A 144,179-nucleotide genomic window follows, 5' to 3' on the forward strand; every position below is an offset into this window, starting at 1 on the left:
CTTTGGCTGTCTGGGAGAGGTCAGCCAAATCGTTGATAATAAACTTTGGCTACCTAAACCATAAGGAGTTTATTTGCAAAGCAGTGTGTAAATTCTGCAACGCAACGCTGACTTAGACAGCTGAAACCACCTCAAATTTGTATCGGCACTTAGAAAGGAAGCATAAAGAAAGGTAAGTTAAGTGTATGTGACGCTAGCGAAGCTAGCTAGCTAACGTTATCAATCTGCCTCTGTACCAAAACTCTTCAGAAATCTCTTCACCCCTCACTCAAAGTGATTTAGCGAATGTTAGCTATACATATTAGCTAGTTGTGTATATACTGTATGTTTCAGGGATCTAGTTGGGGTTAGGGTTAGTGTGGGACTCGCACTGGTCTGGTCTTGGTCTTGACTTGGTCTCAACCCCTCAAAGTCTTGGTCTTTTCTCGGTCTCGATGCACTCTGGTCTTGGTGATGACTTGGTCTCGGTTTTGGTGGTCTTGACTACAACACTGCCATCCAGAAATGTCAGGAAAAGAAACAACCACTAAATCCGTTCGCATCTTGTTGTTCTGTATGTCGGCACATTGTGTAATGCTTTCTTCTCTGCAGGCTCCGAGGCTCCCCTCTCACGGACAATCACTGTAGTGGATTCTCCTCGGGTCTTTGGAGAGCTGCGGGGTAGCGAGTGTCAATAGAAGTGGAGTGTGTGAGAGTGAGAGATGATAGACTGAGGTTAAGAGGTGTCAACACACAAAGAGAGAGGGCTCGAGGACTCTTCACCGGAGCCAGCCTGACACTCTGACACTCTCCTCAACCTCTCCTCTGATTAACCTCTCTAAAGACGCCATTGAGACACGGGCGCTTCACATGTGAGCAGACACACACACACACACACACACACACACACACACACACACACACACACACACACACACACACACACACACCACTGATTTGTCTACACAGTCTTTTACGAATCCTATTCTCTTCCCTCAAAGTCACACACTTCTGTGTGAGGCTACATTTCATCTGTGTGTGTCTGTGTGTCAGACACACATCAGTTCTGAGGTGTGGAAACCTGAAGATGTGTTGTTCACAGGCACAGAAACTCTCTGAAAGGTTCTGGCAGTCAGGAATGGATTTGTTACACCTCTGATGTGCTGTATATGTTCAGCCAAGTGTAAGATACAACAGTGCCATCCCACAGGGCTTTGCACCTGTCAGGTGGTGTAGTGCAACATACAAACGGCAGAACACACACCGGCATACATTGTCACTCTCACGCACACACTTAAACAAAACTGCTTCTTACTGTGTTACCATCAAATGGACACAATGCAAATGTATATATTGTGTAGAATTGCTAGTTGTCTCCTTCTTTAGAGCTGCACAAGTCTCTCTGATTGACTCTGGGTTTGAGGAGACAGTGAACATGCAACATAATGTCATCGTCATTTTGTCACATGCATGCTTTTCAGTCGGCCTTTGTCTTGCAGTTAATACATTTTAAAACAACATTAAGATTGAAACATGGAATCCACTGGTTCTAAAAAGTAATTTTCTTATTGGTTTCAGGTCACAGATAGTAATTTTGGTTTACTTTGCTCCACAGGGAATTAGTTTAAATTGTAGTTCAGTCAGATATAACTATTATTGAGTTTTGTTGGCTTTGAATTGACGTGGTTTGGTTCTGTCGGGTGTGTTTTGTTGGTTTAGGGGAGCTTTAAAGACTCTTACTTAGCACTGCTGGTTATCTAACCATATGAGATGGCTTTGGCTTTATTTGTTAATGTTTTTTTTTTTACATATCCGCCTCTGAGATTTCTGCTGTCACCCCAATACAATGCAGGTGAATGGAATTTAGCTTTTGGTGTTCACAGCACCGGAAAATTGCAATTTAGAAAAATCAAGAGCAATGTGTCTTTTGGCAGAGTCTTTTATCCAAAGTGACTTACTTTTGCAGGTGAAGCAACACTTTAATGCCCTGTAAAGCAATATACTATCAACAGACTTTATATATGGGGATAATATAGCCCTAGTCCTGCTCTTACCGGCCTTGTCATGTACTATAGTGGATGTGCTTCAAACTGATTGATTGAGTTCTGTTGGTTGTGTCTTGACTTGGTTTGGTTTTGGAAGGTGAGTTTGGTTATGTTTAGGGTTAGGGTTAACACTTGCAGTGTGTCCTCAATCCATACTACATACATACAGTAATTCTATACATTTTGTACTACATACTTATTGTTATAGTATGCTGTTTTAGCATTTAGTATACATCAAGCTGCAACTTTGGAATGTCACTGCCAGTCAAACTTCATAAAGAGAGAGGAAATTATCTATTTTTCTGTTTTTATAAGAATTATCTGGAGCCAAAGGACTTATCACACACAATTCATCTTAATATTTTGCAGCTGTAAGCAGCATTTCTTTTGTGCATTGCATTATTGGAGAATATTATCCATTGACAGCATACTAAAAAAACAAAAATAAATCAACCCTGTTTAGTATGCATACCGTCTAGATGGAGTTTACAGTACTTCCTTTAGTCACTATTCCAGTATGAACATACTTCAAACTCAAAACCTGTGCAGAATTTGTGTGCTGTATGGATTTGGTTTTTAAAAACTCATCTTTTTGGCATTTAATTTCCTTGCGTCACTCCTGTGGTTCTACATACTCTTTATGTGTATGTTACAAAGACTAAGGTCATTGTATTTGATGCAGCTGGGCTCTTCTTAGTGTTTAACATTAAGCCAAGCTGCTGAAGAGATCCTTGTGACATGGCCTCCCTCTCTATCATGCTTTAGCATAAAGCAAATGGCAGTTCTCAAGTGACCAGACAAAACTGTACAGAAATGGAGATGTAATACACACACTGTGTGGGCTATAGATTGCAGAATGTGAGAACAGTGCATGAGTCAATACCTAAATGAAGAAAGATGCTGATGTGAACATAGATATATGACTCATATCTGTAAGAGTTGACATGCAGGCAGGCGAGTTCATGAATCTTAATAATCAGAGATGAGAAGTGAGTAAGTTGAATGGTGTTACCAAGATATGTAAGCGTAATGACATGTGAGTATTTTAAACAAATAGTCATGTTGACAGCGATGGATGTAAGACCCTGACCAACTGGTGCCACACGAGCGCTTCTCTCTCCCATCCCCTCCCTTTCCTCCTCAAAACCTGTCAGGTAGAAAATAGGGAGATATGAAGAGGTGGGGATGGAGGGAGATAAGCTGAGGTGGAGATAGAGACAGGTGAAAGAGGTTAGGGTCATAGCACATCCTCCTCTTGGCCTTCTCTCGCCAATGTTGTTTTATTAGCCCTGTCAGATTGTAATTTGCCCAACGGTAAACACACAGAATGGGCTTAATTAAGAATTTTTGAACGGGGTTACGGTCAAGTCCGGAAACATTAGAGACATGCAACCGGGTGTCGTAAAGATTGATTGAGACGGAGGATGGAAGGACGTGGTTAGAAACAGAGGGTGGAGGGAGGGGGGCGGGAGTGGTGTGTATGTTACAACGGAGGGGTATTCTTGTGTTGCTCAGGGCAGTAGGGTGAGATAAGTTTGGAACGATAGGGATAAACGATTTCTAATGCATTAACAACCTGGCTGTGCGAGGCAATAACAAGGACAAGATCAGCGTTAAAATGTTTGACATCCTGTTTCGAGATCAATGCATCCCGGACAGGGCACACAAGACGTAGGCCGCACAATCACCTCAACTACCGGCAGAGATAAAAAACACACACACACACACACACACACACACACACACACACCATAACCTCAACAGGGCACAGAGCATGTGGGTGGGTGCATGAGTTAACAGCCTTCAAACCTCAGGGCGATGTGTAGAGAATAAAAAACAATACCTATATCCATAACAATATCCGCAGGTAAAAGCATCTTTAAATCAAAACAGAGAGGGAGCATCTGGAGTAGATTGTTGAGAGCTGTGCGGACTACGTAAAAGCCCAGCAAACTAAGAGTAATGAGCCTATCCATATCTCCCTGTGGACCTGAAGTTTGTATTCAATACATTATTTACCACTGAATTTTTTTTACTGAGGTATAGGTTCCTCTCAGGGGTGTTTACAGACTAGTGCTCTAACTGCTTTCCATTGCCTGCATTTGAGTTTAGCAGCCTTCAGAGATACTGCTTCCAGCTTGTTTCCCCACGTTTACAAGCCTGTATATGTATGTTTAACATGAAGCTCTGAGTTATTTGAATAGTGCTGTTGGGACATTATCGTGAGTAAAAAATGCATTTAGAAAATAGGAATATAACTGCACTTTTTGTTTGCCAGATACCCATAAAATGCCTAAAATAACTTCAGCTTCATATTACAGTAGGTTTCTGGTCTCTTATGAAAGGTAACTTTGGAAAAAAGTTTCTTTCTTGTACTTTTTCTTTTACTGTTCTTTGTTGTTTGCACTGCTGTTCCTACAAATTAAGCAACTGTTCTCACAGTGTGATTGAGATATTAAAAAAACAGAACAGAACAAAAAGAGTATGTATCAATGTATCACTTCTAAAAATCTAAAATGATTCAGATACCCATTGCAACAACTGTACTTTTTAGGGTTTCTCAACTTACAGAATCAGAATCAGAAATACTTTAATAATCTCAGGGGGAAATTATTATTGTTACAAACTCCAGATATACAAACAACATATATTATACAGACAACATACTGTAGATTGCATTCTCTTTTTATCCTCTTTAGTGTCTAAAAAGAGGGAAAATTGCTGGTAGTGCCCCGTTGTGGGGTTCAGGGCCCCGTCACTGCCCAGCTTACCCCCCACCTTTAGGGTTTATTCATGTTTTAGCTATATTATGTCTCATTTGTGCCCAAAGCAGATGGAGATTTGGTTGTGCTTGCAGGTTAGGTTTACATCCAAGGTTTATGTGGGTGACTCAGTGTAAACTCAGGCTTTGGATATGGCTCGCTTTTTAAAATTGGTGTAAAGACATTGAAAAAGAAATCAGATATTGGTAATAATTCAGAATTGAAGACCTGCACTGTAAAATTCAGAATATATGATCTGCATGAATGTAGCCTGAGCGTAGATGTGAGGAGGATAAATGTAATGACAGTTGCAGGATTCTGGTGTAAATCATTTGTCTGTGTGCTGCTTTTAAAGCAAGGTCTTCTAGATCTGAAGGATTTTTTTTATAATAAGCCCCCCTCCCCCCCTTTTCTTCCTCTCCCAGCCAGAATACACACTAGCTACTGTAGCCTGAGAAGTCCCTGCTCCCTTTGTCTTTGTAGTTCAGCAGCTCTCGTCCAAAATACTGTAACTTCTGGGAAACAGGGAGGACTCAGCGCTCTGCTCAGAGAGCACAACAAGCAGAGACTCTTTCTCCATCTCTTTATGACGCTCTCCCTCTGTCTTTGTCTCTCCCTTTTCAAATAGACTATTTGTCATCTCTGAAATAGAGCATTTTAAAAATTCAACCTGGAGCCAACCCCCACCCTAACTCCGCTCTATTCTCACTCTCAATTCCCCAGACTCTGGCCAGCTACGATCAATAGCCTATTGATCAACTCTCTCCATTCCCATTACACACCAGTGCCAAAAGAGCCAACCATTTTCCCTGAAAAGCTGATCTGGAGCATGCTTGTAATGGTAAGGTTTCTCTAATTTCAGCGAGTTATTATTAAAAGCGTACAGTGCGAGTGTGTTGGTGCTCTGTGAGGTTGAGTGGTGAAAGGACCTCAGTAAATGCAGATACCTTTCAATTGAAAGGTATCACACTGAAATAAAGCACAGTATGGTTCTCCACTTAAGTAAAATAGGAAAGGTCAGGGCATTACCATATACGTAGAAAGTAATTCTTTTCCCAGTTGTTTTTACTTCATTTCTCTCCCCCGCTCTCTGTCTTTCTCCTCTCTCTCTTTCTCCCTCTTACTCTCTCTCTCCCTCGCTCTTTCTCTCTCTCTCTCTCCATAGACAATGCTACGGGCAAAATCAATACTGGAAAGAAAAAAAGAAGGCATATTTTTAGTCCGTTATTATATGAGCTGTATGAGGAAAACAGTGTTTGTGGGAAAGACAGAAATGCCAAGGTGCTGATAAGAGAGAAAGATTGGGTGGGTGAGATACAAAAGAAGTGAAAGAGTGAGAATGATGGTGGTGGGCTGTATAAGGTAGAGTCTAATGGAGATGGATCAAACGAAGGTGGAGATAAGATGGGGTAACTGTGAGAAAATGGCTGATGTCTTGACCAAGGCATGTAGCTCTGTGTAGCCGGTAGGAGGAGGATGTGTTGATGAGGTTTTTGAGGGTGTTTAATGTGTCAAATCAAGAACAGATTTGTGTTATCTAAACTCTCATTTCATTTACACTTCATTTTATTGGTCTATCTGCTTTTTACATCTGAGACCTATCCTCTTTCAGTCCTTGCATGTGCCTAAAGCTCACGTATTGCACAACACAGCGGTGCTTTTAATTAATACCTTTTTTTGCACCTCTGTGCGTGTTTGTGCTCTCTGTGGATTGCTGTATACTCCGACCACACCCTCACTTTCACTGCTGCTGCCAATGGCTTTCTGATGGACTCCCTCTCCCTAACCTCTTTTGGGGCTCACCTCTGTGCCGCTGTCAGTCAACCTGCAATCCCTCCTCCTATTGGCTAGAGATGCTCTGTTGATCAAATGGCGGGGCCTTCCAATTGGCCAGAGAGCTCAGGGGGGAAGGAATGAATTGATTTATCTGTGGTATTAGGGGATCAATTAATCCCCATTGTGTGTGCCAGCACAGATAGTCTGATGTGTCTGATTTGGTATGGCTTGTTTCTGCTCGGCCAAGATAAGAGTCTCTCCCATCACCTCCCTCTATGAGCAACAAATCAAATCAAATCGAAAGGGATGACGGCACGCAGAGGGTTCCTCCCCAGGCTGTGGCTGGCTGATCACAATAAGGAAAGGCCATCAATATGAAAAGTAGTCTGTGCAGAATAAATGCTGCTCATTTGAGGGCTGAGATGTCTGCCCTGTTGCCATGACAATCCAGCATGAGGATATAAACATCTTAAACAACTGGAATTGTCTCGTGACCCTGTTTACAATTGATCAATGATATGACATATTAAAATGACTCAGAAAGACAGTGTGCATACAGCTAGAGCCGCAACCATTAAAGGATATGTTTATAATTTTTATAGGCTCTTAAAACAATACTCACATGCACATATGATTGATTGATTGATTGAAATATATTTTTCTTTGTACTAAAAACAGCTGACAAGCTAAAGAATCGTAATAGCTTTGGCTAAACTTGTGAGGACTGTGGATTTTGTCCCTCATCACTTACAATCAAATATCAGGAAGGAGTTTGCTTACATCCAGTTTGGACTTTAGAAATGATTGCAGCAACCACTCTTTCAACATACAGTTGGGATTATTGTTTTGAGATAGCCTTAAAAAAGGTGAACCTATCCTTCAATCCAATCAAATAATAGGCAGACAAAACTCTTAATCGATGAATGGACAAAGTATTCGAAAGGATTAATCAATAATAGAAATCATTGTTAGATGCGGACTAACATGCAGCATCTTAATCGTACATAATGCACACAAAGAAATAGCACCAAACACTTGAAATCTAGGAGGAATTCAAGCAGCATACTGTACTGCACATTTCTGAGCGGGAATGCAACCATAGCCAGGGGAGGAACGGAGAAGGGTCAATGGACCGATAGTTGCCGATACTCGCTCCGAGATGATGGTGAAAAGAAAATGTAAGAGAGACTAGGATAGGAGTAGGTGCTAATTCCTACTTTTCAGTTTAAATAAAGATTGGAGCTGGATAAAAGCCATTAAGGGAGAAATCAGACAGGGCATGCTATGTAGGACAAGAGCTGACTGCAGGGAGGTGAGTGGTGGGATCGATACTCAGTCGATGCGCTCAACACCCAGCTCTGCGCACACACACACACACACACACACACACACATGTGGTATTGCTGGGCATCTGCATGTGTGTGTGTGTGTGTGTGTGTGTGTGTGTGTGTGTGACTAATGGAGAAAGAGAGGGAGCCCGGAGAGAAAGAATGCATGCAATATACAATTAACTCTCTTTTGAGTGAGGGAATATTAAACACAGGCTGCTTGTGCAGACTGTAATTTGTAGTGATAAAAGTATTAAAGTAAAGCACTTGGACAAAGATGGAAGGGTGGACAGCTGCAGAGATGGATTTATTTTCGGCGGCACGATACAGTTAACAAAGATAGATGTTTCAAAAGAGCGTCTTCAGCCCGAACTGGAGCCTCAGTACGACTGCAATCACTCTGCATTCTGTCCTCCCCTCCTCTCCTCTCTCTTCCTCTCTCCCTTTCTTTTACCTTCTCCCTCCCTCTCTCCCTCCCTCCCTCCTCTCTCCCCCATGCCTCACTTCCTCTCTCTCCCTCTCTCTCTGTAGAATTGATCGACTATGTCTCCTCAATCCATCTCTCCCTCTGTCGCTTAGCAACGTGTGCTCTATCGGGTGTGGAGGGTGGGAGTTTCGATAGGGGAGGGGTTGGGAGGAAGAGGGTCGGAGAGAGGGGGGCATGTATGGGTGGATGGGTGATGTTGGTGGTGGTGGTGGGGTGTGGGTTAAGCCAAAGCCAATTGTACTTGATTCCACATTTATTCTGACTGATACATGTTTCCCTTTCATACTCCGACGGTGAGGTTTTACTACACGGCTGATGAAATGAAAAAATGTACAAGATAACAAAACGATACTGGCAGAGAGATTTTTCACTATTTATTCCATCTCAAAAGAAACATGTGCTGCAGTTGTAGCACACCGAAAAATGTTTGATATCGGCGCCAGGATGACTAGTAGTAGGTCACTGGCTCTGTTTTGTGTATGTGAATCTTACAAATCAAACTGAGCGGTCCATCACTTTCCCTGAAGCTGTGTCACTGTTTTATACAGTGAGCCTCTGTGAAAATACAAAAGCACACTGGTGAGAGTCTGCACTTTAACTACGCCTCCTGTTTTTTTGTCTCCACAACACTGAGGAAAAATAAGAAGAAAGAAAAAAACTTCCAGCGTGTTTTGGCTCATAAACATTCAGTACTCCACATCTGCTGATTATAACACTGTCACTTTGAAAAAAATGCAGAATTATAATAAACACTTTTTTGTGTTATACCAAATTAAAACAAGTATGTTATTTTAGTGTAAAATGAATACAATAAAATCTGGGGGAATATAATAAACCCCTGTGGCCATGAGAATCATTGTTGAATGCATGAATATAATTTGAAACAAAAAGCTGTTTTAAGTGGTCTACGTACAATCCCTGAATTAACATTCATATGGGAATAAGAATAAGCATTGAGCAAGAAGCATTGTTCTGGTTTTAAGACCTTATCCTTTTGATCTACATTTAATGTCTGATCCCCTTTGAGGAAGATGTGTCGGCTATTCTTTAAGCCTAATAAATCCAGCGTTAGCAGTACTTAAGAGGGGAAAAAGCTGTGTGGTTTAAAACCAGGAGGGCAGGGGGAGAAGAACAATGAATAATGCTCTTAACTAGCTTGTGAGATAATACATACACATTACAATCTATAATCATTCTAAGCTATGATCTATGAAGCAGAATAGCCGTATAGATATTAGGGCCTCGGCTCAAAGCTATCATATACATTCACATTACAATCTATAATCGCTTTGGTCCAGAATCAAAAAGCAAAGTACAAACGTGTGTGTGTGTGTGTGTGTGTGTGTGTGTGTGTGTGTGTGTGTGTGTGTGTGTGTGTGTGTGTGTGTGTGTAAGCCAAAAATCTACAATATATAACTAGACATTTGGACATCATTTCCTGCAAGTTATTTTTTTTTTTAGCATGCCTGTAGCTCACTACAGTTGCACTTATAAGATCAGTCCAACACGAGGCAGCTGTTGAGTCCAAAGCAATTTCAGTTTATTTGGTTTATCTGTTCAGCTCGATGACTTTTCCTATCAATTTAAAAAGAGAAGTTTTATCAAATATGTACATTATCTATCTATCTATCTATCTATCTATCTATCTATCTATCTATCTATCTAGTAAATTACCCTAACCATTCCCACACACACACACACACACACACACACACACACACACACACACACACACACACACTAAAGTCATCTAAAACTTTTATTCTGTTGGCAGATTGATAGAAATGTGGATAAGGCACAGATACATTTTAAATATATTTTTTTAATATTTATATAAAATAGCATCCTCTTAGCATTCTAATATATTTAGGCTATTTAAGAGCTCCATAATAACAAATAAATACATATGAAATAAAATAACTAGTGATTATCTTATGTTAACTTAAGTATTTATTTTTACTCTGAAAAGACTAAAATAAAACAAAATAAAGCTCTGATTCTCTAGTTTTATCACGTTGATATTTTTTGCTGTAACAATAAATATCCAACAGTCTCATTAACTCTTTGAGGCCTTTCCTGCTGAAGTTCGAGGTGTCCAAAAGAAACTGAAAAAGCGAGTAAATCCGTGTAACATTTAGTAATCCAGCCCAATCGGATCGATATTTTATTGAATGTGTTTGTGATTAGTAGCTCTATTGATTGCAGTGACATCATGTGAACACACCGGAGTGATGGTTATTTCGCTAACAGCGTGTCAGAATCAAAATATATCTGTTGGGTTTCAATGACCTTTATGACAAATATAGGCCTATATATTTTCAAATTGTTATTGTCTCAAATTGCGTTTCATCTCGATAAATTACACGACACATACAGACGGTAACCTTTATTTGAGCACATTTGTCCGTTGACAAATTGGCCAAATCTCAGAATAGTGAAGCAAAATAGCTTCAGACTACAAAATAAGTGTATACAATAAATAATTAAATAAAAGCGGATAACCTCCATTTTTCCTTTTTCAGTCCTATATATTTTTCTTTTAAACACGTGTTTTTTTATGCTTTTCCACCTAGTCTATCCTGTATCCAAATGTATTATATAAAAATTGTTTTATGATAAAATATATATATATATATATATATATATATATATATATATATATATATATATATATATATATATATATATATATGTTAAAGAAAACATCTTACCGTGTCGATTATTGATTACAGTCTTCTGGAGGGCATGCCAGGCTCATTTGGCACCTGTTATCCGAAATATTTTTTAGAGCCGTTACGCACACAGACAGGCCTGCTGCATTGAAGCGTCTGTATAACTTTCATTTTGAGTAAAACCAAGAGCAGAGAAGAGATGTGCGCCCAATTCTTTCTGCTAATCGATCAGACTGCGAATAGATCGATGTGGCACCAGGACTATTGATCACCACAGTCCTCTATTGCCGGCCGCTTTCAAATGCAAATCTAGCTGAATAATAATCTGTGGCAACACACTAATTCCTTAACAAACTGCAGGAAAACGCTTTACAAATACAGCGATTCAATGTGCAAGTGATTCTTTTTTTTTTTCTTGCGACATTTAGGCCTTTTCAATATCAGCTCTGACTGTGAAACAAGCAGCTTTAACAGTAGGCTGCCGTTTAAAGATTTAACAGGACAAACAGGTAACATTCAAAATGGAGGGTGACATTGATTTGGCCTGTAGCCTATTGAAAGTTTGTAGAAAATGTTTGAAGGCAAAGCCATAAGTTTAAGGACTAGTGAAAAAAAGAATTAACTAAAAAACTGTTTAATAGCACAACAAATAGCCTGCACCCTGCTGAGCAAAATAACTGAAGGGTCAGGGTTAGTGTGGTCAACTTTGCAATTTATATGAGAATTATGGGTATATTTCCACACTTTATTGGGCATAAAATGTTAAGGATATTCATGTTATTCACTCTCAACCTAACACACACACACACGCACACACACACACACACACACACACACACACACACACACACACACACACACACACACACACACACACACACACACACACAGTTACTTAAAGTAGAGCCATAGGCAAACAAGACAGTGTGTTTTTCCCCCCAACAAGGCCACATCAGAATGTGTGTGTGTGTGTGTGTGTGTGTGTGTGTGTGTGTGTGTGTGTGTGTGTGTGTATTGGGATGAGAGCAGAGCAGAGCGCCCTGTCCCACTGACTTGCTCAGAGGCCTGATCAATGCGACATTACTAAACACTGCTGCTTAACTTTTGCCAATAGCCAGATTCAAGTAAATATACTTTAGAATACATTAAGTGTGATGTATCAGCCACGGAGTCATTCAAGAAGTCATGAAAAGATTAGTCTGCCTCTATCGAGTGATTCCTGGGAAAATACACAAGCTTCCTGCAGAAGTTGACCCACTAGACATACCTCTCATTAACACCGTGTTTAATATAAATACAATTCAATTAATATGGTTTTGAGGTGGGTAAAATATATAGGCTACTGTGGGCGGCTTCTGCATAAAAATATGCTCCTGTGTAAAATCCTGAAGGATCTGAATTGCTTTTAAATGTACTTTTTAGAATCTACACATTACTTTCAATAACAACGATCCTACTAATAATACTAATTTATAGTTATAGTTAGGCTATATAGTATTCACAATAGGGAAATATAGACTGAATGTAAAGTGTTTTTTACACTGCAGAGTCTGCAGCACTCAGCCAAATGAAAAGCTCAGCTTAAACTTTTCAGCTAAGTGCTATGTGGTCATTTCCTGTAATGAAACTGCGTGTTGAGACAGGTCAAACCCATAACAGGATACACCTAACTTAAACCATTTTAGCAGAATGCATTTTGGGTACTATCGATCCTTCAGAAATGCATTGAGCGAAGCTCCGGGTTCAGCATTGATTAGTTGATCAGCAAACGACAGCAGTGCTTAAAGATAAAAACAAAATGCTTTGGGCCTCATTAAAGACTAATGCTGAGCCTCAGTTACTTTAACATATATTGCACTGAATTACCAAAGTCTTATATTAAACTTTTTTGAAAAAGGATATGATATTATTAACAAATAAATTAAAACAAAAGCCCTGATGCACGATCACTGCAGTGTGTGTGTGTGTGTGTGTGTGTGTGTGTGTGTGTGTGTGTGTGTGTGTGTGTGTGTGTGTGTGTGTGTGTAAAGTCGATGCCAACGTGGTGCTGAAGCCACCGCCTCGGCCGCTGTTATTAATATGAAATAAATCACCGGGTCTCTGCGGCATCGCCCCAGTCACACCGCAGATATCGACACAGTTAATATTTCATATTGTATTCGCCATAGGATATGCTTATTTAAGTATTCGAAAACACTACATTAAAATACAAATTAAAACGGAGCTCTAGGCGGACACATGGATTTTTGTGTAGGGGAAAATAGCTGGGTTTACTTTGCTATCAAATTTTTATTTTGGCTGGTTGAATGAACGATTTGACCAAGCTGCATAAAATAGAAGAAAACAAGATTGACTGAAAATGGGAAAAGTACACTAATCAGTTCCCCACGCCCTGTTGACCCTGTTGTTGTAGCTGTTTTTATCTGCGTGGCGGTAACGTGACCTCGTGGTGCAGTGGAGAGAATAGAGAATATAGAAAGAAATTAGAGAGAAGGGGACTGATATGAAGTTTACAAGTTCTCGGTGAAAGTATTAAACTTTTCAGCGCGTTGTTTTGGGTTGTAAACCCTGGTGAATTAGGAGCAAAGGAGCCAGCAATGAAAGTTAACATCCATCACCACCGCGACCAATAAGCTGCTCTGGCCGGCTGGCTGAGCACAGATGACGGATTCGCTGCTATGCGGGCTTCGGTAATTCATTTTCGATAGCAGTGGTTGCTGGGATCAATACAGGGACATTAACCCAAGCGGACACTGCTGTTCTCCTGATGGCACAAGCCAAAAGCCACCATCCCCCGTTGGCAATCAGCAAAGACACAGTTTTTAGGGTTATTATTTGGGGGGGGGGCAGGGGCTGTGTGCCAAGGCCGCTGATATCACAATTCATCAGTGAAGTTATGGATGGCCTTGACCTAACTGTTGGTAAACACTGGTCATGGAAATTATTTTATACAATTTCCAAATGATTAGTGATGCCACTTCCTGGATTCTTAGACTATTTTTTCCCAGCTCCGGGTCGAAATCCTAATGGCCTCATTTTACATAACATCAGTGTAAATGCCAGGGCTCCTCACTTGGTAACACTGTTCACATGTAGTTTACAGAGCAACTACAGGCCCTCTGAGGGCTGCTGTAGCTCACACTTGCAGAGACACACCACAATGTGTTTACATGTCTAAAGCATGTCACAGCGGTGCGAAGGTTTTTTTTTTTTTTTCTTCCCAGCACTCTTATGTGTTTCTTGTCTCACTAGGCCTACATCTCACCCTATAGACGGCTGCACGAGCTGGACAATTACATAAAAATACAATACAGCTACCCTGCAATAAATAGCCTACTACAGTATATCTGTTTGTGAAGTTTATAACGATGAGATTTTGTAATTTAAATACAATATCACTAGTCCACTGAATTATAGGCTCTATATATTGCAACCTTAATACTTCTAACTAATTATTAATAATGGTATTTTGGCAATATTGCGCTGGACTGTGCAGGTGCTCATGACATTGTATCCACCCTATAACAAAGAGCAATACCTGAACCTTGATTTACTCAGTTTCCACCCAAAACGCGTTACTTACTTCGTTAGCCCTTTACAGAGTCCAATCCCTCGATCTCAACCTGCTATAGCTATATCGCATCCATATTGCGGGCTCCTGCAATAGGCACCAACCTATCGATACATCTCCTGATCTATACATACTTTGACATTGATGGATTGCTGACTCGGATTGACGTCAGCGAGCAGCAAGTTTCATGTAGAAGTTTTGAGAAACATTATGTGAGAGTTGATGTGAGGGATTTTGATTTGCGTGGAGCAAAGATGCGAAAGGGGTCAAAGCCTGAGGCGACGATGGAATAAAACTCGACAGAAATATTCAGTAACATTGGCTGAAGGAAAAAAAAGTTATTGAGTGAAAGTTAACGTCGAGACATCTGACAGCAACATTTGACCATTTACTTTTTGGATTGTAGCCTGCAAAGAGAGACACAAACGTAATTTGATTAAGAAGTTGGTTATAATTTAAACGTGTCAAAGGACATCCAGTTTACAGCTGTGAATCTCATGTTTTAAACTCTAAAATTATTTGTTTTTACATCATTACAAATACCTACTACAGCAATTCTTTCAGTAGGCATCAAGAAAGGATATGCGTCTTCAATTGAATAAATGCAATTCTAAAGGCAGAGGCTGTGAGCTGTGACCTCTTAAAGATAACTTGTGGTTTTCTCATTACACTCATGGCCCGATGTGACACATGTCAATTAATATTTAACCTTTAAGAGAGGCATCACGCGTGTTGCTGGCGCCGTGTCAAAGGGTTTTATCAGAGAAAACAAGGCGCGAGTCCTTCTTATCCATCTGAGTGTAAATGTTGCACACACTGCAGAGGGTTGCACTTCTGTGTTTTATCTTCACAAGTTTCTAATGCAATCTTTTTCAGGAATTTGAGGTTCAGTGTGCAACATGACAACAACCCATGACATAGGGGCCAGTGACGTCAGGTTGGCCCCAGACAGAGTGCGCGAGTGCGAGAATACACCACGGGGGCGCGCACATGCGCACAGGCTCGGTCTCATCTCTTAACATGAGCACGGGCGCGTCAATATACACACAGAAAGCAGAGCGCTTTGGGTATAGTTGAAGGTGCTCTAGAGCGAAAGAAATCCAGGCAGGCGCAGACACCTTCACGCACTGAGCAGAGGTTTGCGGCGCAGTTTGTGTGGCGGCCGGGACCCGATCTTTTAAAACCATGCTGGATTGACTGCAGAGAGGCAACTACAATCAATGGCTTGGCTTTGAAATCGTTCAAAATTTATTGGAAAGGAGTGTGAGATAGAGCGACAGCGAGAGAGGGAGAGAAGCGAGGGGAGAGAGCGAGAGAGCGGCGAGAGGGGTGGAAATAAAGATCCTTTCAACGATGGAGCTTACAATGGAAAACATTGGAAATCTGCACGGTGTATCTCACTCCCATCAAACGAGCGACTTAATGAACTCCCCCCACGCGCGCCAGTCGTCGGCGTCGCATCGGAACTTGGTGTCGCACGGACGGTCAGCCATGGTGTCCAGCATGGCCTCGATACTGGAGGGAGCAGGGGACTACCGCACAGACCACGCTTTGTCTGGCCCCCTGCATCCGGCGATGACCATGTCGTGCGACTCCGGGATGAGCCTGAGCAGCACCTACACCACGCTGACGCCGCTGCAGCACCTGCCCCCCATATCCACCGTCTCGGAGAAATTTCACCATCCACACCCACATGCTCACCATCATCCGGCGCACCAGCGACTCGCAGCCGGGAATGTCAGCGGCAGCTTCACCCTGATGAGGGACGACCGAAGCCTCGCTTCCATGAGCAACCTCTATGGCCACTACCCCAAAGACATGTCCGGTATGGGGCAGTCTCTTTCCCCCCTGTCCAACGGTCTCGGGTCTTTGCACAGCTCCCAGCAGACTCTCAGCGCCTATGGTCACGGACCTCACATCTCCAACGACAAGATGATCTCCTCGGGGGGCTTCGAGTCCCACATGCTGTCCCGGGGCGAGGAGCACCTGGCCCGGGGTCTCGGGGGCCATGGGGCCGGGCTCATGACATCCTTGAACGGCATACACCATCACAGCCATCCGCACTCTCAGGCAAACGGGTCCATGCTGTCAGACCGAGACAGGCAGACGGTGGTGGGAGGCGGGCAGGGAGGTGGGTCAGGGCAGGTGGAGGAGATAAACACCAAGGAGGTGGCACAACGAATAACAGCAGAGCTCAAACGCTACAGCATTCCCCAGGCCATCTTTGCTCAGAGGATCTTGTGCCGGTCCCAGGGAACTCTGTCTGACCTGCTGCGGAACCCTAAACCGTGGAGTAAACTCAAGTCTGGCCGGGAGACGTTCAGGAGGATGTGGAAGTGGCTCCAGGAGCCCGAGTTCCAGCGGATGTCGGCGCTCAGGCTTGCAGGTGAGTGAGGAGACAGCTCCCAACCTGAGTGATGTGGAGGGATCAATTAGAAGTCAATGTGGCGAGACTGTCAATGGATGCTCAAACAGACATTACTAGAAGTTATTAGTCGATTGTATCGAGTAAAACTTCATCATGACAGTTTGGGTGTTAAATGTTGGGGGAATCTATATTTTGATTGATGCTACAATCCATGATAGTATAAACAGACGCTATGCAACACTGGTGCTGTTATAAACAAAAGAGGACGCATCTCTCTAAAGCAGACGAGGTGCAAACCTAGTCTACACGGATGTGTTTGTTGATACGCACATACAGCGGTTTTACGCACAGATACAGCATGGATACACATATCCCCCCTTACGCTGTCTCACTCCATTTCTCTCTGTCATTCTCTCTCACACACAGCAAACAACACACAGAAAGAGAGACCAAACAAAGGAAACTAAAGCAGGATGTGACTGAAAATGTATTACATCTTGCAGCTATTACTTTAGGGTTTAAAGGTAAATCAAACATACACACAGATATCCCTGCAACTCAAATACTCAGTTTTACTTTGGACTCATTTGTATCTAACAAACTTGATGTAATAATCGGGCACTCCTCTGTCAAATAAACGCGTCGTCGCAAACAAGGATCGTCTGAGGCCTGGCCAAAGAGTCGGGGGGAGCATGACCTCCTGTGGATCAATATTTCAGGTCCAGGCGTCCCCTTTCAGAGTAGCACACTGATAAATGATCGATTTGGATCTGAAAAGACAGAGACACAAACAGACGAGTCTTTCTCTGGCCTGCTGTCTCCTCTATGGAAAGCTGGGATATCTCGTCTCCAAAGTTGGTTCAGTGCTTAGCCATTCTGGCAGTGACGATTTGTGATTATTGTGGGTTGTGAAATTATATGTATGGGCTCATTGAGATATGATAACAGAAAGAACTGGACATCCCTTCTGTTAAGAGACAAATTGTGACCAACTCTGACTGGTTCATCTCTTTCACCCAACGTTTTGATTTTTATTGCGCAAAGATTATACACTAAACGCTGTGATTTGAACCCACATTCCCGCCCCCATTAAACCATTTAACACCTGATTAACAGGACGTAAATGAAAACGAGAGTCGCAGTGGGGCTAAAACAGAGATGTGAGTGAGAGGTCCCCTCTCATTGATGTTTGTGTAAAGGCCCTGTTTAGACGTTCTGGTCTTCCAAACGTCAATCAGCTCTTCTGTGTCGTATTTCAGCGAACAGTTTAATTAAGCAGATATAGTGGCATATTTTAGTTCCAGTCAATGCGCTATTGAAAAGCACTTAATGGCATGTAAATTGTTCCTTTGCGCATTTAGTGGGGTTCTGGTAAATAAAGATTTAAACACTCCACAATTGTCTTTTTAAGTGCCACTGCTGTTAAAGCTAATTGGGCTGTAGGGTTTTATATCTTCCACACCCGGCATCAGGATACACACACACAATTCAATTGACATGTTGGAGTGGCACAGTCCTGCGAGAGTGCACACCTGCATATTTTACTGTGGTCGGGGCCAGAGCAGCCCATAGGTGTAAGGCGTGTGTGTACGTGCGTGCGTATTTTGTTGTAGAATGGAAATTAGGGCTACACTCTTAATTTGATCCGGTGGTGATAGATGGTACAATTCTTTTTCTAATATATTTTTTATACATATCCACAAAATATGTTTATTTTTCCGTCTTGAAAGAGCAGCTTTTTGTGCGCCTTTTGTCCATTGTATTAATCTGCACTCACAAAAGGTCTCAAAGAAATAGACAGTTGGGCAAAATGACAAATGACTTGTATGTAAATGCACGGAGCAACATTTTACTTATTGCATTTAAAATCACCATTATCCTCGGTGCGCATGTGGGCTGGGAGTGGGAGTTGGGGGGTTTTGTGATGCTGAAAGTGAGGCTGGGCCATACTCGCTCGGCCACATCAATCAATAATTTCAAATTACTATTCCAAATTCATCACAGTCACACAAATCAATGCAGCTGCCCTGCTTAGCTAATGTGAAAATTCCAGTGTCTGCACACACACATGACAATCCACCCCCTGAAACGAAAAGCAGATCAGAGATATAGGCCTGTTTGGGGGGAATGTGTGCCCTTCACGCTCAACATCTCCTAATGCAACGAGGGCAAAAAGCCACAGGCATCCCACCTATTGTGTTCTTCATATGCAGACCCATAACACCCATGGAGGCCCAGTAAAAAGCTTTAACCTTTGGATGTCTTTTATTTTTCGAGTAGCTCAAAGCACATGTATTCGTCGACTACACTGTATATATAAATATGAAGCTTCATTGTAAAGCTGCACACATGAGAAAGACGAGGGCAAAGTGGGGTATGGGAGGCATTTAGAGATCGCATTAACGATAAAAAACAATTCGTCTTTGCATCTGTGTTGAATTCCACACTCCATCTCAATGTATTTGGTCGGGTCAATACAGCCCTGATCGATAAGGATAGCCAGTGCATCTATCAATTATCCCGCCTCAGCACTCTCTCCCATTGGTCTCTCCCCCGGAGCAGAGGGGGGAGGCGGGAGCCGGAAAAGGGGGGAAAGAGGACAGCTGTTAAAAAAACGCTACTGCACACCTTTTTCTTTGCTGTTTGTAATCATGTTCTGTTTGTCGTGTGTAATGCACTCTCACTCATTTGTCCTGTGGGGTTTGGGTTATACGGTCATTCGGGTAGTATTCGCGCTTATAACACGTCTCTCCAGACAGAAATCCTAACAACCCAAAAAGTATTCAATTATATCACCAAACGTCCGGTATATCCCCACAAATGGCGCGTTCCTATTTCTAATTTTGGTACCAGATATGGTCTCCTCCGCCTTCGTTCTTTTCATGTGACAGTGATGAGGTGCATGCCAATGCCTCTCTCCCTCGATAAAAAAGCGCAGTTGCTTTATTAACATTTGAATGGCCGGAGCACGTGCCAGGGTGTGCAGGTCAAGGCCCACGGGCCACGGAGGAAAACCATTGTTGAGAATGAGGGTGGGAGGCCTCTATTCATGTTTCAATGAACTACACGCAGTTTACACGGGCCTAATCCTGGAGCAATCCCTATCCACCACCACCCCCCTGCCCCCCTGCTCGGTAAATATATTTTTATTGAGTTGACCAGTTGCCTTTCTTACAGGCTATGAGATACATTTTTGGCTTTTTCAGAAAGAAAGAATGAATTAATGCTTTTCTGCTAATGAAATTGATTTATCTGGGTATGTATGTTACCTAATAAAGGCTACAAACTTGCTTTTTATTTCCCTACAAATCATTTAGTAGCCTATGAGGAAGCACACAGTTTATTCCTGCAGGTCGGGTGGTTTCAAGGCGCTGTCCAGAGTGCTGAAATAAGCGTCCATCCACACTGAACTGCAGGATATCCTTTCTGTTTTGAGGACAGTTCAAGGTGGTGAAGTGGAGTTTTACCAATACATAGTTAATAGCATTCTTGTAGGCCCTAAACACCATTATTTCATCCAACAGCTTCCACCCATCGATCAATATTACCATCCACAATCGCGTCAATCACACCACCCTCACCCTATTCCCTATACTTTCCAGTCCAACACGAAGCCTACCGGGGTTTCCATTTAAATCACATAGCTTTTTTTTTTCCAGAATATAAACTGGAGGTCGTCTTTGTTTTTGGGATGCTCACCAAAATATCCAAAAGCAACACAAATAGTCCGGAGTGGCGCTTCTTTTGGGTCATTTAAACCGGGATAATGGGTTTAATTGGATAGGGCATTAAGATGTGATTGATGCGGGTTAATCTGAAACAGGATTTTTTTTCTTGAAGAGATGGCTTGATGTTAGCCTGCGAAATGATCGATTGGTACTTTAATAATTGATGTGTGAGGGGAAGATAGGGGGGATAAACAGTGCAGCTGCGGTTTCAGAGCCTCGTTGTTCGTTAAGCACATCAACGTGTGCTGTAAGTACTGAGACATGCATTTACAAGCATCGCCTTTGAAATCCTGTGGTGGGAGAGCAACAGTCATTTTCTTGAGGTTATACCTCGAGGCTATTTTGTTTAAATCCCGGGTTCAGTGTAGCTCATACCAGATGAAATGACATCTCACGCCTTGCATCATTATCTGCAGCCCGGCGATGAGGAGGCTGGCTGCATGCTGTGGAGGGGAAAGTCAATTCATCTAAGTTTACATTTGCATAAATCTTCATGTCGTAGGCTGATATGAATATTCATAATTGAATGCATCGTGGGAAGTACTATAGGAATAGGGGGGTTGAAGAAAATCACTTACCCTAAAATAGGATTGTGTGTGTTTATTTAGATGACTGCAACTAGGCTACGGCTTCCTGTAAGGTTTTTCACACAGAACAATATCATAGCACCAGCTACAGCATGCATATGTGTCGCCTCCCCGTTTCTTCTCTCCTCTGTGTATGTGATCGGGATGTAGAGTGCGTCTGCGCCACATTGTTAAGGCCGATCTGGCGAGCCCTGAATCTGTATCGATTTCCATCCCCCGGCCTCTGCTTTCCATCTCTGGAGCTGCGCCATGCAGCCATGCAACCTCCTCCATCTCAACCATGCAACACCATTTCTCCCATTAACAGCTCACCCTTCACAACATACAACAGAATGACTAATACACGCACGCTCTCACGCTGGCCTGCTGCACACCTCGCCTCATGCTCTGGTCAAAACAGTGAAATGCTGACTTTTAATTTTGAGAGGGTAAGTAGCCAAGCTCTATGTCTGTGATAGAGGCGGATTAGCAGCACCAGACGATTTAAAGTTCACAGTCGTGTAATCTCTTTTCGCTCATTACACATCCCGCACACACTGTTCTGACCAAGTCGACCTTATTATTCAAATAATCTAATTTTAATAGAAATCAGATTAACAGACGCAGGAGTATGTTAATCCCCCCCCCCCCCCCCCACACACACACACACACACACACACATACACACCTCTTTCCAATTCACACGGGAGGGGCGTGCATATAGCAATTATAAATGCAGCAGAGGTCTGGACTCTGTACAGTCTCGAAGATCGTCTCTTCTTTTTCAGATGATCAATTCCTACGCTACTCCGTCGCCCCCTCGCCAAACCGGATCGATAGGAGAGAATGACCTTTAAATCAAATTGCTGGCAGAGTCGACTGAATGCACGAGGCAAGCATCATAGGGTTAATGGCACCGCGTGCGCCCCTCCCCTTTTTTTCAGGCAAATATACAAAGGGCCCAAACCTAAGAAAATCATAATTAAATCTCAATATTTATGTCCTTGCCCTCTGGAGTCACATGTCGGGTAAACACGGTGTTGATCTGTGCGCGAAGATGAAGATACAAATCTGTGGCTTTTGACCAGCCACAATCTGCAGTGGTTTACATAAGAGCCAAAGCAAGTGGCGGTTCCAAAGAGCAGGCTGTTGTGCAATTAAAATCTTGACCAGAGCACATCAGCATTGTGTCGATGGAACTCAGCGCGTTGTTATGTAACGCCGGGATGCCCCAAAACTGAGTCTGCTCCGTGCGTGCGGCGCGCCTGCACTCAAGTAGTACTGTCTTTCATTTCACTCACAGTGTGCTTTGAATAATTTCCCAGTTACAAAAAGGTCAACAGAGTTAGTATAAAGGTAACATTTTCCACTTTATCTAACCTGTTTGTTTTATCTAAACACTAGCCTGATGATCCCACCTTCTTCCCCTCAGATTTGATTCTTACTGAGCAAATAACTGTGGTTGTATGATTTTTGCTGATGTAACGTGTCAGATTTCGCTGCTCCCACAGAGAGGAGGCTGGTACTTCATATCAAGAGCGTTGGGGAATAAGTAACGGATTACTCCGTGTTGGTCCAGCGCGCGCTGAAGTGAGGCAGTTGGGTGTCCGCACACTTTATCTGACGCCCTGACAGGCCATCGGTTATTAAAGGCCCCATAATGGCTTTTTTAATGCGCAGCTTAAGAACACAAGGCAAGGACATTGTCCATGCAATTAAAGACAAGTGAAGGCACACACTGTATCCGAATTGAACACTGTAAACATGTTTTAATTTGGAAAACGAAAGAAGTGGCAATGTTTTGGGGTGATAAAGAAGAATACATAGCTTATATTTTCCTTATATCTAATAAAATCGTCTCTTGAACTGGTTCATTCGTTGAAGGACAAATAAGATTTTAAGAGCCAGTGCATGATTAAATATGTTAAAACGGACATGTTTGTAGTCTGTAAAACAATCGTTTAGTCTCTTTATATATTGCATGATTCATCTCCGCCTGAGTGTAAAAATAAAACAGCAAAGACAGAAATGTTCAAATGTTCCTGCTGACGAGAGCCAGCAGATGGTTTGCACTGAACCTCTGTAAGTCTTTCTGCAGGGTCGATCTCAACAAAACCGCAAAAACACACGCGCGCGCGCGCGCGCACACGCGCGCACACAGCTTATCGTACCCACAGATGCAACCCGAAACTCCGGTTGGGCAACCCCATAAAGATCAACAAAGGAACAAAACGACTGTGAAATCAATTGATGAATGAATCGATGTCGGCGCATATAGCCTTTATTTTATTAAATATAACGAACAGGCTTCGGGTTATTCTGAAGTTAATAATTTGTTTAATTTGTTGCTTTACTGAGCCGATATGAAAACGCTGACTTTTGTTTCTTCAGTTAGTTTTTCAGGGTTTCTGAAAGGTGTATGCGTGTGTGCATGTGTGTGTGTGTGTGTGTGTGTGTGTGTGTGTGTGTGTGTGTTTGTGTGTGCGTGTGTGTGTTGATTGCAACATTTTTCTTTTGACAGACAAAAATGTATTACAGATGAACAGACTGCAGCCTTGATAATGTATAGACTAAATATAAACTCTAAAATTATTATTATTTAGTCTACATTGTAATGCTTGTTTTTCCTACTATTATTATTTTACCCCATCTGTTTTCATTAGTGGTTGGAATTGCTGTACACAGAATTAATTATTAAAATGATTTTGGACTGTGCTGAAATAAATAAATAGGCTAAATTCTCAGAGGAATTATACACTTTTTAAACAAATTTAATTATCAAAAGGCAACAAATTAAGCTTTGGGAAATTAAACATTATATAGCCAATAAACCCTAATAAAAATGAACCATATAAAGAGACTAAAGTGCTACACATTTTATTTATTTCAATCTAATATACTTTGTTTAGCGTTGTGGGAAAATACTGTATATAAATGCAATTAGGTCACCGTAATAAGGGTCGGTGTAGAAATATTTCTGTTGACTCTGTCTTCTCATGATTGAGTGAGAAGTGTATTGAATTGAATCTCGAAAATTCCTGCGTATTGAAAACCTGTCTGTCTCCCCGTGGAGAGTAAACAGTATCATCTGACTGCGGATCAGTTTGCTGATTCTCCTGCGACTAATAAGAAATTAACACAAGAGTGACAGCTGCCATTTGGAGAATAAAAACATATTTCGAGAAATCCTGGGCTGTAACTTTTCTAAATATGTACAACTCGACATTAGTGGTGTACATATAGAAGATGGCAGACTTTAACCTAATTCAACCGAGAGGCATCCTCACAAGAAAAAAAAAAAGTCCATTAGGCCTAGTTTAGGCTCATTTTCCTCCTCACATCTGTTTTCTTTGTGTTTCACTATAAATGAGCCTCTGACAGATTTACGCAGCTTTAAAAGGCGTGTAAACTCTCTATACAGCAAATAAAAAAGGAGCGTAAAGGGAGTTTAAGTCCTAGCACACGGTTTCCCATCCGCATGAAGACCCAGACGTGCGGGTCTATTGACCGGCCACAGAGCCTCTCCACCCCGGCCACAGAGCCTCTCCACCCCGGCCACAGAGCCTCTCTACCCCGGCCACAGAGCCTCTCTACCCCGGCCACAGAGCCTCTCCACCCCGGCCACAGAGCCTCTCTACCCCGGCCACAGAGCCTCTCTACCCCGGCCACAGAGCCGCCGCTCACCCACACCACATCCAAAAGAGACCCCTCACAGTTAATGCATTGTAATTAATTGTTTATGGGGTTAACTAAGTCTGAATTTTAAAGCAGTTAAATATGTATTAACTATTTTTTAAAGTAATATGTGAGTAAGAAAGCCCATTTTTATTTTTTAAACACTGGTCCCAAATTTCACAATCAGGATTCAATTCAAGCATAATTCGTCTAAATTCCTCAACGTAAAGAAGCTCCTAATGCATTCATAAATTACACACACACACACACACACACACACACACACACACACACACACACACACACACACACACACACACACACACACACACACACACACAGAGACACCTGTTTGTGGGAAATTAAACCGTAGTAGGTCTGCCTGTCTCTACAAAATAAAGCGTCATGATCATTACCACGCATAACTGGTCAAAGCAATTATGAATTAAATCAATGATAATCGCAGATACGAGTATCACTCTAACAATGGAGGCACTCATACAAATAAATGGCACATGCGGACCAAAGGCTGCTATTAAACTGGCAAAAAATAATAATAATGCAGGTGAAAATTCAGTCATACGGTTTCTCTCAATCATGCGCTTAAATGGCTGAGTGCATTTAATTATCTAAAACCTCATAAGGAGCGTGCTCATCGCAGGCAGCAGCCTGTACTGATTATTGAATTTTTTTCTTAGGTTTTACCACTGGGTTGCTAATAACACGTTGGTGTGAAAACAGAGCTGACTAAAATTATATTTCTCAGATGCATTTGTGCATCTCAAACTGACCATCAAATTTACCATACAGCCTATATTTTCAAATCAGCCCAGTGCATGCATGCTGGTTGTGATAGATGATAGAGCAAATCTAAGAGGTAAAAGTAAAATGTTGCAGGCATGCAGGCAGCTGGACGACTGAGGTGGGATGTGGGCGAAGGTGTAACTGAGTTCAAGTTGAGTGTTATTGAAATACTGGAGAAGGAATGCCTCGCAGCTGAGTCGCTAGAGAACACAAACAAACAAATTGTGCCGCTTTATCAGTATATTAACACCAATTCTCACTCATTACATTAAGGGGTATTGAGCTGGAAGTGTTTTGGCCTGGCGCGAGAGAGAGAGAGAGAGAGAGAGAGAGAGAGAGAGAGAGAGAGAGAGAGAGAGAGAGAGAGAGAGAGAGAGAGAGAGAGAGCTTGGCATTGCCCCTGCAGCACATGCAGAATGAAATAAATGCCATACAGAGAGGGCCGTGCGGGTATACATCAATCTTTAAGGCAACAGCCCATGCGAAACAGCAGAGACGTTACTTAATAAATAGACTAAAGCCTAAACATCAAATTGCCCAATCATGCTTCTTATATTCCGGAGTAGAGTGCAACTACAAGCAAACTGATCCTGCATAGGTTATTAGTGAGGACAGGATTGCCTTCCAACAATAAACGGGATGCAGAGTGTGTGTGTGTGTGTGTGTGTGTGTGTGTGTGTGTGTGTGCGCGCGTGTGCGTATACACGCGCCGAACCGTAACCGGTGAACATGCTTAATGGTAAATTAATTAAATCAGCAGATGTTGATCTCGTGTGGTTATACAGGGATCGCAGCAGGATTGGAGGCATGGTAACCAAAGAGAATCATTTTAGATGCAGATGTGTAATCATGGTTTCATAAAACACTATAGGCATAATATTAGGCCGTTTGACTTTCTCATTATAAGCAGGAAGGGCAGTGGTGATCAATAAATGATTAATGCTGAAGATGGACTCACATCTGCAGGAACAGAGGAGGCCTGAGACTGCTGTAAACATATGCAGGCAGAACAGGTGATGATCGTTTACTCATCTTCCGCTCCAGCCCATCTCTGATTTTAGTCCACAAAGAAAGCTGGACCATCACGCTTCCTTCCTTCCTTCTGTGTATTTTCGTGTCTCCACCCCTTCATGAATCTCCTCTCCGGGCCCGCTCCCCTCCTCCGAGGCATAATTAATTGGACGAACTGAATTTCACACACGAATTATTCACGAATCTATCGATCCATATTGAACACCCAGGGCCTTTCTCTTAACCTCGCTTGGTTTGTCGTGAAGCAAAGAATATTAATGTCATCAGTGGAAAAGAAATGGTCCTAAGTCATAGCCGTTTCCATCCGAGCAGAAAGGAATGAGTAGAAGAAAAAAAAATCACTCATTAAGGAATTTGAGAGTTTAAGAGAAAAGACTGCGTGGCCCTCGAGTCGATGTAAAAGGCCCTTGAATTCACATTCATGGGGATAAACGGAGCTTCTGCTTTGTATTCATGGCATATAATAGAACAATAATATTGTAGTAGGCCTAAATAAAATGTAAAACTAAACATGCACCTAAACATTGAAACCCAGGTCTTTGTGAATCAGACTTTGTATGTTTGTGAGGAGCCTGAGGGGATCCATTCAAAGTAGGTCAGCTCCTGTTCACAGCTCCATATAGCAGTAATAGAAATCACATTTCTCTGTGCCAGTGTAGCAGCAGGGTGTACAACTTAGAAAACACTCAACGCCAAACCAGGATTTCTGCTCTTGTCCGGCTGCTCTTTGTGCATGAGTTTATGTCCGTCTCTCTGCTCGGTGCCTACTGTAGCTCTAAAAGCTGCAATGATCGATTTTTTTTTCTTTTCTACGCCGAGCTTGGTTCAGTAATCAGGGCCCCCTTCCTCACCGATCGATCGGTATTGATTACTAAATCCAGCGCCTGTAGCAAAGGCAGCGCACTATGGCGCCCCGTGCAGCCTGGGCCACGGCGAGAGCGACACCTGCCGACCGGCGCGGCATAAAGCAAGCGGTCGATGAGGTGGACGTGACTCGGCGGTGGAAAGATGTGGAGAGAGAAGCTGGGACTGTCTGAGCTTGTTGTGGAGGCACATTAACAGAGAGACGCCCCTCCCATCGCTCACTTATTATGTGCTTCTTTCACACTAAAATATCAGATTTGTGTCTCTTTAATCTTAACCTCTGGGAATTTAAAGAGAATAAAGTCCTAAAAGATGTAAACAAAAATACTGACCAGTAGTACGTGTCCAAATTTACCCCCCAGATTTCATGACTTCTTAAAACTGTCCATTAATAGATTTTGAAAGAATTCCCTTTCTGTTATTAGATAGATCCATGTTGATTTTACTGCCCGAAAAGACAAAAGAAGTCAAATTTAGACTATTCATGACACGTAAATGTACAGTGGCAAGTATAGAATAAGTAAATTAAACTCCTTTGATTCATTGTCATTACAAGAAAAAAAAGTGTATTTACGATAAGAAAACATCCCAAATCAAACACATTTTCAGGTATATGGTGTAAGTGTATGTGTGTGTGTGTGTGTGTGTGTGTGTGTGTGTGTGTGTGTGTGTGTTTGTGTGTGTAATTACACGCATACCTGTGCAAGGTCACACGTCTGGACAAATCACAGAAGAAAAAAAGCCATGCACTGGAGGGAAGTTAAGGTATTCAGACCAACAGGAAGCTGCATAATATAAATGGACCATCAGTGTGGACTTAAATATTGGGATAGTAATAAATTTATTGTAATAAATCTACAGTTGATAATATTAACTGTATTGCTCCAGAGGAAGTTATTCTAAAAGCAAAGTCCCAATGTAAAAAAATGCTGTTACTATATACTAATACACAATTTGTAATCAAATTATATCTATTATGTATTATTTATACAATTATTCACAAAGATGTATCTGCAAAAACTAAAAAATTCTCAAAATATGTAAAATATTGTACCTTTTAGCTGGCATTGGTTCCAGCCCTCCCTGAATAGGATAAGCGGTTACATATAATTAATGGATAGATGGATTTTCACCTTTTATAATAATCACAGTTCACTCTCTGGTCAGTGATGTTGAAGTCTGGTGTCTGTGGAGGCAAAGCAGTGCACATCAGCACTTGCTGCTCCTCCCTGGTCTTCAAACAGATTTCACTGCATGTTTAGGCTCATTGTCCTGCTGGGAAACGAATCCTCTTCTACACAAGTTGTAGCCAGAGGGGATGGCACGTCTTTGCTGAGTAGCAGTGGTAGATCCACCTTGGCCTGTGGGGAGCTTATTGCAGTGCAAGTCCCTACATGTGGAACAAGCTGAGCATCCTCACATGTGGACATTTCTAAAATCCTGTTCGCAAACGTAAACAAGATTTTTCTACAGTTTAAAAATGAGGTAGACTGGCTTTGTTGTTGAAGAAATGGTAAAAAAATAAATAATAACTGGCTGCACATTCCAACCATTTTAGTTTTACTACCTAAAGCATGTGTTTGTTGCTCAGCTGGTTTTGGTTCATGGATGCAGATGTTCTGTTGTACGTCAGCTTAATATACTGCATTGGTTACCAGTTAAACTAGAGTGTGTATTAGTTTTGCTTTGGAATACCTCATTATAAACTTTCAATTAAACTGCAGTTAGGTGCTGGGATGGATTTCCACCACTGAGGAAAACTATGTGACCTCAGAGGCTTTAATTTCTGGTTCAATTTAATCTCTTCTGACACTGGCAAGGTTAACTGGAAAACATGATTGAACACATTATATTGGCTGCATTATATATATATATATATATATATATATATATATATATATATATATATATATATGTGTGTGTGTGTGTGTGTGTGTGTGTGTGTGTGTGTGTGTGTGTGTGACTATATTATAGTCAGTGTCTGGTTTATTAGTAGTTTGATGATCATAACAATTCACACTATATATTTTAGAAACATACATTTGATAAAACCTTACCTTACCTTTGAATGCTTAAAAAAAATATTACCAGAGTAAACTTTAAAAATAAAACTAATTACAAACATTTCTTTGTGGTGGACTCAGACCAGAATGTGTTTTCAAAGATGATGTTGTCATATTGGTGAATAACAAATACATATATTATCTAATAAATCCATCATATGAGTCGGCTTGCAAACGCTTCTCCCTGAAAATGTTGGATAATATCTTGCTTGGTAGGTTCGTGTCACTTGAAGACATGCATGTTCAGGGTTATAAAGTCCTTAACGTTATTATCGTTGTAGTGAAAGCAGGCATTATCAGTGTCCACGATTCCCTAACTAAATCTTTGTGACTCTTCGCAGCTTTAATGGCCTGTCCTGCTCGTCCTGTAGCATCTACTGAGACTTACTATAACTCACTGAGACAATGTGAATATTTCAGCTCAACTCCAAATGACAGAATTCATCCTTCTCCTCTTCATCATGAATACTCTTAACCCGATAATAAATCAAAAATATATGATGATATACATTCTGTACGTACAAGCATGCATTAAGAAAAATTTGTGTGTGGCACATTAGCATGTGTGTGATGTATATACTGTAGCTTCAGTGTTGATGTGAAATATGAATATGATGGATGGGCTCGTGTGCAGGTTAGACATCTGTAGTAAACAGATTGGACTGCAATGGCTGATCAATGGGCTCTGTTCCACTGTAATTAGACACACAGCGCCACTGCTTGGCTCCAGCCACTTCAGCATAATCACAGCCTCCCCTCCAAACACACACATACACACAGAGAGAAAAAATTCTGTCCTTAAATGCATCAAGACACACACACACACACACACACACACACACACACACACACACACACACACACACACACACACACACACACACACACACACACACACAGACACAGCATGAGAGTAAGACATTATTGAAGGCGAGTATGAAAGTATCAGACAATACCAATGGCAGCAGGTGGAGACCACACAGGGATGGCATCTTTCTCTCTCCAATTTGCTCGCATTTTATTGAGACAGTAGGGAAGCTGAGAGGGACACACAGTCCGTTCTGGCAGGATTCAATCCTCAATCCGCAGGGGAACATGTGGCTGCAGAGGTGGAGCCTTAACCACACACACACACACACACACACACACACACACACACACACACACACACACACACACACACACTCTGGGCGCTGTTTCTGCCTTTTTACCCTGCACCTGTCTGCTGCTTTCCACCCGTCTCCTACGAATTCTTTGAGTTACAACACACTTACCCACAATGCAACATTCTATTAACTATTACATTCTGTGTTCGCTGCCTACAACCCCACCACCCCCCTCCCAAATGTGAGAGAGTTTTCTTTTGAAAATTGCTCTGTGTATGGGAAGGGGGCTCATAGCAGCCGGTACATGCACCTCTCGAGTATTTGTGTTTGGGGAGGGGGGGTGGGTGGGTTATAAATACCCTCTCAGAGCTCAATAGAGTGGGCTCCAGTGGGCTCTGTTTGAAGTAGCAGACTGTAGACCTGCTGGGGGGATTCTGACCTCAGTCCCTACAGAGAACCCCCCAATTCCTACAGCAAAGTCGGTCAATATCTCTCTTTCTCCTTCACTCGTTGCCCCTCCCTCCTCTTCTCAGCTCCTCTCTTTAGCTCTTATACACACACACACACACACACACACACACACACACACACACACACACTTTGTCTTACTCCTCCACCTTTTCTGTTCTTTTCTCTCCAACCTTTTCTTTGCCTGCGTCTGCCCCTCCTCTATCGCTCATTTCCCCACACACACTTGCACACAAACTGCTTACTTTTGTGCAACAGTCACTCAGTCCCCCATTGCGACTCAAACTGCATTAATATTGAATCAAACAGCAGTGTCTCCAGCTAGCAGGCAACAGCCAGTACCAATCCCCCCACCCCCTCCTCACCCCATCTTTCTCTCACCGCAGGCTGGCTCCCTGTCTGCACTCTGCAGGATGGAAGGAATATTCCCACTGGGCAGGAGGCATGGATTAGCTTTAAATCAACTTTAATACGGCAATAGAGATGGAGCTGTAGAATCTCTACTGATGTATAAACTATTTTTTATGTGTTTAAGTATTGTCTTATGATACATTTAGTTACTTTACTTCCCTCCACCTTCTGTTTTTGCCATCTGATCATGAAAATAATCACTTTTGTATATTTACCTTGATTTGTGTTCTCTTTCCCCTCTTTGCCTCCCACTCTCATCCCCATCCCTCCCACCGCTGCCATCCACACCAAGCCTGCAAGCGCAAAGAACAGGAGCAACACAAGGACCGCAACACGACGCCCAAGAAACAGCGTTTGGTCTTCACTGACCTGCAGCGGCGCACACTCATCGCCATCTTCAAGGAGAACAAGCGTCCATCCAAGGAAATGCAGATCACCATCTCCCAGCAGCTCGGCCTGGAGCTCAGCACCGTCAGCAACTTTTTTATGAATGCGCGCCGCCGCTGCGTGGACCGCTGGCACGATGACCATGGTGCCAGCCCCGGGCAGCCAGGCACATCTGCCACCACCTTCTCCAAGGCCTGAGAGGAGGAGAGGACCTTCAGAGGGCCGGGGAACTGGTTGGAACAACAGGCAACATGGAAAATTGGCTGTGAAACCTGTCTATAACAACCCTACCTGGCCTGGGCCGTCTGAATGTGTCCTCTGCCCAAAAAATCCTTTGTGCCATGCAATCATCTTTTTTGTCAGTCAGGATTTCAAGCTCTCACCTGAAACAAGCATAATCTAAAAGGTGAATTGTGAAGTCAGGTCCACTCTGCATTACTCACATAAGGACAATCATTGATTCTGTCTTTTTTGAAAGAACATTTTTAAGACATCTGACAAAGTAAAGAGACACCAAAGAGTTGTTTTTTTTTTGGACGGTATCAGACATATTGCCAGCCTCCTTCCACCACCCAAGTAGCCACTGATTTTGATTTTCTTCCGACTTACCTCCTTTGTGTCTGCCTCTTTAGTCTCTCTTTCATCCCCTCTACGCCGGCACACGGAAGCAACAAGGGCGAAAGAACGGCAATAAATCTGACAACAGAACAGCACATAGCCTTATTATCCAAGCCCCATCCTGCTCACACAAGGCCGTCATAAAGAAAACAACGCAGCCTATGAAAAAAACAACAAGGCTTTCCAATTCTCCGCCTCTACCTCCCCCCTCCTCCTGTAGTCTCCTTCATTCCTCGACCAAAGGTATTCCCTGATGGCCAGCCATTTCAGAGAGCAGCTCAGCCTGATCATACAGCAAACTAATGAATTGAAAAATGAATCGATGCAGACAGAGAGAGCGGGGCCTTGACCCCTCCTGAAGGTGAAACTCAAGATGCTCGGCAGTAGATACTCAGGTCTTCCAGGCCCAGGTCTATATTTTTTGCACAGATGTTGGAGGCCTGTAGGGAGACGTGGCATTGTTACTCATGCCTGAGCCTAGAGTCTGTGTTTCTCTGACCAACAGGAGAGGCGGGTGAGATGTCTGGACATGCTCTTTGTTCTGCTGGGAGCTTTTCCTCTGATCAATAACTGAAAACCAAGCGACAACAACACGCTCGGGCATCCAGCCAACTACATTACAGCTGCATATGAAAAGCAGAATGTAAGAGGAGCACATGGAACCCACTGGAGATGGGGACACAACGGCCTCATAACAGCAGCAGAAGCAGCACACCTCTCCCTCCCAGGTCCCGCCTGTGCTGGCAGAACAACAGTGCCCCCTGCTGTCGATAGCAGAGACCTGTATCCAACAGAGCAATAGGGCTCAGAGTGGAGGAGAGGGAGGGAAGAGCCACTAGATGCTGAGGAGAAGTCATGGCACAACACATTCAGGCCCTCACAGCTCTTTGAAGGCAGATCAATAGCTAACCATTATCCTATTGTTGTTCCTCATCCAACCAGCACCGGTGAGGCCGAAAGAGGGGGATGGTTAAACTAAATGCTGAAAACGCAGGGATTTAGCAAAGGCAGGGATTTATTTAGCCAATCCAAATCTTCAAGAATCCACAAAATACAAGTGCAAAAATTACACAAAGACGGGATAGAAAAGTACAACAGAGTAAAAAGTAACAGAAAGGCTTACTGAGACAGACACATGTGAGGTGTAGTGGAGTTTTAATTTATATTATTTTGGGAGGCTTCATATTTTGTCAAATCATTCTTCCATCCCATCTGTTTGCAAAAATATGCTCTCAACAGATGTGATTCAAACCAAATCTCCTGGTTATTCCCACACAAGGGTTATCAGTAGCTAACCCAAAGCTAACCACCACACTCAGCTGTCAAAATGCTACAATAATTAGTGCCAATGCTTACTGCCTTAATGCGAATCAGAGAATATGGTACTAGGGTTCACACACAGCTACAGTGTGCCCCACTGATGACGGGCGGTGTGTGCCATAGTAGCCAACAATCAGCTTTTATCTGAATTAAAATATACTTTTTTAGTAAAAAAATGAAAAAAAAGAATCAGATTTTAAGGCATACAATAACCAAACCTCAAATGACAAAGATACCACACATACAGTATGTGTTTCAAATACAAAAGAAAATGTCTCCAACACATAACTGGACACATTTTTGAAGCAGAAGAAAAATCTCTCATTCTATCTTTGGTTCTCTACCTCCTCTGTCCCTCTAACCCCCCTCTCTTTCTCTCTTCCTCTCTATATTGATGCGGGTATTTAATTAGTACCATAGACACAAAGTTTCTATTTCTTGTTACTATTGTGCTCTGTTGTGCATAAGTAAGGCACCTTGTTGATAAATCAAAAACAAAAAAGGAAGGACTTTTTAAAAGGAAAAGAAGAGGGATGCAAGGATCGAGGCCAATAAAGGACTTTTTTTTTTTTTGCATTCTATGTGAATATAGACTCGGAAGAGACATTTACCGTGACAGAGAAGAAAAAGAAAAACAGGGAGCTGCTGAAGAGAAGAATAAATGATGGATGCTCTCTCTCTTTTGGCATTTTAATGTCAGAACTGTGGTACCCTCAGCCCTCTTTAAGCTGAGCCCAAAGACTGGGGTAAAATGGAGGGGGACAAAACAAGACCTCCAAATGTCCTGGCTGATTAATTGTGTTTTATTAGAGGGCGGGTGGGGGTAATGCTCGGGACTCAATTGTTATCTGTATGGTCTTAAGATGCAACTGTAGCATTTCTAACAATGTAGTCAGATTAGCGGTGCAGATTAGATAAGAGATGGTGATTGCAGAGGAGCTGATTGAGAGGTACTGACTAACTTCACGTTGCTGTAAGCAGTGAGTTTACGTCGCCAAAGGATGATGAGCTAAAATCGATTTGTGGTATACAGTTCAGTGAGCATAGGTGAATAGCTAGATTCAGCTCTAGATGTTAGGCTGACAAAATGACATTTGTTTGTAGTGAGAACCAATGTGGCTACCTCACTAAGCTGAGTGGTTTGTGAAACCGCCACTAATACCAAAGATACTGCAGCCTACCGGTCCCAAACTGCCTAGGGGGACACAAACCAAAAAAACAAACAACAAAAAAGCCCCCCCCTCTTTGCTCAAAACTGTCAGACACACTGATATCTCACACACACACACACACATACACACACACACACACAAACAGCGCAGTCAGACTGCATCGGGCCACATAGGAGGAGGTGGCTGCCTTGCAGATAGAGTTGAGTGCCTTTTCCCTTCAACCACGGGTGGGACTGCACTGGACACACACACACACACACACACACACACACACACACACACAGGTGCATATAGCTGCACACCCATTTACAAACATGCACTCACATTCAAGACAACACACCCATAATTGGATGGACAGAAGGGGGGGGCAGAAGAGAGGGACACAGAGTGGGGGCTGTGTCAGCATTTTCTCGCATATTGACTTTCCATCTTGATACACTAGAATACAAGCACTTTATCATGTAGAAAGTCTATAAAACATTTTCTATACACTATTTATTTGCAACAAAATTATATGTTACTCCTTAATCTGTCAGAGTCTTTCTTACTGTATCGTTGATCTTCTAGTAGCTCACAGCCTTTATGTTTTTATTTCTTTCTGTGCCCGGTGTGCTTAGACTCTCAGCCACTTTACCTCTCTCGCATCAGAGATATTTTTGTGTAACAGAGAAAGAGGGGGGTACAATGGCAGAGGTCTCTAAGCGCTCGCAGGGCTGTAGTTGTAAAATCTTGCCACTTGTTGTCTCTCTATCTCTCCACTGCGTGCAAGCACAGAGTCTGCACTAGAAAAGTGTGGAAAGCTCACTGACAGTTTATAGACAAATTCTCTCCTCCCTCCACCTTGTCTGTCCAGTCGACCTCTCCCCCTGGCTAGTGCTAAGACCCGGTAGGCGTGTGTTGACAATTAATTCTGAAATACCTCAAAAACCTTTCATGTAAACTTTATGTAATTTAGACTGAAAATAATACTGCTAATGATAACAATGATTATGAAACTATGATACTATGATAGTTAGTTTTGGAACTTGTGACTTGAAGCTTTATACTGTTAAATTCCTTTTATTTGTTTGCTCATTTTTCTCGTACGTTCTCTTGTTTGTTTTTGCTACGGCATGTACTTACTGTTTTCATAAAGGAAAAGACATTGTGAATGTTTCTGTGAAGGGTTACATGAGAAAAGAAGAGACAGAAGAGAAGGCTGGAATAGAGAGAGAGGGGCAAGAGCTACTCACTTCAGATGTTTAGTTCAAAGCTCTGTCCAAGGCGGGTACGTTTAAAGGAAAATAACAACAACAAAAAGAAAGGAATGACAAAAATATGATTTGGGCTGAATTCTTAACCAAAAATTTGATGTTAAACCAAAGGAGTTATAACCTTTTAACCATTGTGAGCTTTCGTCTGCCTTTAAGTTGTCTTTTCTCTGAAAAAAAAAAACAATTTCACAGTTACTTTTGAAGGTTCCTGGGTGTGTTCAAGTGCTCCTGATGTTCTTAGAATATTAAAAACCAGCACCTCCTATTGAAAAGAAGGTGCGCTTTTTTCTTTTGTGCATGGATATTGTATAACTGTATAGAAACCAACAGGAATGACCTGTGATTTTGTGGGGAGAGGAGGATGGAAAGACTTGGGATTGGGGGGAGAAGGGGTGGGGGTTATTTTGGTTATCAAAACAACAAAAAAGGGTGGGAGGATTTGGGTTTTAGGCGTTGGAGGGGTCCTTGTTTTTAGAATTTCCGTCACTGTTGGATTCACTGGTTGTGTGCATGTGTTGTTGCAACCCTTCCCTTTTCCCCATGTTTCTTTGATGTATATAAATCCAGACAGTAGGGGGCAGTGTGTGCTGGGGGAGGTCAAACTCCTCTCCTCCCAATCAATAGCATTCAATCTTCATTCCTCAGCTTGTGGTCCTCACTCGGGTCCTGAAATGTGTGTCTTGCTTTTCCAAAGACGGGCTGTTTACTTGGAGTTAATCAGAGGGACACACACAGGCCCGAGCGGCCTTGAATATACCTGTATGTCTGTCTACATGCTTTTCTTCAATATGTGAATGTGTGTTCATTTGTACCTATGTGGAAGACAAAGTGTTTCTTTTTTATGTTCCTTTACTATGGGTTGCAATATTTGTCATGCGAAAATTTGAAAACCATTTCTTATTGACTGACCGACCAACCAACCGCAGTACCATTTGGCAACTGATAATCCAACCCCGAAATGTCGTCAGCATTTACTGTCAAACAGCATGTGTGTGTGTCATTTCACTGTGGGATCGAATGTTGCCAATGGGACTGATGTAGACACCCCCAGTCACACTGTGCTCTCCCTCTTCTGTTACCTGTTAATCAATCAGAACCAAGTGTCTTTGTGATGGTAGAAGACAATCAGTTTCAAAACAAGAAAAAAAGGTAGAGAGAGGGCAGGCCAGTGGGGAGGCGGAAGGGGAGGACGGAAGAACAAAATCAAGGGAAAAGAGGCTCTCAGAATTGTGACGAGCTGTAGTGCCCGACTGCCAAACGACTACCCCATCACCCCACCACTCTCCAAAACATCCATCTTCCATCCCATCAGTGTTCAAGCTCGACATGACTCTCCAAAACACTCCGAACCAAATCTCATTTTAAATTCACTCCCTCCTCATCCCCTGTCACCTGTCACCCTCCTGCACCCCTACTGCCACAATGTAGTGCACTGCAGGAGTAGAGAACAAGAGCTTAGTGCAAAGACCATATTTCCCATCACCCACCACAATTTCTTGCTAATCTAATGATGATGTAACCAGCCGCGAGGAATAAAAATGGCTCCGGTTGGTGGCTTTTGCACAGAGAACTATGCAAACACCTGACCCCCCCAATCTTAATCGTTGCTGCTGGGTCAGAGTGTACAACCCCCCCCTCAACATTACAACACTCCCGCTCACACTTTGACCTCCACAACCTTTTCCCCATTTCCCCCCCTTCTCCCCTGAGCCCAGAGTGGCTGGAGAATCCCCAGTCACTCAGTATACAGTAGAGAGTGGCTGGGGAGAGGAGAGCACTACAGCGCCCCATGTTTCACCCGACTGATGTCATACAGCTTTACATGAATGCCCCAAACTGCCATTGACATCAAAATGGAGTCCATGTTGATGTTTGCAAGCTGACCCTCCCCGCTCATGGCTCCATTGCTCTACAATGTTCGACTGTCTTTGTCCCCCAGCGCCAAGGAAGGGCCACAATCAATGCAAAGACACTTACATTGTACTTACCTAAGTTTACAAAGTCGTCTGGAGACGGTGGCTTATATTGCACTCGGACAGACAGACACACAAACAGACACAGGCACATGCTGGAGAGGGTGAGTCTGCCTTTTGAGAGTGTTTGCGGAAACCAAAGATGAAATCAGAGGTATGACAATCTGGCTACCAAACCTAGAAGACAATGTTCAGCTCTCTGGGCTGCTCTACGCCATGTGGACATTCCTCCTATTGCACTTAAAACACACCTACATACATACTGTATATACATACATAAACATACCATGGTGTAAAATCCCACACACACTTCCACCCACACAGAAACAATGACGTCTGGTCAGAGAGCCTCTTTTCCCTCCTCCCACTGCAGAAGCCGGAGAGCCTGTGCAGGACTTTTAGTTTCACTCTTGTTGAGACTTTTGTGAAGGAAAAAAATCTGAGTAATAACTGTTACAGAAAAATAAAAACTTAAAAGGATAATATGGGTAAAATTGCGTGTTTTGAAATAAATTAACAAATAAAAACAATTGTAAAACAAAGCAGTGCTGTCGGTTTATTGTGTTTGGTTTGATCTTCAAAAGGAAATCCCCGGCGACCCCAGCAGATGGAAATTAGATTTTTACCACAACAGTCTCAAACAACAAATCAGTGATATTCATGTGGAGGTAAGTAGTCCATGTAAAGACAATAAACAAGATTTATAGTACATATTGTATTTTGTATATCATATGATGTACTTTATTGTGTGAAAATGGTAGCTATACAAAAGATGAGTGCAGACTCTACTAAGAACTGCCCGCAAAAACATGTTTTAGGTACAAACACGCAAATCTTTTCAATTCTATGTTGCAGTAGCAATCTATATAATCAAATATTTTCTCATATTAAAACCTTAAATTTATCATTATCATTATTCATGTGCCATTTGTTACATGGCTATTGTCCTTCATGTGAATTTGGACATGTGAGTCAGTGGCGTTTTTACTTTCAGTCACCTTCTCATCCACCGTCGGCACTGTGCTGCGGATGCAGGTCCCTGAAGTGATGAGGCGTCCAGGCCCGGCTCCCTGAGAGAGGGCGTAAGAGGAGCGGCGAAGTGACGTTCCCCTTCTCAACTTTGACCTCAGCTCCACTGGCTGAAGGGACGCACTATGGACCTAAATCACAGCCAGGTAAGCATCAGTGACCATTACAACTGTTTATGCTTTTATTTTTCTATAGGAATGAAACCTCCATAACTTGGTGAATGGGAAAAAAACTCACTCAGACAAGGTACAAAAGCTCAGCCTTCTTACAGCTCCAAAATAACATAAAATGGCAACCAAACTCAGTATCATATCAAGTTTTTCCTCAAGTCAATATTTTTTGAACATGCCAACAGCAGTGAGCACATGTTCCTGTCAGAACTCAGTAGGATGCACACGACTGGAGAATTATCACTGAGAAAAATACTAGAAAATATATTACGTAACTGAAAGGAACTGTCTTCAACAGTTTGGGGAAAAGGCTGAAATGGATGTACAGGGGCTAACCTGCTGTGTTGTCCCACCAATGAATGGATAATGTTTTTATTAACATCCAGGTGACCGCAAAATGTTTAGTGTTCCAGTTTTTTCCTTTTTCATACAGACGTCTCACCTTGTGTTTGTCATGCATGGTGAGGATGACATTGATAGCAAGGGCGGTCACTGAGGGCAGAATAGCCATCCAGGTGGTGAGCAGAGCTGTGAGCCACACAAGCGGATCGATAAAGGCCCTTTCAGACGCACCTGATGAAAAGCACACACAGAGCAATCAAACATGATGACCGATCATTAGATCAACATTAGATAATCATTAAAATGGACATTTCTTCTTGTTTTCGTGTTTGGCTGTATGTTTTTGTTGACAATTCATTTGAAATTATTTGTCTCCATGTGAATCAAGTCCAGCGGTTTCTGCAGTAATGGATGTTAAAATGACCACAGCCAGGAGCAGAAACACTCAAGTGACAGAAACGGATAGAGTAGGCGCCCTGCGCCGATATGAGCAGAAGTGTACCGATAAAGAAATAGTCGCTGGGTGATCTCTCAAATAGGCGGGTGCTTTGGGTGATCCTGCTACAGATGAAGAAAAACACCACAGAGACACACACAAATGCTACATTGAACTTCGTCCAGTATCTGGTCAGTAGCATGATCTGAAAGAAGAACACACACACACACACTGCAATCAGAGGAGAAGGGTACATATGGACATACAGCCTTCTGCCAACTGGCCTTCTGATTAATTCATTGGCTACCACAGCTGTATTTACTGTTCAGATTACCAAATCATGCTGGGATGTTGAATTACTTCACATGATTCATGATTTCTAAATTACAAAACACATTTTTGAATGTTACATGTGTTCATTGCATAAGATGCAATAACGTCACATTATGACTGTCGTTCAATAGTTATTTTTTTAATTTGGATTACAAGTTTCTTTGGTTCACTTGCATCTATGAAAAGTGCGATCCTGACCTCAACGGTGGCAGTGAACGTGGCTGCCATGGCTACAGTGACTGCCATGGTCTGGAGGTCGTAGTCTGTGTTGTAATAGACTCCAAACGGGATGAAGAAGAGAACAAGCGATGAGTAGACAGCGTACAGGAGTGATAAGAACAGCATGAGAGGGCTGGAGAGCTCATGTCTCGGTCCAGACTTGTACAGCTCTGGCCATTTCAGGCTGCTGTCTGCATTCACGTCCTACAACACAAACACACAGGATGAACTATTATAATTTAGAACTTAAATATGTCAAATAATATCAATAATATAATATCAAAATAGGATTTTTTTAATTCATAAAAACATCCATCTCTTCAACTGTGTCACCTGTTCAAAGAAGGCCACACACATAATCGGGGCCGCTGTGTAGAGGACAGTGTAGAGAGCGATGAACCATGTCTCATACAGAGACTGCAGGGGAGAAATAGATGGCAGAATAAATGCAGGATGTTTCCTCTCCATGAGTTCATTATGTGGTCTCATCTACTGTATGTACGGTATGTCTCACCTGAGCACTGAAGCCATTGAAGAATCCAAACCATATGTGAACAAGAGCAAAGCTACAGGTCTTAAACAGGAAGTAGCGCAAGAAGAGGGAAATGCGCCTGTAGGACCAGCGCCCATGGACCAGCAGCAGCCTCTGCAGGAATCTGAACTGGGACAATGCAAAGTCCGCCGTCTGCACTGCCTGACCACCCTCCACTCCTGCTAGTCCCACACCAACATGAGCCGCTGGTGTTGGTAGGGAACAGTAAGAAATGACACAGGGAGAGGAGGAACAAAATGGTACAACATGAAAGCAGAGAATTCTGATACAAACATACATTTTCTCTGTCAGCTTTTAATTTAATCTGACTTACTCTTGATCATGTTTACATCATTGGCACCGTCCCCGATGGACATGGTGACTGAGCTGGTGTGTTTCCTGACCAACGTGACAATGTCAGCCTTCTGTCCAGGCGTTACACGACAGCATAGCACAGACTGACACTGTTCTGCCAGGCTCATGAACGTGGCCCCCCATTCTGGTCTCTGGTCAAACTCTGCCTGGAGAACAACACCATCAAACAGCTCAGTTTAGGTTATATTTGTATAAAACATCCCTACCGTTGCTTTTGGGTTTCAGATAGTCTTGGTTTACAGCGTTGACATCTCATAGAATAAATCTAGTTTTAAGGCATTTTAGTTCTACCAGTATATATTTTTTAAAGCTGCAATAATCAATATTTTTATAGTAACAATGATTTGGATGACTCTGTGCAATATCCACAGACAATTAGCCACCCGACTCTGCAGTTCCCCTCTATGGAGTGTTTAAGCTTGTTGTTTTGGCAGACATTTTTCTCAGAAGTAGGTAGAGACAAAAAGCAGAGCTAAATCATCATCATCATCATCAGGTAGGCACAAACTTGACTCAAACTGAATGCTAATGTGGCTCCCTATCAACTAGATGTCTAAATATGCAACTGTTTACTAACCAGTTTGCCATATCAACTAATGTCAGTGTTGTGTTTACAGCTGGCTTCCCCAAATCAAGTCTTGCAGCTTTAAGGAAAAACTGATTCATGTCCTAAAAATGATACTTTATGACCAATGCACATGTACAATGTAAACAGTGGCAGAGCCTTGAGTATCCACTGTCCTGCCCCATTCTCTGACGTAAACACTGTGTTTGATGACACAGAGTCATGACGACAGCTATTTGTCCATTTAAAAACTATACGAGCATCCCATTTCGTGTGTGTCCAGTGTTTACCAGCTCAGGTCCAGTGAGGACCACAGCAGTCTTTGCTCCAGCCGCCTGCTTGTCTACAGCCCACAGCTCTGACTGTCTGGCCTTGAAGAAACTGACCGCTGGGTCTGGGGACTGGAGTATCTGTCTGCAGGGGCAAACATACAAAGATCAATGAGTGGTGTGAGTGTGTGTGTTTGTGTATTTTTATCATAACTTACCTTAGCTCCTGCCATTCCAGTAATCTGGTATCAGGATCCAGTAGCTTGCAAGAATATCCAATATTCACTGCAGTCTCTACAAGAATGAAGAAAGAGGGGAGAAGGAAAGACAGAGAGGAAAAGACAAACAACAGTGACATGTAGCTACAGCACAGCATTCAAAGTGGTGCTTCTGCTACAGTATGTCCAATACCTGTTTTGTCCCCAGTAAGGACCCATACTTTAACCCCAGCCTGTTGAAGCAGAGCAATGGTCTCAGGAACGCCCTCTTGAAGCCGGTCCTCTATCGCTGTCACCCCTAAAAACTACAAAACAAGAAAGTTAAAATTAGTTTTTAGCATTCCTGATGGATATTGGATTTTTAACATGAAAAAAGGATGTAGCAAAGTCAACAAGGATTCTGTTTTCTTAAAAAACAACTTTGTGCAACTTTGAGGACTGGCAATAAACATGTAAAAATGACATTGTGGAAGAGCCCACCTGCAGCTCTCTCTCCATCTGATCATATAGCTTTTCCAGCAGTGCGTCACGGTCACAGGTCGCCATGGCAGCAGACTGGGCCAATGTTTTACTCCACTGCTCCCATGATGCCTCAGGAACAGATCGAACCGCAACACACAACGTCCTCAGACAGGCCTGGGCAAATAACTGACAGAAGATAAGTTAACACATTATTATAGGCTGCACATTATTTAAGGAGTGATCATTCAGGCACAATTGAAGAATTGACAAAGGAAACATGACATTAACACTTCGGTCTTGGCAGATATGCCTCAACTATCTCAACAGGATAATTGCTGGACTGATTCTTTCCCTAAAAACTCTATTGATCATTGATCAAGAACTTTTAACTACTCTGAGATGCTCAATACAATGTGCACAAGCTTTGATAATCAGACAATTGATAACAATGATGGAAGATATTGTAAGTTGAGTACATACAAATAATCAAGACAAAGGCTATGACTGATTACTATTAATGGAGCAAAACCTTTGTGGCAGTAGGGATGGCAATGCTGGTCTGTCAGCTGGCCCATTAACAACTATTGGATGAATTGCCATGACGTTTTGTTCAGACGTTCATGCTCCCCAGAGGATTCATTCTATCGTCTTTGGTAATCCTCCCTCTAGCACCATGAGGATGACATGTTGGGCTTTAAGTGAACAATCTTGACAAATATTGGATGGTTTGCCATTGAATTTGTTAGAAATATTCACGGTGCACAGAGGATGAATACTGATGAGTTTGGTGACACCCTGACTTTCATCTAGCGTATTTAATTTGAGTTTGGAGTGAAATGTCTTGATGGATTTTCTTGAAATGTAGCACAGCATTGTCCCCCTGAGGATGAATTCTAATAACTTTGATTCATGTGGCGCCACCATCAGGAAAATGTGTCCAATTTGTCGGTTTCTAATGAAATACCTGCAAAACTAACGACAATCCCATCAATCTCAACTGTTTGCGTTATAAACAAACTATCAAAGGTTGGCATGCTAACACACTAAGCTAAGATGGTGAACTTTTTGAAATTGTCAACTACTGAATACTGAAATGGAACCTAAAAGATACCAAGTGTAATATAAAATAATAGGCTGAATAACAGCACACACTTATGGTTCAGTAGAAACTTTACTTCACCTCCAGGGCTCTTTCAGTCCTTTCCTGATATAGACAGTCCTTCTGCAGTCTGTCCAGGATCACTATGTCTGCCCCTTTACAGTACAGCTTTAAACCACCCTCCGGCTCCCGCACTGAGAGAGAGAAAAAAAAAACGTATGGATAATTTATTCAGAAAAGAAGTTGACATGGGATAACCTAGCATTTATGCAATTATAAACGATAACAAGAGATTGTAAGATGTGTTGATAGTTTCTATTTAGAGGGCTACTCTCACCCAGTACAGACATGCGTCTTCTCTTGCTGGTAAAGTCCAGCAGTGCAAGCAGCTGATATTGGCGAATGACACCCAGCTCGGAAACAATAATAAAGTCTCTTGTCCTAGAGAGAAAGACCCAGCCCAGCTCCCTAGCTGCACCAACAAGAGCTTCCTCATCTGGGGACGCAGCTTGGTACACTGGAGCCTCTGGAGGAATGAAGTCAACACACAAGAGGGATGTAAACATGCCGTCTTCCAGGAACTATTGTATCAGGTCACACCAGTGATATAGGGGTTGGAAAATATAATATAAATATAAAATATAAATAGCATCATCCTTTCAAGTTTTGTCAACATTAGACAAATAGTGTCTGAATGTACATATACGGGTTATTTGACTTTCTCCATTGTAGCACCCTCATCAGGTCAATCAGTGTAATACAAAACACAGTGGAAACATGAATCACACTGAGATTTCATGAAATAATAAACCAGTGTTGTCTAAGCTTCAAGACTTTTCTCAGATAGAGGGTGAGAACTGAACTACTTTGATCTGAATCCCCCAAAAAGTGGATACTCTCACACAAACACAACCTTCTTTCCACTCTGCCATGACGGTGTGACATAAAGACAGCGCTCGGAGGAACTGTCTGCTGAATGGACACTGCTGTCCTCTGAGCTTCTCTACCAGGCTCGGAGCCGACATGAACAGACCCCCGCGGGAGAACGGATTCCAGCTTAAGTCCATGGGCTGCACACGTACAGGGAAAAATGTTACTGTGCACTGACATTGTAGAGTGTTGCAACTGTGGCTTATGTGAATAAGAGTGTCATGCTGATAGCAGCAGAAACGACTTAAAAACAGGCACATCGACAAGAAAAGATTTACTATTAAGGAAGGATAAATAATAGCTTTGAATTAGGTTGGTAATATACAATGAAGAAAACAAACTACAGTTCAAAGATGCAGATTTGAGAATAGTTATATAATACCTCTGTCTCCTCTGCCCTGACTGACGGATCACCTATGAAAGTTGAGAAATTATTTAATTTAATGACTTGCAAAAAGCATTGGAACTGGAGATAAAGTACATGATTAGAATATTCACAAGAAAAAGAAAAAGAAAAAGAGAAAAAGAAAACAGACATGTGGTCTGAAGCAGGAAGTGGCTCAGACATATGACATATGGTTGATGTGATTCTGACAAGGTTTCAATGACATGTTTGTCTTCAGTGGGCAGAGCCGGTGTTAAATATTTAGTAGATGGCGCCGGGCCTTTTGGATATGAGCATGTTAAGTGGCTCCTGTTGTCCCTCTCTTGAGGAAGTCATTGCCCCAGAGGGATCTTTGCTCCACTGTGAGCCAGCGAGGAAACTTGGCACTATGATCAATATCAAACTCTGTTACCTAAATGTATATTTAAGGAAGTAAATCACTGTGTTAATTAGACGGATGCAATCTTGCAGCTGCACATATTTTTTAGACAGACTGGATTGTTGGACGGTCTTGACGAAACACAAATATGAAAGTGTCTCACTATTGTGTCATCCTGAAAAAGGGACATTAGTTAGTGCCGTCACATGTTTACTTTATAGTCACAATGAATCGACTCAATTTCATATACTGATGGAGTGGACAACCTCTGTCCTTTTTTTAACTCCTTCCCCCATTTTTCAGGATTTTTTGCAAGGTCACCTGATTAATAATGGCATATTAAAGGAGTTTTTAAATATGAAGATTTTTACAAAATAGGAAGAGAAAGAATTCCATTATTTGTCTTAACTTTATGATCAACATGACTACTTCCTGATGACAATTAAAGTTTCGTAAAGTCCTGTAAAGATGCATTTTGAGAACATGATGAATTCATAATATGATGTGCATCCTGTTCAAAGTGGATGCTGAGGTAAAATAAAAAAAACGGGGAAAAAAAACTGGGCAGAGGGTTAGGTTGTTCAAAAGCCTGTGAGGGGCTGGAATTTGAATTTTGTGCTGGTTGTGTAGCGTGAGGGCAGATAAAGATAGTTTGTTTTCTAATAAGTATAAGTGCTAGCATTGGGTTGTTGTTTTCTTCTAAGAAGGACAATTAAAATATCATTAGATGTATAGATATAGTAAAATATAGATATTTATTAGATGGTTTCAGTTTATTTTTTTTACCATAGATCTCCCCAGCTATGCAGCACTGTCTGAAGAGCAGACGGTTCTGGGTTAGTGTCCCAGTTTTGTCACTCAGCAGGTATCCCACTTGGCCCAGCTCCTCATTCAGTGAGGTATTTCTGGCCTGGGCCGGTCTGTCTGCCTGCTGCCAATACATCTCCATATCCCAGCCAATAAACAGGCTGTGGACCGTGTGGATCACCTCAAACCTGTGGACACACACACACACACACACACACACACACACACACACACACACACCAGTATAAAACAAGGTGTATTTCAACCATCCTGCCTACCATCAAATAAGTGCGGTATTGTAGATGAAACTTACGAGATGTAGAGAGCAATGGGCATGGCCGGGCTGAGCAGGATAATGTAGCTCCAGAAGACGAGAAACCCAGTGTAGACCGGATTGCTGTTAACCACCAGAGCATATGGAACCCCTGTACGGCTCATGACCCAACTCGAAAACAGGCCAGCGCCAATGGCAAGGAGCAGAGCTGCCAGCAACACGGACAGGACGATCTAAGAGATCCAAACACACACAGTTTGGAATAACACCACAAGTTGTCTCATGCTTGTCATCCACCTGCCCTTTACCCACTCACCCCGATCACCACTTTGTTGAAAACTTTTTCCGTTTGAGTCCTCTTCACTCTCAGTTTCCCGCAGTTCCTCAGGATCTTGGTGTCTGCGCCTGGTACAGAGCAGACAACTATTAGATGCTATCGCTCCGGCGGCCTGGCCAAAGTGAGTTGGGAGACCATCCTGCAGCCAGAGGGTGAAGTGAAAGTTCCTTGTGTCAGTAAGCATCTGCTGACGTGCCCTTGAGCAAGATGCTGAATCCCTACCAGTTCCGAGGGTGTTTGACCGTGCTGCCGAGAGGTCAGTGGGAAGAGAGAATTTCCCTTGCAGGGATCAATAAAGTATCACATTATTTTACATCACTGTTTTCCAGTGATGTTGTCTCAATCTCTCAGACTGCTGAAAGACGCGGAGCTGCATGTGTAAAATTGACACATACTGAGAAGGTTTGCCATATCTTCAAACTGATTCCAACTTAGTCTTACAACAACAATATGTCAACCTTGATCATAATTTAAAGTAGGCTGTGTCAAATGTGTGTGTGAAGGTTAAGAGTTATAATCAGGCTGAACTGGGGTCACACCAGTAGACAGTCTGATGAATGGTATAAAACTCATCTCTGGAAGAATTTGATCTATTGATCTGCTTTACCAGAACTGAAAGGGTCATAGCAGCAAGATCCATGACACCTCTGCCTGGTGCAGTAATATCCGATCAATGATCACTTAAAAGACAGGAGGAGCCTGTAATCTGCCAGACGTTAACAGACCCACATTTAAGACACAGCTGCAAGAGTTAAATACTGTCCATAATTAGCAGCATAATGTATTCCACATGATAAAATGTGTCATTGAAACAAGTGGAGGCCACAGTAGAAGGTGAAATGAGGATACGTGGCTTGGACACAAAAACATTTTAGAATAGTTTTATCTCTGTTATCATACACTTTTATGGGGCATTGTGTCATATATCAGGTCTTCTCTTCACTCTGCTTGCCATAGTGTAATTTTCAGACTTAATAAATCAGTTTGGCGGTGGCTAGTACTCATTTGCTGAACAAAAACGTCCCCCTCACTAACATCCCATTTTCTAAATTGAAAAAATTCTGCGACATGTACCAGTGTATATGGCCAAGCCGTAGGCAAACTCTGTGTTACGTAGGACTGTTCCCCTCAGGAGGATGTGCTCGTTGTCCAGCAGAAGACACTCTCCTCTCCAGTGCAGCTGGCCTCTGAAGGTGTAAAGGCGATTGTTGGGCTCCTCACAGAGCACAACACCTGTAAAATAAAAGGTTGCTCTTACTTAGAACAAGTATGTAATTCTGTAAAATGTTTACTTTTGCTCTACTTTAGAATGAGAACATCTGAATTTGCATTTTTAATTAAAAAAAAAAAAAAAAACATTTATTCACCATCAAAGGCAGCAAGCGTCTCCTCTGAGGGCTGACAGGTCAGCTCATTGTGTGCAGCACTGGGCGCCTGCCTGAACTTGAGGTTAGTCTCTCTGTATGAAGAAACCACCACACTTTCAAGTTATATTAACACTAAACAGTTGATCCATTCATCAGAAATAATGATGAGAAGACAAGGCAGTATGCAGTTGGTACACAGTAAAGAGAATTATGCAATATTATTTATTCAGTTGAGAATCAGAATGAGCATATTCATTTGATCATACAGACTCATTAAAAGGTCTTTACTCTGCAATAAACCACAAGGCACTTTCACCTCTCAAACTGGTTCTAACTGGTTTTAAACTGATACTATTCTTTCACTGATTTTACACTGTATCTGACCCAAATGTCTTACATATTTTACCCTTCTATGAGCCCCCACAAAGCCTCAGATGTGCAGGCAGGCCCCTCAGGTTGTCCCAGAGTGCAGAAATTATCTTAGACCTTTAAAAGGTGACCAAGTTTTTGTAGTCAAGACCCCATGGCAACAGGAGTGTGAAAATATTGGGCCTCTAAAATCAATATCACCTTTAAAATCGCATCTTAACACCTTTTAACTCTTTGTCCGTGCTATTATTTATACTATTCTTTACGTTTATTTTATGTTGTAGAACCCAATTGTTTTTACTTATTTTAATATACTACTGGTATAATTAACATAACGTTGATACATACAAACATGCATATGATGATTATTAATTGATGACATAAATGATTTTTTGAATTTTCAACAGAATGAGGCATCAGAATGGGATAACAGTTTCTTACCCGTCGATATCTGCTGTCTCCACATAACACAGACTGTGAGGTTCGGAGCTACACAGGAGGAGAAGGTCAGCCTGGGAGGAAAGAGAGAAAATAAAAGAGAGAGGGCTAAGTAAAAAGTTAGTTGGGAATACAAATAGAGAAATAAATACTATTATATAAATACTATATACTATAATTGAGATTAAACCTTTAGCAGCTGCTATGCTGGAATTTTCCACTTTAAGAAAATACTTAAATATGCTACCTATAGGGTAGCTTATAGCGCAGCAAGTAATTCATGCAATCTTATTCTACTTGCGAAACAGTGATTACTGAGACACTTTGTTTTCTATATTGCTGTTAATTGCAGTGTTTTATAAATTGAAAATCTCACAGGGATGACTTGGTCTTTGTGGATTCGCAGCACATCTCCCACACACAGATCCTTCCACTGTGCTCTGCTGAAACTGAGACCAATGAGGAGTGGGCAAATGAGGGAAAAAAAAATAATCAATGGCTTTCATATGCTGGAATTGTCTATGATTTGCTGGTCACAAATCTCCTAAATATGCAACACTACCATTTATACAAATACAACACTTTAGTTTTTCAAAAGTAATGTTTTAGTAGATTTCATATTAAAAGGCACAAATGTAAACAAAATCCACTATCAAATTTCAAAATACCCTTACCCAAAATGATTGCCTTTAAAGCTTTAGTGCGTAACTTTTTGATATTAATGAATGTCCGTTACATTCAAGCCATTGCTAAATGAGTTAATGAGCTAATTAAGACCATCAGCTCCACACAACTCTCTCTGTATTTGTCAGTATGGCTATATTCAGAAGATTGTGGCGTCCAGTGACTTTCTCACCTCTTCTGAAGAGTCCATCATGTTCTTTAAATCCTCTGTGTCCTCCTTGGCTACTAGCAACTGTGTGGAGGAGGGTGGGGGGCGCGTGGTCATGGAAGGCTTGTATCATGTGGACACGCCGACAGTTTTGTTGTCATTACTTAGAAAAACGCACTTTAGCTTTAAACACTACACAACAACTACATCTAAATTATTGTTTTCTAATGTTGTGAGAGGTGTTCTCATCAAAAAAACAAAAGCAGGCCTTCATTTTGAATTATGATTATGATATCATTATGATGACCTAAATCATGTTAATGTTAACTAAAATGATATCTGTTGAAAAAACAAACATTGCTCTTTATTGCAGTTCTTAAGCCGTTACCACACTTTCGAGGGAAGTGTACAAATTCTTTTTTTAAGTCGTCTCTTAGTCCACAAGGGAAAGCATATCATCTGGAGTGTAACGGCCATAGAAAACAGACTGAGGCCCAAGTATCTAGAAAAGATGTCATGAAGAGGCTGGTCATAGTTCATGTCTTCCAATAGGTGTGGCAAATGTTTTTGCCCTGCTCTAATGCACAAAGGGACCATCTAGAGATTCACTCATTCACACTTCATTAGAGCTTCATTAGAGGGCCGTTTGAAACTGGAAGTCCTGAGAGAATAATCCTTACCTCTGAGAGACGAGTACGTCACAGGGTTGGGAGTTAATCTTGGAGTCACTGTGTCTCCTGGCCTGGACCAGAGATAGAGAGGAGGAGAGAGAGAGACGGACGCAAAAAGAGAGTGAGAGAAGAGAAAGAGATAGACTGAGAAGCGTGACATGGATGGAGAAAAAGAGTGATGGACAGGGAGCGTGTGAGAGGGAGTGAGGGTGGCCATGAAAGGTTGAACAGGAGAAAGGAGAAAGGAGAAACGCCATTATGGGGCTCTACAGTGACACCAGCTGGGAGATTTACACCCACCACTAAATGATTAGTCAATAGAGAGGGGTCAAGCAAGCGTTTCACCCAGAGCTGTTAACGACCGTAACTCAGTGATGCACTTAACCAGAGAATTCTCCATGCAAAACATCACGCCTGCATTTAAAAGGAAAAGCTTTAATGATAGGAGAGAAAATTAATGCTACTGGGATGACTGGTTTTGTCAATGAGGAGAGGACAAGGAGTCAATGCGGACAATGAAGGAGAGAGACGAGTGCGTACATTCTTAAGTGCAAAGTGTATAAATGCATGCTTGAGGCCGGTCGTATATTTGTGTTTAAGATCATGCATTTGTGTGTGAGCGGGTGGATTCATCGCTGAGGGATATTCCCCCTCCCAGACTCCCCCAGGGTGAGAGAGAGAGGGGGAGTGTGTGTGTGTGTGTGTGGGGGGGGGAACTACGGAGTGAATGGCGGTCTCACCATGTCGTTGGCAAGGTCTTTTATCCCTCTCACAGAGAGTATGATGAGCAGCGGGATGAAGGAGATGTACCAAGGTATGGCTGAGATGACCGGGACACACTGGAAACCACACACAGGCAAGGATACACACAGAAGGAAATGGAAGTCACACATACTGTATAAATCATACGCACACACAAAGTGCTTCCATAAGTGATAATAACTATGCTAAAAAAAACTTGAGTAAACAGTAAAAAGCTTTGGAAAAAGCTAGTAAATTAACTGTTACTGAAGATGAGTTTTTGTTATTTAAAGATTATTTTTAGGCTTTTTTAAATACATTTTTATTACACAGTACATATAGACTGGAAAGGGGGGGGGGGAGGGGGGGCGACACGGAGCAAATGGTCACAGGTAGGATTCCACACCGATTTTTTATTTTATATTTTTTAGAGTCAAAGCATTAGAGACAGAACAGATCTTGCGTTCCAATATCCATACTAACATACTATATAGTATGCTAGAAAAATATTTAGTATGTCTCAAATGTATGTAAAATGCAGTATGCCCCAAATACCAGGATGTTCTACTCTATCCAGTCGCAATTTGCAGTATGCAAGCCAGCGTACTTTTCTGGCTATTCTGACTCACAATTCTTTGCACAGCATATATATAAGCAAAAGGGTCAAAGTTCAAAGCACAATGTTATGAAGAAGCAGTATGTCCCAATTGTATGCATATTGCATGCAACAGTACATACTTTGTAAGGGCAGCGGCAGTATGTACTAAAAGTAAAAATAAAAAGTATGAGATTTGGAACTCAGCCAGCGTTTTCATCTGACCTGCAACACCATAATAAGGAGAAAGTAGAGATTTGCCACTCGCTGGAACTGTTCAAACAGTGTCAGCGGCAGGAAAGTCAGGGGGGAGTACTTGTGGCTGTGGACCGCATTGTCCTGGCAACAGACAGAGAGCGAGAGACAAGCACAATGGAGACGTGTATTAGCACATTAACCTGTTCCTCAATGCATCAGCATGCCAACAGGTGTTAGGTTACCGTGTGGGGGAAAGAAGCACATGCATGACTGACTCACTGCGTATTGCCCCCAGCGGAAACACAGAAAGGATTTCTTCTGTTTTTGTTTGTGGTAGTGGCGGCTGTTTGCCCTCACCTCCCATGTGAGGCCTGTCAGAAACACGTTAGGTTGACTCTTAGTTCTCAGAGACCGTTTACACGATGATTTAATGCATCCTTTACATCAGCAGACAACAGATGGATGTGGGTTTGTTAAGGTGTATTAATATTCAAGCATATGTAGTGCACTGCTGTTAACCGTTAAGGATGGAGATCAAAAGAGACATACCAGATTCAACACTTTCCTTGGCCATAATGCAGAGGAGACTCAGACGTTTGTAGACCTGGGTTGTGCTATACGAAGGAGACGACAGAGTAAAATGGCTGCATGTGTCCCTCGCAGTTAATAGCCTTGTAACTCATTACACTGCGTTCCCATGGAACAACAAAAAGAAGGTTATAAATCACTGATGCTGATCTAAACCGACCCTCTTGCCAGTTGTAGCTCTACAAACCTTACCCATGCCTGACTAACTACTTGATTACATAAACAAAATGTTACTAAGGTGAATTAAAAGCCATTCCAGGCTTGTTTTCCATGTGATGAAATACTCAGAAATGTACCCACTCTTCTGGCTAAATCTCTGCTGGAATCTGGATGAGCAATCCTGCTGTAGAGAGAACCGAGGCTGCTCAGATCCAACCATCTGGATCAAACCTGCAAGGATTAACGTGGAGATAAATCAGCACAAGAACTGTAATTGATGACAGTCACGCTATATTTTACATGTTGCTAAGAAATTACAAATAAATAAAGTCTAAGAGGTGATTAAATGGCATATTACTATTAATGAATCCTGTTTGTCAAGCTGTTAATAGTTGTTGAAATGAATCATAAGCAGCAGAATATAAATAGCCCACACAACTCACCTGCATTGTTAGCCAGTACTTTCCATGGGCATTGTATAGCAACTGCAGCCATCAATCGCAAAACTACACTGACCATTTACATTCACGTGGTTGTTTTCATAACCATTCTGCAGCTGTTTTTCATAACACACACTTGTTTCACTCATCCCTCTCTTTCCTCTGTACTGTATGCTCCAGGCCGCGCCTTCCCCTTGCTCCCAGGTGAAGGCTCCGGTATCACTGACTGTCCTCCCTGTGCACCTTACTTGAGGAGAGGAAGAGAAATGGAGGAGGGGCATTAAGGCCAGTGGAGTATAAGCAAATAAAATCAAAAATTAAAAAAAAAAAATTAAAGAATACATTTTCTTTACGTCATTCTCTGCAGCTATTACACTATAAAAAAAATAGTTGTATTGTGTATTATCTACCACAAACTGAGATTTGTGACATACGTGAATCTTTTCAAACTTGTATTGTATAAAGACAAATTTCCGTGTACACGGACAATAAAGTGCTATCTATCTATCTATCTATCTATCTATCTAACCTGAATAACTTCAGTGTCACAGAAAGTCTTTGCAACAGTAAGGTAATGTTGCTTCAGTGGGAGTATTGGTTTACAGGAATGTAAAAGCAGTAAAACAACACCAGTTCTCATTCAATGTTTTTTGTTTGTCCTTTTCTCACAAAATCTCTCTCACCATCCAAAATCCAAAAGGTAAGATATGTCTGACAATATACTTAAACATGGGCCCAACATATTAATAGCAAAGAGAAATCAACCTATTTTTGATTTGATTTTATTTACACAACAGTGATTATACTGGTCTGTAGGTAAGGTAGCCACCCACAGTTAAACTTAAGGATTCACTGTGCTACATATATGTTTAACATTAACAGATGATGTATAAATATGAGTGTATATTGTATTGCATATATATTTTAATACGTTAGTATTGTATGCACCATAAAAAGGTATGTGTAAAGGCTTTAGGCCACCCACGTTATTGTAGGCACAGTCTAATTTGCAAATCAATTTTATACAATATTAGTAGGGGGTCCCAGCTCCATCTCTCTTTCAGCTAAAGGGTCCTCAGTCTAAAAAAGTTGAAGACCATTGGCATGACGATGTTTGCTAAACTGTGACAGTGGTTGAATGGTTGTCTTTGGAATAAGCAAATAACCTGACCTACAGTGTAATTAAAAGTGTGCTTCAAAAAACACTCACAAATGTTATTTTATACATAACTGGCCTAGGTCATATTTGCAATTTAATTTGCTCTGTATGTAAAAAAACAAACAAAAAAAACCACACTACTAAGAATAAAGTGTGGCTTGGCCTCTCGTGATAAATTATATAGTTATATACTTTCAGATTACAAAAAAGAACTGTTTTTAAGTACTTGTATTCAGTTCAAAAGGTACTTACAGAAGCAATCAGTTAAGTAAACACTAAAGAACATATACGTCATTTTCACATGGCTGATTTTATTCAAACTAATCTTCATCTTTAGATAAAAGTCAAGCCATGCATTATTTATGTAAGGACTGTAGTGAACCTTTCTGTCTTCTTTGTGAATCTAATGCCACCTGGTGGAGGTAAGCACCCACTGCAGTTTAACCATCAGATGAAGGTCAAAAAAGGGTGATTTTGACAACAATGGAACCTCTGAACAATATGGCAGATCAGTCAATGTATATGCTCAATGTCAGTTAAATGTACTATTTGTGGTTTCATATCTCTGTCTCATTTCTCTTCCCTATGTAAGTGAGGTTGTCCCCACAAATGCCACATTTCAACACCTGAAGGTGTGTGTATCTTACTTCTTATATGTGTGTGTATGTGACTGCTTGTGCATATCTAGGGCGATCTGTGCTATCTATTTTTACAGCTGGGCTGTAAAAATACTGTGCAGCAGAGTGGTTAAGGTGATGTGCCGATGATGTGACATGAGTGCTCATGGGCCTCCACAAACAATAACAGTCAATAGGCCAGGCTTTTCCACCACAGTTTAACCGTTGCCCATCACTGCTGCCAAACCTCACAACCATAAGCACACAGGAGAATAGTCTCTTAGGACCTGTGGGTTCTTGGCAAAGTTCTATTCTGCAATCTGAAGAGAGAGAGAGGTGCAAGCTATATCAAAGATTTATGTATTACTCTACAAATTATAGTCGACATTTGAAAAGATGGTTAAAAAAAATCTAATTCAAGTGATAATAAAAACAAGCCAAATATTACGTTAAGAATGAAATCTTAAAGCAAAAATCTGGAAGATCAATAAACCCCTTAACTAACAGGTTCACATTTGCAAGTCTGTTGTAGAACAATACTCACATTTGTACAGTCGTCGCTCTAATTGTTCATCCTGGCAGTAAAGAGATCCCTTCCGAACATGATTCAAATGTAAGACATCGGGGACCAAATCCACAATCCTCATTCTGTGCAAAAATACATTCTAAAGTTATATGAGGCTTCAGCAGTCCGAGTTAGCTAAATCAAGTGGGTATCTTCCAACACGGACTGTAGATTTTGTCCCCCTATCACGTCCTTTGGAATCAAATTAGGAAGGGATCGCTTCATAGCCAGTATGGACAGGGACAGGACTACAGAAATCAACACGCTATTATTAATGTACATATGGATATGTAAGTAATGTTTTGAGAAAGACTTGAAAAAATATGAACTTATCCTTCACATTAAATGTGTATGTTATATCTGAGACACGTATAGCTAAAAAGGAAATTAATATAAGCTATATGTTAGACGGCGCAGATTATGGTAGGACAATGCAAAGATACTCTTTGTTTAACCCTACTAGAGGTAGTAACATTACAAGTGATAATCGTACATTACTCATGCCCCTTTACGGGCCAGCTGTCAAGATTACTAACACTTCTTGTTTATTTCTACACGTTTTACATTCTAGGAACTGACCAATTGATGCAGCATCAGCAGCCAGTGAGAAAAACACAGGATGAGATAACAAGTTTAACTTCCTCATGTTGTGTTCATTACAAAATGGAAATATGATCAAACTGCTAAACCTGAAATGACTTAAAGACCGCAATGCCCTCTGCATTAACCAATAAGTAACTAAGCATTAACGAGCACAGCGAAATGTCTCTTCTAACTGCATCATAATTATCACTTTATACAAACTCGACAATGAAAACCACAGTTTGCAAGACCCACCCCATAACAGACACATCATTATCTCGCTGCAATTTATCACACAGTTAAAAATACAGACCAGGTTTCCACACAGTTTGTTCTCGACTTAGTCTGTATCTCGCAGGATCACAGCACTGCATGACCCTCAGACCACCCATGGCTTCACTACAGTGGGTGTGAGAAAGCCCTGGGCTGTGGGAAGCTTCTAAATGCTCCTATTTCTCAGGGGCCTTCTACTTTAGATGTTTAAGAGTGGCATTGTGCAAATGTCACACTGTAGCTGACTACGAGGAGGTGATACCCTCAACTCAACTTCCTGTAGAAAGTGGTTAACTGCTCAGCCTTGAGTTAAGGAGCAGGAATCAGGCCAGCAGACCCCGACAACTCGCACAAATAACTTTTAAAAGGGTTGTAAAATAAATATGGTTTGACATGACATACAAACAGATGTGAAATAGGTTAAGATAAAGCCAAAGCAAAGCAGTAGTATTTCCATTGAAGTGGAGTTTCAATTTACAGCTGCTTGAATGAAAGTAGAACACGGTAGGGTTTAGGTAGGAGTGTGTGTTTGTTTGTGAGGAGTGGGAGTGACATAACATCATCATAGTTTAAAAGGAACAAACTGATTAGACTAACCCCCAATGAGTCACCTCATCATTGGTGACTTTACACTTTGTTCAGTAAAGTGTGTGGGTGCACCGAGACACGTCAGTAATGATAAAACTGTGGTTTAAAGGGTATTGGTGAGACTGTGTGGTCCTGTGGAGGGCATATCTGAGAAATGCTCAAATAAAAAATAATGCTATAACTATTTCTAACTGTACTGTTGGTAGCAAAGCCTATCAAATCAACAACAGCAGTGTTCCCTTTTATCATTGCTTTGTCTACATAACAACTCAGATATGATCATTCATTGTTGATATTTTATCATTAAATGTAGGATGTCAACATGCCAAGATGCCTGAATTAAAGGATAAGTTTGGTGATATTATTTTTAGCAAGTCCCAAGAAAAGACCAAAACCAACAATGAACTGATCCTCGTAACTATTGCCTAAGTAACCAACACTTAAAATAGCTTATTTCTTTGTGCCATAGAACTCCATTGTTGTCCAAAAACATATTGATGAGTCACACCGCTGCACTGGCTGACATATTTCTTCATTCATTACAATAAAGATTCGCAGTGTAGTTTATTTTGAGTTGATCCCAAATACACCTATATCTTGGCTGAACTAACGTAACATCCTGTACACACAGTATATGTAGATATCCTTTCCTCTTACATAGGCCATTCAATCAACTTAAGAATCAGCTTAGGCAGACATATTTCTCTTGGGGGCATGCGTCTCAGTCTATCTCACCTAAAGCAGGTAAATGGCTATTGACTTTTATCAGTAAACAGGGTCAGTACAAATAACACTTAAAAAGGAAACTCTACAGCCATTACAAAAAAAACATTAATACTAATCAACATAAACTCAATATGATCACCTCATACTTGGTACAACACATGACATGATTAATGACATCAGCCCTGAGTGAAAAGCATATGCACGTTTGGTTGGCACTCCCTTTAACTCCTGGAAAGCATGTTGAGTACTGAAACTGAAGACTAAATCAACTACAAGGGTACTTGGAGAGCGCAGACCTCTGCCAATGCATGCCCTATCTCGCAATGTTAAAATTACTTCTTAGTGATGGCAAATGTAGCATAATGCTAAACACAAACAAACTTGGAATAGTAAGTGCTTGAAATCGTACAGATTAAGATCAACTATTGGCTAAACAAACAGCACCAAATGTGTATTAATCAACAGCGGAGATAAGTCCGAAACATATAAACTTTCTTCCTGTTTAACTAGTGTTTACTAAAACTACAGAGCACACCTGTATAAGGAAATTAAAAAAAAATTGAACAATAGTTTGTGATCTGTTTTAAAGATTGATGTCTTCCATATGAACAAATGGGCTGAGTGCCACAGGCAGGCTGGGGAAGTAAGTATTGAAACTAATGAGAAAGTATTAAACTAATGCATTGTTGGATTTGGGCTTTTCATGGGATTTGTTGACGATAAGAAAAATCTTTACATTCAGCCGTATCCTTTAACAAAGGCTCGCAAGAAAGACCCCTTACATCTATATTTTGGGTTACAAGCAAAAGTAAAAGCAGCAAGGTGTTAATCTCCCATACGAGAGAAATGTAAATGAGACGGGCTTTAATCAGCTGTGTGATTCCCTCTCAGACAGAAGTGTTGACTAAACCGGTCACTGCATCGTTATAAAACCTATAAGACATAAACTGCCCAAGATAAATCATCCAGAGAAATCATCTGCAACATGCAGTCAGGATGTGGGTGTTACCACACTATCAGAAAGTGGTAGTGGTAAACATTATGCAGGCATACCTTGATATACCACAATGCTTTCTGAACATGTTTTTTTGAACAATGACAATGAGTCATCCTCAAAAGGAACAGATTCAGTCAGTACTGTGTAGTACAGTCAATCAAAGCTGAATAACTTTAAATATCTTACATTAATGAATCAACCCCAAGCTGTATCATTTGACAGTTATACTGAATGGCATAACCGTCATAAATAAACCTTCTTGTTTCTGCTACAAGGTTAAAATGTGCCCTTTCTGTGTCCATGTTTATGTTTACTTCTCATCAAAGCCATCTTTCTAATCAGCAGGAATCAATAAAATCTGATATGTGACTACCTCTTTAAAAATCTGGAGACTAACTTTTACTGAAAGACTAAAAGACTGTTGGAACTTGGCTGACTGTGGCATGTGGTTACAGTGAGTCAGAAAGAAAAATCTGCTGTAGTTTTCTAAAAGTACAGAGCTGATAGCTCAGAGGACAGCTGGGCAGCCCCCACACTCAGCAAACCCCAGAAAAACCTTCTGCACAAACAGTAGAAGAACGATCTTGTACAGTGTACTGTAGTGTGGTTTTCCATTTTGGAGGCATTGTTCAGTGTGGTTGTGCTGTTCAGGTGTCTTCACCACTTGGGGGGGAGAAGCGTTTTTCTTGCCCGACTGTCTCTCTTTAAAATGACAGGAGCTTAAATGAAGAGATGGCCAGGATGGAAGAGGGGGATCTTTTTCTTGCATTGACCTGAATTTGCTTAAGTCTTGAAAGGTGGGCAAGTTTGCATCCGATATTTCAATCAGGAAATACTTCATTTAGAGTGAACAAATGATATTTATTTAGGTGCATGTTAAAAATGTATTTGAGAAGAGTCTTTGGCAATTAGACCCCATTGTGATGCAGTATATTTAGGGGGTAGTGATGCAGTAACTAGTTCAGGATATTTCCCCTTGGGGTCTAGACATTGGTAGTCTGGATCAACGGAAGTATATTTCCATGGTTGTTGCCTGACATCCGCCAGTGTTCTGTATTTGGAAGGGAGAACCAACTGATTCCGTTCATTCGTTCTTCGATAAGAGGTTATTTTCCTGATGTAGCCTGCTCTACTCATGAAGCAACTTTTGAGCAGCCCCGCTTACAGTTTTCCGTATTTCATCTGCAAATTGCTGTTTGATGCCTTTAACCCGATTATCCAGTTCATGGCTTGGTTCTCTCTTTGTGCTTTTACAAGATCATCATGGCTGATGGTTGGCAGGTCAGAATATGGCTGTTTGATGGTCTGGGGAGGAGGTGTTGAGTGCTGCCACCCAGGCTACATCTTTGCATTTAGCTGCCTGACTTCCATCCCATGTTGCCCGCACTGCCTCATCTGAGAACTCCTCTATGCAAGTCATCTGGTAGGTCTCCATATCCAAGGGAAGGCGAGACAGAGTGTTTGCGTCCACATTTGACTTTCCGAGGCTGTATTTGATGTCAAACCGGAAGTCTGAGAGTTCACCAACCCACCTATGACCAACTGCATTTCATTTTGCTGTACTCATTACATAGGTCAGCAGGTTAGTACAGCTAATCGCAGAATTCAAACTCCAGTTTTCCACTGTGCAGGTGGTAATTGCGTTCGGCTGGTGTGAGTGTCCTCAAACCATATCCAATAACTCTCAACTTTACATTTTGGCGCTGATAAAGGACAGCTTCTAGGCCCTTCTCTGATGCATCTGTATGCAATTTGAGGGGCAGGTTAAAGTCTGGATATGCCAAGACAGGTGGATTCGTTAGGAGAGAGACCAGTTGTTCAAGGGCTTCCTGATGTTCGGTTGTCCAGTTTACATACTCTCTGGAAGGCAACTGTGGACGTTTTACCTTTTTTCCTGGTGCTGGAATCTAGGCTTTCTCTGGTTTAGTTTGGAGTAGCTCATAGATCGGTTTTGCAATCCGGGAAAAATCCTGGATGTATGAACGATAATAGCCCAGGAACCCGGTCAGTTTCCTTACTTCCCCAACTGTCTGTGGTCTCTCGTTTGTCAAGCTTTGTACAGCTTACAGGTCACGTACCTGACTTGTGGTCTGAACAGCTCACATTTTTGAGGCCTCAGTTTCAGTCCATGGTGCAGGAGGGCCTGGAGAACTTTGCGAAGTGCCTCGACGTGTTCTTCAAATGTTTTTGCGCAGTCATCTCTAGCCCTAGCATTTCCTCCATGCTCCGCTGGAACACCGCAGGGGTGTTTGAGAGTCCAAATGGGATCCGGACACATTCATAGAGACCCCATGGGTAATGAAGGCGGTGAACTGGCGTGAACCCTCAGCGATGAAGCCCTGATGATAGGCTTTGCCTTGCTCAAGGATGCTAAACCAGGCATTGCAACCAAGAGTGTCTGTCAGATCCTGTATCGTGGGCAGCGGGTGTTGATCAGGGACAGTCTTTTTGTTCAGAAGGCGATAATCGATGCATAGCCACAGGCTGCCATCTTTCTTTCTGACACACACCACCGGGGCAGAATACGGGGACTTGGACTTGACTATCCAGAATTTAATCACCTTTCACCTCTTTAAACAATGGCTTTGGGACTGAGGAATATGTTCTTTGAACAGGTATTTCATCCCGCAGGGTGATCGACATTTGCAGGCTTGGCATGCATCCTATATCATTGCTGTCACATGCAAAAGCTCAAGCTTCTTCACAGAGCATATTGTTAACCACTGTTTTTCCTTATCAAGGTGACTGAGGTCAACACTAGGTTGCCATGGAGATAGACTGGAGCTGGCAGGGGTTGAGACAGCACTGTTAACTGTCACTGTTGGCTTGGGCAGGTCAGGTGAGTCAAGCGAGTCTGGTGAAATCACTTTTTCAACATTATGGATGCTGCCAATGGCTGTCTTTCTTGGGATGGTGATTGAGTGCTTTGTGTTGTTTCCAACGGGTACAGCTAAATATGGTTTTCTTGGATTTTGCACTTCCAGCAGACCTTCGCCAACATCCAGTTCAGATAGCTGTACATTGTTGTCATCAGGTTCAAACAGAAAAACTGAATCAGAGGAATCCATGTTGGGTGGAACTTGGCACTTGACCCAGGTCACCTGACCTGCTGGAATGACAGGATTCGTAAAAACCCACACTTCATAACAGGTTTGTTGGTCTGGATGAACTGTACAAGAAGCTCTGCCTTTTCTTGTGGTATCGACATGGCATTACAGAGCAGGCTGATGAGCTTTGGAATCAGCTTTTCAGGTTGCTCCTGTATGATCTCCTCTAGCACATTAAAGCCCAGCAGTGGTCTCTCAAGAGCAAGACTGCTAACAAGAAAAAGGCACAGTGATTGAATCAAATCAGGGTTTTCATTACCTTTCAGATTGATAGTAAGAGCAACCCAGCCATCAAATAGGATGAGTTCACCTATTTCAAATCTTCTTCATCATCAATACTTTCACTGTGTGGATTCACAGGGGTGTCTGGCAGGTATTTGCTTTTCCAGTTCCTGTCAATCATGCTCACCTGGGCTCCCGTACTTAGCAAAGCCGCAACAGCTAAACCATTTATGTTACAATGGGTGAGGCTTTCTTTTGCTGTTGGGTAAGATGTGAGAGGGTGCCTGGGATTTCTGATTTGGTTGTCTGTCTGTTGTCTTCTGTTACATTGTCTCGTGTTTGGGTGTTAACTCTCGCCACACATAGTTTGTCAGACTTAGCAGTATGGCATGTGTCAGGTTGGGACGGCTGGGTCACTGTCTGTCCCCTGGCAGAGACCGGCTCCAGTTTCCCTGCCGCTTTGGCTTCTTCAGGCAGCCCACTGCCCTGTGGCCATCTTCACCGCAGTAGAAACAATGTGCACAATCGGGACGGTTCAGTTCAACACACTTCTTACAGCCATGTGGTTTTCCTCTTCTATTGTATGTTTTGCCTTGTTGTGAATGGCTGACTTGTTCTGGCTTCTGCGTCTTTATTGAGTGTCGCATGAGTTCAACAAGATTGGTAAGTTTTTCAACTTTCTCTGTTAACTGTTGGATCATATCTGTCTTTGTTTTTTTTCCACATTTTCCTCCTTGACACGGAGACTGAGCAGCATTAGCCTGGTCCAGGTGGATGGCCCTGAACGCCTTTCTCTTTCACTTTCGTCAGTCATTACCCTCTTCATCTGTTTCAGAATTGCCTCATCAGTTACTCTAGGATCTGTAAGCAGTGGTTTGAGTTCTCTGCGAATGTTGGCGTGTTTGTGCCAGAGGCCTTGACACACGGTGTGGAGAAAAACATATTGTACCGTGTTTGCACTGTACTTAACATCTGTGTCAGCATGTTTTGAGGACAAGATCTTTTGCTTGAGTCCTATGGCTCTGTACAGGAATTGTCTTTTTGCTTGGTACACATGAGCTCCTGGAAAAGCTCCATGTTGCTTTGCTCACCCAAGTGGGAGTGTAGAAAGCCTTTAAGCTCTTCAATAGCAAGGTTGTCCTTATTCATTGACATGTCCTTGAAATTTCCAGGTTTGTTAGCTCTTAGGACAGCTCGCAGTTTCTGAATCACTGAACTGCTCCTTTAATCCTTCTTTAATCTGGCGGCAAACACTATTGTAACAGATGTCTGACCCCTGATCTCCAATCTGACCCCCCTGAATCTTGAACTTTCTACGATGAAGGTAAGAAAGCTCTCTAAAGGAGACCATTTTATCATGTGTGGTGGTTCTGGTTCGACGGTGGCTCTGCAAATAGTCTCGGGAAGGAACTTGTTTTGGTGAAACATTTGCACCGCGCGAAAGAAAATGCCACATTAAATATTAAATGAAGTTAACTGTTCACACAATACATTAACGTAGCTATATAAATTAGCTGGATACATGGTCAAACATAATTAGTTCTTACCTAAGTATCACTATGTGTACTTCATCAATAGCAATCCCACCAATCGGTTCCAAACCGTCCCAGTTAGATAGTAAATGCCGTAAACATATTTTGTGCAAATCTTTACAATCATTCACCAAAAGAACCAGGCCGACCTGCCTTCTTGCACAATCCAATCTTTCTTCAAAAATTGCCATTTTCAGCATGTAGTTTGCTAGCTCGAAGTTTGTTGTTGTTTCCTGAAGGGATTTTTAGAACAGAGTGGAAGCGCGCGCTGGATGTCAGGCAATTATCCTGGAAATGTACACTTTGATCCAGACTAAGGCAACATTAGCCTATATACACACACAACATTCCACTTCTGGGATTGCTCCGGTGCTCCCGGAAATTCCGCCAGATGTCCCACTTTTCGGCCGGATGTCCATTACCTTCCGCTTTCTTTGTGTTGGCATTTTAAACTATGGTGGATTTAGGAGGACTATGGTTAACTGCTCCTCAGATCTCTGCAGGGTAAATCCAGACAGCTAGCTAGACCAGGGGGCTGGTTCACAAAAGCAGAATTTATAAATCCATGATGAAAGCGAGGATTGACCTAGTCTAATCTGTGCAGCCTGGCTTGGGCAAGCCAGGCTGAGGAGGAGTGACTGGGTCGAGCCAGGCTGAAGTAATTTGGATAGATGCGCGTTCACAGCTTTCCTTAACAGACTGCAAAGTCGATAACGGATTTACTGATGCTAAAATGGAGAATACGCGTTGTTCATGCTTTATACAGAGTAAGCCGCAGCTTCTTGTGAAAGTATGATAACGTAAAAACACATTATTTGTAAAAAAAGAAACACTGCCGCTGTAATGAAACAGCAAGATAAAGCGTGGCAGACGATGACGGACCCACTGAATGCGTAAGTAGCCTAAAAATATACATTTACTGACCACTGCTCTGAATTGAAACCGTCATAATCATGCCATTCAAGGATTAGGCTACTAATCCTTAAAGATAACATTACGCTAGAAAATTATGCATAAATATCTCTTTCATTCTGTTTCTCATTCTTTTTTTTTTTAATAGAGGCCTTCTTTCCTTCTTTACATATATGCTTTGCTCCCTCGTATATATGGACATAGAAAAGAAAGACACTGAAGAAATTGGACTCTAAAATCTAGAAACTATAAAGAGAATGAAGTGACAAATTCCATGCACACTGTAAACATGAATGTAACAGAGTGATATTCATCAGTTATTTCCCCCCAGCAAAATATAAGGTCAAAAACCATTGAGGTGTCCTCTCCCTGTTGTTACATGAATGTACAGTAGAGCTGTCAGTCTTCCTCTATAATACCATTCGAATTTCATTTGTTATATTTTTTTTAATATTTGAATATTTAATGCTCATATGCAGCCTGTTATAAATATGTACTACATTACTCAGGCTTATGCATTGTCAATGCCACTATTATAAGCATGTGGTTGTTGTTACACGTTCTGTCCACTAGACTTGGGACTTCCAACATCAGCCTGGCCTTGTAGGGGATCTACGTCATGGCGCATTGCATTTCTGGCACGCTGCTCTCTGTTTACATTATTTTCCACCACGCACACAGCAACAAACACAAGTCAACAGAGAACTCTGTAATGAAACATTATCTAACAAGTGTATTGAAGCAGCTCTGTTGTAAAGGCTAACGTTGCTCAATTAGCACAATGACATCATGTTAGAAAGCACAGCCTAAGCGATTTGTCATTTCAACGAAGTAACAATAGTGTTAGCCACGATGCTAACTGCCAAACGGTACTGTCACTACTATTTTAGTGATTTAAAAGCAACCCGTTTCTTGCAGATTGTTGATTACTGAAAATACAGCTGTTAGAAGGTAATATATGAAGTCGGAGCTAACTCTGACAGCTGTATGGCAGCTAACATAATCTTTAGCTGTCTCCATGAAGCTCCCAGCTAAGCTCCTACAACTCGCGACGTAGTTAGGAAACCAGAAAGAGCTAACTATTGATAACATAAGCATTTTGGCTCATGGATGTCAATTTTAAAGTCATGTTAAAACTATTTCCCATCCTTCTTCCGATTTCCAGCCGCAGCCTGTCACTCCCCCTTGTACTAACATTACTTGTATGTAACGTTAGCTCACAATGCCTTGTGTTTCTCACTCCAATAACTTATTGTTCATCAGACGTGACATGAGAAGAGGGAGATTAGCTAATGTTAGTCTCTCTCTCTCTCTCTCTCTCTCTCTCTCTCAAAAATCACATTTCAATAATAATTTCAGGCAGCATTTGAATAGTATTGATTTTTTTACTATTCGAATTATATTCGACTTTCAGAATTCGTTCCAACAGCCCTAATGTATAGTAGTCTTCACTATATAGTTATTGGTTCAGTGAACTAAGACTATAATTTGGGAGGATTGTATAATTAAGATATGTTCTTAAAATTGTACAATCCTCCCAAATTATAGTCCCAGTTTACTGGACAACAAAAATTGTGTGCCAAGAATGCCAATTTATTGAATCCTTTATTGTTAAAGAATACAAAAAAAATGCAGGCTGATAACAATTAGGTAAAACCACTGCTGAGGGAACAGAAAAGGCAGCAGGATTAATAAATCCTGGCTGTTAGCCTGGTCGGGAGCAGGCTAGCTATATAGAATAAATCTCCATGGTAACTCAGGTGCCTCTGCTTTTGTGAAACCGAGTCAAGGCTAAAATGAGCCAGGATAACTGGGAAATCCCAGCTTAATCCCTTATCTTGGTTTTGTGATATAGCCTTCAGGGGTCTTCAACGTTTTGTTAAACCAAGGACCCCTTAACTGAAAAGAGACGGAGCACGAACCCCCATATTGTATAAAATGAAGTTGCATATAAAACTAGACCTACAATAATGTATAGGGTGGCCTAAATCCTTTATACATGCCTTTTAAAAGCTTTTAAAAAAATAACTTTTGGCATGATTTTATAAATCATCTTTTAAATGTTAAACATACACAGTGAATCCTTAGGATTAACTATCTGCAGATGGCTATTTTAGTGACTATCTTATAGGCCAGTAAGCCTATAATCAGTGGGGATTTATATTTGCTAATAATATGTTGGATTCATGTTAAGACATTTTAAGTTCTGAAAAAAACTTTAAAAAATAACAATAATTTGGAGCCCCCCCCCCCCTGCAGTGCTGAAAAGCGAGACTAAAGCAACATTGACATTGTGGTTAGACTGACCCATAATAATCCTTCCTTCAATTTCATTGTGGCCACATTTGCAGTAATATGTGCTATAAAGCTTCAGAGAGGAAATACAGATGCAAATTCCACCGTTGGTCATTCAGATTCAGCAAAAATTATGTTCCCATTGAAATTTTCCATCTGAAGAGAAGTAGGAGCCATGGGTTATGCTGAATACTGATACTTTGGAGGATATCCATAATGTTTTACTGTTTTTATTATTAAATAAACATATCTAAATTCAATAATTTATGTTTTAATTCAGTTTTAAAACGCATGATTTCTGATTTATCTAATTTTATTACAAGGAGTTTACTATTTTCATCGTCAGGCAATTCATTGTATCATTCACGATTTAATGCAAACCCCTGTGTAGCCTAATGTCTGCGTAGTAGATAGGCTGCATAAATGCACTGTTCTGCAGGCAATGTGCAGATCATCACGCGAATCAATGTGCACTAAGAAAAATAAGTAGGGCAGTTGATCCAAAGTGACTCATTTCAGTAGTCACCTGTTGGTTTGATCGAGACCACACTGTTGCCTTGGACTTCCGCTCTCCAAAGTTTAGTTGCCGATCAGTTTCCACAGTAGCTTATTAAACAGACAGCCCGAGGACACAACGCGATTGGCTGCATGCATTCAGTATAATGCGTGCGCCGCCCAACAGCTCCGCTCTCTTCAGCACCGCTGATGGTGATTGACAGGTAAGAGCAGCCTTCTCCGGACAAAAGCCTAACATCAACAAACTTGTTAATATAATCAAGTACGCTAAATTATCTGAGGGCTACGTCAAACTCTGTACCGTTTCTGTGTGTGTGTGTTGCAGATGATCCAGTCTTCCAAACCATTCCACAGGTGTCCTCTTTTCATTCAGGTAAGTGCGGCGAGTTTAACACTGTAACACTATCTAACCGTCAGCTTTGTCTTGGTTTGTGGGAGACAAACGTTAATGCTATTAATCAATCTACTCTTATTTGACTTTTTAACAACCACATTCTCGTCTTTCCTGTTACCGAAAAGTAGTAAAAGAGGTAGGCTACTAGCTAGACCTATGTTAAAATCCTGCGTAGTTTTACTCAAGTAAAATCTTTTGCAAATGCACTTTTGTGTTAATATAATTATGCATAATGGCTTCGTTCATATTTATATTACTTAAGTATTAGCATTAATGTATTAACATATAGCCTTTGCAACATTTAATGTTGTTGCTGCTCATTTTACCTACTTCATACTTTAATAATCTTTCAATGAATGATTCCATGAGCTGTTTTGTAGGCTATGTGGGCTAAAATCTGAATATATAATGGAGTAGCCTAAAAAGTAAAATACTTCTATCATGTAGCTCTATACTAGAAATTAAAACAGCATTACGTTAATTCTATAATTATTTTTTGCTAATACAATAACATGTATTAAGCATATTCTGTATATTGATAGTGTACAATTCATAAGGGGAGTAGGTTCATAGATAGATAGATAGATAGATAGATAGATAGACTTCCTCCTCCACTGTGAAAAATTCTCTTCACTAAAGATTTACACTTTGGAAAAATAGCCAAAAAAAATAGCAAATTTCCCAATGTTAACATCAGAAAAGAAGCTGGAAGTTGTCCTAGAAAAAGGGACAGCAGCTCCACTGGCAGCTAAATATGTATCCTATGTATAATGTATGTATAATATGTAGCCTGCCACAACCTGAGGGACTCACCACTATAAGATCCCAACATTACAGATTGGTTTAGGATTGTACAGTAATTGTAAGTAAGTATTATATGGTGTTATGTAATTGTTTTGTAATGTGTGCTGTATAACAATCAGTGCTGTATAGAATATATGTGACACCTACTGTATGTATTTAATATGTGATATGTACTATATATGCATTTTCTGTAAACTGCTTTGGCAACATGTTTTCTTTGTTCATTCCAATAAAGCAAATTTAATTCATAGTAATTTATTTTATAAAATAAAAAGCTGTTGGATTGAAACTTTTGATTGTCCCCAGTCTAGTACCATGTCCACCTCGAGGAGCCCTGAGGCTGGGGCAGCTGCTCCGTGCCAGCCCTCTTCCTCAGTCGAGAGCATCGGCGAGTCTGATCTAGACCCTGGACTCCTCTTCCCGGTGACACGGTCCTCCCTGCTGACTCAACGTCTCCTGCGTTTACGGGCCTACAGCAGCCATGTAAGCCCCGTTACACGACGCAAGAGGGAGATGATCCCCACCGACAAGAAAGATTCCACCTACTGGGATAAGCGAAACAAGAACAACGAGGCAGCCAAGCGGTCCAGGGAGAAAAGGAGGCTGAACGACCTGATGCTGGAGGGTCAGCTGCTGGCTCTAAGTGAGGAGAACGCACAGCTGCGGGCTCAGGTGCTCAGCCTGCAGTTTCACGGCAGCCTGAAAGCAGAAACGCGCAAAGCTGCCTCCGCTTGTGCAACATCCACTGCGTCGGCTTCGCCCTTATCACCGAGACCGGCTCACTGCCCTGACCTCTTCCAGCCAGGACTGTGGGGCAACAGCAAGAGCAACCCGGCTTCCGTCCTGGGTGCGAGACAAGGTGGGTTTAATCCACACCGTTCTCACAATAGTGGCACACAGCAAGGCATCTTCCACCTCTCCGGGCCCCGTGTTCTCTCTCCTCGAGCGGTTTTGGAGGGCGGGGGGTCAGCGGAGGCAGAGATGGATGCTCAGCGACAGGTCTCCTCCAGCGATGACATCCACAACTCCACCGATGCGTCTTCCATCAGAGCTTTTCTGCCCACACCCGAGACACTCCACCATGCCTCCATCCTGTCATACCAACCTAGAAATTGGCTGGTGCCCCACCTGAACCACTCGGCAGTGTGCAATAACAATTTTCTGCTGCCTTGGCGGTCTTCCTACCTGGCCCCGCCGACCGTCTACCCCGGCCTTCCTCTCTACATACAGGAGAGACAAGGCCAAGGTCTCGGTGTGGAGGCAGACATTCAGGAGGGATTCAAGAGTCGGTTCAGCAGTGCACCGACGGGGCTGTCTCAGCCCGGGGTGCACCTCCGTCCTGATGGACGCTAACAGGACAGTTTGACTGTCAAAGAACAAAGCTTAGCCTAGGCCTACTGTGTAATTTTATGCTTAATGTCTTGTAAAAATAAGAACAGCGGTGGGGTTGTTTTTTTTTTAAATTGCCGATAGGCTACACAGTATGCTTTACAATTTGATAACATAGCCTATCAAAAAGCTAAATGCAATAAGCTGTTCAATTTATTATTTGGTCATAATTAAAAAAAAAAAAAAAAATGCGAATGACAGTAGGCCTATTTTTCACCAAAATGCAGCCTGCACTGTGGGTTTACGGTCTGACTTATTGTGGTCTAAAATGTGTTCTTATTCTTTCCATCAGCGGTTACATTGCGCACACGGACCAGTGCTGTCAGATATGAAACCCTCTGACTTTTTATTTTATTTTAACAACATAGACATAAGCCTATTTTAAATATTTGATCAATACAGGCCTACTTTGATAGCCAAATACATGCAACAGCTGAACATACAGAAAGTCATTCCAGGTCTCATTTTGGTCATGGTTTGGTAGCCTATAGCCTATTTCAGACATCAATTGCATTAAATGGGTTGATTGTAGTGGGGTTAAGATTTTTTTTTTTTACCGTTTTTCTGCGGTGAAAAGAAATCGGCGACTGAACCTGCGAAACTGGGTGCTTGTTGACTTGGTATTTCCCTTTATCTGCACTGCGTGATTTCCCAGCAGCCTTGATTCAATGGAAAACCAAACGTTCAACCGTTTTCTGTAGACTGCTCTGGTATGAGACGTCATCCTCCATTGCATCTGGCTATGCCATTCTTTTGTGTTTAAGATTAGTTAAAGTCAGGATATTTACACAATTGGCCTACTAAAATGAATCCCGAATTTAAAATTTAAAAAATAATAAAGACGATGATCAAAAATAAAGTAATCTCCTAACTAGCCCTTTTCATTGTTCGTGCAGTTTATGTTAATTTAGGCCTATATTCATATTGAGGCTGCACACAGCAACATTGGTGCAAATGACGGCAACACTTTGTCGAACCATCTGCTTTTATTCCGCTGCAGGCGCTGCAGGGAGCACCCAAAGTCTCTTCACTGGCGCTGTCACTCAGTGGATCGCTACAAGCCAACCAGGTTTAGCCGCTCAGCAGGCCTTCGTAGAAAAGTTTCACTTTTAATGACATGGTGTCTTTGTAAAACTGTTTTGCTTCCTAGGTGCTTGGGTTGGGTTTAGTTTTGAAATGTAATGTTTATTGCTGTTGTAACAAAAGAGCTGTTTAAAACGTAGGTAGGCTATAATTCCACCTGGTTATCATGTCATCTCTGACCATATTCTGGAGTGGCCTCGCAACAGATGTTCCTCCCATGTTTTACCAGCAGAGGGCGCTACAACACAATAATGGTGGAGAGTGGGGAATGCACACAGTTGGCTATCGTTTCCTGGGAAAAAAAAGAAAAAAAAAAAAGAAAGAAATTCGAATAGTAAAAAAATCAATACTAATCAAATGCTGCCTGAAATTATTATTGAAATGTGATTTTTATATATATATATATATATATATATATATATATATATATATATATATGTATATATATATAAAAAAAACAAACACATTTCTGCCTCTCTAATATGTTTTCCTTATTGTGGGGTAAGATAAAAGTTACATTTACACTGATTTTATAGATAAGAAAACATGAAATGGAACATTTGTTTTTAATAGCATCTGGTGCATTAATAAGATGGGTCAGACGAGTTGAATATTTCTAGAAGGGAAGTCATCCTTTTTTCAGTCTTCTTAATAAAGTTTAACATTTTACAGGTTTTGTGCAAAATTATTTGTAAAAAAATAAAATAACATACCTTTGAAAACTAAATCATCTATTCAATATTTTTTGCTGATGTAGGAACTTTGCAACAGTACATAGGAAGTGTCAGGAAGACTAATTTGGAAACCAATATCAACACAAAATAATTAATTAAAATAGTAATTTTGTTGACTGCAAAATAGTCCACTAAAACATCAATTCTGGGTCATACATGTCTATATATATATATATATATATATATATATATATATATATATATATATATATATATATATATATATATATATAAATAAATCTACTTTGTTTCTTGTCAAATTATGATGAATTTAAACAATTATGTAATACACTTTCTGGTTTTGACAAGAGGACTTTGTCACAGTTTCATCCATATCCCCATCCCACAGACACAACTGATATTTAGATTAACAAGAAGTCTGAAGTCTACACAGATGTCTGGTTGAAATACTAGAGCTTGAAAGGTACTTTGTAGATGTTCAGGTTAGACTGCGACCTCTGTGCTGCATAACAATAAAGCATTTTCACATCCACATAGACCTGTGGTGCATCTTTTTAAACATTAAAAGGCTTAAGTACATCACAACAGGAAGCAAAAATCTTATTTTCCTCCATGTGATGGTGTCTATACATAGAATTGGGGGTTGTGGTAAAGTTTCCAGTCACGACAAAAGCATGTGTCATAATTCAAATTACAAAGTTTATTTTCCTTCCTATAATGTATTACAAGTGGTTCTAAATATGTATATATATATATATATATATATATATATATAGAGTGATAAAAATCAGTGAGGATATTAAATGTGCAGACAAGTAGTCGCAACTTTGACATCTACGCTGATAAGAGATGCACACTTCTCTTTTCTTTGTGTGAATCTGAGGTGCCAAAGATTTATTTAACACCCATACAGAAAAATGTCAGTCACTTCACTTTAACCATCTCCGTTATGCTTTACTGTAAAATATCCAAAAGACGCATAACTCTGGTGATATGTTTTTCCTAGGTGTTGAGGCGTAGTCTCCTGTACTACTAGTGTTTCTACTACTTGTACTAGTGCTAACGTTTACAGGTTTTTTTTCTGGAAAGAGGCATTAGGTAAGCACCTGACATGTCAATGTCAGTGTAAATGAAACATGCAATTGAATACTACACAACACATCATACTGTAATGTGGCTAGAGTACAGCAAACAACACAAAACACAAATTTACTCTGGGGTGCTAAATGCATAACCCTTTGACATTTTAGCATACAATGCACAAGATATGTCTGTCTGACAGCATTGTACAGGTAAGACCCATGTGGGCAAGCCACCAACACCACAAGATCAAGGGGCTCAGTCAGTCACTTTTCATGTGACAACAGAGGTGGACACAGTTAAAAGACAGGAAAACAACACAAAGAGTGAGAGAAAACAAAGAAGGAGAGAGGGTAGGACCGACAGCAACGAGACACTATGAGCCCCGCTCTGCTTATATGTGCATCAATCTCATGACGCAGTCTCAAAGGACAGTTCACCGCTCTAAGTTGTGTATTAGCACTGAGTAAGAGCGAGATAACTCTGAATTAGGTCGTTGACACCTCTGTGACAGTGGACTTTCTGCACACAGCAGTTGAAGGTAAGGCCTCACGCTCATTTTCACATCTAGTGGTTTAGACAATCTACCGGCCGATGGAGTCAGGGGAGGAAATGGTTTAGGTATAATTGACCAAAGAATAGATCGTTTTTCACGCATATACTACAATTCTAGTGCTGATCGCAGCACGACAACCCAATGTTGTATGCTGTGAAATTGGTGGTCAACCCGGTAAACTTTTGGAATCATTTAAACATGTTTTATGTTATCAAAATACAGGAATAATTGACTGAGCGTTTCAGTTATTCATATATATATATATATATATATATATATATATATATACACACACACACACATACACATACACACATACATACATACACACATTATCAAAACAAAATCAATTCAAAATAGTTTCCCAAAAAATGTCACTCACTCACTGTCAAGAATTGTTTGAGGAAGAGGAAGTATTACTACCTTGTTAATGTCAAGATAATTTAGGAGGACAGTTTTGTACATGGCGGGTTTCTATTTTAACAGTCCTTACAGTAAAACACTGATCTTGTTTTTAAGAAATTGGCCAACGCTGGGATTAGGTAACTAAACTTTTCAAATATAATCAAAATAATCCAATAGTTACAGAAGCTCGTAATGTTATTTTGTTATCTGGCAAGGAGGGAATGGACGTTTTACTAAGATTGTAACAATAGGTAAAATAATTAGAACAACAGTGTGATTCTAATGATCCTTAACTCATGATTGTTTTGAATACCACATGAAACATGATCTCAGATTATCTCAAGTCTATAGAGAACATTGTATAAGATAAGATTGTCACTGCACGTTAAACACAATGAAATTTGGCTTGGCAGCAATCCACTCAGCTTAGCAGCATATATAAAGAACTACAAATATTAATATAGATATAGATATGAGAGAGAGAGACATGCTCACAATCACACACACACACACACACACACACACACACACACACACACACGTTCTTGTTCTATACTCTATGAAAGCTATGAAAGTTATTTTACTATTTGAAGGTGTTCTGCCAACTTGAAATTCCACAACCCTTTACACACCCGTCTGACAGATATCTAAAGCTTTCAATACATCTCACGGATGGTTTTAAGTGCAATCCAGAGGTTTTCAAAAAAAGGACAAACCACCCTCCTACAGTATTTAACTATATAGATTATTGGGCATAAGGTGAAATCTTGTACATGACCTCAATATAAAGCACCATATATATTATTTAATGGTAAAATACGGAATTTTGAAGATTTAAATGAAAGACGGTGTCCAGCCATCCATTAAGTAATCACCTCAAGGCAGGGCAATAAACAGTTTGATATGCCCGGCTTGTGGACGGCTTACCTTCCACAAGCCGGGCATATCAAACTGTTTATTGCCCTGCCTTGAGGTGATTATCCCGTTTATTCTACTTCTTGCTTGCCAACATAATAAAACAATTCAAATACTTTAATAATTATGCATTTTCTTATTCGTATTGCATGCTTATTAAATGTATACTCTGTTTGAGTTCATCAGTGTCCCCCCCCGGGCACGCAAACCGAATCTATTAAAGGAGAACTCCGGGCAATTTTTACGTTAATCTTGATCGCTATACTTTTTTGAGTACTGTCTATAGCAAAAACCATGAGCCGAATTGGTGCTAGCAACATGGAGCTTCTGTAGCTAATACCCATAGCTCCCGTTAGCTAAAACGGCAGTTATGGGGGCATAAGCTAAAGAGTGCCTTCGTGCCTCTTAACAGACTCAAAATGCTATTAAAATGTCTGTGCAACATGAACAGGGCGCTTACATGACAACAAGATGCGTTTAGCAACTTAGCCATTGTTGAAATTCACATACCCTGTTAGCTGCTAGCTGCCGTCTGGGATGAGTGTGTTCAGCCAGGCTCCGGTAATAATCATCACGCTGCAGTCCCGTGTGTATTTGTAACATAAATATCCATTTAGTGTGCAATCCATCTGGCGTTGGTGAGTAGCAGTCTTGTCCATGTCGATCATTGTGGTTTCCTTAGCCGGGCTAGCATGCCCGGCCGGCGTCCCTGCCTCTGCTTCCTCCCCGCCCTCCTGGCTTCACGCGGCCGACAACAATCCAACGAGCGCCCGCTGGTCTGGTGGATGTCTTCCAGAAGACCTTTCAAGCCTTCACCGCGAAAAATTGTATTTTATTTCCCCCTCAAAAATAGATAATTGAGCACTGTTGTGGTTATGACCATATTAGTGACTATGCTACATGGAAACGGACCAAATTATGTTTGGGTCCTGTACAGTAAAATAGTGTTTTAGATGGCTAGCTGTAGTATCGCTAAGTCCCGTGGGAATTCAGTTGTAGCAGGAAAAAGGTAAATAGTAGTGTGCAGGTTGGAGGAGCGTAGTGTGTGAAGAGTGAAGATCGGAGTTGTTCACAAGGGAAGAAGTTTGGAGTAATGTAACTGGAGAATATAGAAGATACTGAACACATGGAAGAGGCGTTTGCGTTTGATGGTTGTCCTTATTTAGTCGAACCCGAGTATACAGACGAAGAACTAGCCTCACAAGAGTTGGAAAGAACAAGACAGACAAAGGGGCAAGCGGCAGATGAAGCATCTGCTTCAAGGACACGGATTTCGGGCAACTGGTGGTGTTTGTGTGGGTGTTGTGACCCAATGCCTACCGAGGAAGAAAGCCTGTGCTGTAAAGAGATCTCATCACACCTGTACAGAGGAATTTGCTATTTACCTTTTTCCTGCTACAACTGAATTCCCACGGGAATGCCCCCATAACTGCCGTTTTAGCTAACGGGAGCTCTGGGCATTAGCTACAGAAGCTCCATGTTGCTAGCACCAATTCGGCTCATGGTTTTTGCTATAGACAGTACTCAAAAAAGTATAGCGATCAAGATTAACGTAAAAATTGCCCGGAGTTCTCCTTTAACTCGGTAGGCCAACCTACGGCCGTCCGGTTGATTCAACTCGCGTAAAGAGTTGGTTGTCCCATCACTAGTCTAGGTGAATACTCGATTCTAATTGGGTGCAGCAAAAGTGTTATAGGACACTTACTAAAGGAGTTCCGGTGAAACTGACTGTTTACCGTTCTAAATTAATGCGCTACATTAAAAAGAAAAAAAGTTTGAATCCGTTATTTTCAACACTGTGTGGTGTTTCGGTGCCTCGTCCTCTTAAAACCACATGATGGCGCTAACACGCAAGCTGCAAGAAGTAAGTTACACTGGTCCTCTGAACTTACTGTGTTTCACAGCGAATAACGTCATCTCACATCCCACTACTAGTTCAGGCTGCGGCCGACAGTACACATCGCGGATAATTGTTCGTGAAAATCGTTATTGGCTGATAGCTAGCTTGTCTTGGTGTTAAACATTCTGTCAAATTATATTTACTGATTGCCAACTGTACACATTGTCATTGACTTTCAATCTTGCTAGCATAGCGTTAGCTTTCTGGCTCGCAGCTGTCTGAGCTGAAGGGTTCTATGAGCTGAGCGGACTATATAAATATCTCCTGTTGCCAAGGGTGGCAAGTGGTATCTAAGGTTCGTCCTATTTACTGGAGCAGTGAACAACGTTTGCATTGCATAAGAACCTTATGGGATGGGAATGATTGTTTCAGGTATTAGTTAAACCCTCAGGAGTAACCAGGGAAACAGAGTTAGATTTCCATTGTAAAATGAATTAAAATATAAATTAATGGTTTAAAAAAAATATATTTGGCAAGTGACCATGGTCTAAGCAGGTTAATGCCTGACGAGGTGTCCATTGTCAGGCAATAATGGACGACGGCGAGGCACGCATTGCATGGTTCACGCCTCACTGTCGTCCATTAATACCTGACAATGGCTATCTCACTGGGCATTAACCCTTAAGATAACATTGACGGCTTAGTACCATACTCTGTATAGACAGTGTGAATATTTTATATATTGGTTTCCTCTTTTCATGATGCCGGAAAGACTTTGATTAAAAGGTTTAATTTCCATGTATAGTCATCAGTTTAAAAAAAAGGGAAAGTTCTTTTTTTAATGGTGCTTTAGATTTACAATATATGAAGAGTACAAGAAAAAGACGGCCATGAGTTATTAGCTTTGGTCTTCAAGGAATTTATGCGTTAACTGACAATTCAAGCCAAGAACTGTGGCAAATTCTTTTATTCCCCCAAGAGAGCATTCATTCACTCTAATTTCCACAATGACAGTTTACCAGAGATATGAACATTGTACATTGAGGTGAAAACCCACAAAATACAGACTGACTACTTTCTCCTCCTATGGGTATAGTTATTTTAACAAATGCTGCCAGGGTGCACAGCAACATAACAGCAGATGGTAGAGTATGAGAAAACAGAGAGAACAGAAAAAGAAGAAGTTTGAGAGTTCCTTACTAAAAAGCAGGCTGGCTATTATTAGTCCATAAGAAACAGGTGCACATGTGCAGCAGGGTAGTAAGCAGGCTCGGCCTCAAGAGAGATTTCACTCAGGAACCCTCTCTCTTTTTTTATTTTCTCTCTCTATGTCTCCCTTATGATTATTGTTTCCTCTCTTCCTGCTGTTGCTTTTTTGGGTTTGCTAGCACAAAGTATACAACGCTTGGTCTATGTGTCACAAACAAGTATGCAGTTGTGCATGTTCCCACACAGACGGACACATAGGGGGCTCGGTATACGTTCTTGCTGGGCACAGGCATGAATATTTTTAACCTAATGCGCGTTCTCACCACCGCACAAAGGGTGCATGGCCCTTTTTGAAACTTTGATGCTTTCGGCTCAGCCTGACTGGTACAAAATATGATTATGTGGTCAGTGAATATGTGGAGAAGGTGTTCCACAGTAAGTGTGAATAACAAAAATAAAAATGAGAACTTAAAACTGTGCTTCGGTTCCTTGTGTGAAGTCCTGAGTGACAGTTAATTTCACAGCTCATTTATTAGGGGTCACATATAACTGCAAGCATCAAGAACTGTATGATGTCTCATTAGAAATGAACTTATCAGCTATAGGAAAATATTTAAAAAAAGACATGGTGGAAACATCAATGAGCTGAAAGGCATGTGTGCAAGCTCAATGTGTGTGAATCTGTGTGTGTTTTTGCGTATGACTGCACGCACAGAGGGGGCTGGCTGTGGTTTCAACACAATGTTCATCTTTCTTGCACAGCTTCCCATGAAACCACCCACAAACCAACGCGAATGAAAGAGACTATATTAAAAGCTGCCAGTATTCCTCTCGGACTGGTTATTCAAAATATCTTCCTGTTCGATTTCTACCTTCTGCCTTATGTAAAAAAATTGACTAACCCTTACTGACTGCATTTTCTTCCCCACAATGTAGAAGAGTGAAGTAAGGCAAGTAGATAAAAGAGAGGGAAAAAAGGGAAGTGGTGACTGGGTAGACAAGTCCATCAAAGAGGAAGATGGGGGAGATAAAGTGAGAACATGTTGTCAGACTCAAACGCAACTAAAGAATGGACTTGATGGTGAAAAACTGTATATACAGTATATCATTTCTATATGAAAAACTCAATTATTCACCTCTAAACTCAGCTGAATCGAATGCTGGGTACAACAGCAATCTTCTGGCCACAGAAAACCTCAAAATGCAATTCTGCATTTTAAAGTTACTTTGCAAAAACAGCAACAGAGTTTTCTGCATAACTAAAAGTTAAGTTTACGTTAAGGTTGACTTTTGGATTAGACTAATCTGTACAAAGTGAGCTCTCAACAACCTGTGGATCTGTACAGATCAGTACAGTACGGTAGCCGAGACGGTTCAACACAAATACAAACGCCACAACACGAATACAAAAGCTATAACACAAATACAAAAGCCACAACACAAATACAAAAGCTATAACACAAATACAAAAGTCACAACACAAATACAAAAGCCACAACACAAATACAAAAGCTATAACACAAATACAAAATCCACAACACAAAAGCACAACACGAATACAAAAGCTACGACACAAATACAAAAGCCACAACACGAATACAAACGCTATAACACAAATACAAAAGTTATAACACAAAAGCACAACACAAACACAAAAGCTACGACACAAACGCAAAAGCCACAACACAAATACATAAGTGACAATGGAAGTGAGTGTGTTGTTGACAAAGTATGTTTGAGAAGTAAGTGAAACATGGTTCCTTGCTAATTATGATTACTGTCGCTATATGATTGTCACAAATAAGCAATGTTCTTCAATATCTTTTTTATTTTCATATGTATGTACTCTGCCATTTAGGCTATGAAGCTACAGCTATAACGTTATCTAAATGGCCCAGCGTCTTTTAACGCATGAGTGCTACGTTTAAAGTCTATAGTTTGTCATGTTTAGTGAAGCGATTTAAAATCACAAATATTATATCCCACTGTTACGTGCTTGTAACTTGTTAACCGTATCTATCTGGTTATTGATCAGCTCCCAGCGGCAAATTCCCTCGGTACGGTTGGTTTGGAAAGTGTGTGTGTGCGTGTGTGTGGTTATGGTTACGGTAAACAGATGTTTAAAGTGAATACTCATTGTGTTACCTTCAATATGCTGCCTATTACAGTGTTAGGGGCGTAATATGTCATACATACACACTAGAGTGCGGATCAGGCCGCATTTTTCTGTCCGAGACCGGCCCGCGTCCGACAGAGCAGTAACCAAACCCGACCCAAGCCCGACAGGCATTAAGATATTTATGTCCAAGCCCGACACAGTTAAAATCTCATTTCTTTTCTCATACTAATGACACATGTACGTTAAGCTCGCTTTTATTAAGCAACTGTAGGAAGGCATTCGGAAATGTCAACAGATGAGCGCATCAGCGCACACGGGGCAACAAGTGCACATTAACACAGGTGCGCACAAGAGGCCCAATCATAAAGCCAATTGAAATTAACATAGGCCTACCAAAAATGGCCCAAGCTAACAGAACAAAATCCCAAAAATTCACGCAAGAGGTTCTGTGGACCTAGGTCTCTTAATGAAATTCAAATCAACACAAGTGTCCCCAGCGAAGTAACATTAACTTAACACAAATGTAGCTTATTGAAATGAAAATCACTCTTACCATTTTCCTCGAAAACTGTATAGGCTACTAAACTGCAACATGGGATCGATTTACATAATCCATCCATGAAAGTTTAGGCTAATCCTCTAATACACACATACACGGGTTGGTCTGAATGAAATAAACCCAGAATATTAACCATGACTGATTAACCATTCAGACTGTGGACTCTTGTGTTTACACTGTATTTAAAGCCATGTAAAAGGGTTTGTTCATAGACTGTATATTACCATTTGTACAGTCTATGGCTTTGTTGCATGTCCTCAGTGTACACACACACACACCCCCCTTCCTTCGTAGCCTACATACATATGAAAATACTGTACAAAGATATTGAACAACAATTGCTTATTTGTGACAATCATATAGTGACAGTAATCATAATTAGCAAGGAACCATGTTTCACTTACTTCTCAAACATACAAGAACCTTCCTCCTGCTCATCCGCCGGCTCAGTTTGTCAACAACACGCTCACTTCCGTTGTCGCTTATGTATTTGTGTTGTAGCTTTTGCGTTTGTGTTGGGGCTTTTGCGTTTGTGTTGTAGCTTTTGCGTTTGTGTTGTGGCTTTGTATTTGTGTTGAACTGTCTCGGCCACCGTAGTGCAGTAGCTATTGTTTGAAATAAGGAACTAGGTATGATTGTTGCTGCATGAACTCATCGTTGTAAACAACTGTGTACTATAACAGCATATTGATTATCAAACACATTGTTCTTTGTCTGCTTGTTTCCCGTCACATTCATGTGGTTTAAACAGGTGAGAGTGTATGTAGTTGTCATGTTTGAGTGCTGGAGGTGTTAGACAGAGTAAGGTGCAACTGAGTGTACTGTAGTAGCCTCTGTAGCAGAGAAAACCATATGCGCAGCCTTAAGGCCCGGACACACAGAGCCGATAATCGGCCGTTGGACAGCCTAGCGAGGTCAGTGACTCGAGTCTGTTCGGTGTGTTCCGTGCAGTCGTCCGTCCGAGGGGCCGTCGTCCTTCATTTTGGCCGATTTGACATGTATAATCGGCGGGGCGGGCACTTTGATGATCTGAAATGAAGACAGATTCAGCAACTACATGGCCTATTTCTCGCTTAAAATGTTTTCAGAAACACGTTTCGGTGAACTATTTTAGTACAATATGAGATTTCAATATGTATTCTGAACAAGCCGCCATGACAGTCTGTCTTTGAATTTCCGGAGAAACCAGACCCACGTGACGCGTTCGTCCAATCAGCTGCCGGTTTAAATTTTTGGGCGACAATACAGATTAGCGCCGCCTGCTGTTATGGAGACGTATTACGTCTCGTCTCTTCGGTGTGTTCTGAGGCATTGTTTTGACCAACTTGGGGAGACTGATCAGTCCAACTGCCTTCTCTGCCAACGGTTGGCTGTCTGGTTGGTGTGTAAGCAGCTTTACCCGTTACTAGTTGTGTGCTACAGTAGACTGCAAAAGAGTCCTTTGGATAATTAAGTCCCACTCTCATGGCTAACACAAACATGTAGATATAACTTCACAAATCAAGGTAAATATTAACATCAATCAATCATATATGGTATAATTCCAGTGGAATGTAATTTGCCAGTTCCTTCAATTTGTGCATTAAAAATAGTTTTAATTAGAATAGTAATAAATATATATGTATCAAAATCAGAATCAGCTATTTTGGCAAAGTAAGTGTGTATAGGAGGTGTGAGGAATTTGACTCGGTTTTAGTTAATCTCAATGTACTTGCACAGAAATAGGCATACCAGCTGAAAACAAGGACAAAAGATGTATGTATATAGAAATACATTTGTTGTAAATGTGTTATAATTTAAGACAAGACAGAGTGCAAAGGGTGCTGGGATAAATATGGAATTTGTAATGTAACAGGTCGCTGTATACATGAAGTAGTTGGATTTGGAAGTATATGTAGCGTGCTTATTTGTATTAAAAGTGATGCTATTTACATGTTAAAAAAACTGTATAAACTATAAAGATATATAATTTACAGGTACGGTGAAGTACAGTTGATGTTTGCTGTTACAGGGTTATTGACACTAAATAACTAGTCTATATCGACGACGTTTCATTTCCAGGATTGTTCAGCCGAACATTCCGCCAGACGCCCGTTTTTTTCCCCGGCCTGATGTCTATCTCCTTCCACTTTCTTTGTGTTGGCATTCTAAACTCCGGTCAATTTATTTCTTTGTGTTGGCATTCTAAACTCCGGTCGATTCATGAGGCTATGGTTAACTGCTCCCCAGACAGCTAGCTAGACTATCTGTCAAATCTGAATTTTCTGTTGCATGACTAAAACAACTTTTGAACGTACACGTTCCACCAAAACAAGTTCCTTCCCAAGTCTAGGTCTATATTGCAGAGGTACTGTCATTGAGTCTGGCACGTAGACGATTGTGATTGGTTTAAAGAAATGCCAATAAACCAGAGCACGTTTTTCTCCTATCCCAGAATGCTGTGTGGACTAGCCAGACCTTCCTCCGCAGCACTGTGGAGGAACAGTCTGGCAATGTTAGAACCGGTTACCTGGTACACTCAAGACAGTTAGAAGCATAGGCAGTTTTAAACAGAGGTTGAAAGTATGGCTTAGGTTCCAATTGTAGTCGTTATCATATCATAGTCTATTTTTATTGTTAATTTTTCTGTATAATACGGATGAATTTGTTTAATGTATGATGAATGACTGATGTGTGATTTGCTGCCACTTGTCCCCTCCCACTTCCCTTATAGGGACCACAATGGAAATAAGTCTTTGGGCTTTATTGTGTCATCCCTGACTAGTTATGTATTTTTAATGTATGACACATGTACTGTTTCATATTTTTATAGTTAAGTGGTCAAATAAAATCAATCAATCAATCAATCAATCAATGTGAGACTACTAAATAACTGACTTAAATGTTAATCAGAGTGATGGCCTGTGGGAAGAAACTGTTCTTGTGTCTGGTTGTTTGGGCGGTAGCGCCTACCAGAGGGAAGAAGTTATAACAGGTTCTGTCCAGGGTGTAAAGGGTCTGCAGTGTTCAGAGTACTGCTTGTTTCCTGCCAGTTTCCTGACTCTGGAGGAGTAAAAGTCCTGAATGGAAATTGATTGATGATTTTTTTCTGCAGTCCTGACTGTCTGTTGTAGTCTGTGCCTGTCCTACTTGGTAGCTGATCCAAACTAAACAGTGGTCAGGTTTCCATCCAAATGTATCACAAATTTGTACTGAATTTTAAGAAAAATCGACAAAAGAAAATACAAAGAATGGTTATGTTCAGAATGGTAACGGTGGGCAGTGTTGGGCGGCTTCTCCTGAAGGTTGTTCTGACTGCACCAGAGGGCCAGCTGTTTAACCTCCCATCTGTGCTGTCTGCGTCTCCTGAGTGGTGTATAATAATAATAATAATAATAATAATAATAATAATAATAATCTAAGATTCTCTACAATATTTATCATCTCAGCACACTCCAATTACATGTTTACAATGACATTCAACACTAACTCAGTTTCAGTAGTTGTGTTGTTGCTTTTAAAAGGAATATTCTTAACATGACCCATTGTTGACTTTTCATTATTCTTCCCCAGAGCTGACAGCTGTGGATATCACATGTAAAAAGATTGTCAGCAGTCTCACAGACTCCAGTCATCACCGCATTCAGAAATACTACGGTGCTTTTATCGAAGACAAACCAAGATAAGAAGAGGTACAACGCAAATCAGATAAGGTTATCATTATGCAAGAAGAAAGTACCTGTATTACTCAACTTCCCACACAAGACAAAAAAAAAAAAACTCTCCTCTATTCTTCTTGATTTCAGGTCTGGGTACGTTGCTTCTCATTTATTCATCTACCATGGAGTCCCAGTCGTCACCTTTTTATAGAGGCGAAGAAGGCCATATTTTACAAGTGGACGAGGAACTGGTGCGTAGGGGACCCCGTCGCAAAAGGGAGTTTATACCTGAGGAGAGGAAGGATGCCCTCTACTGGGAGAAACGTCGTAAGAACAACGAGGCAGCCAAACGCTCACGGGAGAAGAGAAGGATGAATGACTATGTGCTGGAGTCTCATCTCATGGCCATGAAAGAAGAAAATACCAGGCTCAGTGCTGAATTAATGGCCATCAAGCTGCGCTTTGGCCTGATCCACCCTGCAGCCTTCACTGCTCACCAGAGTAACCAACTGCAACACCATGTCCACAGCAGCACCCAACCTATCACTGCCACTAGCACGCACCACCAGTCCCTGCAGAGGGACTACAACTGGGGTGGCAGAGACTCTTCTGTTATGCCAATACACCAACCACCTCACCCTGTCTTCATCCCTGCATATGCCCTCCATACAATGAGAGGCTATTCATATTTGAACATGTCTGCAACTACTGGATCTGGCCTCCTCACTCCACTTGGCCTTTCTCGAAATCTCCTGCCCCCCCATTCGTCCCCTCCTGGAACTCATCTACTGAAACCCATTCCTACGAGAGCTGCCTCGGATGAGGATGAGGAGCAGCAGGTCCCGGGGGTGTTGTCCCGGTCCTGCCCTGCTCCACCTCGCAAAATCTCCCCCAGAGTCAGAAACTACTCTCCACCAAGACAATACATTTCCGACTGACTGTCCAATAGAGAAAGGTTTATGTACCAACTGAATGACTGAGAAACAAATTCTTCATTTCTCTCCACATACTGCCAAATATTTCTGCTGACACTGTAAGAGCTCTATTTTTGTGAAATCATGGTGCATATAAAAGGCTCTGACACACCAACCCGAAGGCTGACTGTCGGCAGAAAAGGCAGTCAGACTGATCATTCGGCTCCCGTCTCCCCGAGTGGGTCAAAAAAGTGCCTCGGAACACACCGAAGCGATGGCGACTTGAGCGTACGTTCTGCACATGCGCGAGTCGTAATACGTCTCCATAACAGCAGGCCGCTAATCTCTATTGTCGCCCAAAAAATGAAAACCGGAAATGACCAACGCGTCACGTGGGTCTGGCTTCTCCCAAATTTCAAAGCCGACCATAATGGCGGCTCGTTCGGAATACGATCTCGTATTTTATGCTCGTCATTTCCGGGAAGTGTTTTAACATAAGTGCACTGATTCGCTAGTCAAGGGCTAGCACTACACCAATCAGATTGGTCATTGAGTCCGACTGCCCACTGGCCGATTCAACAAGTCAAATCGGCCCAAATTAAAGCTGACGGCTCCTCCGACTGACAACGGCACAGAACACACCAAACAGACTTGAGTCACCGACCTCGCCAGACTGTCCGACGGCCGATAATCGGGTTGGTGTGTCAGCGCCTTAAACCTTCACGCCAGGGATAGACCGATTATCGGCCCTGGCCGATTATCAGGCCATTTTTGGCAGTTTGCAGATTATCTGTATCAGCGTTTTATTTGCATGATAACCGATAAAGTTAATTAATTAAAAAGTGTGCTACTTAGGCTCGGCTACAGCTCTGTGTCTGTCCCTCTGCTTCGGTTTCACTCACCACTGAGTCTGATTTAATGTCCCGCCCACAACTCTATTATATATTATATTATATTAATATATATATATATATATATATACAGTGGGGCAAAAAAGTATTTAGTCAGCCACCAATTGTGCAAGTTCTCCCACTTAAAAAGATGAGAGAGGCCTGTAATTTTCATCATAGGTACACTTCAACTATGAGAGACAAAATGAGAAAAGAAATCCAGAAAATCACATTGTAGGATTTTTAATGAATTTATTGGTAAATTCCTCGGTAAAATAAGTATTTGGTCACCTACAAACAAGCAAGATTTCTGGCTCTCACAGACCTGTAACTTCTTCTTTAAGAGGCTCCTCTGTCCTCCACTCGTTACCTGTATTAATGGCACCTGTTTGAACTTGTTAGCAGTGTAAAAGACACCTGTCCACAACCTCAAACAGTCACACTCCAAACTCCACTATGGCCAAGACCAAAGAGCTGTCAAAGGACACCAGAAACAAAATTGTAGACCTGCACCAGGCTGGGAAGACTGAATCTGCAATAGGTAAGCAGCTTGGTGTGAAGAAATCAACTGTGGGAGCAATTATAAGAAAATGGAAGACATACAAGACCACTGATAATCTCCCTCGATCTGGGGCTGCACGCAAGATCTCACCCCGTGTGGTCAAAATGATCACAAGAACGGTGAACAAAAATCCCAGAACCACACGGGGGGACCTAGTGAATGACCTACAGAGAGCTGGGACCAAAGTAACAAAGGCTAACATCAGTAACACACTACGCCGCCAGGGACTCAAATCCTGCAGTGCCAGACGTGTCCCCCTGCTTAAGCCAGTACATGTCCAGGCCTGTCTGAGGTTTGCTAGAGAGCATTTGGATGATCCAGAAGAGGATAGGGAGAATGTCATATGGTCAGATGAAACCAAAATAGAACTTTTTGGTAAAAACTCAACTCGTCGTGTTTGGAGGAGAAAGAATGCTGAGTTGCATCCAAAGAACACCATACCTACTGTGAAGCATGGGGGTGGAAACATCATGCTTTGGCGCTGTTTTTCTGCAAAGGGACCAGGACGACTGATCCGTGTAAAGGAAAGAATGAATGGGGCCATGTATCGTGAGATTTTGAGTGAAAACCTCCTTCCATCAGCAAGGGCATTGAAGATGAAACGTGGCTGGGTTTTTCAGCATGACAATTATCCCAAACACACCGCCCGGGCAACGAAGGAGTGGCTTCGTAAGAAGCATTTCCAGGTCCTGGAGTGGCCTAGCCAGTCTCCAGATCTCAACCCCATAGAAAATCTTTGGAAGGAGTTGAAAGTCTGTGTTGCCCAGCGACAGCCCCAAAACATCACTGCTCTAGAGGAGATCTGCATGGAGGAATGGGCCAAAATACCAGCAACAGTGTGTGAAAACCTTGTGAAGACTTACAGAAAACGTTTGACCTCTGTCACTGCCAACAAAGGGTATATAACAAAGTATTGAGACGAACTTTTGTTATTGACCAAATACTTATTTTCCACCATAATTTACCAATAAATTCACAATGTGATTTTCTGGATTTTTTTTTTTTCTCATTTTGTCTCTCATAGTTGAAGTGTACCTATGATGAAAATTACAGGCCTCTCATCTTTTTAAGTGGGAGAACTTGCACAATTGGTGGCTGACTAAATACTTTTTTGCCCCCACTGTGTGTGTGTGTGTGTGTGTGTGTGATAGATATATAAGGGGTGTAACGGTACGCAAAAATCACGGTTCGGTACGTACCTCGGTTTTAAAGTCACGGTTCGGTTCATTTTCGGTAAAGTAAGGGAAAGAAATGCAAACATTAAACTGCAGGTTGTTTATTACTATAAACTTTTTTTTTTTTTAACAATTTGTTTACACTTTTTAAAACACTTTTTAATAAAATATATATAAAATAAAAAAAGAATAAGAAAAATACTGCTGCAAAGTTCTCCACCAAATAAAATACTCTCAGTCTCAAACCAATATCACATAATAAAATATAATGGATTACAGTGCAGCATTATCAATCCCAGCTTGTCAACAACCGAGTATGGTCGTAGATCAGCTGCTATAAAAACACCAATTGCTTTCCGTTATTGCGTTGGCCCGATCGGAATTACCAGCAAAGGTCTTTTTCTCAAAGGTTTTCTTCCTTGTAGTAGTGATGTTCACACTCGCGTGATGCCTTTTCAAGTGCGTTAGCAACGTCGGCACACTGCTTTCGTCTTATCGACTAGTCTTTGTCCGTTGACGTATTTCACTGGGAAACCGAAGCGTCCCAAACAGGAGACCTTAATGATATGGGTGGCTCTTCATGCTCTGGCTTGTCCGCTCTGTCTATGGGCTTGTCTGCATTGGCCATGACGCTAGCTAGCGAGAGGCTGAGCTAAAGCGTGCCGTGTATGTTGTTGTCAGTGTTTGGTGTAGGCAATCTGTACAGTGATTGACATATTGACATGACCAGTGAAAACTTTAGAATCAGCTGCAGGGCGGGATTTGCGCTGAACGCGGAGACTTCCGCCACTTAATATGTTCGTATGGAAACACGAAAATTGACCTATGTTCCGCACACAAAAGATTGCGTTCGGTGCACCGTACCGAAAGCCCTGTACCAAAACGGTCCGGTACGAATACACGTACCGTTACACCCCTAAAATAAATAAATTAATTAATTATAAATATTAATTATTAACTACTAATAATAATAATAATCGGTATCACCCTTAAAAAAACAGTATCGGTCGACCCCTACTTCCCGCTCTACACTTTTTGTGTCACAGCACACATTGACGGTTCTATGTTGGATGGCGATATGGAAGAAATCTAATATCACGATATTGTTGACCAAATACCTCAATATCGATATTGCGGCGATATTGTAGGGTTAACAATTGGTGCTTACAAAGAAATATTTACACAATGAGATTTTTGATAAATAATCATCACTGATGTGTATATAATAACTAAGTGGGTAAAGGCAAATAATAGGAAAGCTATAACAGTCTGGTAAATTCAGAAAATGACATCACTTTACTGTAATCCAGCCATTAAAACCAGGGACAGATAACACTTGTGTCATATCACGATATTACAATATCCAAAATCTAAGACGATATCTCATATCACGATATCGATATAATATTGATTTATTGCCCAGCCCTACAGCCATATGAAGAACATTTCGCCCATAAAAAAGTTAGTAGGCGTCTGAATAGATTACGTTCAGGTATAAGTACACAGCACGCCCTGCTGTGTCACAAAAATAGAGCTCTGCGCGGCGTTCGTCGTTTAGCTGGCCGTGGCTGTTTTCCCGGGGTGGTGCCCGCCTGTGTGCATGGGCGGTGCTGTCTCTCTTTTTAGTGAACTGTCTGGGCACTTACAACCGCAGACGCGACTGCGTTGTGCGTCTGCGTTGTGCGTCTGCCCTGTTTCTGGTGCCATGGCGGCGGAGGTTTTTCTGTGGTGGGCTGCCACTGCAGGGTCAGCAATGAGGAAACACTGATCTTCTTATATTCCAGTAAGCCTAGGGACAACACTGAAATGTTGTACTGTATTACATTAAAACAAAGATTAAAACAACTAAATATTTAAGTTTCTTCTTCTTTTTACAGACCTGAAACCCTGAATGGCTCACAAAGGTAAAAAAACAAAAACAAAAAGAAACACTCCATTACGCAGAAACTGATGTTTAAATTAACATGTTGCTTGCTTTCCAAACAGAGGAGATACAAGCTGTATCTCAATACAGAGGCCAACTCCTACAATGCTGTGCCTTGGGCAGACTGAAGGCTTGTGGGCTTCAGTACTCAAAGAATTTCAGGCCTTGATCCAGGGACCAGAACTATTGCATTAGGTTTCAGAGAAAGTATTCTCCTGCTCTTTTCTTCCAGTTGGCCTCTGTTATTTCTTTCAGTGTATTTGTGAGTCAGCATCACCCCAGCAGGTTGCTGATGGAAACATTGCTGCCAGGCAAACAACCAGTCCTGACAGCTCAAAGCCAAACTCAAAGAAACAGTCAAAATTATTTGCTAACGTTATTACATTCAGTTTGTCCTGCCCCCTTAACCTTCCTCTTCATACCGTTTTCAGTAAATGCATTTGCCTTGTTTTATAGCTTAAACAGCTAATGTAACGTTAGCATAAAGTACTTCACAGATGTTTATTGTTACCATGAAGACTGGAGCGGTTAGCTTTCGGAACAAACATCTTTTAAAAAAATGTTGCGTCAGAGTGAGATATACTTACAAGAGTGAAGCATGGATTATGTTTTTCTTCCAATTGGGAGCCTGTGAACTCGGGCACGTTTGATAAATGGCGCGCACCGTTTTGCTGCTGTTTCGGGCCGGGTTAAACGGCTTTTGTTTTCTTTCGTTTGATGGGTGTGTCTCTCGTTTATTGGCTGTGTCGCAGCACAGGTGCTACCCAATCAGCAGAGACGTGCACGTAAACTCGTTGTAATGAAAACCAGAGCCCGTTTCAGTGATTGAAAACAGGGATGGTTCAAACAACCACCTGCGTGTTTGCTGCTGGATAATTGCTATATTGTCAAAAGAAATTGGTGTATGCAGTGTATATTCTGCTTCTGTATTATATCTGTTTGGATATAATTTGTTTTGTTTTTTTGTTTTTTTAAATAGGAATTTCATTTTTCTACAATAAAGATTGCTATATCAATACCAGTGTTGGTTCTTCTGCTGTTTATGTCTCAATGGTGTTTCAAACCTGCTTTTTATCTCACCTATAGGCTAGCCTACATTATAATAAATACAATATGTAACTATACAATAAGATGCTACTTCCATATCACTGTGCAGACATGGTTAAATGTTATCTTGTCCTGTTTTATAGGCAAACCATAGATATGTTATTTTGACCATTTTGACCCCACGTTGTCTTGTTTTGATTCCTTAATACTAACAATGATTTAAACACAGTTTAAAATCCCTCTTGGCAACTTGGGTCAGACAGACTCCCTAAGGGCTACATTGCCCAGAGCAATGAGCCCTGAGCATTGTGTTCCTTATTAAAACAGAATTATAATGTGAGGCCATGGCAGTGATCCAGTGTTATTCCAGTTAAAGATACTCATATCCATTTAGCCTCTTACGTTAAACAGCTTTTGTATATGTTTCTGTAGGCTATTTATGGTTTATTTCATATTAATGTTCAATATGTTTGTTTGTTTATGTACGCACCAACCACCAATGTAAGTTCCTTGTAAGTGTTACTTACTTGGCAATAAACTCTTTTCTGATTTATTTTCTGATTCTATGAATGACATGAATATTACAGATCTAAACCGTGTGCTTTTAATCTGCATTTGGCAAACACTATAGGAGATCTTTATTTTCTTTGTACACAGGTGAGGCCATGGACTCCTGCATTTTATCTTTGAAGCACTGAAATTAATCCAGTCATAATGGTGCCTGGACATTTATCCCTATATCCAAACATGAATACAAAACCAGTACTTGCAACCTCACATCAACAAAAAGCTACTATGGCAGCTGAAACTGCACGTCACCAGTCACTAACCTTTTGGGTTGACACTAATTACACGCAAAGCTCAGAAACCAAACCTAAACCTTGGTTTATGGTTCTTAGTTGCAAATTCAAGAGATGAGCCACATGGCATTCAGGTCATCCAAGTGATCCTGGCACACTTCAGTCATAATGAGAATTAAACCTGGAGCTCCCAATGTCATCAGGTTACAGCTGATGTAAACTACATACATCAGAGTTAGAGGAGGAGTGTATTAAAAAACAAAACAGATACTGCCTTTAAATGATTCTTAAATGATTTCTTGCAGCTAATCAACTGATCGGCAAGCAGACCATGTCCTGATGAAAAGATGTGCACACATTCTTTGCATGTTGTTGCAATTGTTTATGCAGAAACTGCAAACCACTACAATCCCATTTAGACCACCAGGTTTCAACACCACGGTAACACAAAAGGTGTGATTACTCCCCCCACACACAAACTTTATATACACACATGCACACTTACATCATTTCAATCACCCATCAGCGTTCCCATATATAGCTGGCAATCGCTCTAGTGAAGCAGAAGTAGATCATCTGCGTGTCAAAGCGCATTCTGACATAATTTCCTCAAATGAAAGAGATACTTGAGTGTAGGGTTTTAGAGCTTTGTGCATTTTACCACTGCTATCTACTTCAAGTAAATTAAATTAATTATTAAATGAATACAATGCAGGTCAGACCCATTTGAGTGCTTACTGTTGCAATTTCACAGTCTGATGTTGGTGTCTAACACTTAGTGGATGACACATCTCTCAGTGGTCCATCTGAAATTTTGGTGACATGTTCAGAGACATAACCTCCTTTGCATAGACAGCCACACTGACTCTTAACCAAACATGTGCGTAGTTTCAGGTGTATTACTATACAGTCTACTTTGAAGTAGTACTTTCAAACTTAGTGATTTCTAGTTTCCCAATCAAATCACATTTCAACAGAGTTTTGCTAATATTCTAACTTGGATGGTAGAACCTGGTGTTCATTTCACTCTTCACAGGGAAGTAACATTTAAGAAGAGCAACAGTGTAATGCACATTACTATACAGTATATGCAGCATGTCCTTATATAAAGTGAATCATGACAAGGTTTCTTCTTCTGGTAAGCAAAACAAAGTTGTGTGAAACTCACACTCCCTCTCAGTCACTCAGTTTTTACTCTTTCAATTCTCTTTCAGAGGATTCTTGTTCATTTAATACACACAATTTGTAATACTTGCCCCATTTTCAAAATATTTTAGACAGTTTGTAAGTGGTATATGACAGGAGCTATATTCTTTTGCTGTCAACATACAGAATTATAGGAGAAACCTGAATAAATACATGGGGAGTCATAACAAATGCTTCCTTACGGGTGTAGCAGGCTCAGATGACTTTGTTGAAAAGAAAGTAAAGATCAAAGTGACTCATTACAAAGTCAGACGCATATTTTAAAGATCAGAGGTGTAAAACCATAGAGGTGTGGGATGAAAAAAGTGATATGATCAGAAGAGTCATTCTTGAGTGGGTGAGTAAAAGCATGATGAAAACTATGAGAGCAGTTCAGGCGTGAATGCTTGACCCCCACAGTGAGGGGTATTTTCCTGGCTTTGGACCAACGTATCAGACAGCATTTATTTTCCCCAAATGAGGGAAAACCCTTAGGAAGAATGATGTTCATCTCTCCCATAGAGTTTCTTATGTGTGCCAAGGATCATTGAATCTTTGTAACACCTTACAAAAATACTTTTCCTAATGCAGGACTTCATGGCCCATTTAACTCACCTTTATCCAAAAGAAAATACATCAAGCATCTCCATAGTCATGCTGTAAGACACGTCTATTTGTGTCTATTACTGTTTTAAACATCTTCCTCATTGAAAAACCCAGAATCTATGAATATGCAAATTAATGTTACATTTAAAGTTTAACTCCTGGAACATGATGCCTACTTCACTGAAAAGTCCTTTCTCAGTATGTATACTGGAGGTTTCAAGTTTCCACATCACACGTAAGTTGCACATTGGACTACAAGTGTTTTTACAAACTAGTTGTGATATCATTCTGCAAAGTAAAGGTTAAACATCCAAGCGAAGTAACAATAAGCATAACACAATTTTGAGTGGAGGGACTTTAAAAATGATATAACTGGAACAGATTTAGATCATATAAGGTACTGAACATCTTCCTGTTGCTCTCTACTTCCTCCTTGAGGGGTTCCTGAAGTGCATACAAGTTTTTATTTGTCTTAACCTGATATCAGTCAGAATAGCACAGTATGAATTCACTTCACTCACTGAATGACAACAGGAGTTTTATAAGTCACACTGATCACAACCAATTCAATCATTACAGCTTAACGATTAAACAGGACCAAGAAACACATGAAAGCGTGAATGCAACACTTTTTTTTAACTGCTCACAAAATTTCATTTATTTTTGTAACTTGTGTTTTGATGAATGCATAGAAAATGAACAATAATAACACTCCTCATACAGTATATGCAGTACCTACGTATATCATTAACTTGAGTGAATCATGACAGTATATCTTAGAGTAGATCCATCCATTTGATTTAACTGATTTTTTAAAAATTAAAATATGGCAAACCCATGGAAAAAAACAGATCAAAATAAAACATTGCAACACAAAATTTCACAGTGACGAGGTCACAGGTGTATTGCAGACTCTCAATCAACTTCTCAGACTGCCACCATAGAGGTTGAGTGCCAGATGGCATGCTGTTAAAAATAATGGGACAAAGACATTATCATAGCAGATAACATAGCATGCTTTATAAACAGTGTGCATCATTTTTATAAAACAATACAATACAAAACAGTCTAGCACAATTTCCAGACACAATGGTTTCCTTATTTACAGGATGAATTCAGTAAATGACAATGAAAGTTATCATTATATTTCTAAAATGCAGACAAAAACCTGATGTCAAATCAGTTGGGTAACATATTCACAGTTCATTAAATATAATTCCATATTGTGAGTTTAATCTGTAAAATGTGTTGTGCAGTGTATATGTGAATGAACACAAACACTAAATAAAGGAAGTGATATGGGTCTTCTCTCTATAATTTCAGTTGTAACTCAAAATTAAATTTCATCTCCAAAACAACCAGGTCAGCTGTCCATACATTTCACAGTTGCCTTTGGGGAAATGGAATACATTGCTTACTATTAAGCCTAAATGTTGGGGAAGTCAAATCCTAATTTAATTAATAGTGTAGAAGTCAGTACCATCTCTAGGCAACAGAGGGCAGCAGAGTAACACTGATAGAACTGCAGTCGTTGAGCAAACAGGAAGAGTAGTATTGGTTTCCAAGTCTGAGCCCACAAACCAAGAAAAAAACCTTGAAATTAGAATAGTATCAGCCGTTCACCTGTTTCTCACCTCTCCAAATTATGTCTACAAAGAAAACTGAATTTAATGCCCCTAGTTTCCACAGATTACGTTGCAAGGCTCAACACATTTGCTTTTACTGTACATGCCGTGACTACCAATTAATGTCAAAGAGCAACTTTGCTGATTTCAATCCAGCTCTGTGTCATCTTTGTGTGGGCAGTGTTTGACCTCCCTCCGTGAAGCCAGTGCATGGAGCATGGAGCAGTCCGTGACGCAATTCGTGTTATCTGGTGGATCTCGGCAGACCTCCTCTGCTCTGCTCAGCTGGGAGCTCTGTGTGCTGAAGCTACAAAGGAAATGTCACACACCATTCATCTGCACACACACTGTCCACACTCCCATGGCACAGAGCTGGATTTAAATCAGCAAAATATCTCAAACAAAAAACATTGAATTACATTCTATATAGTAGAAATTGTATTAATCAATACACACATATATATATATCTATATATATATATATATATATATAGATATATATATATATATATAAACAGTTAACTTCATAACTTAATAACTAACTTCATAACCAGTTCTACTTAAACTTTTACAAAATGCTATACAGCTATCTTAGGAGGCATATATTGTTACAAGTTAGCATCCAGCCCTTTGTATTATAGTCGTGATGTCTCCTCTCTGGCTCAGTTTCATTATGACCTTTGTTCCAGTCTGCAAGTTTCTTTATCACAATTTATCACACATTTTTTCCCTGCGTGTCTCAAATACATCGAGAACCCACTTTACCTCTCCCCCACTAGTCAGCTTAAGCCTCTCAACTGTCACTTATACAGCCAAAAACAGGCAAGTGAATGATTTGAAAAAGAGACTTTAACAATAGAATTACAGTAGAACAGAAAGATCGGACTGATCACTCAACAGTACTATAAACAACCAGGAGGATTTCAATATCAATGTTTACAAAATATATAATACATCTGATACAGTATATATCCTACAATATGATCTATTCAACTTTGGGATGAATGCACCCCAACAAATGTTCAATTTACAAATAATACACGTGATTCAAAGTAGGAAGCCAACATTGTACATGCGTTCATCTTTTTACACACAGTTCTTTTCAGATCAAGAGAGTCGTGTAAGGTATGTACTGAATAACCAATGGAAAACCTAATTAGCAAGTGTGCATCCACATGTACTGATTTGTCACCACACGAATGTGCATTGGGTCCTTTAAGTGTAGCTTAACATGTAGAGTCCTGTTTTTGTTTAAACGGCTTTGATCAACTTGTAGTGGTATCCAATAAGAAGTCACTTCTCTCTACCACAGCATTGCATTGATATTACATGGTGCTTTACGGTCAAATTGGCAGTGTTGCAGAGTCTCTTGGTGTCTAATTATTCTGTAAAAACCCACCATCAGCAAAAAAACAGCAGAGTCTCTATATTTTTGTCACAATAGTGCTCTAAAGTCCTGACTGTAAATACATCTAAATATGCAGTATATAGCTGGAGCTATTCAAATACGTATTGGCAAGCCCTTGGCATTCATTGAGCACCACGCTGGTATAATGTATTCATGAGTTTGGAGATTGAATCACCTCAGATGGAGCAGAGAGGTGAAGTCCTTCAAAGATGAAGAGGACAGAGTTCCTTGTAGGGAAGAAGGATGGAGTTGGCAAGAGATTTGTTGAGGTTAAAGACTGGTGGGACTCTGAGTGATTTTGCTGCTTGGTCTTTTAACAGTCTATTCAAGACTTGGAGACATCTTTATACCTTTATAATCCATATTATCCAATAATAATGTGAACACACAACAAAGTAATTATAAATATATCAAATCCATGCAGATTTCCCTTTTCTCATATATACAGTAGTTTCGATAACAAAACCTTGTCTCAATAAAATGTCCTCCTATAAATAACTGCATTTAATGTTTTGCAAGCACAAAGGTCCACTCCAGGTTCCTGTGCTTTTAGCGTTTGACTGCTTGTAAACAGTATCGGGGAAAGAATACCAATGAGAGAAACAGATCCAAATAATCAAATCATTTTCATGTTGAACTTGCGGGCCCCACCCTGTCCTCCACTGGCAGCGGGTCCATCCACCTTTCTGAAGGAATACTCCACTGAGAAATTGTTCTTGTGCTGCCCTCTCCCTCGACTCCACACAAAGAGCAGAATGAAACAGAAGAGAACCACCCCCAGGAACATGATACAGCCCATAGCTGTGGATATAAGGATGGTCTTGAGGTCCAGAGTAAATTTTAGGAAGACTCTGGTGTCGTTCAGATTCGTGTCATTAAGGTCTCCAGCATAGTATGTGCGGTTTGCCATTAGGGCTGCATCTAGTGGCAGCCCACTGACTGTAAGTGTGGCAAAATAGGTGTCATTTCCACCAGCATTGCTGGCTATGCAGATGTAGGTTCCACTGTCTGTTACCTGGGCGTACCGTATTTCTAATGTGCCCTCTGGTAACACAGTTAGGCGGCCGCTACTCTTTGTTGTGATGCGGCGGCGTTGAGGAGAGATCCAGAATATCACCGGCGTCGGCTCACCTTCTGCTTTGCAAATGAATGACACAACCTGCCCCTCGCGGGCAGTTACCTGCTGTAGCTTCCTGTTGCGGATTTTGGGCTTCTGGCAAGTAAAGTGATCAAAGAGAGCTGAGTCAGAGAAAGCATTCAGAGCCCGTCCCTGCACCTCGACGGGCGTCATACACACTGGGGAGGCGCTTTCGAAATTGAGGGTCTTCCTGCGCTGAAGGATCCACAGCAAGCGGCAATCGCAGGCCAGAGGGTTCCCGTCCAAACGCAGCGTCTCCAGAGTGTTGACAGACTGAAACGCTCCCTCTTCCAGGGACACCAGGTTGTTAGTGGAGAGGTTAAGGAGGCTGATTTGCCTCAGGCCACCCAGCGCATATGGCTGCACTGCCACCAGATTTGTGTTGACCAGATGCAGCTCCTTCAGCCTTACAAGGTCCCGCAGCGCCCAGGACTCCAACACTGAGATAGGGTTGTAGGAGAGGTTGAGGCTGGTGAGGTGAGCCAGACTGCGTAGGGCAGAGGTGGGCACAGAGGTGATGTTAGTGTGAGTAATCGACAGCCAAGACAAGTTTAGACCCTGCAGGCTGTGAGGGGAAATGTGCTCCAAAAAGGGCCAGTGATCGATCTCGAGACCCCTCAGGTTTCCCAGCTTACGGAAGTTCTGGTCCTCTAAGGTGGAGATACTGAGGTAGCGGAGACGCAGAGCCACCAGATTATGCAGGTAAGACAAAGACTGGCTGGACACAGAAGTCAGGTTGCACCTCTCAATGGTCAGCTCCCTCAGCCCAACCAGACCCAGAAAGGCCTTGTTGGAAATGTAAACTAAATCATTGTCTCCAACTTCCAGGTTTTTCAGACTTTTCAGGTCTTGGAAAGTAAAGTCCAAAAGAATTACAATCTTATTCCCACTGAGGTCCAATGAAGTTAGATTGGCGAGACGTGAGAAAGCACCCATGGGGACCAGTTTCAATTGGTTACCCCTCAGTGAAAGCGACTGCAGGTTCTGGAGACTAGAAAAAGCATTCGGTTCCAGGACACTGATAATGTTCTCACTCAGGTCCAGCTTTTCAAGACGTGAATATGGAAGAAGGTCCCCATGCTCTACCCAGCGAAGTTTATTCCCACTTAGGTCCAGGGTCTTGGTGTCCAGTGGGATGTCATCTGGCAGTGCGGACAGGCGTCTACCATAACAGGACACAGTCTTGACTTTTGAAATGCACTCACAACGCTGTGGACATCCTTGACCCTGCGTGGGTAACACTGTGACCATCAGTAGCAAGAACAGGAAAGGCAGGAGCCAGTCTACATCCTGGCCCAGGCTCAACCCCATGGCTCTCCTTTTCACTGCTTCGTCCTGCTCCTGAATCACTGGGTCAGACACCTGAGGAAAGAGAAAAAATGGGGAGAAGAAAAGGAAAGTGGGAGGGTGGAAAGGAGGCCACAAAGAATGAGAGAAAGAGACAGACAGTGAGACAAATTAATTAAACTCAATTCAGCAGCTATCAAACACTCTAAATGAGTGGAATTACTATTGTAAACTCTAATTGACCCGGCACAGCAGCGAAATTAAAGCTAGAGCTCAAAGATAATCCTCAAAGGAGTCTGTATTCACTTGAAACAGTTCGATTTACAATGGGCGAGTGTGCCTTGCAAGCAGTCAGGTTTCAAAATCATATGCCAGTATATACACACAAAAATAGCTATGAGTCAATTTGATATCGGATCTCTAGCTATATCATGCTTTGTAAATGAAAACAGGGAAATTGAAAATCTATTGGATTCATAAGACCTCATGTGAGACATCTTAAAATGCATGAAAAAAGAAAACAATTGCAGCCTCTCAAAAGACTTTAACAGCTAATAGCACTGGAAAATGCACATACATGGGCCATTTATAGTGTGAGGAAGCAGAATATTAACAAATAAACTCGCTGGAAGAGGAAATACCGGCATGCAAACAGGATGAATAAAATATGAACAATCCAATCACCAGATTGGATCATATAGCACAGTATATCCAGCCCCTGTGTCTTTGAGTAAATGCATGACAAGGTCAATCGCCATAGCAAAAGACTCTGACTCAGTGCATCACAATAGTTCAGGCCATCACATGCATAAGTCTCTGAGGCATGAGGCTTATCATGAAGAGGAGCCTGACCTGCCTATGGGTTTCATATGACACATACGGACACATGGACACACGGACACACACGGACACAGACACACACACACACACACACACACACAAACACAAATTCCAGCCCTCCGTCTGCTGGTGGATGTTGGCAGCAGAGTGGTAATCCCTTTATAAACCCATTGTGAAATCGACATTATTGAGTGGTGAGGCTGGCAGTGTGTTAAAACATATTGAAAGGCCACTGTGCACTGTGACTATGACTGGATCACACATCAAGAGATCCCCAAACTAAAATAAGTGCTACAAAGTGATACAATTGTCCCTAAAACATAAAAACACTGGACACATACAACCTGTTTTCTAGCCACTACCCATCATTTACAACAGGAACAAATAACAGACACATTGATGTGACAGGGTTCTAAATTCCCACCTGCTACCGTTACAGATGACTTCATAACTCATTTAATGTCCCTCACCTCTACACATGTTCTAATTTACAAGTCACCCTGGCTCAGAGATGAATATTCCCATAAACCAATCTGCCACTTAATGAAACTAACTGTGAGAAGAACTGTCTGACAGCAGACAGGCTTAAAATGAACCAAACATTGTTAAAAATCTGTTAAAGACACAAAATATTATGGTCATATTTTTACAAACCCATAAGTATTATCAAAAAATACACTGGTGACAGCAATGCACGCTGCCAATGCCCCCACACATGCATACATGTGTCAGACATAGCAGCCTGACACAAACACGTAGCCTTTCATAGTAAGCACACACATTTTGTGTCACTCACTGTGGTCTCACAAGAAAAAGAAAAAGCACTTTCTGCACCAAAAGGCATTCCTTGTGTTTTGGTTCATGCTCTATAAATGAAAAACATGACAGCTCAGACACTGCTAAATTTATCATTGCACTTCTACAGTATATCAAGAATCAAAATCGAAGCAGCAGAACCAGAAATATCATCTTTTTTATTTACACACATTCTTCTTCCTTGTTAAAACCTGGCAGATAAATTACCCACAATGCAAGAATTGGAAGTCTGATTGTAAAGTTTAGGATAAAATAACCCTACTTCTCACTTGATTTATTACCTCAGTAAACATTTTCATCATTAGAGTTTATAGTCTCAATTGCTAGTTTCAAGTCTTCAAGTCCTAAATTATGGTCCCATTTATTTAAAATTGACGATGAAGCAGGGCATGCTTTAGGGCATGGGTACACGCACACCTGTCAATCATGACAAAGGCTTAGCAATGCGTATCCACAGCATTGTTTACATTAAAATAGCTGTAAACTCTTTTTGAGTGTTGTCCATATTTTTGTCTTAAAACCTTGACCCTCTCACTGTGTTTTCCCTTAATTAAAGTTAATTGGAACATTTTGGTTGCCGGCAACTTAAGGGAAAGGTTGCCAATTTTCAAGCGGCTCTGTATACTGCCGTACATGCAGATAAGCGGCAACAGTGGTCCCTATTTACCCGCTGGCAAAACTTGCGTCAGCCAGTTGAGAATCGCTGCAATCTGCTGGCTTCAAAACGGTAGTACACTGGCGCTACATCCATTATTTCTTCTTCTATGTGTGCGAGACTGTAAATATTCTACAGCATTAACCTCTGTGATGTTTATAAACAATATCATACTGTACAACTGCATGCATGTACACTTTAAGATGACATCTGAAGGTTGTTAAGATATCTCTTAATATATAAAGTTTAAAACATTATTTATCTATAAACAGCAGGTGACCAGTTACTGAAACAGTAACCACAAACTTCCTCCTCCTCCACCCAACACCTAGCCTGGGAAAACCCTGACGAACTTCCAGCCCATTTCCAATTTTTCCAAATCGAGGCATCAATCACAACCGTTGAGGCGGGCTTTACACGATGACGATAGCGCAGTGACGGCAAGCAGCTTTTTGTTTACATTCAACATGACGGCCACCGAAGCGCAGCAATCCGTTGATGCCGCTGTCGCAGCTACATCACCCAGATCGTTGGTCTGATTGGTTGAAGGACTATCCAATTGCGCCCAGAGGCATTTGAGCGCCGTCCGTTGGTGACGCCCCTTTGGAAATGAGCTGTGAATGAACCTTGCCCAGACCCACTCTCAGTCACAACTGAGAAGGGTCTGGTGTCAACCAGGCTACCCAACACCCACTTCCCCCACCCTACATTTAAAGATGTCAGTCACATGGGCGGTTTTCCAAACCCATATGTGGTAGCAGTCTCTCACTAATAGGCCCAGAGGCCCCCGGCCAGCTAATGCACCACCGGTCAACAGCAGGTCTCTCTACTGTATGCAAAATGATCCCCCCATGGGCATCTGTCCAGTGGGTTACTGTTACCTGGTAGTAAGCTAAGTCAAAAATAACTGTTGTAGTCTTTGATTACGCAGCAGGAGTAGAACAGTGCTCTTCCCTGCTAACCTTAGGTTGAAGCAGGTGACGGAGGGAAGAGCAGAGCTGCTGCTGACGGTAAAGGAGCTGTTTCTTCTGAGAAAAGCGTGACTGAACGCCACCTTCGCTCGTGTTGCATTTGTACTTTACTGCACATTAAAGTTCAGTTATGTAAAAGCTTGTCCCGGAAGTTACAGGATGTTCAGCAGGCCGAACTGCACCCGCTATGTCTTGCAGGCAGAATCAATATGCTGCTCTGATATAAACTGCAATGCTAGGATCAGCATTGAAAGGACAATACTGTAGGTGTGATAGATGTGTTGTCATGGAGACGGCTGCACCAACTTGCTGCTGCTTCAAACTCTCTTCCTAGTCTCTTATTTTCCATAGCCGGCTAAACACACCTGTCCGCTAGACGCCCTCAGCGAGTTTCCCGCCTCCGTTCACTGACCTTACCTGAATGTCTCATAAGCCACCTGCATGCACAGCTGCTACTCATTTGTTCATAAGCTCTTCAGAAAAAATCTAGGTTGGTAGTTTTATGCATATCACAGATATTTAATATTGCCTAGTTGCTGTGGTACATGTTTTCTTGCCTGCTGCGTCTTGATGTCTGCATTTAAGTCCTGTTTCCTGTCACACACTGCCAAAAAACTGTGACAAAAGACAGATGGCTATTGTCTGTCATTGTCAAACAGATGGATAATGTATGAAATCATTGCTAGTATATACTGTGCACACATCCAGCAGCATTAGGCAAGGGGTCAGTTTTCGTTATCTTATCATTTTGTTGCCAGGCAACATTTACTCATCCAGTACTTTCTATCAGAACAACTGCCTGAAGTAATCTTCTATTCTGGAAATGCCTCAATATTTATACACAAGAGTTTGAATCGAATGAATTTTTTCTGTTGAGTGTTATTTATATATTTGGGCATCTCAGCTGTTGACTGTAACATTTTATATGTAATGACTTTGTAAGGCCAAAGGGCTTAAAGAGACACTGCCAGCATCATCAGATAGTTTGTTGTGGCCTTCAAGTGAATAAATCTTTAACAGATTTCTTGATTAGAAGGCATATAATAAGATGGTATTGAGCTAGGAGGCTGATAGAGCTTTTTCATAGCAGACATTTTGACTTGTCATTGTCGGATAAGCAGTAGGCGATTTGAGGGGCTGCCATCCCATTGTGAGTGAGATAAAAAAAAGATTTGTTCATGGTGCGGTTGGCTCCGTTTTATTTAAGTGTCCCAGTAAGCCATGACACTGTGACAGTGAGCCAGCATGCACAATACCAGGAAGCTGATACTGAAGCAGCTAAATTAAGCTAAATATAATTTAAACCTGTGCTTTTCCTAGTGCGACATGTCAAAAAGTCTGCTGTGAAAAAGGCCTTTGAGCAAAGACAGTGTCTCTTTAGGGCTGTCCTGCAAACCTCTTTAAACGTAACAGTTACATTTTCTCAGAAAGGTACAATTAAAGAAAAAGTCACAATGTGTAAGTGTGATCTGTTAGTTGTGAAACATTAAAATTACATGGATACATTAAAGCCCAAACATACTCTGTAATATCACAACAGCCTGCTTACATATTGCCAACACGTGGGACGTCCTCCACTAGGTACTACAGAAAGAGACTCAAACTGGGCTGCCATGACAGTGAAAGACACAATGGCCCTCATTTACGAAACGTGCGTACGACCTAAAACAGGCGTAGGACGAGCGTACGCCGATTCCTACGCAAAGCATTTATCAATTTGAACGTGAGCGTAGGCTGCGATAAAATCTCACGTCTGGTCTGAACCACACGGCAGAAAAAGCCTGCAACATTGTTTTAGTCTGTGGGGTTCTGGAGCCAGATGACCCGATGCCTAGAGAGCAGTGTCCAGCACAGCCCTAACTGGGGGCTATATGAAGGAGACAGGATATTATTCCTCGCTTTTAAAAGGTATAGTGTTGTGTTTGGCAATGATACTCAATACAGGAAACATAACGATGCACAACATTTTTATTTATTCTTCAGGTTTTCGTTTCTCTTTCAAAGTGTCGTTAATGGCCACAAGTGAACGATTTATTTCTGCCATTGACCGAGTTATTTCGGCTTGTTTTTCCAGCTCCTCTGCTGTCAGGAGACAGGGTTGGGGTGGTGGTCCAGCACGGGGGTGCGGAGGACACGCGCTCTCCCTCACAGCTGTTGCCTGGCTCTGACTCATGAAAAAAACACGAGTAAAATAAGAGACATAAAAGGCATAAACTCCACTACTGTGTGTTTATTTAACTATAGGTAGGCTACACCATGTAGGCCTAAGAGATTGCAATATAAGCCTGTATATTACTATTAGGACTATAGCATACATATGTCAAGGATGTATAAATTAAATAAACTTGGAGTCCGATTTACCACGGCAACGCTGTTGACAGCATCAGTGATCTCTTTCCATTGCGCATTCTTTTTACAGCCTTTAATAACAGTTTTCAGGCTGCCAAATAGTACACACGTTGGTGTAAATGAACCTGAGATATCAGGGTTTCAATCTCCACCTCTGAAAAGTGCCGCTTCTCAGCCGGATTACGTCTCGCCATGTCGTAAATTGTAGGGGCGAGGCCTCAAAACCGAGAATATATTTGGGCATGATATTTAAATTACGATCGTTTCCAGCCGATGCATTTATCAATGTACGACCATTGTTACGCTCGGATTGGTGTGATACGAACGTTTCATGAATCACACGTGAAGCCTGTCGTAAGATGATTTCTGTGCTCATATCTGCCCTGGTTTCTATGTTAGGTTGATAAATGAGGGCCATTGTGAGCACAAATCAAAGAAGATGGCTTCATGCTGTTGTTGTCTGCTCTTGAGATGCTTGAAACTACAGCTCACACTTACAATGTGATACAAAACTTCGGTGACATGTTTGCAACAAGGAACAAATTCATGAAGCCTAAAGCATTTAAATACTTAAAAGGGAATATTTCTGGCTTAATAAAAGCCACAGCACTGTCCTACGGCTTCAGTCAAAGATGTTCTGGTGTGGAAGCTAGCTATGATTTCCATTTAACATTGAGGAACATTGAATAATGAAATTTGATTGAAAAACAGCTTAATATCTTTTCTTTTTAAATCACTACTGTGCACAGGAATAAACCACTGCCTCATAAAACAGTCAGATTACAATATTCAGTACACATCTGGGTAATGGCATATGTGCGCATTGACTACAGTCTTTAGTCAGAAGCTAAACGAAACAACTGGGAATATGATGTTTTTTAAAATTTCATTAAAGAGAGGAGCTGTTGTTGATGCCCCCTTTTTCATGTTGTCATACAGTAAATAGCGGCTGCTGATGCAAACAGGCGATGACTAGTTGGTAGTGCCACTATCTTACATGTTCCTGAATGTCCCGTCTCATCTAGATTAAACTTTAGTTGAGCCAAAGGGCATTCTTGACCCTATCCTTAACCTAAGCCTTGTTTGTATTTAACTCATGTTTAATCTTTACTATTAAACACTAAGTTCAGAATAGATACAAATTGAATGGTCACCTTTAAAGCACAGATCAAGCTGGTGGATATCGTGATCTTCTTGGGTCCACCATTTTGGTTCAGACTGAAATATCTCAACAACATTTGGAGGGATTGCCATGACATTTTTTTACAGACATTCCTGGTTCCTATCCTTAGGACTTTGGTGACATTTGTTTTAGGTGAATTGACTCAACTACTGGATCAAACTATTGGATTTAATCAACCACTGCAGAGCCCTCCTGTCCTGGGCCGTGCACAAACCATGCCATTTTGTAATGTTTCCAGTCGAATGCTTTTACTGAAATTGCTGCGTTTAGTTTGTTTCTGATCTTTGTGCTACAAAATTAAAGATGAGAACTGATTGAGCTGATGGCTTCTTTGTTACAGTTGAAGTCTAATCGGTTAATTACTTAAGAGGTAAGCAATCATCTAACAATTACAGTCATCCATTTCTCCTCAGGTTGCCAGGTGTCTCTTCTGTGCAGCTACAGCCAGCGTGGGTCCTAAAGTACAGATGGCAGAGTGGATGACCTGGTATTCATGTGTTCTCCGACCACAGCCCAATTACCATCCAAAACACAGCGATACCCAGTGAGTTAGAGGGGGAGCGAGAGAAGTGTGGCGTTTCAGCTAAAAAAAAAAAAGAAAGCCAAGTGCAGGTTAGATAGCAACAGAGCCAGATTTAGACAGTAAAGTGGGCTGTGAAGCTGCAGGGGCAGGGGGCGCAGTGAAATGTTCTGCCACCTCTCTACCCCCATCTTCCCCTCACCACCTCCCACCTCTCCCTGCACAAACCACTACTACATCATTTATTTCTGACACTCCCCTTACTCCAGCCTTGCCTCCTCTCCAGCCTCTTTTTGTATAAACAGAAGCCATAAGGGGCTTGAAAGACAGCCAATTACGCTAATGGGCCTTATGCAAACGCTGTCCTTCTTGGCTATTCAAAATAATAGATCGTGAGGACCCAACATGTTTTAATATGAGGACATTAGAATGTGATCAGACAGAGGGCACTGCTGATGCTCGGCCAAATCTTACACATCAAACACGCCCATACCCTATGCATAAAGCCTCGCTAATGAGCTAAAAAAAGGTGTGTGTGTGAGTGGAGAGCTATGTGTGTCTTAGCTCACATTTTGTGAGTTGTTTAAAGGATAAGAAGGTCATATTCTACATTTTAAAAGAAACCAACAACAATGAAAAGACCAAAACCTACATTGCATTAGTTTGTCTCTCAATACTTTATGAATTCCCCTCTGTCTCTCAGCCCCAAGGCTATTTGTTTCTACTGAAGATATCACATATACAGTATATACTAACATTTTTTCTGCAGTTTTTAACAAACATTAATCAAACAGGAGGGAATAGTGCATTTGTTGGGAACTATTTTTAGCCGCAGATTAATACACATTTGGTGCTTGAGTCCGGCAGCAGGACGGTGAATGTGAGTAGGACTCAAAATAAACTACAGTGCCCATGTTAACTGTAATGAAGGAACATGTCAGCCAGTTCAACAGTGTGGCTGATTGATGTGTTTTTAATAGTTTGTGGATAACAATGGAGGGTTAGGGTCTATGGCACAATGAAATAAGCGTTTATTTGGATTCGGATACACAGAAAATTCTTGGTTGTTTTTCTTTTCATCGCATTGGTTGGCAATAAAAAAATATATCTATATATCTATATCTATACCTATCCTTCAACATCATAGAAAGAGAAATTATATAAAAATTCACCATGACGCACAGTATCATTCACAAGCATCATAATCCCTGTACAGCTACAACCTCCAAATACAAGCTTATATATATATATATATATATATATATATATATATATATATATATATATATATATATATATATATATATATATATATATACACACACACATATATATATATATACACACACACATATATATATATATATATATATATATATATATATACACACATATATATACATATATATACACATATATATATACATATATATATATACATACATATATACATATACATACATATACATATACATATATATATACACACACACAGAGTATCTACATGTGAATATATATATATATATATATATATATATATATGTGTGTGGAAGGGCCTGGAAGGATCAACAGCAGCAGAACAGAGGGTGAGACTGCCAGACCAATAGTTATGATGCAGCTGACAAATGAGCAGGAAGCGTGTTTGAGAGTGTGTAGGCGAAGCCAGGCGCTCTCCAGAAAGGCACACAGGCCGAGGCATAACATCCACAAAAGCTCCTCAAATGGCTGCTCACACTGATTTCAACCATGCCCACTCATTGCGCTTTACATAAGAGAAAAAAACTCTGTGTCACGCTCACCTGATGATAGACAAAGGCAGAGAGAGAGCAAGAGAAAAGACTGAGTTGCTTGTTCCCTTTTATGACCCTGTAACTTCCACCTTGCAGTCTGGTGATGGATCGTTAGTACTGGCAGGGCCATGCTACCCACCACAGGCAAGGACACCCAGTCGCTGGGTGGAGAATAGAAAGCTGGGGTTGTTGGTGGGGACTATGAGCATGTGTATGCATGTGTGCATTTACATGGCTATATATGTGTAGTATAAAGTGTATGAAGTATTTGACCTACAGCTGTGGACACTGAGGTGACATGAGAAGTCAGAAGGAGATGGATGAGGGGCACAGTTCACTTATTGAATGTGGTTTTGTCCTCCGGCCCTGCATAGTAAAACTGCCGCATGCAGTTAACTGATTAAATATGTTGGACATTTTCATGATGACACCATTGCAACGCATGCAGATTCATAAGAAGCACCATTTTAAAAAGGTTTTAACTGCGCGGCAACTTCAGGAGACTCGGATGAAGCTGGGAAGGATTAAACACACGGTTTCCCGGTATTTCCCACAGGTTAAGAATTTACTTGTGGTGGTGGGTGGCGCAGGATGTGACGGCGCGGCGCGTGATGGCTGGGTTCAGTAATAAATAGCCAAACGAAAGTTTCTGAACTATTTATTGAAAACAATGACTAGGCTACATAACATTAACAGATACTTTCAAAATAAATAACTATTTACATATTAAACATATCAGACTAAAAGATGATACAGAGGAAGTGTAGCCATGATGTGCTTTGTCAATTAAATCTGGTTGGTTTGTCAAATGTTATGGTTCAGCAGATAAAATACCTGATTACCTGGAGCCCAAATAGGCTATATGTAACCTTAATACTATGATCCATACAGACAGATACATGTTATTAAAAATCTCAACACTGTATCCTCCTAATTCCTGTTAAATCATGTAAGACTAAAGCTATCTAAAGTAAAAAAAAAAATAGTTAGATCTTTGTTTGTTTTTTTAAAGTGTTTTATTCCGTGTTTTTGGGGATCGTAAACACACTGTCTTGAAGGCTACTATAGCTACATGTCCTTGTTGCATTTATTAAGATCTTATTTGAAGATTTCTGTCATTCAAACAACTCTGAGTTGTAGTTTAAAACTTTTACAGCCAACTTAATAAAATCTTGTGTTTTATTCGGGCTCAAGTCCATAAATACATGGATTCAGGCACAGAGAACGACAAGTGAGCTTTCACAGCGGTGTGGCCTCGGCATTTCTACGGTTTATTAATACACTATTCACGAGATACCAACCTTTCGTGAACTTGTGAATTTCGCCAGCCGTCTTCTCTGCACCAAATAGGCCAAGCTTCCACGCTTCCAGGGATGATCTCATTTTCATGGAGACAGACGCGGTGTGCATGGAGGGGAGGGGCTGTGTGTGTGTGTGTGTGTGTGTGTGTGTGTGTGTGTGTGTGTGTGTGAGAGACAGAGAGACGGAGGGAGAGCAGGGAAAGGAAATGCAGCTGAACGAATACGCTGCGTGTTTTAAATAGCGTAAAAAAAGAATAACGAAACGCAATATGTGGCGGCCGGTGTTGATTCTGTGGCACACCACCAGGAATTAGTCTATGTGTGGGAAACACTGGTTTTCACACCGTGGTAATACTGATATTTTAAATGAAAACGGTAATTGTTATAGTCAACATTTTTATTGTGGTTTACTGTTACACCGGTAATCGTTACATCCCTAGTGCCGAATGGGATTTTAATTACAATAATGGATTACAGTGAGATTCGTAAATTGCACTTTTGTCCTATTCAAAGCATGAGCAGTGAAACCAAAGGACACAAAGGGGTGATTAAGAATGTGTCTTGCCATGTGCCATGAATGTTTAATGACAACTGTTTCAGGGCTTATGGACGTAAAGGCTTCTACGAATAGGAGCTAAATAATTGAAGATGCTATGCTGCATGGCCATGTCCCACTGACATGGAGACTTTACCTGAAGCAACAACAGCCCCATATCCAAAGACATTGAGCGACAAACACATGATACCCTCATACCACTGACAAGAGAACTGATAAACATCATGGACCTACAAGACTGATGGCAGATTAAACACCTCAGTCATATGATACGGTTTCTGATTCTCCACTTCGTATCCATTAACTTTTGTGCTACATTTTAGTTTTAACCAAGGTCTAAAAAAATACAATTGTATATGTGACACATCCTGCCTCTCTCAGTCCAATTTATTCAAGCGACTACACAGATGTCCCCCATCTTTTTAGACATAATTAACTCCGGTCAGCTTGTAATATGTCCTTTTTAAAAACAAACACATGCAAAAAGAAAAAAAAACATTAAACAAGAGGCATGTGAGCTGCCAAATATCTCACAACAATCTGCGTGATGTTCTAAAAATAACATCTATGCTAATGAGGTCATTAATCACAAATGTGAATGTGTGTTTCAAGGGCAATGTCGATATGAATGTCCCTTCTTTTAAGTACTTAAAGGTCCAATGTGTGGGAATTTCTCCCATCTAGCATTGAGATCATATATCGCAATCAACTCTCTCGCGCCACGCAGTTTAAAGTACGTATTACAGCTACGGTAGCCTTCACGTTTTTATGACGCCGGTCTCTTGCTCTTTTTTAATATCCTTTTTTCTTTTTCTGGGCGAAGAAGAAGACTCCTGTTCCTGAAATTTGGATTTTGAATATGTGTGCTCCTAGTAAGTATTCAGTAAGACTGAATCCGATCTGCACAGTTTGATACCAGTTCCAATTGCAAGATATCCTCGGATCAATAATAAAGGGCATTCCACTAGAATAGGTCTTAATTAAATCACACCAGTAAATGTCAGGTTCATAGAAGAACAAGGCGCTTGACCCACTATCCAGTATTGCCACTAATCAATCATACAGAGGCAAATTTATTACAGAGGATACCAGTTTTGTCAATAACTGTAACCACAATATGCAATACATCTTTGAGATGTTTTCCCATTCTAGGAAGTATAAGAGATCAATAAACTAAGTAACATTCACACGGTACATGGCAGATGAGATGGTGGGAACAATTAAAACGAAATTCTAACACTTCCACACAAATGTGGCTTTTTTAGCTTGATCCTAAAATTACCATGTCTCCTTATGCAAATATACTGTTGTTGGAACTTGGATAAACTACTGCTATAATGACGATGACGATGACGATGACGATGACGATGATGATGATGAGGATTTTGTCCAATTTTCTTATGTCTGTCCAACTATTTGGAATAAAACCTTCCAAATATTTACAGATCACTGCCCTGTTTTTATTAAAACCTCTTCATGGAAATCATCCAATATGCATAATGTGAAAGGACGTCCAGGTGGGGCTGCAATGCCTTACTAACTCACTATCATGACAGGGTCTGACCTGGTTTCTTTTTTATCAATTTGTATAGCTTGTACAGCAATTTCACAGCTGAAGGTTGAACCAAATATTGGGGTTCCTATACAAACACTCCCACCCAATCTAAACCCTCCAAGCACAGTCAGTTTGAGTTAACACAAAGGGATTCACAGCTCAAAAGAACATTAAGTTTGATGCCACTCTTTGAGGGGCCACAGGCCTTCACTGTAATGCAGGGTGACACATCTTCGCCCATCTTCCCCCGGTCACATATACACACTGAGGACCGTGAGCAGTGTTATCGTTTGGACACACAAGCTAACACACTTTCATTTGCAATGTTCTGTACCAGTAATTCATTACAGTGTGTGCTTCATCAATGTAGGCCCATTACATTAGTGACAGATTTATTTATCCTGTGCTTGTTTATTTCAAGGCCTCATGAGACTTGCGAGCTCACAGTGAATAGACTAATGATGATTAAAAAATCTAATTATAGTCCTTAATAATACATATTAAATATTTGATATTTTAGCATTAAATGCTTTCCATTATGTCAACAGTCATTTCTCTTTTGATATGAGAGAAAATATTCCTTAAAAGGTTCAACATGCTAGCGTTTCACAATGGTTACTGCAGTCCAAATTCAAAACACTGGAGAGAGCCGTCTCCCCCGACCTCTCCTCCCCAGTGGCGAAGTTCACGGGCCAGGGACACATTGGTTGATGTATCGCAGTGGGAATTGAACCCAGATCTCCCACACCAAAGGCATGTGTCATATGCACTGCGACATCACCACCCCACACTTTAACTTTATAGTTCTCCTCCACTACATCTCAGAGGCAAATATTGTACTTTTTACTCCACATCATTTGTCTGACAGCTTTAGTTACTTTTTATCCCCTTCCTGTCCAGTGAAAACCACGTATCTCCAGATGTGTTGATGTTGAATGTTTGTGATAAACTGAAGGATGAAGTGTTCCTTCATGTGTTGAGTACTTTTACTTTAAAGCATAACTCTCGCCAAAATGCAACCTAAGGTCTTTTTGTGAATATACCGAGTCAAACTTTCGTTTAAACGCATAATTAGGACTGAAAAGCCCCTTTTAAGATTTACTGTATTCTCCTTTTCGGTCAAATGGCCTTTTGAATGGGAGTGCTAGGGGCACTACTATGATCACATCAAAATCGTTATTTTTAAAACACTACGAAGGCTCGACACAACATCAGACTTTGCTCGAAGTATCACCAGGGGCTCTACACATGAACTCTAGCATTGAGAACATTGTCGCGGAGCTCTGTTCCCGACAGACAGTCACCCTTTCTTGGCTTAACATCACTGAAACAGCCGCTGTACCCAGGTCTCAGTCACAGCCATTATGTTTTTATTTTATACTATCAGTCATTTAAAAAGTGTCTGTGTCACTTCTTTTAAATGGCAGCCATGTCATTTTGGCACAAAACTAAACCTTTGCTTTTGGACAGGACGATAGCAGCGTATCTATGTTCCCCAGCTCAATATCCCCCTATGACACATTAAGGAGACATTTCAAGAGTTTTATGTTCTCAGCAAGGTTTTTTCCAAGGTGAAATGTTCAGTTGAAATCATCCACAGCTTATAGCGTACTGATGTTATGCTCCTCAATATGCCCTCAAATTTGTAGGCAGATTTGTACCATTCAATCACTGACAATTTTAGTTTATATCAAGAGACACACATGCCCTGGGAACATAGGACCCTGGGAACATAGGGATGATCCCAGGACGATATGGGTGTCACAGTTGAACGACGACACCAGTCATCCACCCGTATGTCTTTTCAGCCAGTTGCCATGTAGACAGGCTGCCACTGGCAGCTAGCGTATTAAATGTCCATCCTCTCTTTAAGCCCCCGTGATCAGAGTGTGTCAGTCCCCCTCCCTATGCAGCCTCTCAGGCTACTTACACGACTTCAGCAGGAATGAGAAGTGACAGACCACCAGGACAGAGAGGACATAATTGAGGGAATTGGTAGGACGGATGGATTGTTTGTGGTCAGTGAACAGATTAAATTGTCCATTTGTCCTTATCCAAATCTTGTGGGGCTGTTTTTAAAAAGAAGAGGAAAAAAAATAGAATTGGTTATTAGATCACTGGCCTGATTGTGTCTGGCAGTAACTTATAAGTTGATCGAATTATAACACAATCCAATTTGAAGGCGTCAGGGGCCATTTAACTACGAGATTTGTGTCCTTGAAAGCACAGTGATCAAATATGAATTGTAATGACTTGGAAACATCCATTACTCTGTGACTCTCATAAGTTAGAGTAAATGGCTGGTTGTCAAATTCTCTGCCCTGACTGCCTAAGTATGCATGGCACCTGTTCAACCTATTACAACTGTAATTACTCTTTTATTTCCATTATGCTGGTGAAATTGAGAACTGGGGACAATTTAACACAGAGCACTTCTGTTGTTTTCCCTCCTTCCCAATTAGTTTATACACAGTAGACCCAAATAATGACAATTCATCATCTGGCATCAATGTGTATGGCAAAATAAACAGATACTGGGTAATTTCGCACCTAGTTATCCCATATAAAAGTAAGTCAGAAGTAATAAATCAAGAAGCAAGTGAGTCTCATGCCTAGTGATTTTCCAGCCAAGCATAAATACAACCTCAGGTCAATGAGGTTATTAAGAAGAATCATTTTCCCAAGCTCAAATGACCAGCTACTATTTCAGCAGCCAACTTTAAGTCCTATAAACACAGAGGAGTCCTGAATGTGACCTCAATTCTCCCGTAAATGCACAGCAACTACAGCTGTTTATCGCTATCACAGAAACACTTTGCAGTTTTGACTTAGATTTATGGCACAGAGACAAGAACCAGAAAGACAAAGTCATCAAAAGGTGGAGGTGAGTTTGATCAGTATCTCTGCTGGCATCTATTTCCCGCCTGGCTGGCCTGTCTGCCATCCCTTCAGCCCAGGCTCTTTCCATGCCAATTGGCTCGACTCTCCATCACTCTCACACTCGCTGCCACATCCAGAGAGACAGAGACGGGGCCATATTAGGCCGGCATCACACATCACACGCTTATAGTCCTTTCGCACTTCACATCATCCCACACACACAGATTTATGTGTTCCAATTTACACATGAAAACGGATAAATGCACAGAGATACAGAAACAGACAGACAGGCATACATATTTAAACACACACACACACATACACACACACTGTCCTTAATCTGCAGAGGAACGTGTGTGAGTTGTATATTAAAAGGTTAGTGTCCTGGGGAAACTGACCTTTAGACAAATCCTTTTGTTTACCAACTTCTCTGGATGGAGAGCAGCTAAAGATCGAGGTATAACGGAGGAGAAGATAAACAGAGTATTGCATATCAAGTACAGTGTAAAAGTCGAAACTCTCATTCTATATTCTGAACACTTTTCCTTGTCCTTTTTCAGCTCCTCAAGGTTGAGAGACTTGTGGAAGTATCATACTGTAAGCCTAAATCTGCTGGAGCCTGCTCTAATCCTTCTTGAAGCCCGCAGGCTCTCCATATCCTTCTCATTGGCTTCATTAAAAGGATCCCTGTCCTTTCTACTTCCCTTTCACTGCATGCTGCCCGCTCATCAACCGAGCCAATTACAACCGGTTATCTGGAGTCAACGAGTATCGGAGAGGGGCCGCACGACTCCTTCCTCTTCCTTCCAGAAGGAGGGTGAGAAATGTTATCTACGCGTAAGAAACAATGCCACTCACGCAGGACTCAAATGTTCATTGTGTAACTTTAAAGTGCATCCATAGAGAAACATTTCTCAAACTTTTTACATGATTGGTGGGGTTAAAGTTTCAGGCGGCAATCCAATACTGCCCTCGAGGTCCCTTGAGAAAGAAGTCTGACTAGCGGAGCGAGCCAGCAAACCAGCGAGGGGAGTGGTGTGCAAATTGAAAGTAATCCTCAGGCCTGGCCGGCGGTGCTGCTGGATTCGCATCTATTCATAATTCATCACTCGACAGCAGTGAGGTGAAGAAAGTTCTGGCCGTGTAATAAACCAGGAAGAGACAGTTTTGAAAGGCACTGATGGAATCAGGCAGATCAGCCTCTGTGCTGCTGAAGGTCCCAGGTGAAAACAGCACTTGTTATAAGCAGGAAGACAGACGGAGCAGATAGTTGTAAGTCTGCGTATTTCACATCATATTAGATCCTACAGCTGTCTATCCACACCAGTTCCAGAGATTAGCTGACTGAGCCACTGTCCGTCTAACATGAACTGTCAAAAGCCAAATTAAACAGCATCCAAGCATCGCTAGCGTAGACTTTCATAACGGAGACACCAGTTTTCCTCAAATTGGAGCCATTTAAGCTTTCAACCGCATGACCACAAGGGAGTCAAACTGCTCAGCCCTCCAGCAAGTGCATTCACCAGACCAAAGAAACAGGGATAAATAACTACTAAAGCTTGAAACTGTAATACATAATATTTTTGGCCATTTGTGCGCAGGGGAAACAAGCTGTGAGTATACAACAATTACATATTATCTTATATTAACTTATCACCTTTTAAGTTGATATGGCGACACGGAGCAACATTAGTATTCATTAGGTTATGTTTTCGGTTAGGTTTGTCTGTGTGGTTTTTGGTTTCTTGGTTTCTTTGTCTGTCAGCAGGGATAGAGAAAAACTACTGGCCCAATTTTCATGAAATTGAATTGAGCTTTCATTTTTGTGGAAGGATGTAGCATGGGCCAAGGAACAAACAAAAATTACATTTTGGAGTAGATCTGAATCCCAGGGCAGATACACAAATTATTTTTTCACTTTCGTGATAGGGCGTTTGTTCTGTGGTGCCGGAATAATTGGAAAAATTTGTTCCCAGCATTGTGAGATAGAGCGTGCATTGGCGGAGGTCTGTAGTTATCTGCAGTTATTAAATAAAATTAAATATATTAATTATAGCTGCTTTATCACTTGCTCCCTTGTAAACCCAGCACGACAGACTTGACCTATAATATCAAAAAAAATTGTTTGTAGTTGTAACAAATTCAAAGAAACAAATCAATTTACTTATCATATTTAGAAGCAGATCTCAAGCATGAACATAACTGGAGTTAAAAATGTAACTCAGTCATGGGACACAGGAAGTCCTTTAGCAGATTGATACTGACAGTTTTGGAGGACAGCTACAGTCATTCAAGACGACTGATGATGACAGACAAGATGACAGCTCACGGACCACACTCACTAAGCTCAACTCGACCGAAACAGACAATGTGAAAGTTGAAACAAGTTCAGGAATGAAGACAAAACTTCACACACACAAAAAGTGAAAAGGTTTAAGGGCTGTAATTTGCTGCAGAGGCTTTTCACCTTCAACGCACATGTTCACAAGTACCCAAGTTCACCGGAATGCTGAAACACGCACAGCTTGTCTAGTGACAACACGTACTGTACACTGTGGAGGTGACTTTGGTTGTCGGGGATGTTGGCCGGCCCTGCAACAGAGTGGCCACCCATAGTTATGACACCAGAGTGACCTGAAGGTAAGCAGGAAACAAAGAATGTGAAGAAAGTGAAAGCGGAGGATGTATAAAGGATGGAGCCCAAGGAGGATGGGGCAAAGTGAGATGGGGTACTCCAGCACAAATGCCAGCAGGGCTTAAGATTTAAAAACAATAGTTTGACATTTTGGGAAATACCCTTATTTGCTTTCTTGATTATCTAAGAAGATTGAAACCATTCCTATGTCTGTAGTGTAAATAACAAGCTAAAGCAAGCAGCCGGTTATATTAGCTTTGCACAAGGACTGCAAACAAATGGAAACAACTAGCTTGGCTCTGTCTAATAGTACCTCTAATGCTCTCTAATTAACACATTATGTCTGGTTTGTTTAATATATAAAAAAGTGTAAAAATGACCCATTGTGGTTTTACAGGGGTTTAGGTGCTGAATAGTCTTGCATTGCCAGACCTTCCTCCACAGCGCTGCGGAGGAGGGTCTGGCTAGTCCACACAGCATTCCAGGATGGATGGGAGAAAAATGTGCTCTGGTTTATTGTCATTTCTTTAAACCAATCACAATCGTCTTGGGCAGCGCTAGGCGCCGGACGGCGCCACGGTGCCGCTGCAAAATAGCCTCAGGAAGGAACTTGTTTTGGTGGAACATTTGTACGTTCAACAGTAGTTTTTACTCGTGCAACAGAAATTTAGATTCCACAGATAGTCTAGCTAGCTGTCTGGATTTACCCTGCAGAGATCTGAGGAGCAGCACCATTAGTCCTCATAAATCCACCAGAGTTTAAAATGCCAACACAAAGAAAGCAGAAAGTGACGGACATCCAGCGGAATTTCCAACGGCACCAGACCAATTCTGGAAGTGAAACATTGTGGATATAGACTAGGTGCTGGACTATTTCTTGGCTGGGACCAGTAACTTCCTGGAGTCTTGTTGTCATCTCCAGGAAGTTACTGTGCCTGCCCAAGAAATAGTCGGGCACATAAACCCAATTTGGTGTTTTACACTTACGTTTACACACTGCTTCCGTGTTTCCAGTCCTTATGCTAAGCTAAGCTAACTATGCTGACGTTAGCTTCATATTTATCGAACAGACATGAGAGTGGTATCAACCTTCATATCTAACTCTTGGTAAAAAAAAGTGAATAGGCGTATTTCCTTCCATATCAATCTATTTCTTTAAAAACCAAATCTGGATACATTTTTTTCTTGAAACAAGAGGGAGGACATAGACATAGATGCAGTACGTTACATCTTGAAGACTTGTTAGAGCTCACTGCAACTAGTGCTTCGTCAGTTCCTTATGGATATGCTAAATACATTTTTGTCAGTTAGTATTGAGGCTGAAATAACGAATGTGAAATAAGACATTAAAGCCTGCTTAAGAGCAGAAATTTTAAACTGGCTTTCTGTGCCTTTCTAATTGTAACACAACGCTAGCTGGCATTGCTGACCTCTCTTTTGCCGCTCTCATTTTCATCTGTCGTCACTGACTCGGAGCAGCACAGGCTCATCATTTTCACAAAAAAAAGCGTCCGTCTCATTAAATCCCCTCTGCATCGAAGAAGGTCTGAGAGGGCTGCCAACATCCATCTCTCACCTGCTGAAAACTAATTTCTGCTTCAAAATCAGTGAATGCAATCTCAGTTTAAGTTTTCATTTGGGTAATTTCTATTTTGTCCTGGTTTCACAGGACATTGTTGAAGATCATCTGAACATCCTTCAAAGACAAACTTTTCTCCACAATTAACACCTGGCAACAAAGCTTTGAACAACACCCACACTACCATGGGAAGACAGTCTCAGTGGGAAGACACTCTCTTTCCTGTCTTTCTTGCATTTCTGTAATGAATACAAACAACATAAATCAAAGATCTATAAATAAAGTGTAGACGTCAACCTGTTTTAAAAAAAAAAAAGAAAAAAAGAAGAGTATATCTAGATTCCTTGCAGCTTTGCTTTAAATCTTTGTTTCCTAAAATGCAGACACACATTAAATTGGATTCTTCTTTTTTGACACAAAGCAATCTTGTACCAAAACACCAATTTCGGATAAAACAGGGAACATCTGTGATCAAAGTCCTGTGATTCTGTAGCAAGGTGGAAATAGCAATATCCTCAAGTGTCCCTGACTGACCAATAGCGATTCCTGTCTGACACACATGCAGCCAGTACAGTGGCTGGCCTGGGATTATAGCATAATGACATGCTGATGAAATGTACTGGGCCATCCAGCTCTGTCTATGTTATGGTCTGTTGTCCATATTTCAGCTGCTGAGCCTGTTTGTATGGCCTACTTCACTGTACCACCCTCTAATCCTGTTGCCATTGGGAACTGCCACACTGCCCGGTCCACTTCCCGTCTCTCCTCCACTCGGCTTTAATCTCGCTGCAGCCAAGACAGCGGGCTCTGAATTGGGGACGACTGACTCTCGAAAAACAGCCACAGCTAAAATGTTGGTGAAAAACAAACGGAAAAACTGAAGTGAAGTCTCTTTATTTTGTACAACCTTCACAACAATAATAATTAATCTTGCGAAACATACTGCATACTCGTGTGCATGTGCATGTTTTCCTTCCAGCCCGCACAGAGCTAATAATGGGAGAATAGTGATGTCTGGGATTCTGTCGGAATTGTCCAAGAGTGTTAATTACAGGAAGAACTCTGAAGCAATTATAGGATTTCAAGCAACAACACTGGCACTGAATCAGCTCCCACGGCACAGAGACACAGAAAGAGTCTCATGACTCAACACAGCAGCTAATTGTTGATTAATCTTCAAATATCAACATCACATTCAGTGCTCTGCATTCACAGACATGGCTGCACAAAACCTGCGGAGATAATCATTCATTTGTTAAATCACAAATAGATCTGCTTTCCCATATTTTTCTCTTAGTGCAGGTTAAATAATGAGGGTGATGCCTGTGTATAGCTATGAGCTGAAGTAGAAGAGGTAGTAGATTATGTATCTGTGCCATGTCTTCTGAGAGATTAGCTAATGAAACAACACGCTTCTTGTTAAATAGAAGGCAAGAAGTCAAGTGTTTGAAACAGGGAGAGGTGGCATGGAAGAGCAGCATGCATGAAGGTGCTGACCATGGAGAAAACAAAACAAAGGAGTCAATGAAATAAGGAAAAATGAGAAGAAAGAGATGCCTTTGAACATTTATTAGACACAAGAAAGCAGATGAGCTATGCAAAATGAAACTGAAAACAGGAGCAAAAGAACAGAAAGTGAGGCACAGAGACTCTGACTGTGACTGTAACTGTGTGTGTGTGTGTGTGTGTGTGTGTGTGTGTGTGTGTGTGTGTGTGTGTTTCGTCGGATGGTTGGTTGACAGCCACACTCTTTTATCTCTCTGGCATAAAAATCTCAAAGAGATTCCATCAACGAGGGAGCTGCTGCTGCTGCTGTCCGTGCAACAACTCTGACTAACAGGAGCGCCTAATAAGGGACAGGCAAGCTGACAGCAAAAATCCCAAATATGCACACGTAAATTCTGCTAAATGCAAAAACTGACATACATACACCCCTCTCAGCTGAGGCTCTGCGGGAAGTTGAAAGTGAACCTTGGCAAACGAGGTTGTCAGCCCCTGTGACAAAGGCTTAGTGAGAGAAAACAGAAGGAAGGTGGAGGAAGGAGAAGCATGAGCAGATTGAGGATGAAGACAGGGAGGAGAGAGTGACTCAGCTGCTCACCCTAAAGGCCTCCAAGAGGAAGAGAGGGATGAAGAGGCACCAAAGAGGAGGGGTGTTGATGCTCCCTCTGCTCTTCACACAGAATCTCAAATTCTCTGAAATAAAAGAGAAACCAAGACAGGGGGCTTCAAATAACTCTTCAGAGGGACATTTACCCCCAAAGCAAACAACAAATGTCCACGATGCCAGAGTAGGGGATGAGCAATCAGCGTCCTTAAAGGGGATCGCCATGCCACGCCGTCTCACCAACCAAGTCCGAGAAGGATTACGACATCAGGGTTATCTGGCATGCGAAGGGGCCTCTTTAAAGTCTCTAGGTATAGCTATGGGCATAAAGTAATTGGGCCCTGCCTGCGCATTAAACATAGATCTGATCTGACATCACACAGGAATTCAGCATCGGATGTACTGGGATGAAACAGCATGCTGGATAGAAACACACACTGCACCACACCAAAAAAAAAAGAAGCAAAAAAAAGCCTCGTCCATGCAAACAGACACAACCGCAGCTACATCCTGACATACAAATTATTCACAAGCTCTTTTGAAACTGTTTACTCTAACATGCTGACGTCGCCTTCCCTGACACCGAGACAGTGGAGAGATCCATTGAAAGTGGTTCTGATGAGATGTTTCAACGTGAGACAAAAGCAAGAATCAGTAGAAAGAGAATTATTTGAAAGAAAGCTATAGGTGTACACTATAGGACAGAGGGAAAGGAAAGCAGGCAGGGTTGTTTTTGAAAGAGAAGAAGTAGGTTTGACAGTGTGCCGACTGTCATGCAGGCAGGACGAAAAGAATGAAGATAAATAATTCATCCCGAAGCAATGATCCAGCCCCATGAAACACTGTCTCACTGCGTCTCGACTGGTTCCAATGAGAAATCCATAACCCTGATGTCCAAGAGCAGCTTGTCCTCTTCACCTCAAACTGTGGCAAACAGCACAGACCAGGAAGTAGACCAGGAAGCGCACCTGTCAAACTGATGCAATGTGACAGGAGGGCATTGAAAAGACACAGACGTGTTTATGTACTGTATGCCGAGATATTCAAAGACACACAAATCCACAGATTGTGATCTATACTGATAAGCATAACCCTATACGTCTCAGAAACAGCATGCAACCCGCCTCCACAGATAAAAATGGGCCGAGCACACAGAGTGTTCCAGCTATTTCACGAGCATATGTAGCACATATAGCCTCTATAATGCCCCAAACAACAGAATAGCAACTGGCCACAGCTGGGAGTCAGTTCAAAGAAACGATTCACAGCAGACTAATTCTGACAGGCAAACCAAATCCGTATGTTCCTAAGGAGAGAGAGAGAAAGACGAGAGGAAGAAGGCGAGGGAGGAAGAGGAACCACAGTCTGTTCAGCACAATCTCATCACACCCATCTGTCACAGTTGCACATGGACACATACAGCTGCAGATTTATTAGTTCAAATGATGCAGAAACAAAGCAAGGGAGATATTTTCTTCCAGGCATTGACATCCTTTTCAAAAGGAAGGCTTGGAAAAGGCTTTTTCCTTAAAACATGTTGCCCTCTCTAGGGGTTGCATGAAGAGACAGACTCGCTTCTCACACCGTGCGTGCACAAACACACACCAAATCCTGCAATATAAAACCAAAACTACGCCATTAGATTGCTGTTATTAGCTTATCATATGGTTCAAACCCTGGACTAGTATTAAAGTACAATTCTGGCACAAAACTATCCTAGGGGTTAATAACAGATGTGTACCCACTCTGTCGGTCTCTGGGACATGTTTTCATGCAATTCAAATGTGTTTGTAGCTTGAAACAAGCTAGCGCGGACCGCTTATTAGCTTACAACGCTAGTATTCGGGGCACAGGGAAAGTAAAAACAAATCGCTATTTATACCACTAAAAAGGCTCAAAATATCACCAAACTTCAACGGTAGCATGATGAGGGTCCCTAAATATCTGATGTCTTTATAATCCATCTTTTTACATTTTGGGACCCTCATTATGCTACCATTGAAGTGTGGTGATATTTTGAGCCTTTTTAGTGGTATAAATAGTGATTTGTTTTTACTTTCCCTGTGCCCCAAATACTAGCGTTGTAAGCTAATTAGGGTTCTGCGCTAGCTTGTTTCAAGCTACAAACGCATTCGATTAGCATAAAATCATGTCACAGAGAACGACAGAGTGGGTGGTACACATCTGTTATTAACCCCTAGGTTCGTTTTGCGCCGGAATTGTCCTTTAATAAGGCACGCTCTGTAATTGAAATCATTACAGACATCACCTTTAATGATCTTTTTTAGGGTTTCCTTTTTATATATATTACAAGTCAGTTCATATATTTCAGTTAATTTACTAAAAATGTATTTACAGTGTTTATACAGTTAACTATTTACCTATTTGTGTTTAAACAGTCAGTACTTGCATATTTACATGTTTAATTATTAACATCAGCAGTTAAGAATCTGCCAGCGTCTGCTAGCGTCTGATTGGTTAGTTCAGCTACATATGATTAAGTAAAATGAGGAAGTGTTGTTGTTGTGGAGCTGATAAAGTGTGAAGAACAGTAAAGTGCTGCTTAACAAAGTTATTCGTCTCCATCCAGCTGTTCCTTCTTATTTAGAGTGATACAACCCCCACATATCGAACCCTCACGTTACATATATTGTATTTAAATTTTTCAGAAAGAAAAGAGACAAAACTTTGAAGTGGTTAACAAACAGGAACATTACCAGCCTTCTCCCACCCCTCCCTTTATATTTAAGGGAGAAAAAACTCACAAAAAGAAAAACAATAGTGTACTCTTCTTCATAGTTTTTTATGGTCATCTGTTTATACAGCTACATTGTGTTTTGAAAAGTATATAAAGACAAATGTTTAACTGGAAATAGCGCTGTGATAATACTCAAGGAAGGGTTGTCATATGTTTTAACCTACTCACTTTCCCCAACATCTCATATCGGATTCTCTCCGTATATGAAGAGAACTTTCAAAACAGGGTGTTATCTCTTTGTTCTAGACCTTTAGAATGATTTTGATTCGTCAACGTTTTCACAAATTATCAAGAGTGAAAACACTTCTGTTTCTTGTCAAACTAAAAGGTCACTTGAAAAATAGCAACCAAGCTCAAATTAACATTTCATCATAATGAAGTAATGTGCTACACTCTTTGTCAGTCGGCAGATGGTCTTAAAGGGGAACTATGCAGTTTCTTTAGCTTAATTTACCTTAACTGAACAGCTTCGGAGTCATTGGAATGGTTATATGACTTTTTTCGAGTTGAATGGTGGTCGTCTCGCTCCCCCCATTGCGCCTGTGAGCGGAAAAACCCCCCTTGCAACTTTCGGTCGGCGAGCCGCCAGCCTCAGCGTCAGGAAGTATCGCGTGATATCAGGTCTCACGATGTAACAAATTGCTTCACGGCACTACACACATACGCCCATTCAGGAACCGGCTAACAAGGTAGAGATGGAGTTTTTCACACTATCATCATTGCTGAGCCGGCTAAAAAGAAGCAGAAAGCTAGGAAAGCACTGTCGGAGGAACAGAGAAAGAGGAAACGGCAGACTGACCATGCGAGGAGTCAGACACAAGTAAACATAGGAGCTGCCAAATATCTATTCCAAAGCTGTAGGGGGAGATCTATAGAGAAACCTGCGAGCAAAAAGTTAATGGCCAAAACTGCATAGCACCTCTTTAACACGTTTAAGCTATAAGCTCAAAAGCACTAATGAACACAGTAAGTACAACAGGACAGGACATTTCTGACCTCGGCGCTACCTCCCCATTTTTAAGACGTATATTAAAGGAGGAATTAAATGTAATCCTTCTGGTGCTCAAAATCTCAAATGATGATGCCAGTTGTCTCTTGCATGCATTAAGCAGGTAGCTGTTAGCTCGCAGTAGTTAAGTAGCTACATGTCAGCCTATCACCTGGTGTTGCAGAGAAGAGAATTTGTTCCAGCAAAGAAAACACTTGTGTGCAACAGTAGCCTAAACATGTGTAACTAATACAAGAAATAGTCCAACATATAACCCCCCGTAAAACCACTAATTGTCCTTTTCACACTTTCGTTTTTGCGTTACTTTTGGAAAAAGCCAGGCAAGCTGTTTCCAGTCTTTGAGCTAAGCTAACCGGCTGCTTGCTGTACCTAAATAAATTATTTACCATGTAGACATGAGAGTGATGTTGATCTTCTAATCTAACTCTCCTCCAGATAACAAATACTGCTGGACTTTGCAGAAATCACAGCTCTTACTCTCCAGTTCCATGCCTCTCTTAGTCCAGGAAGCAAGCAATCGGCCGAGCACACATGCAAACTTGCGAAAGAACCACAGAGCAACAAACAGCGAGGGCAAATCAAGTGAAGTCAAACAGAGAGAGCAGCCTCACCGAGCGGTTCACTCTCATCCTCACAGTTCTACTGATCTCCACTTCAGGAAAATGATTCGATCAATTTATCTGATTTATGTTCAGCGGCTGAAAAGAAGAGTCGGCTTTAGTTCCGACAGAGTGATCCACAGAGCAGAGAGATAGAGGAGCACTGGCGGTTGCGGTATGAAGATGCAAAGAGGCATGAATCTTTAATCTTCATTTATACTGACGGCTTGCTGGGATATTTAAAATAGGTTCACTAGGTTTCTTAATGAGGAAGAGTGAGAAAAGCTTGAGAATACTTGAAAGAGCCCCATAAACAACACCACAGATGTTATTTTTGCATTAATCACATTAATATCAATCTAAATGCATTGTCATCACCCCACAAACGGGAGGACGACAGAATGATTAATGAATCATGTGCTTAATTCCCTTGCCAAGTGTTAAGTGCATCTTACCACAACACGAAAAGTTCTCATTAGAGTCAGAGTCATTAGTAGGTTCAGGACTGAGAGGACATCATGACAAAAACAAATGCTACTTTTGATCGTCAAGCACTTCAAAATCAATCAGAAGAGGCTAGTGATGTGATCAGTGTATGCATATGTGTGTGGGAAGCTACGGGCATCTGAATTTCATTATATTTCAATCCAATCACAGGATGTTTTGTGTCTAAATGCCACAAAGGCGTGTGAAGTTTCAGGGTTGAGGCAAAGAAAAACAAAACGCGGCGAATGTGTGTGTCGTACCTCGCAGTCAGTCTTACAACAACAACACACTGCATGTCATGTGTTAATCTAATCTTTTTCATAATTACATAATTGAAGAGAGATGATTAAAAGCGCTATCTTGCACGCAGGGCCCATGGAGAGATGGTATGCAAGATGTGTGTAACTTGAGTCAACCCACAGGACACAACTGGCTCTTCACAGTGGTTCAAAATACAGTAAGCCATGTCTGCCTGGCTCTGCTGCTACAAATAAGGTTAATAACAGAGCTGGAAGGACACATCAGTAATCAATCTATCACTTGGTTCAGGGCTTAATTTGAGCCGGAACATGTTCCGGCACCTCTGACGTTGGATCCGGGACCTTTTTTATTGGATCCGGTACCTCCTGTGTCACTATGAAAAAATGAATTGCCTAAATAAAAAAAAAAAATTACTGTTTGTGTAGTGTTCAATGTTGTTATCTGTCTTGTTAGTCTTGATTCCCCATTGAAGTTCCACAAAAATCTCGTGTTCGCATTTTCAATGCGTTTTGAGGTGAATTTTCAGGGTAAGACAGAGGGGGGAGAGGGACGGAGAGAGGGGAGGCACTTCAAGTGACACATGCGCTTGTGCTGGTTGAGATTGCTGTTAGCCTCGTTTCACTCAGGGGAAAAATGTCAAAAAGACAACAAAGTTTGCTTAACTTTTTCAAATACGCTGGCCAGTCTGATCCCAAACAAGCAAAAATAGTTTCCAGCGATCAAGAATGTGGAGACATTACATCATACCCATGCAGTGCATGTTCTGAAATTAAAATAAACATCGCCCTGATGTACACACAGCGTTGTTTAGGCTTTTTTAGTCAGATAAGCTACGTAGGCAGTGTCATTTCTTTTTTTTGTTCCGTTACCTCCAACCCCCGCTCTGCGCCTCCGGGACCTCCCACTTTACAAATTAAGCACTGACTTGGTTTATACAAAACAAACGGTATAGTGATCAAAAGGTTCTTTTACATTACATTACAAAGGTTCTTTTAAAAGCTTTTTGAAATTATGGACTATATTTTTGACAAAATATGAATGCAGTTAATGGTGTGACAGTTACGGGTGAAATAAATGAAAGGACTGTTTTAAAACAAACATCTCAATAGCTCAGCAGCTCTCACAATCTGGGTAGCTGTTCATTTGAAGCAGCAAAACATTTCACAAAACTGTCTGGAGAAGGAGACAAATAGTTCTTCAGACTTTATTGAGAGGATGAGAACAATCTTTCAATGCGTAGGCTAGTGTTTATACGAAGTACTGAAGGGAGAGGTGAGGTTATATCTAGTCGAATCAAACTGTATGGATTCGCTGATGCAGCTGCAATGCTTTTGACTGAGGACAAATTTGTGTTGTTGTGGTACAGGTGTGTTATTAGTGAATGCTGGATGCTGCAGGGATCACACAAGCTAATTTACAAATGCCCTTGGTTATCTGCCTCTTCTAGCTTGCAGGGATAGGTTAGGGTTAGGGATCGCTGTGACGTGGCAGGAACGTTGCCTGTGGGTTTACTGAGTCTGTTGAGTCATTAACAGTTGTTTTTTTATTAGAATACAGTATTTTTGTCTTGATGTGAAAAAAAACAACCAAGTATTATTTCTATGAAATCTCAATATTTTATAACTGTTACTGTAACTTATATATTACTATACATATTACCTTTGGTTTAGTTTCTTACTCATTGATGTCGTTGTCGCATGTTGTGTGATTGAATGTGTAATTACCATTAAAAAAGTATATTTTGGTTTGTTGCAGAATTTTATTATTATTATTATTATTATTATTATTACTCCATTGCATTGCTTTCAGTATTATCATTATGTATGTGGTACTGGTGAAGAGGGCTAGCTCTGTTCTGGTCTGCCCTCTGGGCACCAGAGAGGAGGTGGGGGAGAGGAGGATGTTAGCCAGGCTGGCATCAATCATGGGCAACACCGCTCACCCCCTGCACAAGACTGTGAGTTCCCTGAGCAGCTCCTTCAGCAGCAGACTGCTGCACCCTCAGTGTAAGAAGGAGCGCTACCGCAGGTCCTTCATTCCAGCAGCAGTCAAGACTCTTTAATGCAACATCATAATGTAGCACTGCTAGCTGTTTCTGCAATATGAGCCATCACTGGACAATATTCTGCACTATGCATATTTATTTATTTATTTATTTATTTATTAATCTGTGTCACCTCCAACTGTGCAAATTATGTCATTTCTCTTTATCTGCACCTTACACATCAGTATTAGCTATGTATATACAGTATACTGTCTGTTTATATAAGGGTGTTTATTGTGTAAACATGTTTGTATTATTCTTAAAATACTTTCTGTATATTTTTTTATCCTATGTCTATTTAATGTGTATTTGTGTTATTCTGATGTGTGTACATTTTTTTCTTTTGAGGCACTGTAGCACAGAAATGTGCCCAGTGTGGGATTAATAAAGTCCATCTATCTATCTATCTATCTATCTTTATATGTGTAACTTCTAATTTACTTATTCATGTACCTTTGTCTCAGAGTAATTGAAATGTTTAGCGGGCTCATACTCAGAGCATACTTTAATTTTCCTTTAGCAGGGTTTTTCTTGTAAATAAATCCAATTTCCATAAAAATGCTTTCCTAATTATTTTACAACCCCCCACGATGCATAACTTTATGTTACATTATGGTATGGTTTTAGTTAGTTTTGGAAACTAACTAAAACGGTAAACGACTCACAAGAGACAGCAAATGATGGAGAGGTGAACAGTGCACAATTTATACTGCATTAACTGTATCCAAAAATTGTGTGTGTGTGTGTGTGTGTGTGTGAAAGAAAACTTTTTTAATATTCCAACTCTAGTCAATACATTTTTAATAATAGCAGTTGTGAAGTTTCTACTCAACACTAATACTAATTAACAACTACTAATATTTTAACATCAACATAATTCATATTTAATCTGGAAAGTAAACTACTTTTTTTGGGGTACACATTTCACATGGTCTACAAGTTCCCAATGTTCTCAAATCCTATAAATGCCCCTGGTTGTGAGTGTAACAATAACCGAGTAATATGTGCAACAGTAGAGTCATGTGTCATGCGTAATATGTGCAACAGTAGAGTAATGCGTCTGATGTGATCCCCCGCCCCGGTTCACTGAAGGAGACTATTCATGAGAAACTGAAGCCCCTCTTTAGTGAAAATCCTTCAACAATCAACTTCTTGTGTCAGCACTAACAATACAACACACTCAGTGTGTAACTCTTGGACTGGTAAGGATGGTACCTTCCTGATGAAGCAGGAGCTTTGACCTCCATTTTCTTCAGCACTCTCAGTCCTGATGGTCGATCCATACAGGATAATATTGTTTTATGGCTAGACGGTCGCAGCACTTCAAGTTGCCAGCAGCAATAGAAATACATAAAATGAAATGAGCCGGCGAGAGCAACAAGTACATAAACTGCCCAAATACCCGGCACTTCATCCCATAACGCAGCTCTGTGTTGGAGACACTTTGCTCACTGTTACACAGTGGCGGATCTAGAAAATTTGACATGGGGTGGTAAAGGGGTGGCTAAGGTCTTGGCAGATTGGCATTGGAAGACGCTACACGGAAACCTCATATGTAAATGGCTTGTATGGCAAATAGAGGAAAAACTGTAAAACTGCATAACATAATTCTATCATTTGTTTGACCTTTTGATTGATCAGAATTACTGATATAGTAAGACAAATAGAATAGAATGTGTCTTATTTTATCAGTGATTATGATCAAGTGGGGCACGCGGGCAGTTTGACAGGTGACGCGACAAGCGGGTGCAATCCTGTGAAACTCGCGTTTGTGCTCGTCACATGCACACGCCCGCCCGCTGCAAGAGTTGAATTGTGTTGAACTTTTCCCTACGCGAGCAACACGGCGTGCAAATCAATGAACAAGAGACAGATTATTGCTGTTTGTGAGTTCACTAAAATATAAAACTGTTTTCTAAACAGTTATCAGGACATAGACAGCGGGGCTTCAGCTTGTCAGAGCATCGGCACAAGACTGGATTTAGCGTGTAACGTCCGTAATTATGACTATGCTAATTTAGCTAACTTTAGCTATCAACAATAACAGATCATGGTTAGGAAAATACTAGGATTGCCACTTTTTGTTATAAATGGACCTGTGATTAGGTATATATGATACCAGTCTGATCTCATTCAGTTGTACGGCAGGGATACAGTTGTGCACAGAATCGAGGAGCGTTGTCCTTCACATGAGGAGCGAGATCCTGTGGATCCACGCGACTATGCAGGCTAAGTGTCGCTTTTTTTTACATAAAAAGTTTGAATAAAAGTTTGAATAAAAGCAAAAAAAAAATTTTTTATTGTGGTAAATGCACATCTTAAATAATAGGTAGTTGCTGAGCGCACATGGTTATTGGAGTTAGAGAAAATGGCGTCCCAACTGGCGCATACTTGTGTGTACTGCTCTTGTGCAAAGACATCCATCTTTTTCCTTTCCATATTTCGTAAAGTGTTCTTTCTTTGCCATATTTTAGGAATCATCAGAAATCCTTACATTCATACTGTATATTCAAACATAAACAAACTGGTATCCCATAGCAACAACAGAATCAAAGATAGAATGGGATAGAATCAATTACCATTTGGATTGAAAACATAAGAATACATGTTGTTGTTGTTGTCATAACAACACACTATGAATACTGGGACCCAACTTTAGTTTTGACACAAATTCACTCAGAGAGCAGTTTGTATCAGAGAGTCATTTGACTGTGACAATCCAAAGGTGCACATTGCAACAAGAGAAAAGACACTGGTCCAGCAGAATACAAAGTTGGAAAACATGGAATTCATGGAGAGATTGAACCGCAAATGAATTTCTATCTCAGTTCACTTGAAGAACAAGTACGGTGTGAACTGAAGGACAGCGAGGCGAGTCTCACCCAATGTGAATCTGAGGGAAGAGTTCACCTGATAATCCGAGGACTTGCTGGCTAATCTCCTCGATCAGCTCCAACAACAGAGAGAGGGCAGCACTTTGAGCCATGACAAAAAGCTGATGCAGAGGGAGATGTGTGACTTGAAAGTTCAGCTGGCTGAACGCGTCCACTCCCCACCCAGGGAAACAGAGTATCTGAAATCCCAGCTGGGAAAAATCAGCAACAGGCTGCGAAAAGCCCAAAAAGATCTCGACCTGCAGTACTTCATTACTGAAGACCTGAAAGTCGAAATGGAGCAGATGAAGGGAGAGAAGGAGGCCCTTAAAAACAATGTGGAGACTCAGAAGATCGAGCTTCGTAAAGAGAGACAGATGCTCACGGTAGGTAAGACCACCAACGTGATGTTGGAGAGCTATCTGGAGATTGAGAGGGCTCAAGCTCAGGAGCTGAAGAATAAATTGAGCAAGATGGAGGAAGCTCTCCTAAAACAGGACGAGGAGGCAAAGGAGATACTGGAAAGATCCCAGGCTTCCCATAGAGCCCAGCTGGAGATGCAGGACAAAAGCAACAAGAACCTCATGGCTGCTCTTGAGAAAAAGTGTGAACATCAGCTAGAGAGTGAGCGTGTCCTATGGCAGCAGGAGAAAACTTCTCTGCTGGAGGAGAGCAACCTATGTGGATCAGAATGACGAGCAAAGCTTTGTGAGTGACTGCCTCCTGGCTGCTCTGAAGAAGACTGAGCAGCAGCTGGAGAGTAATCTCAACCTGTGGAAGGAGGACAAGGCATCCCTCCTTCAGGCCACAGAAAGCCTGAAGCTGACTCAGCAGGAAAAAGAGCAGGAGTGGGACAGGACCGAGAGCACCATGAGGTCCCAGCTGTCAGATCTTCAGAGCCAGATAATGCAAAAGCCAAAGAAGAAGAAGTGGTACAAAAAGCTTCTGCCTGGCTGAGGAAAAGAAAATGCATTTGTACTTGTATAGTGTCTGTCTGTCTGTCTGTCTGTCTGTCTGTCTGTCTGTCTGTCTGTCTGTCTGTCTGTGGGTGGGTCTGTCTGTCTGTGTGTGGGTGGGTCTGTCTGTCGGTGTGTCTGTCTGTCTGTGTGTGGGTCTGCGTGTGCGTGTGGGTGTGTGCGCGCGTTTGCACGCAGGGTGTGTGATGCGTCAGTGCAGTAGTGTTGGAGTAGTAGTGCTTGTAGTTAGTGCATGCTCTTTGCCACTGCTTTCAGCTACTGCCTCCGGATAGCCCTTTGTTTTCAGGGGCGAAAAGAGGAGCCGAGTGTGTAAGCCTCCTCAGCCGGTACATAGCCTCTCCACTGCCAAGATCTCGTACACGCCTCCCCGTGGCACACATGGTAACTGGTCCCTTGTGGTTCCAGGCTAAGTTGTACGGGATCTTGGAGCAGCAGTGGGCCCCAGAGACGTGGCATGTAGGCCCATCAGTGAGTGGAAACGCCCTGATGCCCGTCATCCACTGTCCCAGTTATGGGTAAATAGCCCCAGCTATGGGTAAATAGTGAATACCCCAATGGCAGCGCAAGCGGAAGATGGTGGTGTGAGAACCACCACAACGGCAAGGGAAGGCGGAAGAAGGCAACCCCACAGCCACGTGGGTTAACTTGGGAGGGTACAGTGGCTAAGGGAGCAAACCCCGAAGACAAACCTGCACCTGGGGACAGGCACAGGCGGAGTCCAACTGACCGGACCACCGGCAGGTCGTCATGGGTTCCCTCATGCCACTGGAGGTCCATCTGGTAGGAGTGAAGATGGTGGGAATAAGGTCTGCGCACCCACACCCTCACCTTAATCCTCACCTATGCGCAAGCTTATTGCCGCCACCCCCCAAAAAAGTCCTGTGGCGATGTGAGAAAACTGAAACTAGTCCTCACAACTATATAATAACTACTGCATACACACAAACACTAGCTACACAAATAATCTTTTAAAATAAATGCATAAAAATGATGTCATGTGGTGTGACAGCCCTGGGCCTGTCGTACATGTGTACTGTGGTTTGTCTTGTTAACTTGCAGGTGTAGCGGAGGCGATAATGAGATGACTGTGATCACCTGGCCGGTCCTTGCAGACTATTTAACCCCGCCTGCCCCGAGACCAGGAGGCCGCATTCTCCCGACTGCACCAACATGTTTTCTCTCTGTTTGAGTTTTCCCTTTGTTAACTACTGACAACATGCACCTCACATTCTCCATTACATCCATACACCTTCATTCATCATCACTGATACTGACAATCACACCTCATCGACAATCACACCTCTTGTTTGCATCATTATTTAATAAATGTTACTTTATTATTGTTACGTCCTTCTTTTGTTGTGGCCTGTAAGCCGGTCGTAACAAGTTGGGGGCTCGTTTGCCGTGAGTATAAAACCAGGACCTTGTTTGTGGTTTTCTTTAGTTTATCCTAGTTAGTTGCTGTTGAGGAAATTTGGTTTAGTTGAGCTAGTCTATTGTTGTTTAAATGTTAAGTTGCACTACAGTCATGTGTAATATAGTTTGATGTATAAATCAAGGGACAAATGCTCATTTGCATCCTAAACCCCCAAAATATAAGTTGGCTCAAAGTATTTTATATGTTAAATATAATACATTAAATAGAGGTTTTAGTCTGGAGGTACATGTTGGTCATCCAAAGAAAAAAATTAAATTAACAACACGGGAGCATTTCTTTCAGGGACATTTTGCAGGTTTACTACAAGTCTCATGTAGCTTAAGACTTTAAGACCAAACACACAGAGCCTTTCAAACACAGCTGCAATTCAAAGTTTTATTAAGAAATGCTTTAGAATATACACTGGTTATTGTCAAATCAGCTACAAACTTTAATTATTTGGTAACAATTATCAGTTTACTTTTTTGTTTTGGTAATAATCAATAAATCCTATGATTTTAATACATGTAGTTTTGGTTTAAAAGGTGCTGTAGGTAGGATTGGGAAGATCCAGGACTGCGGCGAGTATAACGCACGTTTCAGTCGCTCCAGTCTTTGCCAGGATGCAGGGCCACCGCACCGCAGCAGACTCGCTGTGTGCGAGCCAGACTGTGCGAACGCCGCTCTGCACGTTTAATGCAGGGACGTAGCTAAGTATTTGAGGGGCAGGGGGCTAAGATTACATCTACAATTATTATTTTTTATTAATTAATATTAATTAGTTGTTTGTTTCAATGTTTTAAGAAGCTTGTGGACATAGTGGCAGTTTGTTTTTACAAGCACAGTTTTTTTAACACCAAAGTTAGGGGGGCGGCTGGGGGGGCAAGGCCCTACAGTGGGGGGTCAGCTGCCCCCCCTTTGCCCACCTGTAGATCCGCCCCTGCTGTTACATGACTTCCCATATCAGCTCTCTCACACCAAAGGCTTTAATTGTTGATCTTTTAGCGGGCTTAAGTGAAGAACATAACCTGGGCCCCATTTCAGAAAGCAGGTTTAGTGAAAACTCTGAGTTTGTTAACCCTGAGATGAGGGAAACTCTGGGTTTTCTGTTTCAGAAAGAGGTAACTTAACCTCAGAGTCAGTTACTATGGTAACTGAGCCTGTGAACCTAACCTGGTCGGAAACAGGTTTTCTTCAAAAAACCTCAAGTTTCTCTCAGTCTCCTCCCTCTGACACAGCGCTCTTTCATTTCCTCATTCATTCATTCAGTCTGTATCGGGCGCATTTCAGCGAAGTTTATTTTTATTTACTATTTCTAACTATTTTTTTTTCTTAAAACGTGGCATTTCCTTTTGTCGACAATCCCGTCGATGAAGAAGCTGCTTTACTTCGCAGGGTGTTATACGTCGGGAGATGATATTGAAGCCCCGACGTTTTAATTTTCAGATAACTTCCTATTTGAGCGGTATCGGTTTTTCTTCCCAGTCTGTTATGCAGCCTAGGCTGCATAACCTTATCCGTCCTTATATCACTAACGTCACCCATCTTGGGCATGCTCTACATCCCAGCACATTCTTTGTGTCACATTAATTTTTTTTAAAACGGCAGTTTTCTTTACAACATTGGTGATGCGGAGCATTTTAGTAAAGCCACTGTATAGCAAAGCGCCGTCAGAAGAGTGTGACTCGCTCTGAAACGTGTTTTAAACGTTTTTGTAGTGTTCCCTGGACACAAACCAGTAAGAGCCATTAACAATATGTTCCACATGATTGCAGGTGAATGAGGTAAACCCTTTGAAATAAAAGATTATGAATTATAATTCTGTTAATGATGGTGCTGCTGAGTGGGATTAGGTGTAGTACTTTTTCACCCGCAGTATTGCATCTAAATTAAATAGATTATAGGTTCAATATCATTTCACCAGTAATATTAGGTTATAGCCTACTTATGATTAAATATGATATGCCTTATATTGGAATATACGCATTTAATCTAGCAGCACTTTTCTCCCACGCAAATTCTCTGTCTTTTGCAGCAGCCGCTGTGTTGTTTTTTTAACTCGCTGTATGTGCGCATGAGTATTTCCGCCGACCCATTTGTTTGTGGTTGTTACCATGGTGAATTGTAGTATCATGGCTCCATTCATGCTGCCTTTTTATTGTGGTGGTGGTGCACGCGCGTGAACCAACTCAAATCAGCGGTTCTGGAACCGAAAACTCAGAGTTTCCCATCTCAGGGTAAATCAACTCAGAGATCAGGGTTAGACTCAGAGTTTGTTAAACCTCCTTCCTGAAATGAGGCCCAGGACTATCACTGTTGCTTCACACTTTCTGAGGAGCGTTGGGCAAACAAAATGACTTAAAGCTATAGTGTGTAGTTTCTGTCGCCCCCATGAGGAATTCTAAGTAATGACAACAACACTGTCGGCACGTCCACATTATACAAGCCCTCTGTGACCGTGCACCGCCCCCACCCCTCCTCCACACAGTTGCTAGTAGCTCAAGAAGGACACGGAGGATTAAAAAAACATGATGGACTCTTCAAAAGAGGTCATTATCTTCACTCAAGTTTCTGCATGGGAAAGTCGCCGGACGACACAATCTTCTGAACATAGCCATACTGAGAAATACAGAGAGAGTTGTGTGGAGCTGATAGTCTGAATTAGCTTTGTAGCAACTCATTTGGCAATGGCTTGATGTTCATTAATATCAAAAAGTTACGCACTAAAGCTTTAATGCAAAAAGAAAAAGATGAAGTGTAGTCTCTGAACTCCTCTTAAGTGTGTAAGCACTGCCTACCTACACTCATGAGACTCCTTGGCTTCCCTTTTAGTACTTATGTAATACTACGGCCATCTCATCACACATTCTTTCATCCAGAGACCTCAGAATACATATAAATATGCAGCATCCAAAGAGCAAAACTAGCAACTCCTCTTTCTCACCCCTCCGCTTCCTGTCTGTATCTCATCTGTGCCGCAACTGAGTCGATCCAGTAAAGTCACTCAAAATCTATCGTCTGCTTAAATAAGCCAATTTAGACTTTTTTTCAAAATATCGAGAAAGAGTGAAGTGGGCAAAAGCATAGGTAGATCAGATAAGTGTAAGACCATCCTGGTTTAAGTAAATGGTCAGAGCTCGGATAAGTGCTTGTGCTGGTTGTTAATGCAGCACTGTGGTGTCTATACTCTGCCGTACTATCTATAAATAGGTTCTGCAAGTAGAAATTTTTGTAAGCTAATATAGTTTGAAATTATAGACAAATAACTGGCATAAATTGCATCATCTTCAAAAAGCAGAAACCCATTTGGAGGAAGATAAATGGACTCCTCAATGTCAGAGCACTTTTATTCGTCTGCTGAATTGTACTGGGTTGACGTATTGCTTTGGCTTTGATCCTATTATTTTCAAAAAACATAACAAAGGCTCTGTAGTTACTAAAGGCTCCATTGGAGTCATTTAAATCAATGGCATTACAATGACAAACTGCAGTATGCAGTTCCTTACTACACTGCCTTACTAATTTGTCTAGAGCCTCAGCCCATTTTCCACAGATTAACAGCATGATGTTGAATAAAAACTTTTATATTATGTCCTGCTTAAGCTCTGGAAAAACATACTTCAGTCTAATTTCACTAAGTAGTACTAAATGTCTCTTACCGGCCCATTTTAATGTCATGCTGCTGATTGTTATCTAAGGCAGTGATTGCCAATGAGGGACACTTTTGCCAGGGAATACATGGTAATGTAAGTAGCTCAACCAATTTGATTTAATAGAAAATATGATGGGATTTAAAAAAACATATATCCATATTTTGAGTCAGCTATAGCACCTGGACACCACATGTTGAAATTTAGATAGGGTGACCAGATTTCCCGGAACTAAAACCGGGACACTTTGAGCATGACCGTAGTGCTCGTGCACGCACACGCTTTTTAACGTGAACATGTGTCAGCCCAGGTCAGACATAGACACAGACAGATTAGACACAATTTTGCCAACAGCACACGCAGGCCTACTGCTCACAACACAATGGGCTATCGCAGTTAATATTCATTAATTTTCTTGGTATGTAGCCTCATATCTAAGAAATAATATTAAAAAACATTGAGTGAGTTTCGTGTGGGACCAACCTTATTTTTCAGAATTAAAGCATTCTTTTGGAAAATGCACCCACTGAACTTATGAAAAGGACTTTGTGAAAAAGGTATTTTTCATTGCATGGCACTAAAATAATTATTTGGAACTGCTGCCACAGGCTTGAACTAAAGTTATGGTAACACTTTACGGTATAGGTACATGAATTATGAATTCATGCATGAATTAATTCATGATTTGTGCATTACTTCATTCCTTTATATTTTATGAATCATCAGGAATTGACATGAGTTCATAGCCTCTCATTCATGACCTCATGCATGAACAACACATCAACTAAAGCATTAGGTAAGGTGGGTACATCATTATGCACAAGTTGTATGATAATAATGAACTCTTCGAATGTTTTGTGTGTAACAATATTAATTTGTAAAGTAACTAAAGCTTACATATACATGCAGTGGAGTAGAAGTAGAAAGTGGGGTGAAAAAAAGTACAAGTACTTATAACTACAGTACTCAAGTAAAACTTGAAAGGTCCAATATGTAATACATGTATTGTATTTAATCAACAAATGTCCACAATATTTAAACAGAACAGATATTAAGGAAACATGCTAAGTTGAAATACTATATTTTCTGACAACAATGCCAAAGCCAGTGCTCTCCATATTTAAATATAAATTTCCATATTTTGGCCTGTGTGTTGCCTATTTTGACACCCGGGTTGCCAGACATGAAACGCAAACACGCAAAAACAAGGTGCTGGCTGCAGCGATGGTAGCAGCAACTAAACCAACTGGATTAACAGATATAGATTCATTCTACCCGACCTTAAAAAACTCTGCATCTTTTCTAAACAATTGCATAACCAGAGAAGAGGTAAAACATGGGTAAATATTGGAGATGCATGTAAAATGTGGAGACAGCTTAGAGCCCAAAAGGACGCCGAGTTGGCCCATTTTTAACAGGTAAGCTTCATTCATATCATGGCTAACGTAGTAGGGATGGGCATTATCAGTCATTTCAACAATTCATGTGCTCGCATAAATTATATAGAGTAGCCTACTCAAGTTAGTTACTCGCGTCGCGATATAGCCTAACCATTAAAACGAGACAGATAAGAAGAGGCATTGTTTACAAATATAACGCTGGCTGCACAGATTATGCAGACGCAGACCGCTACGATTGACTGACACACACACACATTGTTGAAATCATACGCTGGACGCTACGCTGGATTGCTGCTCCTACGGAGAGAGGGCAGTGCGGAGCAGTGAGGGAAGACAGGAAGGATGCTTTATTAGTCTTTCTACATGGGTTTAGTTAATTATCGGGCTATAATAAGACCACGTCGGCTATGTAATCGCTGACAACCGGGACAATTTCATAGTGGTTGGTGTAAACCGGGACATTTTAGCGTCCCGACAGGCTTTTGTCGGGACTTGGGACACGCAACTGACAATCGGAACTGTCCCGGTCAAACCGGGACGTCTGGTCACCCTAAATTTAGAGTACATGAAAACTGGTTAGCAAGCGAGCAGAGAAACAGTTAACATAAGGTAAATGGTAAAATTGCTAAATGTAACAGATAAATGGTTGAAACAGTTAGCCAAAAGTAACAATAAATGGTTGAAACAGTTAGCTAAAAGTAACTTTAAATGATTGAAACAGTAAGCTAAAAGTAACGGTTGAAATAGTTTGCTAAAAGTAATGATAAATGGTTGAAACAGTTAGCTAAAAGTAAAGGATAAAAGGTTGAAACAGCTAAATGTAACGGATAAAAGGTTGAAACATTTAGCTAAATGTAACAGATAAATAGCTAAGTGTAGAATAAAAGTGCTAGTAATGCGAAAACCGACCTAAACACTGACAGTTCGATTCAGGGTTCAAAATTAGTACCATCCACCAGCCAAATTCTGGTAAAATATGCAAGTGGCTGATAGATTTGTTTCACTCGCCAGCCAAAAAAACAATTGTAATCTAGTGAGTGGCTGGTAAAATTTGCTATTTGGCTGGTGGACGACAAAGTTAATTTTAAACCCTGGTTCTATTGCAGTGAAAAGATATGGTAACACCTACGTTTATATCCACGTTTATTTATTATTATACTACTTCAATAAAATCCACATCCTGAACGCATTTCAAATATAACGACTGGTGTCGATGAAGTGGTACAAGAGCCCTACGTCAAAAAAGGTTGCTCTAAGGTAATGAGAACAGCCTCTATCGTCACGACAAATGTCAAATAAAGCAATCATGTTTGAAAATAAATTACTTGTAAGGCCCAAATTCTCTCTAAGCTCTGCATTAAGGTTACAGACTCATCTGAACATCTATAATGGCATTACAGTAGTCTGTGAGAGGGAGGACGGCCAGCATACACAGGCCCATGATCGTTCCAGCTGGACATCTTAAGTGTGACAGCTGACATGTCAGCGTGCCTGCAGGTATCTGACAGCCACTCACAGGGCACTCGCTTCTTCTCCTCCTTCCTGTCTTCCCTCATTGCTCCGCACTGCCCTCTCTCCGTAGGAGCAGCAATGCCCTTGTCTTGCTGACAGCGAAAGCATCTCCGCTTTACTGCCCTCATAAATACTCCAGAGTTGAAAACAATGAGACTGAGCTTTGGCAGTGTTAAGCTAAGGTAATGTCACCATTGAGCACGGCTGACAGCTTTTATGTGCAGCAGAAAGCATCAGAATGAGGAGGTAAGTGTAGGAGTAGTAATGGACGAGACTAACAGTCCTGCTTCAACAATGCACTCTGAGGACCGCATAGACCTGTCAGCAGACATTTCATTACTGACACATAAATATGTCAGAGTGGGAAGCTAAGTGGCACCTTGGGTCCTATTAAGTGCTGTTGTATAATTGCATTCACTTTGATGCTTATTTTCTCCTGTTGATTTTTAGACAGTCCCAGCTACTGCGGTTCTCAACAAGCAGCAGACAATAACACGTGTAAGACAAGATTGACCAGAGTCCATGTTTCATCTAAATTTGATGAGACAACATTTTGAACTAGAAAGCACTTTACAATGTGCTTTTCATTAAACCATTATTTCACACACTGTGTAGGCCAGCGCAAACAATTTGGGATTCAGTTGCTCAAGAACACTTCAACAGGGCAAACAGGATAACCCGCTCTACCTTCTGAACAAAACCTGCCCCAAAACTAGATCTAGATGTCCCCACGAGGTGTATACACCAACTTATTACCTAACACAGCACTGAAGAGGAGGGTCTAGCTAGTCCACACCAGTCATCATTCCAGGATGGGAAACTAAAACGTGCTCTGGTTTATTGGCCTTTCTTTAAACCAATCACAATCACATTGGGCGGCGCTAAGCGCCGGACTCAATGATGGTGCCTCTGCAAAATAGCCTCGGGAAGGAACTTGTTTTGGTGGACCATGTGTATGTTCAAAAGTTGTTTTAGTCGTGCAACAGAAAACTCAGATTGGACAGATAGTCTAGCTAGCTGTCTGGATTTACCCTGCAGAGATCTGAGGAGCAGCTAACCATAGTCCTCATAAATCGGCCAGAGTTTAGAATGCCAACACAAAGAAAGCGGAAGGTGACGGACATCCGGCCGAAAATGAGGGTCATCTGGCGGAATTTCTGGCAGCACCAGAACAATCACGGAAATAAACCTGCTAATGTCTCAGTCACTGCACACAAGAAGCAAGCAACACAGTGACGATGATAAAGTGTTGGGGGTTTTAATTACAGAAATGTACCAGCAACGAAAAATTAAAAGATGCACAATTCAGTGAGTGTGTGGATTCCTGCATTGCTTTGATTAGTTAAAAACTCACCAGTTGGGGTGAGCAGTGACATTAGTAAAAAAAAAAAACTCTGAGTGGGGCAAATGCCATGCCCCATGAACATGAAGTGATACACTAAAAGTACTGCCTGTGACTCAGGACCTTAAAACCAGGGTAGAAACCCCTGTTAAGGGGTGTCCTGGAATCCTGCCAGGGTCCTCTGTTGCATACTCCCCATTAATCTCTCCCCTAATTTCCTGTCACTTTACTAATAATGCCCCCAAAATGACTTAAAGAAAAACACATTACAGTTGTTGCCGTCAGCAAATTTTTCAATTGTCTTAGAAACCTAAAGACAGCTGCGCAATCTCAATTATTATTTGCATTTAGTTACATGTTTTTGCAATGTATGTAGGCTAATGTATGCAAGAATTGCCGGGACAGTGGTAAACCATGACAGACAAGAAACAAGATTAAAGCAAAACTGTATTCAGACCTTCCTTATAAAAAAAACACAATAAAGACAGGAACAGAGCTGGAAGAGGGCTGAGCAAACACAGGCAGAGGTTTAGATGTGTCACGCCAACGACTGAGATGACTGCAGGGATCGATCAAAGGCTGCCTTCCCCTTCTGCCTCACTTTCAGATCATTAAAACCTAATTGAGAACTATGGTAATCAAAGACACACACACACACACACACCTCAAGGATAACAATAAAAAAGCACAGGCGGAGTGAGATAATGAGACCCGATGTCCATCTGAGTTAGAGAGCAAATCAATCCGGCGGAACTGCACCATGACAGTGTGAGAAGAGGCTGAGGGGGTAAACTAGTGCCACGATGATCACAGGGTGAATCTCACGCTCATCAAATCATCTGTTTAAGTGAGCCTTCACCAATGTGATCTGGATGAAAGGGAAGACACAGGCAGTGGCAACACAGGAAAGGAACACAAAAGAATAACCCCATGTGCATGATCTCTCTTTGGTGTGTAAAAGTGTCAGACAGCACATCAAGTGGACCACCAGATGCGCGTGTGTGTGTGTGTGTGTGTGTGAAGTTGGCTCACCCAGGACTAGAACTTGCACAGAACTCCATCCACATCTGCAAGCCTGGAGGTGCTCTGATCGATGCTGACCGTCTGCTCTGACTGTGGTTCTGTGCGGGATAATGTTGCTCCTCCAGCCTCTCCGGACACTGAGCTTCTTCCTCCTCCTCCTCTTCTTCCTCTTCCAGCAGCAGCAGTAGCAGCAACAGCAGCTGAACTGGACTGCATTCACTCACCTTCCCTCCTCTCTCTTCTCCTCACAGCACTGCTGTTGGATTATCTACCGCCTCGCAAATGAAGTCCCTGGCTCTCCGCTCTCCTCTGCTTTGTGCTAGAAAGGCAGCAGGAGCTCCTCTTCCAGCGGACTCCCAGCTTTGTGTCTCGGGGATCGGCGAGGGCTGCCACCGGCAGCGGCAGGCAGCTCGGACTGACGGTGCTCTCGTTATTGGAGTGCATGTGTATGAGTGCGCTGGCATTTGTGTGTGTGGGATGTAGAGCGCAGTGTGTGTCTGTTGGTTTGAAAGAGGAGCCGGCTGCTGTTCATATGGCTCATGTGTGCGTTTGCGCTCTCTCTCTCTCTCTCTCTCTCTCTCTCTCTCACTCACTCTCTCTCTCTCTCTCTCTTGTACTCGGGCTGTTTTGTGCTGCATTCATGTCCTATAGGGAGAAAACGGAAGATGAGTTCTCTAGGCCTATTTAAAAAAATTATCTCACTTTAGCTTTCAGGTGGTGGGTATAGGCCTACTGTATACTCCACAATACCCTGAAGGGACACACTGCGTGGAAATCCAGGTGGGACAGAATTGATTTAATAAGATATTCTAAAATGAACAGCCTATGTGAATAAATACAGAGACATGTATAAATTCACCAATAGATTTGTTAATATTTCATAATATTTTTAACATAATCATCATTATGTTTTAGTTTTGGAATGTTTTTCATTGTAGGCTATGTGTGTTAAGGGGTAGGGAGGCTGGAAAAAAAGAAGGGCTAAATCTGTGATGTGTAATGTTAGTCTTTTGCCTTTCTCAATAAAAACAAATATTTAAAAAAACATAATCATTATTATGAAAAATGTGTTTTTAATATTTTCCCCCAAACGTTTTTAATATATTCTCACTTTTCAGCCCGCCACCTCACCCTTTACTGATCAGATGCTAACATGGCTGCCAGCTGTTTCTGAATTTAGCCTGTTAACTCCTGGTCACTCATTAATGAAATTACTCCACAATTTATTGGTTTATTTAGAGCTGCATTTATTGTTTCTTACCACCTGTGGACAGCACAACAAGCCATAAACACAACACTGAATCAGAATCAGTTTTAATGGGCAACTAAGTGTGAACACATACAGGGAATTTGGCTTTTTGTTGCTTCGGGACATAGACAGAAATAGCCATACGGCTAAAATCAAGGACAACAAAGCTGAACAAGGTAAACATAAACATTTCACTACTATGTACAGATATACGTATATATTAAAAAGTGTAAACAAACAGCTCTATGAGGATTATAAACAGTAAGACACTATGGCAATGCAAAAGTGCAAATAGTGCTAGAATAAAGAATTAACAGTTTACTTTTATATCTGAGGTAGGTGGATATGACAGTATTTACAGTGTATTTTTGACAGATGCTTTTGTCACAAATCATGTGTTTAACACTATTAAATATTTAATTTACTTGAAAGGTGGATGCTTGGTGTACAGCTTTACACCTCTGATCACTGACATATTAACACCTTATTAAGTTTGTGTGGTGGCTGTCATCAAACT

General features: G+C 41.3%; 6 protein-coding genes across 7 annotated transcripts; 4 read left to right on the forward strand and 2 right to left on the reverse strand.

Annotated features, from left to right (window-relative positions):
* The first annotated feature begins 15,659 nt into the window (after positions 1-15,659).
* onecut3a (one cut homeobox 3a) lies at positions 15,660-35,249 on the forward strand. Its single transcript, XM_031318417.2, has 2 exons — positions 15,660-17,006; positions 31,998-35,249. The coding sequence occupies exons 1-2, from the start codon at positions 15,974-15,976 to the stop codon at positions 32,288-32,290; spliced, it is 1,326 nt and encodes a 441-aa protein (XP_031174277.1). The 5' UTR covers positions 15,660-15,973; the 3' UTR covers positions 32,291-35,249.
* A 3,787-nt stretch (positions 35,250-39,036) lies between these two features.
* Positions 39,037-56,421, reverse strand: atp8b3 (ATPase phospholipid transporting 8B3). Of its 2 annotated transcripts, none has more exons than XM_031318416.2 (30): positions 56,308-56,421; positions 54,124-54,234; positions 53,689-53,778; positions 53,350-53,414; positions 53,080-53,171; positions 52,828-52,941; positions 52,007-52,105; positions 51,276-51,337; positions 50,140-50,212; positions 49,767-49,837; positions 48,957-49,048; positions 48,664-48,822; positions 47,569-47,657; positions 47,292-47,485; positions 46,958-47,166; positions 45,790-45,821; positions 45,391-45,547; positions 44,815-45,003; positions 44,559-44,671; positions 43,397-43,564; positions 43,110-43,221; positions 42,917-42,992; positions 42,720-42,843; positions 41,824-42,010; positions 41,472-41,695; positions 41,291-41,374; positions 40,937-41,161; positions 40,472-40,610; positions 40,070-40,200; positions 39,037-39,588 (listed from the first exon to the last, which is right to left on the reverse strand). In XM_031318416.2, exons 4-30 carry the CDS (start codon positions 53,372-53,374, stop codon positions 39,346-39,348), a joined length of 3,483 nt encoding a protein of 1,160 aa, XP_031174276.1. In that variant the 5' UTR covers positions 53,375-53,414; positions 53,689-53,778; positions 54,124-54,234; positions 56,308-56,421; the 3' UTR covers positions 39,037-39,345. The 2 variants fall into 2 exon arrangements, with proteins under 2 accessions (XP_031174276.1, XP_035863412.1); XM_036007519.1 differs by having other exon boundaries at positions 53,991-54,234.
* Positions 56,422-68,406: 11,985 nt separating this feature from the next.
* si:dkey-172o19.2 lies at positions 68,407-70,858 on the forward strand. Its single transcript, XM_031318382.2, has 2 exons — positions 68,407-68,451; positions 69,583-70,858. Exon 2 carries the CDS (start codon positions 69,592-69,594, stop codon positions 70,627-70,629), a length of 1,038 nt encoding a protein of 345 aa, XP_031174242.1. The 5' UTR covers positions 68,407-68,451; positions 69,583-69,591; the 3' UTR covers positions 70,630-70,858.
* Positions 70,859-73,844: 2,986 nt separating this feature from the next.
* Positions 73,845-86,018, forward strand: nfil3-4 (nuclear factor, interleukin 3 regulated, member 4). Its single transcript, XM_031318488.2, has 3 exons — positions 73,845-74,064; positions 84,679-84,797; positions 84,912-86,018. Exon 3 carries the CDS (start codon positions 84,947-84,949, stop codon positions 85,700-85,702), a length of 756 nt encoding a protein of 251 aa, XP_031174348.1. The 5' UTR covers positions 73,845-74,064; positions 84,679-84,797; positions 84,912-84,946; the 3' UTR covers positions 85,703-86,018.
* Positions 86,019-96,046: 10,028 nt separating this feature from the next.
* Positions 96,047-142,994, reverse strand: lingo3a (leucine rich repeat and Ig domain containing 3a). The gene is made up of 2 exons (XM_031318443.2): positions 142,423-142,994; positions 96,047-99,400 (listed from the first exon to the last, which is right to left on the reverse strand). The coding sequence occupies exon 2, from the start codon at positions 99,347-99,349 to the stop codon at positions 97,517-97,519; it is 1,833 nt and encodes a 610-aa protein (XP_031174303.1). The 5' UTR covers positions 99,350-99,400; positions 142,423-142,994; the 3' UTR covers positions 96,047-97,516.
* Positions 130,880-133,363, forward strand: LOC118496308 (intracellular protein transport protein USO1-like). Its single transcript, XM_036007534.1, has 2 exons — positions 130,880-132,958; positions 133,129-133,363. Exon 1 carries the CDS (start codon positions 131,218-131,220, stop codon positions 131,785-131,787), a length of 570 nt encoding a protein of 189 aa, XP_035863427.1. The 5' UTR covers positions 130,880-131,217; the 3' UTR covers positions 131,788-132,958; positions 133,129-133,363.
* Positions 142,995-144,179: the final 1,185 nt, after the last annotated feature.

This window comes from Sander lucioperca, chromosome 11, assembly GCF_008315115.2.
Source record: "Sander lucioperca isolate FBNREF2018 chromosome 11, SLUC_FBN_1.2, whole genome shotgun sequence".
Lineage (NCBI taxonomy): Eukaryota > Metazoa > Chordata > Actinopteri > Perciformes > Percidae > Sander > Sander lucioperca.

Coding starts and splice junctions, on each gene's coding strand:
- onecut3a (XM_031318417.2), top strand. CDS start 15,974: ATGGAGCTTACAATGGAAAACATTGGAAATCTGCACGGTGTATCTCAC. Junction 17,007..31,997: donor GTCGGCGCTCAGGCTTGCAG/GTGAGTGAGGAG, acceptor ATCCACACCAAG/CCTGCAAGCGCAAAGAACAG.
- atp8b3 (XM_031318416.2), bottom strand. CDS start 53,374: ATGGCCAAGGAAAGTGTTGAATCTG. Junction 50,213..51,275: donor GACGTACTCGTCTCTCAGAG/GTAAGGATTATT, acceptor CATTGGTCTCAG/TTTCAGCAGAGCACAGTGGA. Junction 48,823..48,956: donor GACGCTTGCTGCCTTTGATG/GTGAATAAATGT, acceptor TTTATTTTACAG/GTGTTGTGCTCTGTGAGGAG.
- si:dkey-172o19.2 (XM_031318382.2), top strand. CDS start 69,592: ATGTCCACCTCGAGGAGCCCTGAGGCTGGGGCAGCTGCTCCGTGCCAG.
- nfil3-4 (XM_031318488.2), top strand. CDS start 84,947: ATGGAGTCCCAGTCGTCACCTTTTTATAGAGGCGAAGAAGGCCATATT.
- lingo3a (XM_031318443.2), bottom strand. CDS start 99,349: ATGGGGTTGAGCCTGGGCCAGGATGTAGACTGGCTCCTGCCTTTCCTG.
- LOC118496308 (XM_036007534.1), top strand. CDS start 131,218: ATGCAGAGGGAGATGTGTGACTTGAAAGTTCAGCTGGCTGAACGCGTC.